The 144179-nt window shown below is 40.1% G+C and overlaps 8 protein-coding genes and 1 long non-coding RNA gene across 40 annotated transcripts in view; 6 read left to right on the top strand and 3 right to left on the bottom strand.

The window, feature by feature from the left end:
* Positions 1-815, top strand: part of LOC307043816 (poly(rC)-binding protein 3) — a 13740-nt gene extending 12925 nt beyond the window's left edge. For 4 of the 5 annotated variants that reach the window (XM_079688689.1, XM_079688687.1, XM_079688688.1 and 1 more), the window contains one exon: positions 1-815. This exon is cut by the window's left edge and continues 481 nt beyond it. Coding sequence is in view for 1 of the 5 variants with exons in the window: in XM_079688690.1 (XP_079544816.1) it covers positions 453-489 (37 nt within the window). In the remaining 4 variants the exon portion in view is untranslated. The other variant, XM_079688690.1, reaches the window with a different exon arrangement.
* A 3386-nt stretch (positions 816-4201) lies between these two features.
* On the top strand, positions 4202-45801 carry vwc2 (von Willebrand factor C domain containing 2). Of its 2 annotated transcripts, none has more exons than XM_079688695.1 (4): positions 4202-4463; positions 12943-13639; positions 15170-15299; positions 44978-45801. In XM_079688695.1, the coding sequence occupies exons 2-4, from the start codon at positions 13022-13024 to the stop codon at positions 45127-45129; spliced, it is 900 nt and encodes a 299-aa protein (XP_079544821.1). In that variant the 5' UTR covers positions 4202-4463; positions 12943-13021; the 3' UTR covers positions 45130-45801. The 2 variants fall into 2 exon arrangements, with proteins under 2 accessions (XP_079544821.1, XP_079544820.1); XM_079688694.1 differs by lacking the exon at positions 4202-4463 and adding an exon at positions 12138-12261.
* LOC307043831 (chromodomain-helicase-DNA-binding protein 8-like) lies at positions 29245-34763 on the top strand. Of its 4 annotated transcripts, none has more exons than XM_079688712.1 (8): positions 29245-29492; positions 30187-30252; positions 30347-30448; positions 30626-30714; positions 31233-31340; positions 31530-31697; positions 31830-31984; positions 33461-34763. In XM_079688712.1, the coding sequence occupies exons 6-7, from the start codon at positions 31572-31574 to the stop codon at positions 31929-31931; spliced, it is 228 nt and encodes a 75-aa protein (XP_079544838.1). In that variant the 5' UTR covers positions 29245-29492; positions 30187-30252; positions 30347-30448; positions 30626-30714; positions 31233-31340; positions 31530-31571; the 3' UTR covers positions 31932-31984; positions 33461-34763. The 4 variants fall into 4 exon arrangements, with proteins under 4 accessions (XP_079544838.1, XP_079544837.1, XP_079544836.1 ...); XM_079688711.1 differs by having other exon boundaries at positions 30347-30461; XM_079688710.1 differs by having other exon boundaries at positions 30347-30478.
* Positions 45802-68731: 22930 nt separating the features above from the next.
* Positions 68732-104338, top strand: ikzf1 (IKAROS family zinc finger 1 (Ikaros)). Of its 19 annotated transcripts, none has more exons than XM_079688663.1 (19): positions 68732-68882; positions 69551-69642; positions 72612-72694; positions 73094-73232; positions 74514-74581; positions 75116-75157; positions 75258-75365; positions 75593-75697; positions 79856-80017; positions 81981-82022; positions 84485-84566; positions 84647-85019; positions 91342-91395; positions 91562-91672; positions 97789-98061; positions 99437-99604; positions 101017-101142; positions 101777-101911; positions 102653-104338. In XM_079688663.1, exons 13-19 carry the CDS (start codon positions 91356-91358, stop codon positions 103354-103356), a joined length of 1557 nt encoding a protein of 518 aa, XP_079544789.1. In that variant the 5' UTR covers positions 68732-68882; positions 69551-69642; positions 72612-72694; positions 73094-73232; positions 74514-74581; positions 75116-75157; positions 75258-75365; positions 75593-75697; positions 79856-80017; positions 81981-82022; positions 84485-84566; positions 84647-85019; positions 91342-91355; the 3' UTR covers positions 103357-104338. The 19 variants fall into 19 exon arrangements, with proteins under 19 accessions (XP_079544789.1, XP_079544786.1, XP_079544792.1 ...); XM_079688660.1 differs by having other exon boundaries at positions 82813-84566; XM_079688666.1 differs by lacking the exon at positions 84485-84566 and having other exon boundaries at positions 84795-85019.
* Positions 104339-108108: 3770 nt separating this feature from the next.
* Positions 108109-112240, bottom strand: fignl1 (fidgetin-like 1). Of its 6 annotated transcripts, none has more exons than XM_079688207.1 (2): positions 112101-112240; positions 108109-110741 (listed from the first exon to the last, which is right to left on the bottom strand). In XM_079688207.1, the coding sequence occupies exon 2, from the start codon at positions 110722-110724 to the stop codon at positions 108832-108834; it is 1893 nt and encodes a 630-aa protein (XP_079544333.1). In that variant the 5' UTR covers positions 110725-110741; positions 112101-112240; the 3' UTR covers positions 108109-108831. The 6 variants fall into 6 exon arrangements, with proteins under 6 accessions (XP_079544333.1, XP_079544332.1, XP_079544335.1 ...); XM_079688206.1 differs by lacking the exon at positions 112101-112240 and adding an exon at positions 111739-111874; XM_079688209.1 differs by lacking the exon at positions 112101-112240 and adding an exon at positions 111559-111581.
* Positions 112241-112743: 503 nt separating this feature from the next.
* ttl (tubulin tyrosine ligase) lies at positions 112744-118958 on the top strand. The gene is made up of 7 exons (XM_079688210.1): positions 112744-112904; positions 113108-113186; positions 113287-113519; positions 113908-114043; positions 114146-114415; positions 115557-115700; positions 116503-118958. Exons 1-7 carry the CDS (start codon positions 112748-112750, stop codon positions 116696-116698), a joined length of 1215 nt encoding a protein of 404 aa, XP_079544336.1. The 5' UTR covers positions 112744-112747; the 3' UTR covers positions 116699-118958.
* Positions 118959-125319: 6361 nt separating this feature from the next.
* On the bottom strand, positions 125320-127453 carry LOC307044634 (zinc finger MYM-type protein 1-like; the record flags this gene model as incomplete). The annotated part of the gene is made up of 2 exons (XM_079689945.1): positions 125320-125870; positions 126277-127453. The coding sequence occupies 2 exons, from the start codon at positions 127451-127453 to the stop codon at positions 125320-125322; spliced, it is 1728 nt and encodes a 575-aa protein (XP_079546071.1).
* Positions 127454-136098: 8645 nt separating this feature from the next.
* On the top strand, positions 136099-137658 carry LOC307044435. Its single transcript, XR_013809644.1, has 2 exons — positions 136099-136630; positions 136961-137658. It is a non-coding gene; the product is annotated as an uncharacterized lncRNA (long non-coding RNA).
* A 215-nt stretch (positions 137659-137873) lies between these two features.
* Positions 137874-142567, bottom strand: LOC307044434 (uncharacterized protein). Its single transcript, XM_079689661.1, has 6 exons — positions 142469-142567; positions 141356-141396; positions 141083-141174; positions 140081-140191; positions 139545-139821; positions 137874-138701 (listed from the first exon to the last, which is right to left on the bottom strand). Exons 2-5 carry the CDS (start codon positions 141392-141394, stop codon positions 139644-139646), a joined length of 420 nt encoding a protein of 139 aa, XP_079545787.1. The 5' UTR covers positions 141395-141396; positions 142469-142567; the 3' UTR covers positions 137874-138701; positions 139545-139643.
* Between the last annotated feature and the right edge of the window lie 1612 nt (positions 142568-144179).

Genomic DNA, 144179 nt, shown 5'->3' with positions numbered 1-144179 from the left:
CACATAAATTGGAAGATTATTAAGAACAGAACTGAAAGGGTGTTCGTATTAAAACATGTCCTCATTAATTAAAACTGGCAGCAGAGGTGCATATTAACTCAGTATTATCTTGTGGACATGCATAATAATTCATTAATGTTGGTAACTCAGGCTTATATTAGTATCCTGGAAAAAGGTATTTTTTTCAAATGGATTCATGTTACAGAGCTTTATATGAAGACTCCAGGAGAGGTATTTTACATGATGCAAATATTGACTTAGTTTTTTATCAGTGTCACTAGTTTACAATACTTTTGTATTAGATAATGCAAACTAGTATCACGAGTATGGTGCTTTGTTGGCAGCAGGCTGTTAAAATGTTTGTCTTGTACAGTAGAGGTCAGTGTGTTTAGTATTTTTTAAGATTTTGTTATGGTTTTATGGATTGTCAACTTAACCTTTCCTCACTATAGGCTCTCCTCAGTGCTAACAGGCTTGGGTGTTCTGTAGTAGCATTGCGCTGTTGCCGTTCTGATGGGATTATCCTAAAGCCACATTGGATTCTTGTGGATTTCACTCTACACTGTAATCCTGTAGAGCGGGACTGGCATAACTCATTCATTGTTTCTGTATGCTAGTTTTGTTTCCTGTTCTTTTTTCCAAACCTAAATGACTGGAATGCTTCAATTTTCAGTGTCTGAAATGGATTCTGAGCAATTATTTTAATAAAGGTTTTATTCATGTGTTTCTGATGTGGGTCTACCCCCAAACAATGCAGATTTGTAAAATTCGTTGATGAAATGACTTTGAAATAAATGGGACTTTTTATGAATACAGATTGGTTGCTTTCTTTTAATCATACTTCACATTTTTGTTAATCATTCACTCTTAAATACAAACATTGACTCTGTTAAATTATGCATTGTTTATTCTTGAGTAGCATTGAGCTAAATTACAGTTAAAACGCATTTTGCATTCTTTTTCTTTTTGTTCAAACTAAATCTTTATGTTTGAGACTATGTATGCATGCAGTGGATGAGGTGTTTGAGCTGTTGATATGGTGTGATATTTATCTTATTTTCACATTTTGTTGTTGCAAATCATTGACATACTGTAAACAAACTGACATGAAAAGGTTACATTTCTCCCGTGTTTCTGTCTGACCTGTATAAAACCAGACACCTGGAGTAATATGACTCATAGCAAACAGATATTATTCTCCATTTTCTTATATTTCTCCAAAAAGAAATTGTGCATTTACAGCCTGGACATGTAAAACATTAAACAGCAGTGAAACAGAAATATAGAAAACAATAGAGAGAGTGGTATCGGGGGCCATTAGCAGTCTGCAACACTCAGACATTTACAGGTTTTGGCAGTTATACAAACACAATCCTGCACCGACTAGTCTGTGGTATTATGGAGGCAGTTGTTGATGGCAGAGAACACAAAGCTCCTGCCCAAACAAACTTTTCGACCTGCACTCTCTTTAAAACAGAAGCAAACTTGTGCTAACCTCACTGTAAATATTCAGCACATGTTGTGGCAAATTCTCACGGGTCCTGGAAAAGAACAACTTAACCTCCAGTTGTCCGCTCAAGCATACTGCTAATGGGCAGGTAGGGCAGTGAAGTCTGTGCTGCTTTATCCCTACCCCCTTTGATTTTTACTTCCCCCTCTGTTACTGTAAAAACCATGAGGTGGGCACTCTGCCTGATCCATGGAGTACGGGTATAGCGAGCCATGCGGTCCACTTCCACAGGAGGGCTCGAAATGCTGAAGTGGAAGATAATCAATAGTTAATGGGGGCAGTAATGTAATGACAGTGAAGGATGACATTTGAACCTCGGGGAAGGTGTAGCAGTGGAGAACAGTGCTGCATGTATGCTGATGGGAGCCCAGGGCAGTTATGGGTTCACAGCCAGCTTCTAATGCTATATTAATGATTTCCCTTTTCAACCTGACACGGGCAGGAGTGAGGGTTTTGGAGCTGCCATCATGGCGTTTTGAAAAAACAATTTGGAGGTAAATAAATACTGTATTTATTTTTGTAGGTGTACAACCGCTAGAAAGCTTGTTGTAAATTCGTAGGCAGGGCTCTCACATAATCCCTGGTGGAAAAGGACTGCGATACTCCAGGGACAGGCTAGCATATCTCTGTTGCCTGAGGTAGAAACATTTAAAGTAAAAGTAGCAAGACAACAATATAAAAAGACCTGCAATCAAAATGTACCTAATAGAGTAGAAAAGTATAAGTAGCGACAAGAGGTATGCAGATACAATGATTATTTTTACTGATGCATTAATGTATAATATTGCAGGTGGCCACAGAAGAAGAGTGCTGCAGGGAAAATAAAAAGGCACATGTTTTTTTTATTGAATTTTGGATTATTGCAGTAAATAGGCTCTGTCATCAACACAAGTTTATGACACTTACATATTTTCTTCAGCAGACAATATTCACAAACTATGAACTTCTGAAGCTTAAATTCAATTGCAAGAGGTACAAAGCTAACGTTGGCTATGAACAAACTACACCACTATCGCAGGACTTTGTGTCAAAACCACTAAACTAAAAGACTGTTGTTGTGATCACGTTTAGTCTTATTAAGCTACTGAGCAAACACCTCTTTTGAGGAAGGTAAACAAATCTAATTTCACTCGTGTGGTATTTGTACTGGCGGATGTTATGTTGTATGTAGAACAAAACTTTACAATCTTTGAAGCTAATGTTAACCACAGGTGTTACATCAAGTGTTTAACCAAACATCCAGTTAAACTTAATCTTCCAGACAAGGGACCCAGAGGTGCAAAAATGTTTACTTGTTTACAGATTTTAGGCTAAATGTAGCACATGCTAACAGGCTAAACGAAGATGAGGAGCATGGTAAGCATGTTAGCAGTGGCGCAACAAGGTTGTGATTGGCCCCGGTGCAAATATTGTTTTGCCCCCCTCCATTGCCCCAAACATAAGCACACGCTGATGCGCTCACACACGCACGGACGTACACTCTCTCTTGTCCTTTCTCTTTTGAGCGCGGCTCTTGTTTGCTGTACATTATAAATGCAAGCTATTACATTTGTTATAATGCTGCCGAACTTGCTGCTGCTAGCTACACAGTACAGTACAGGTTGATTAAACGGTTTGCTTGTCACGCAAGGTATCACATGACATGAAAGGGAGCGAGGTCATTGGACAGACAAATTACAAATTCATTTAGGTTGCTTGGTTACTTTGAAGACTGCGTGAACCGATCAATGCCATTGGGGCCCCAATTTCTTTTTGAGAAGAATAAATATATAAAAAAATATTTTTTTAATTTATTTTGCATGGGCCAGGGCCCCGGTTCGTTGCACCGGCTGCACCATCGATAGTTACGCAACTGCATGTTAACATGGTGATGAGCATAGCATTCAGCTTTAGATAGCAACAAGCATGGCTGCACACACTTTCTCTATCTTTATCTGAAAACGACCTGCTGCTATTAAAAATGTTTAGTGAGTAAGAAGAAATATATCTCCATCTTAACTGGAGCAGAAATATAAAGTAACGTTACTCATGTTTTCTACACCTCAACATTTGAGTAGTTTGAGTAGGCTAGTTATTGAGGCCTATAGACAAGTACATGGGCACATGCACGAAGTGGCTCCATGAGTATATTTTGGATTCAGTGGGCTATATTAAACTTTAACTGCTATATTCCAGCAAAAATAAAAATGGGCCAAAGTCTTCAGTATTTCGCCTACAGTCAGTAGAGACGGCTTTAAAACATTTAGACCTTCATTTTAAATGCAAAATAAAGTATCAATGATCAATGAAATGAGGGTGTTAAGCTTCAGGAAGTCAATTGATACTTAGATCCTTTGCAATGCACCTGCATGATGTTTGATGTATTTGCTACAATTACACTTCATGTCCTTCCTTGTAAGGTGCCTTGACTCTTTCGGCGTTAAATGGCCCAGCAGTGACCACACTGCGTCACGGAAACGACTTCTTAATTCCCGATAATGAAGGAAAGTCTTTAATCACAGTATGTGTGTGAACCTGAAGCGACCTGTGAAACGTCTCTTTGGTTACTAATTGACTTTTACACCCTCATTTTAAACTGCCCCATCTAGCGGCGAACCCACCCCACCAACCGCTTTTTTCTATTAAATTATTTATTTTGTTGTCACCGTGAGAAGCAAAGTGCCAGCGTAGAGCAGGGACATCACAGGCTGCCTGCGCGGCACTTGCAGCGGCGCGTCGCTGGAGACGGAGCGCTTCTACTCTCTGTGGCCATTAAAGTTTAGCGAGACACACCGATGACCTGCGAGCATCCTCCGTGGAAACTGTGCTTTTGACTGGCTTAACGAGCGTCAGTTTCCATCTCTTCACACACAGATCATTTGTTGCTATCATGGCTCCGCTGTCCAACAGTCCGAAGGCTTCGTTTTAAACCCAGCGCGCACTGAAGGATATCCACAGACTCCGAGCATTACAGGTGAATTATCAATGTTGCTGTGTGTGAGGTGATGCGGCTTTTTATTTGTGCATGGTAGTCTAATTTTCTTGAATACTCAGGCTTGACATCAACTTACTTTATTGTGTTTTCTCTGGTTTGTCTTTAATTAATATTTCATACACTCTGTAAGAGTAAAGCCACCATGCCTGCGTGGAAATTAAACCGCATTTATCACATAGGCTGTTTTATGTAAATTAGCTTGATGTAGATCATTCAACCCTTCAGGAAAAGGCTGTTGCACCTGTGGAGGCTACATGTATCAGAGTAAGTGAACTGTATTGGTATTTTTCATTTGAATTTATGACTAATGCTTCTCAAAGAAGCATCACAGGGATTTCAGTGGCTGACTGCACAAAGACTCCTGCCTGCTTACACATCCAGTCTACACAGCCTCTAGAGCCCAAACACATAATAGGCTACAACGTTGTTATCCTTTTATTAATTCATGGTGTCCAGTTAGAATAGGGGGTTGAATAATGATGTTTCCTTGATAATGTTTCTGCTAGTTTTCCAATGTTTTTTGCAGATATGGACACTGAGTTAATCACCTTTTTTATAATATCCCACATTTATGACACAGAAGAAAGTCAAAAGAATACTTTAAATCTCCATCATTATCAGTGTTAACATCATAATCCTATATATTTTAATAGAAAGCTGATTTCCTCTCCTCCCTTTGTACATTTCCTGCATCGACATTTCCTGCCAGGGCTTTGTGTAAGAGCAAATTCTCACCTTGTTCCGCCTCACATAATCTTAAGATCATATGACAGTTTTGCAAGGGCTGTTGGTTTATCGCATTGCACGATCCAAGGCAAACTTTCTTCTGATTTGGGTCACTGGTAAGATATTACAGTCAGAGGATAAAATTCAATTAGGCAGCCCTGAAGCAATCTTTACTCACTGCCAGATGGCTTAATACTCTTGGATCCTGCCTCGGTGTCCCTTATTGCTCTAATTGGATTTCCTCGTTTCACACTGTTTATTTGTTTAAAAAATGATTTTTCAAACGTGGCATCATTAATTCAATACTTTCCCAGGCCCTGTCAGATCTTAGCCCACTAGCCACCGCTGTCGAATCATTTCACATCTCGTCCCCCGTGATCGGCGATGTCATAAAATTGAAGAAGACCTCAAAGTAAATTGTTGCATTCCCCATGTGCCGTCGATGGCATGTCGGGATGCTGAAACAGTCTTAGTGGGAGTCTCAGTAATGTGCAATAAATGAAGTGCACACAGCAGCGAGGGCATATTGTCTGTCTGAGTTAATTCCAGCCCTGAGGAGATGGTTTTCCTCTCAATGACATCTAGTTTGATTTCGCAGAGAGACATCGCAGGAGTTTTATTCTCCAAGACAATATGGATGGGAGGCTTGCTTGTTTTTAGAGGCTTGTTGTCAGACTAAAAGTGTGTACACTTAGAGAGAAATCAAAATGCTGAGGAGTGAGTGAGTCTCAAAGCAGATAATTTTCTCTGTTATCTTTTTCTGTCACCGCCAGGCTTTTGAAGCAAATCAAACATGCCTAATTTCTAACATTCCTGTAAAGATGGCTCACTTATATTAACACCAAACAGTAATTACAAATAACAAACATTTTAGCTCGTGAGTGGAATATTCCTGGAGATGTCTTTTTGCCCTATTTATAGCATTAATGTGTGGTGCTATCAACCCCCCTGAAAGAAACCTTTCTGAATGACATAAGAGAAGAAAGCAAGATAGAGGTCACATTCCTACATTTTAACCGCCACACTTTGTGTTATTGAATTGTTGCCATTAAAATCTGAATAACAGTATCCTATTAGTCAAGGTAGAGCTAAAATGTTACTCGTGGCTCAGGTTGTGTCAAGACTTATAGGCCTTATCCACTCTGCTGGGTAATGAATAGGACAATCATTTATGAGTCATAAATCAATGGGATGGTGAGCATCATTGAACCATGAACTAACAGCCAGGATGACTCTGCTTGATTAATCATTGGTGCTGCACCTCAGTGGTCAGATAGGGTATGTTCAATAACCCGAGATGTAAACAGGACACAACTGTTCCCTGACGGAGGGAATTATGTCTACAGTGACCATAATGACTGAACCTGCTCCCGCTGGCCAACACCGAGGCTAATACTGAGTTGATTCTCACTAGTGCAGCAAGCCAGGGCAACATTTAAATGTCAGTTATAAGTGGAAATATCGTCAAAGCTGAAGAGTAATAGCACAAAACCTGTCAGCTATTTGAAATGCACGACATCCCTTATTAGCCATTTAAGGTAGATCATTATATTTGTTGCCTTCAACCTCTTGCAGGGTTGAATCCCAAGGTAACATATGGAGTAATTGCTGTTTACTGTGTGCAGAACATCCAGCTGTACAGCGTTGTAAAGCCAGCATAGGGATATTTGAGGAAAAAGGAGAAATACATTTAAATGTTTGGCAGAGTCAGGTCATATTCTGATGATTGTCTTATCACTTTGACAGCTGATGTGATTACCTCTGCCTATAAACTGGAACTGGATTGTGTGCCAGCGCTCATGCAGGTTTAACATCCCGCGTATAGCTACAGACAGGGACGGTGCCCTATATTATATCTGAAATGACAACATTGCCTGGAGAGAAGGATCTGATATTAACACGTGTGTTTTGGTGGAATTGGCTTTCTCTCCCTTGTTCTTTCGGGTGGAAAGATATTAATAATTCCTTTTTTTATTATTTAAATGTATTTTTCAAACACAATATAGAACTCTCCCCCATTTCTAGAAATTGGTTTGCACACTTGATGAAAGTGCAACGTACTGTAAGAACATGAGCAGAAAGCATTATTATGACATTTTAGTATTTTTATTTATTAATGTTAATTGGGCTATGTATGAATAAATATAGAGGTGGAAGAAGTATTCAGATTATTTACTTAAGTAGCAGTAATAAAGTGTAAAAAACTCTGCTACAAGTCTGGCATGAATACTATTTACTTAAGTATTAATTCAATTCAATTCAAAGGGGCTTTATTGGCATGAAAGTTAAATTAAACAATGTTGCCAAAACACTACAATACAAAATAATTAACAACATTAACATACATTTCAAATGTTTACATATTATTGATAATATATATATACAGTGATACAATTACATATTATTATCAAAATGTACATTGTACATATTTTCCAAAATGAACATGATTCATTATGCAATATGGCCCATTTAAACACCATGTATCACATTTTGTATTATACTTATTGATGCATTAACGTGTTCATCACTTCATTGCTTCCTACTTAGTGGCTTAACCTTTAATAATAAATGATAGTGTATTAGTTGATTTATATTTTTTATCAATAACATAAATCTGCCAAAATGTTTGCCAACAAAGTGTATTGGAGTATAAGCATAGTAGCATGGAATTAAAATGCTCAAGTAAAGTACAAGTACCTAAATGTACTTAGTTACATTCCCCCACTGAACAGATATTCCCTTGTTTCAATAAATCATTCATAGACAAAGAAACAAACAGTATGATATCCTATCTGTTAGTCCTTTTCTCAACAAACTTATAAAAACATAAAGACCAACACACATTCAGTGCATTAGAAAGGACTGTCAACTCCCGGCACAAATATAGAGCAGATAGAAATCTATTGTCTTTAAGGGTGTTTTACAGCAGGACCCCAAACAGTTACATTGTGTCTTTAAACAAAAATCATGCTAAAAGCAAAAGTTGTACAATCAGGAAAAGTCACCAGTGAATGGGCGATAAGAGTAGCGACTTGGCTTGGAAACCGGAAAGTAGCCAGTTCCAGAACAACCTAGTGCCTATGAGCAAGGCACCATCCCATACACTGCTCCCTGCTGTACATAATAGCTGCCAATTGTCCCCAATACCATAAATTCCTCTGTGGGATGAATAAAGGCTTTCTGATAAAACATTCCGAATGATGTTGTTGGATGTTGTCGACCTGAAACCCCAGACAGAATTGTAAATCTAACATTGAGTTTTGGTGATGCAATTTTGAATTTCATGGAAACAATAGGAGCTTTCTCAGAGTTTCCAGCGCTGAATTTCCTGCTGTTTCACATGTCAGGCTTGAGGTTTGAACAAAAAATGTTCACATCTCTGGTCCAAGTGCTGACTGACCGCAGCTGGCAAGCTCAACGAAGGATTATAAACTCATTTCGTAAAACTGTTCTATCACTTGATCATTAAAATGTGAGGATACGAGCACAGATGTTTCAGCAGTACAAATATTTAAGGACTGTGTTTTACTCCAGGGGCATGTAGTTTATTTGCCAGTTCTCTAACACACACATGCAGAACATCGTTCCTCTCAGCTCTTCTGCTTATATCATTAATTATTCATCAATGAAAGAAACAACATTAGATTACAATGTAGCACAACAGCAGCACTAAGTGGAGGTCTTGCTTTTTACTGAATATATCATAACGTTTATTTAACCCCGGGAGGCTTTCTGTTAAAAACTAAAACTGTTTTTGTACAAGTCATTAAAGTGCTGCATGTTGTTGCAATTTAAATCAACAACAACTAGACTGACTTTATTAATCGTTCTAATGTATATTTCTTTTTTAATTGGCCCCTTTTCGGCTGGACTCACATGCCACTTTAGCACTTCATGTCACTAATGCCGTGGACCATGCAGAGCCCTTTCAGTTGCAGAACAGATAGGAGAACCACATGACCACAGTTCTGTGGGGTAATGGAAAATGTGAATGTTCTTCAAGACAAAAATATACAGCTAAGTGTTTGTTTTCCAGAGATAATTGTTTGGAGCTGACAAGTGTTAATTTAAGTGTTTTTTTCCCACTTGCTGAGCTGATTTTTTTTGCTCTGAAGTGGGTGTTCAAAATGTGTCAGAAGTGTGAACAAACTCAGTGATGTTAGCTTACATAAACTTTGGTATGTTCATAATGATGGACATTTGGGTCACACTTGTGCAGCGTTTATGATTATTTTGTGAAAACAGTGTTTCTACATCAGGTTATGATACTAAAAGAGACTTTATAAACCCATGCTTGCAGATAATTCCATATTATGTGCCCATTACACTCAAATTAATACTCATAAGTTGTTTGATAGCCCCTAGCTCAAGCTTCTGCCATATGCTGCAGAAATGTGTAGATACTGCGTTGTATCTTAGTGTCAGTTCGTAGTTGTGTATTTCTTACAGCCAGCTTGGCAAGTATTCAAGATAGAGCAGTGAAGCAAACAAAGTGAATTCTCTGCAGGGCTGTAGGGCAAAGATAGATCCATGACCTTTAACGTAATGGCTTATATGCAAAGCTATTAATGTAAGAAAGTTTGCAATCACTTGAACCTGAGGAGTGGTCAGAAAAAGTATACACATGACGCCTTGGAAATGTTTGTCAGTAGGTAGCCTACTTTACTTAAAAGGACATATTTGTGTTTCATTCTGGGCACAAGTCCACTGAATAAATAAGACATTCAGAAATGATGAGATATATATACAAAAATAGCATAATGATGTTAAATGTAGTTGTAGCACAATTTCATCTGCAAGAAAAAATGAATATTAAAGTACTCTGCACTTTCTATATATTTGTCTCACTGTCAACAAATGCCATGAAAAGACCCAAACCATCAAGGTCTGCGTCTCACTGCTATTCAATTTCTCTACACTGTGTGTGGCACTCAGCCCAGAGCCCATTAATAACTGCTCAATGGTAACAAATATAGTAGTTTCCATTCTCAAGAAGGCTCTTTATTTTCCTCAAACAGCAGACACAGTAGTTTTTTGAATAAGTAACTGAGGCAGAATTAAAGAGTGCATTTGTAGAGGACTATTTTCAGCCATGGATTAATACACATTTACCGCTGAAGTTATTATTTACAGCAGAAGAGAAACATATTATATTGTACGTGTGTCACTGAGTGCAGCCTAAGTTACAGCTTATTACTGTCACTAAGGAAAAATATGGCACGGTCAGTAGGCTACTACTGTTAGCTCTCCCTTTGACTTAGTAAGATCAAGCACAAGGAGATAGTTAAGCTAATAGCTAGCTAGCTTGTTTGCTTAGCATGTTTTATGTCCAAATTAGCCCCTTAATAAGAATTTCATCCCTTGTACTAAGGCAAGAGCTGTAAAGAAGATGTTCCCACAGGAGACCTTTTAATATGAATTTGACACGTATGTGCTAAGCGAAAAACTTAGAGTCATAAGATGGAGCAGTTACACCATTGTTTTGACCACCATTCGTTGACAGATGGGAGTGTTGATCAAACATAGTAGAGGCTCAAAATCATCATATGTAAATAGGTTACTGGGTTATTGGATAATTCAAAGTTACTTCTTGTGCAAACTCTTGAAATGTGCAGCAAACGGTGGTAGAGAGAACAGAAGCCGTGTTTGTGTTGATCTACTGCATAGCCAAGCAGGATTGGTTGGAAAGAAGTTACGTGAGAAGGCAGATGGGTAAACTTGATCTATAATTAATCCGGATATTACAGCTGAGACTAAAACCAACTACTTAGGGTAGCTTAAGTGTGGAAAATATTCAAATTATTGTACATTGTATTGTATTGTATGGCACTTTACAGCATGTGCATTGCTAATTGAAAGAGGGCATAAATATGGTTCACCTCCAATAATTATCCTAAATCTGGCAATACTGATGAAATTCACTATTGAGGATACATGAAGAAACTGTATGGCTTATCAATGTGTTTTTTAACATCAGTGGACACTATGGATCACAGGAATTTAGCTTAACCAGTCTTTTGATACACTTGTTAGTGTGATCCATTTGTGGCTGGTTTTGATGTTTTCATGGAATTTGTCAGCAGTGGGAGAAATATAGTACTGTCGGTAGCCTGGGCCTTAGATTCTGTGGTGCTGTGGCTAGTTTGCGCCCAGTTGACAACCAGCCCGAGGGCCTTGCAGCAGCAGCAACAGCAGCAGCAGCAACAGCAGCAGCAGCAGCAGCAGCAGTGTCAGTGCGACAGCCAGTAACAGCTGTTAAGGTGGAGAGGTGAGGCTGAGAAAAGCTAAATGAGGTCCTTTTACTAATGAGGCATGGGCTCATCTCTCTCTCTCTCTCTCTCTCTCTCTCTCTCTCTCTCTCTCTCTCTCTCTCTCTCTCTCTCTCTCTCTCTCTCTCTCTCTCACTTTCTCCCTCTCTCAGCTGCAGTAGCGTTATCGGTATGCACCTCGTTCTGCTTTCCCTGCTGTCCACAGTAGTTCCAAGGATTCTGCCTCAAACATAGCAATTCAGCTAAAACACAACACAAACAGCATGCCGGTGTGCCAGCAGTCAATTTGAGCTCACTCTCCCCTCAGAATAGATCAGAATTCATGAATAACAAATTGCATGACTTTAAACATATAGCAAGTGTTTGGCTGCGTAGTAGGAGCTGGATAGAATTAATGCGGGCGGTTTCCCCAGCATTATCTCCGCTCTGTATTAACACACCTTATTTGCTCACGGCTAATTTAATGCTAAGTTGCTTTCCCCCTCCTGTTTAGGGCTCCCAATTGCTCAGTCTGAAATTGAGTTTGACAAATTAATCAATATGGTGAACTATTCTTAATCAAGCTCGGGCAGGACTTTACAGTTAATTGTTGAGTCAGTCAATACGGGGTAATCTCGCCTTCCCTCAAAATAAGCTATATGTCAACACGACTGCAGCCCTTTAAACGCGGCTCAGAGATGACACTGAGCAGTTGGTGAGAAGGAAATGAATGCAAGTAGGCCACCGAACGCAGCAAAGCATCATAGCAGGCACTGGATTTTCAAGACGTCGCAGCAAATCAAGTTAAGCAAGAGACACACAACAAACACAGTGACTGCAGCTTTTTAAAATGTGCAGTCTCTGCAACGTCTGCAGTTGATCCCGGGTTTCACTCGACTTGAGCTGATGTTTATTGACTCCATGCAGTTCTGAAAACTTTAAAGAAAGTGACGCGCTTTTATTTCTGATTAAACCAAACCAATGACACGTTTTTTTTACAACACTTAGTAAAATATACTGCTTTATTTTGACAATGCAATGGGTACTTCTGTCAGCAAGATTCTTCTTTCCAATCAATAGATTTCTGCTTTTGTACAGTTGACTGTGACTCGTTTTTCTTAAAAAGCAGACATTGATCCCGATGCTTTGTTCCATGAGAGGAGCATAGGCTTAAGAGTGTTGGATTCAGGTCTTTCTTTGGCCATTTTGCCTCTTACTTTCTCACTGCTGCAAGTGATTGATGCAGGGAAGTGTTACAGTATGAAGCAGTATTGATTTCCGAACACAGCCCTATGAATGCTCCCTGTCCTGATGATCCAATCCACTGATTCTACAGACTTGCATCACACTCAGGGAGAGTCGGGCTCTGATGTAGTCTGAATGTATTTCACTGTTGTAGAATCTAAATGAAACAGAGCCTACACCTGGGATGAGAAGTGACAGAACGCTGAGCGCATAACCCCAGTTTAATTTTCTCTTTCCAGATGGACTGGCTCACACCTGAGATGTGAAGCGTGTTATGTGAGCCAAGGTGTTTTCCCACCTCGCTGGTGGTGGGGAGAGATGTTGCACTCCGTTGTCATGACAGCAGAAGTTCTCTTTGTTCTGGGGTTCCTGATGTGTGGCATCCAGTGCAATCCTATAGCGGCGAGCCGAGAACGTCTGGAAAAAGTGTTGACCCAAGCTAGGCAGGACAAACCTCAGGACGAGCAGACCCCCGAGGAGCCGCTTGGATACGACGCTCAGAAACAGATCAATGCTTTGGGCCCCAACAGGACTGCCCTCAGGACGAACCCCGGCTCCCAAGGATCTAAGGGTGGGAAGCCCCTGGAGCTGTGGACAGAGCAGGACAGCCTGAACCAAATAGACGAGGGCCCCACAAGCGACGTCACCCTCTCTTTGGACTCCATTGACGAGTACGCCTACCCAGACTACCGGGGGAAAGGCTGCATGGACGAGAGCGGCTTCGTGTTTGCCATTGGTGAGCAGTTCACCCCAGGCCCTTCCACGTGCCCCTGCCTCTGCACGGACGAGGGCCCTATGTGCACCAAGCCAGAATGTCCCAAGGTTCACCCTCGCTGCATTAAAGTGGACACTAGCCAATGCTGCCCGCTGTGCAAGGAGAAAAAAAACTACTGTGAGTTTCGGGGCAAGATCTACACCTCGCTGCAGGAATTTAAGGTGAGCCAATTAACTGCATTAACTCTTTTTTGACGTGCGGAAACTTCAAACAAGTGCTGACGGAACACTCTGTTCAATGTAGTTTATCACAGGCAATACACAGAGAGGAGTTACCTTGCCTCACAGCATGTGAGCGAGCAGGCAGGCAGCTTTATAATGGCAAAGGTCAGCACTTGTTGTTTTTTTTCCTCACACAGCGCCTGAATATATCCGCTGGCTGAATTTGGCATTGTATGTTTTGGCAGAGTGTTTCTATATTCGCTTTGTTGCAAACACCTGATACAGTTACAGTAATGTTACAACTCTGTGTGTGGGTGCTTGTGAAGAGACACAGAGATACACCAGCAAGATCTTTTTAGTGTTTTATCTTCTGACAACTCTTTGAAAGGCTCGACTCAGGATTGCACCACAGTGCTGGTGCTACGTCTGCGATTAGCGGCGCCTAATGCCTCTCTTTCTGTTGTGAAGTGTCTCAGCGGGGGGTTAAGGCTAGGGATTTTCCTCCAACTAACGGGCGGCATTACCACCAGCTCAATGTCAAGTTTCTGCTGGGGGAAAGTCACAGAAAGCTCTACTTTCAAGTCATACGTCAGCCTTTGTGCTGTGCTGTGGGGTGGGGAGGTGGAGGTGGAGGTGGGGTGGCTTTGCAACTAAGCAACAGGCAGGTTTTTTTTATGGTTGATTGCTAAGTTCTTGCGTATTGTACTAAGTGCTGCCTCACTCCATTTTTCACAGTGGAGTGCCATGCGGAGGCGCAGGCCTCTGCAATCTGTGGCAACGCTGGCTGAATTAACCTTTACTCCCTGGATAAGATTAAAGGTGTATGCTTTATACGAGCGGCTGCTAAATGAAGCCTTCCATAGGGAGTGTGTTCCACTTCTTAAAACAAAAAGGTATACTAGCAGCTTTTGACCCGCATTTGTTCTATTTCAAGACATACAGGACAGTTGAAGAACCCTTACCGGAATTACTGTTTCTGTTCACGCACCAAGAAAATTGGAAGCATCTTTCTTTTGTTTCCCCATTACTATTGATTTCTCTATATACCCTGATTGGATAGTGAAGTTCAACTCTCGACTTGGCTCTATTCAGAACGAGGCATTCATTGGCCATAAAGTTTAGAAGGATGAGACTTTCCTATAGCTTTGTGACATGATGTATTAAACAAGCCAGACAGGCAGGAATGTGTGTGTGTGTGTGTGTGTGTGTGTGTGTGTGTGTGTGTGTGTGTGTGTGTGTGTGTGTGTGTGTGTGTGTGTGTGTGTGTGTGTGTGTGTGTGTGTGTGTGTGTGTGTGTGTGTGTGTGTGTGTGTGTGTGTGTGTGTGTGTGTGTGTGTGTGTGTGTGTACACGTGTGTGTACACATGTCTGTCAGGGAGACAGAGCTAGTAGAAGCAGTGAGACACAGAGACAAACAAAAGAGCCGGAGACAAATATAAGGAGAACTTAATTAAGGCTCACACACACTGTTGTCTGTCTGCCTGTGTATTTGTGTATTTATGAGGGTTTTAATGACTATTTCTCTATGCAGGTGTCTCCATGTGAGAAGTGCCGATGTGAGCCAAGCGGGGAGGTGCTGTGCTCGGTGGCAGCCTGCCCTCAGACGGAGTGTGTGGACCCGGAGTACGAGCCGGAACAGTGCTGTCCCATCTGCAAGACTGGTGAGCATGGAGAGCGTTTCTTCCAACAACACTGCAGTAAATGCTTTATTCCAGTAAAGTAACCAGTGTGCTAGCGGGGGCTGCTGAGTAGCTCGACTCAGAGAAAACTAATGTCAAATGTGTTTTGCTCAGGGGCACCTCAACAGGAGGGATAAGGGGGAAGTATGAAGTAGTCTTGATTTTTGCTGACGCGAAGCATGCACTATGCTGCACTGCAGTGTTTGCAAGGTCTTGCCATAACAGATTGCGTAATTTTAATGATTTTTTTGTCACACCCACAAAATAATAAATGTTTTTGTGTAAAACATTTTGACATAATTTCTTATAATTACTCAGTTTATCTGATGGAGTCAGTATGTTCCAAATCCCTCCCACTGTCTGGTACACAGATGTGTGGTCCGTTTGCTTTTTTCGCTGCTCGGGTTGTAAGTTTATGATCCTGTTGGTTTGAAAGCTTTGGCCTGTCTGTGGCTCAGAGTCGATTATCTGAAGTTGTTTCGGATGATTCCAGACAGCATGTCCTAGATTATGTCCCCTTGTTTGCTTGGTGTGACTCTAATGCAACATGGCAATGTCAGCAACATTGCTTCCTTCAGCAAAAAGAATGATGACTTGCGATATGTATCTCTGAGCTGGAATCTTAAAGTGGCACGGGCTGTACCGTAAACAAGAGCAAGCACTCTGCATAAAGACTTAATCCCTGGGATAAAGACAAGCTGCGTACAGTACGTTCCACATTTTAAAAATGCAATAAAGAAGACTGAGCGTTTACACATTAAGTATTGAACACAAGAGAATAAGAAAAAATAAAACAAGTTTTCCTCAAAAGAGACAAAATATATAAAGACAACAATTAAGCTAGAAGAAAACAAACAGTCCACAAAACGCCTTGATCAGTATGTACCACCAACTAAGAATATCACATTAAGACAATTCCTTTATCACTGTAGATATAAGCATTTGCTTGAAATGAACTTTTGTTATTAATCCAAGGTTTTCACACTCAATTAAAAGTCTATATTTATATCTACAGCCTCTGGAGACCATGAGTAAAAGCATTTGTAGTCCTGAAGCGTTACTCACTCTATTAATATGTGCCTGTTGTAATCTTTGGGAATACATGATGGTTCTTTGTTCCCATTTTTTTTTTTGCTGTTCACCCACTTTTTAGATATGCACATATTGATCATGCTGACAGTGCTTTTAGCGTTTGGGCAGCGCTCCATATTTCCCTCCTAGCCGGTGGATTCCCTGGTTTCCATTCGAAGGCTACATCAGTTGGTGGGGGGGCCGATGTAGACGCAATACAGTATGTGCATACAGTAGATGTGGCAGAATAGGAGAGCATGCATCTGAATTTAAGAGTCCCACAAAATCCATGGGTTCATTCAGTCGATACGGATTTTCAGTTTTAGGATGGCATCAGCCCCCTATTAGCATAAGATTAGCACACATTACCATTGGATACACTGAGCTCTCTGTGTTTAAGACACCAGGTTACCTGAGCACAACTAATACTGTCACAGTCTGAATAAGAAATGCTTTCAGAGTCAAAGTGGCGCTGCACTCATTTTACACATTGAGACCAGTTTACTCATCACTAGGAGTATTACTCAGCCTGTTGTATAATTTGTGTTGTGGCTCTGGAGGAGCTTACTGAACCTGCACTATAAACTGTAGGAGTGAAATATGTGGGCTTTAAAACCAGGCAGACAGTGTTTCATTCAGTTGTGAGGTGGATCTGAAAGTATTGTAACACCTACTATAGATTTCAGTGTTTCTTTTCAAATATATCCTCAATGTTCCTCAACACAGGAGTCTCAGGAGTGATTTAACCAGAAGGCAATGCTAGGGGGGGATTTCATCTGCCTTATTAGCGAAATGTATGCCTCTTGTTAACCTGCCAGACCTCTCTTCATCTCCCCCAGCAGAGAGAGTGCATGCGCAGAGGGGATGTTTCGTTAAAGTGTTAGTATAGCATGCCCATGATCCTTTATCTGACTGCTGGAAGAATGTCCTCGACCATCGCTTTGAAACAGCCTGAATGTGCTGTGCATGAATAAATCTGTGTAGAGGCCTGTCTTTTTTTAATTCTCTCCTTGGATCTAGAAATATTGTCTAGACTCTACTGGTTTGAACTGTATCTTTATTTTATAGCCCTCAGTCGGAATTATTACATCTTTGTTTCTAATACTCCGTTTTTTGAGGCGGATTGCTCTAAATACTACAATACCCATGGGCCTTGTTTCCTTTTGCTGCGTAGAAATAACCAGTTAGAGGCTTTGTTGTTAAATGTAATAACAAAACGTGGCACTGTAGTTGCTGAAATAATTCAAATAATATGGCCACTGAACTCAATAGTAAATGCATTTAATCTCCAGATTGAACGTTTCTTGCACACATGCACTTTGGGAGTTGCAGTTAACTTCTCTCTCAAGTTGTTTTGGTAGACAGGTTTTACCTTGGATTTTTGCATAAGTTGTTCCTCTTCTGTATTGTTTTTCAACCCGGACAGTGTCATATCATAACAGGCAAACTGTCAGTCACCTAAAATAGTCCACAGTAAACATCTTCTCAACTCGCATTTTTATTGGTTTTCCATTTGCAAAAATTCTGAACCAATCAAACCAATCGAACCAAGCATAGCTGATTTTTGAATTATAAAACACTACAAACCCCTGATTGGTAGAAGTGAACAGAAAATGCCGCACAACGGTTCATCTTGCAGACACCCGCCATTTTTAAATAGCTAAACTATTGTCCACAGCAACTGAAGGCTTAGCAATACCACATTTGTATATACTTGACCCAGATTAAACAAAATATCAGTCTGCAAAACAACTGACTACATTACCTAGACTAGGCAATACACAGGACAAATCCAGGAGTCGATGTGATTGGCGGAAGAACAGTTCCAGCAGGTGTTCAAGATCATGTTGATTCAGAGGCGTCGCTCTGTTGATCAGCTGAGAATCAGTCCTACACTGCACTACAAGTACAAAACGAAATAGAATAAAGGACCTGGTACCAAGAGTGAACTGTTTTTTTGTATTTTCTTTATTTACAACAAAGATATTAAAAAACAATTGCCATATAAAAAAGATAACTGAAACTTTGCACACACCAGTGTCCACAGTTTATTTTTAAGTTCAAAACGATTTGATTTGATTTATGAATGTCACTTCAAATAAATGAATCTGTATTTTCAATCCCAATTTACAAATCGTTTATCTGTCCAAAACTCCTTTGAATGCTCACAGTGAACACATTTTTTAAAGATTGCTTCTCTATCCTAGTCGATCCATGCAGTGAAAATAATTATCTGAAAATGTTTATGCTCTTTTTTTTTGCCAAAACAATATCGAGCACAGCTATCCAACTTTGCTACTCAATGAAAACACCTTTAATAGTATTATACATCGCCCATGCACCTGTATGACACTCAAATTAGAACCCTGTACCTACATCACCATGTCGGATCGCTCACACACTCTTTAAGAGTAATCTGCAGGAACACAGTGGTATTTATGAAGATGTGGAAATAGCCTTTGGCAGCATGTACGCCTCATTTACTCAGCATTCAGAATACAGGGTTTTTAAAGCAGCAGTAGGTGAGATTTGCAGGTTAAAAATAAACATATTTCTATGGTTGGTGCCAATCATTAAGACTTCCTTTCTCGTATCCAGGCCTCCTGCTGGTGTTTTCATATTTTCGGGTTAGCTTTGATTATCAGAGCTGCTAATTAAACAGAATCGTTAAGCAGTGTGTGTTTAACAGCCTCTTATTGGACAGGGAGTGTTTCTGGCTCTGATTTGATAAACAAGGGCTGGTTAGATTTTTAGCTTGTAAACAGGAAGTGTATACACTCTCCGCAATCGCCAAACATCTTAGTAAGTGTCAAACTCAGCTCACTGCTGGTCACCTTCCACAGGATTTAATGGAGGTCTCTGTGCGGATATAATCCATCGAAAACATGTCGCTTGGAGCACTTCATTGTCACATGCTTTCATTTGCATTGGCAATTAATTTCACGCTAGACTTGACACCTTAAAGTAAACATAATAAACAACGTGTTAAAAAAATTAACCGCACAGGGGATATCTTATTAAATAATTGGATGATACATTATACAGAAGTAAATGAGACATCACTCTAACCTAGTGATCTTCCTTCAGCTCGTATCAATATCAAAACGATCACACATCGGATTTCACTTTGTCTTTTATTCATGACACTTCCTCGCTAGGTATTACAGACGCCCTGGTTTAAATGATGAGGCTCAATGATTGTCATCCCCCTTCTCGTCCCCGTTGATCATACAGCGCTCGATACGAGACAGCGCCTCAGTGGTACCTGCGTGATGAAATACTGACGGTGTTAAATAAGGTTACTGGAGGTCGTCTGAGAGTTCTTCGCTGAGGTGGTGTTGTTTGTCTTGTGTGCAGATGTTGTTTGAAACATGGACAGATGTTAAGACCTCCCAGGAACCCTGATGCACCTGAAGTGTCACATCAAAGCTGAGCTCATTAATGGGAAATAATGAATTCATTCAAATGAGTAAGGACACTGGAAAAAGGAAGAACACGATGTTTAGGAGCATAAAACATGTAAAAAGCACAGAAAATGAGAGGAAATTGAAGTAAGGTGGAAGATAGAGTTTAATAAAGAGGAAATTAGTCAAATTCTATTTCTCATTCAACAAAGTAGGTCCTTTTTTACCCTCATTCCCTCTCCTGTTTACCATTTCCCTCCATATTGATATACATCACAATGCCATGTTTCAATGTTTGATCAAATCATCAAATATGGACGAGTATTATCGCAGCTTTTTCAGGCATGCAAAATCAATGCCGATGGTAGAGCACCCTGTCTCAGATGTGTCATTCAGCCTGTATATGAGGAGACACTCGAGGAAGAGCCAGGGGAGGAAGATGAAAGTGAGCGGTATCGCTAACATCCACCCCAGACAGTTGTTCATGAATATCAAAGAACAGCTGTGATGGAGGCAGGATCTCTTCATTGTTTACTCATTATCTAAAAGCAATGGAACACATTGCAATTAAACAGTTCCCTAAGTGTGTGTCTATCACTCACAGCGAAGTTTAATTAACAAACATCGATTAATCTGAGAGCACCTCTTCAATAAAAGTCAGAGGAAGGTTACATGCTGCTTGTGGTGCTATTTCTTATTATATATATCTAAGTGTTTGTAGTAAATTCTAAGCCAAGTGTTGATTCACTTGTAGCATCAGCTTTTGAAGAATGCTTCTGGAGCAAAAAGAAGAAACACATCAATGCAGGAGAAGCCTCTCTCCTCCGAATCTCGCTCGTGCACTCCCTTCCTCTTGTCCTTTGCTCTTGCGAGGGATCGCCTTGGCAACGCGTGAGGAAACAAGCGGTGCTCTTCAAGACTCAGACATTAGGGTCAACACTAATCTGGGGGGATGTGATAAACAGCCTGAACCCGAGCCAAAATCACTTCAAATAGAGCGACACGAGACATGCTAGCCTGGTTGCCAAGAGGGATGGAGACTCATTTATATTAAGAGAGGCATGATTCATACAGCACCTTTAAAGATGTGGCAGGTTTTTTTATTTTTTTTAAATGAATCCATTTTTTTTTTTTAACAACACACAAGTAATAGGGGAGTTGTTTATAGGCCTATGGATTGGAAATTGTGTACGTCTCTACCTCACATCACAAAAAAAGGATATTGTAGCAGACAGCGCTAGTCGATAAATGCTAAATGTAATTCTCCTTCCTAAATGACTGTTCGCTAAGCCCTGCTTCCCTTAGTTACTGTTGCTACTGTTGCCAAGCTTTCTGCTCACACATCTCACATTTGTAGTTTACACTCAGAGTTTCCTGGTATGTCCAATGAAATAAGCCCAGTGACTTTAAAGGGGTCCTATTGCGCTCATTTTCAGGTTTTTATTTCTATTTAGTGTCTCTACTGTGACATGTTTCCAGGCTATAATGTTCAAAAAGCTCTTTCTTTTTCTCAGACTGCCTGTGCTGCAGCACCTCTTTTCACCCTCTGTCTGAAACTAGAGCCCAGTCTGCTCTGATTGGTTAGCTGGCCTGCTCTGTTTGATTTGTTAACCGTTTAGAGATGTCCAGCCCCTTAGCTATCATGTACAATAAGTCAGAGCTAGCCAATAGAAGTTTGAGTGTTACATAGTGATGTCATAAGGTTACATAAGTGAACAAAGGAGTCCAATGGAGGCGTTTCAGGCAGGGGGGGAGTGTGTGGGAGAGAAACTGCAGGGAACACAGGGATTTTAGCCTTTGCAGACAATACAAATAAGCCCCATACCAAAACAGCTAGACCATACACTGCTTTTAAAGTCTAATAGTATTGTTTTATTGCAAATGTATTTTAACATCTACAAATAACACCATAACTGTTAAGGGTGCCTGAATTAAAAATAAGTTTACCCTTCACAGTTCTGTCATCTATAGGTCCTAAAATGGCCTTTTGTAATTGGATACAGTATATTATCATATATTAAATATAGCTAATCCACATGCCAAAAACACTTTATATACAGTTTTAGACATACGAGAACATGTAATAATAAAAATACATGTTTTGTCTAGGACAATGCTTGTCCTTGCTAATGTTTGCCTATATGAACAGCATTATTTTTTATAATTTACGAGGGGAAATCATTTGAAGGATGAGGTATACATAATGAGTTTGGCAAACGTTAACTCTACCTAACAAACATTCCTGCAGTTGCTGGACCTCCCTGAACCAAATACATTGCATTATCAAATAGTAAATGAACCATTATTGCTTCTTCAATTATGAACATAAAGCAAACATTATGATGAAAATAAATGAATTCAGTATAGATTATGTAATCAGGTATATAGCTAAATGGTACTTTTCCAAATAAACTCAAATGTAAGAGTAGAACATTTAGCATTTCTCTTTCACTTTCACCTTTGGATTAATATTGTTCATCAGACAGCTATATTTTAAAGTTAACGACTGCACTTCAGAGTTATGATTATAACAGAGAAAGGTTGCTATAATAAAGGTAATAGTTAGTAATTATGTGTTATCAGTTACATAACTGCTAGGATTTTCAGCCAGGGTCTGCCAGCCGGGGGATTTTCTACAGAATAAAAGATACATTTTCCATAATACAGAAATGGAAAAATAACAACACATGAAGAAAAGATCAATCTTTAACATTGACACCTTGGATCTAAGATTGAAATACTGTTTATCAGGTTTAAGTATAATCCGGACACTGCTGTGATGGCTGTGGAGGGTTTTTGTCTCTGTCCCTGTAAAGGACATTGGTCGTGACGGTCTTTCTGCTTGTGTGCAGCTGTGTTGTTCAGCCACAAAGAAGATCAGTGTGCGCCTTAGCTGGAGACAACATATGCAAACAAACATTCACATAAGGTGGCACTTCATTAAAAACTCTCTTTCCGCAGCTCAGATGCGAGTCGCTTCAAATTTAAAAGTCCGATCCCCATTTCACGTAGCCCCTCTGAAAGAACTTATTCATGTTGTTGTTAAACCATTGTCTCTCTGCGCAAAGTTCTCCCATTTCCTGTCTTTACAGAGCAAGGTCATTTTTATCCTGCATTTATAATGCAAATGCACTCAAGAAATGCATTAAGATGAGTGATTTCTGCTATTCTTCTCTTTCCATTACCTTGTAATGGAGCTCTGCAGTGTTTTAAAAAAAAAAAAAATCAGAATGAAGGGGTTTGTGATGATCGGGATGTGTCCTCGTTTCCCCATCCATTATCTGGCCCTGCTACGGAGCCAAAAGCCACAGGTGCTAATGGCCATGTTTCACACGCTACCGATGCCAACTTCTAACACGCCGTTGTGACAGTTTGGGTCCAACTGTTCATGCACATGCACAGTCCATTTGTCTCTGCCTCTTGGTGCTGAAAAGCTCTTGTGAAGCCTGACGTGCCTATAAAAACCTCTTTCTGCCACGGAGAGTGAGAGGCAGTGAGTGATGGAGAGACGAGGATATATAATATGAATGAAGCTTGACAAAAAGGTGGGTGTTATATGAACGGCAGAATAATAGGCTGACTGCAATGAGTAAACTCAGTGGCGCAGGATCGATGCATTAATTAACACAAATGAGTGTCATGCTGCTGTGAATGAGTGGCTGTCAGGCTGTGGTTTAATCCCAGCTCCAGGAGGAAGCACTTTTGATTTATTTTGTAAAGTGCATGGTTATTTTCTCACATTTTTCTCTGCTTGCATATCCTTGACATATGCGTCCTTTATTCAAGACACTGTGTTCTAAATGGCGCTAATGATGATGAATCAGTAGCGACAGCAGCCTGGGCCACAGGATGAGTTGTTATTCAGATAGGGTGTGTGCGTGTTCAACTGAAGACTTATAAATGTGTTAGGGTTGACATTTTGACAGGCCTCTGCAAACTGTTCCCATTGATTGATGTGCCACCACGCTCCTTCTGGGTGCTGTGGTCCAATGAAATGCCCCGGCTGCAGCTGAAAGACTACCCATTTATCAGCATCTTAATTATACAACAGAGTCGCTCAAGACCTTGTTAGTCTAAGGGAAATAGCCATTGTTATGCTATACCTGATGTTGTGGAAGCAATTCCTGCAGTGTTTATATTTTGCAGTGTGGCTTGAGAGATAATGGATGATTTATGAGCTCTTTTTTCCGCCCACTGGTTGAGGACAGAGGCACTTTCACGGGACTAAAGTATTCTCATCACACCTAGAATCAAAGAAGGTAATGCTATAGGTGATACAGTACAATAGGGACATTTATGTTTAATATCGTCGGCTTGGAAAGTGGATTTCTTTGTACACCCAATGTTGTCTGAACAGAGAAGTAAAAATAAACCAGGCTCCGGTTCTAGTTCATTTCTCCGGGATGTTTACAGGCTTCCTTTCTTACCTTCAATATCAAAATGTCCATGAGTGGGATCCAAGATTCCCTTGGGGTGCACTTCAGAACTATATTAAAGCACTGCGTAAGAGTGCTTAATTAGTTTTTTATGCGCAATTCCCACTCTGTGTATTCCAACCTTGAAGTTACATATGAAGAAAGCTGCCTTCAGCAAGATTTCAGCTTTATTTGTGGGGTGGCAGATCTAAGGACTGTCGAATGAAATACAACACCTAATAACTCTCGTGGCCACATAAAAAATGGAATCAACTCTGTGAGACTGAATTAGTTTTGGGCGATATGGAGAAAAAAAAGAAATACCTCTATATTTATATTGCTGCCATATTGCTTTGATTGGTAGACTTTCTATAATGACTATCTGTGCATTCACATTGAGAATATGAGATGAATAAAACCTCCTATGCCTTTACCCAAATACAATCCAAAAATATATCTAGTATCATATCATGATATTGATAAAATATGGATATGTTCCCCTCCCCTAGTTCGTTACTCATCTTAACGATTTTTTTTTTTCAATCGTGAAATCAGGCAACATAATGGTGATTGATCTAATGGCCCACCTATAATGCAATATCTTTATATTTGAAGTATTATGGACTGTATGCTCTTGTAATGACTTCTAATGCGAACATATCCTAATTCTGCAGATTTACATTACAATCTTTTAAATATCAAATGCAGGGTGACTTTTATAAAAAAGTATTCGTATGAAATGTGTTCATCAGTGAGCTTGACACTGACTGCTATCATTAAAATAATCTAAAGTCAGTAATCTAATAGTCAGTTTGAAATATTGCAGGGAGTAATGGAAAGTCAGGAACAGCCATAGGAACTTGTTAGATGAAGAACTGCAGTCTGCACACCTTCAATTTAACAAACTATACTCTCACTCTTTGCAAACTCATGCAGTGTGCAGCATAAGACCACGTGATGCTTGTAGAAAGATGGAAAAAGCCAATTATAGCCTGACTTCTTAATTAACAAGGTTGTTTTTCTGCCACCTATTATTCTGGGACCTGTAGTTTTAACCACATTTTCCGTTGCCATGAGCGAAATGTCACCACATAGGAACTGAAACCTTAAAGATAGCCACTTTAAATGTCTCAATCCCAGAACAAGACAGTTGAATGTCAGGTCCTTAGGAATTCAGCATAATCACCGTAATCCCATGATGCATCAGTTTCTTAATGAAAATGCTCCTTTACATAAAGCATGAGCGTTCACTTAGTGGTCTGAAGAGGATTTAAGTAATAGCCAATAACAGGACAAACAAAGCCAATTGATGATTTGTTTGGAGAACCCCAGTGAAATAGTCATATGGGATCAGCATTAGTTTCATTTAGTGGGAATGCTGATACAGTATTCCCACTATCTGTTATGCTACGCACAAAATTCTTTATTATTCGCCGGGTTATTTTGCACCTCTTCTTCTTCCACATTCCACATCGCAGAAACTCCATTCAAACATCAAAACGTTCAGCTCGGTCGGGAATCGATGGGCTATTACTTTTCTTATTCATAACTTTCATAATTCCAGAGATATATCCCATAATTCATCAAGGTTCTAACATGGAAGTCAATGGAGAAATTCTTCAGACTTGAACAATCTTCATGCAACTTCAACGGCTAACTGCTCCTTTATACTTTCACTCAGAAACCTCATTCCATCTTTAAAATGTCACTCATCTTTCTGACATTATTCATGTAACACAACTTTTAAATCTGATTCGTACTTTTAGAGATATTAAACATTGCTCAGACCTTGGTAAAGAGGCCTTCTTCAGATTTTAGAGTGTGTGATGTCACAGAGTGGAGGAAAGATTTAATTTTGCCTTCATATTTTCTTTTAAACCTGCCATAATTCCCAAACCCTACATTCCTGAGACCTAATGTTTCATGAGAAACGTAGGAAAACATCTCGTAGCTTGAAAGATAAAAAAAAATCAGCAAAATAATTAAACAAAATGCCTCTTGCGGGCATGAAGTGACAAAAACGTTCAACATGTCTCCATTAAACCCCATTGTAAGTTCAGCCTCATCGATCCCCACCACAGCAGCCGCACACCTTTAGTTAATCTGCCAAAAAGGCCACATTATTAACCCGAAGGTACACTTCAGATGCTCAAGTTCCTTGACATGCTTCACGCTTTGAAATTTCACCGATATCTGTTACGGTTCTTCAACAAAACGTTCACATTCAATCACACAGGTTTATCTCTCATTCAGAACAATGAAAATGCTCTCCTCTCACTGATTACTGCACATCACCATGGAAACCTTCGATCTCTGGACACGTCTTTAGCTTAAATATAAACACCTGTGTCATGGAACACGATGATGTCATAACTCCGACTGACATGCTCAGAGCAGCAGACTTCAGATAATGGTTAATGGTCCTGCCTTCAACAGCTCTACTTCAATTATGGGGTGTCATCAAATGCCGTTTCCATGGAAACGCATCCCTCGCCATAAAAAACGATGTCGCTATACATTAACTCCTATGAAAATGTTCAAAAAGTGCTCAAACTTTACATGTGTGCTAACAGTCCAGCCGTGAAGACATCTACGGGACAGTTTTGAGATTTCTTCAAATGCCGTTGCCATGGCAGCACAATGCTCGCCATGAAACACGGTTTTCTCATAACTTCAGTGAAAATGCTCCAAACGGCCCAAAACTTCACAGGTTTGGTAACGATGCAGCCATCAACGCATCTAAGCGTATTATGGGATGTCATCAAATGCCATTGGCATGGCGACAGATCATTCACCAACAAGTTAGTTCAAAAGTTTGCAGTTCAAATATTCTGCTGCTTTTCGAAGCCTTTTTACTTTCTTTTCTTCTCTCATCACACATTCAAGCCCCCAGTGCTCATGTATCATTTCAATCTAAATTCTTCACTTTCTTCTTACACATTACATTTCAACATAGCAGTTTAGCGTCAGCTTTTCAGCATAAAGCATTCCCACTAGCAATTTCTTCAGGAATTGCATTCTCTAGCTCTGAATGAGATCCTGTCAGTAACGGCCACTGTCACCAACAGAAGTCTTTCAACAAATGCTGATGGTTGCGTATTTTTCTTTGCCTTTCATAAAACTATTTTAAGAAACAATCAATGAAAGCTCAGACTTGAGAGCCGATTTTCCACTGAGAGAAATAAAAATGAAGGGCAGCAGATTTGGTTTCTTGTGTTCGTTATTTTCTTTGAATGCCTGCACTCAAGTTTGCTGGGATCTCATTAAACTTAAAATAAAAACACAGGATGACTTTGGCGCTGAACTCCATATTGGAATGTGGTCACTGCAACAGACATGGTGTCTAAAAGTTGCAGAAAAACAATTACTGAATTCCTGTCCAACTTTCAAACTAGCTTGTGTCTTATTGGCCTGAATATGTATTTTCACAAAGAGGGTTTTCTTTTATCAGTTTTTGTGAACATCTGAAATAGCCTTTATGGCTGGGTTGATCTGCTTAAATCCTCTTACAGTACATATGCTCATATTAGTAAATGTAGGGTGCTACCAATTAAAATGTCATTCTTTTCTCAGAGTGTTTTCATACTTCAGATGAAGGTCTATGGTAGCAAACAGATGCCAACACGCTACAATGTCCCAAAATATTTCCATTTGGAGAAACGCTGCAGATCAGAAATTATGCAAATGTCACAAAACACATGCAAATGACTAGGTTAGCTAGCTAGCTACAGTAACAGAAGATCTGAAAGAATATTGGAAAGGAATCATGCGATGACTTAAAATATACAGCCAAATGCTTAACAAAACACTTTTAGGGGATCAAAATGTTGCAAATGTAGCGTGGTACAGAGTGACGTAGCCCTCCACTACACATTTAATTTGAAAGTCTTTTATTTTGTTCTGCAAAGAGCAAAAATATGTATCTTATTATCACAGTTCGCCACACACACACACACACACACACACACACACACACACGCACGCACGCACGCACGCACGCACGCACGCACACACACACACACACACACACCGTGACTTCACTCAAGTGTGTGTTTACGTTCTCTGAACGTATTCTCTATAGTAACACAGAAACATAATGAACATCTGCATCAACATCCAAACAATAATCATGTCTATTGCATTGCTATTCCAGACCAGTTTCATTTTGTACATTCAATATCGATTATGTATTTCTTTTAACTTATTTATTTATTTATCTATTAACTATACACGAGCAGTCCGGGCTCTTTAGACCGGCTCATTGTTCTACTCTCCCGCCTCACGCTCGCTCAAGCTAACTAGGCCACCAGTGCTAACTACTGGCTAGCCATTTTCAGTACGTTACGTTTGCTGAACAAGTAACGTTCATAAACACTACTACATAAAATCCAACCGGGATCATAAACTCACACATAACATATTCACCCATCAATTACACAATTCCAACTCTCCGTTCTTACCTGCAAAGAGCAAAAATATGTATCTTATTATCACAGTTCGCCACACACACACACTGTGACTTCACTCAATTATCTGTTTACGTTCTCTGAATGTATTCACGCGAGACTTCTCTTTGTCCCCGAACATATGGAATGCCATTTAAGCCAAAATTAAATAAATAAATAAATAATTAAATAAATACATATATATATATATATATATATATATATATATATATATATATATATATATATATATATATATATATATATATATATATATATATATATACATATGCCTATGAAATTTAAATACACATTTATTTATGTCATGGGACTTTTATTTCATAATGACACATTTATTTATTTCAAGAGACTTTTATTTCATAATGACACATTTATTTATTTCAAGAGACTTGTATTTCATAATGACACATTTATTTATTTCAAGAGACTCGTATTTCATAATGACATATTTATTTATTTCAGATGACTTGTATTTCATAATGACGCATTTATTTATTTCAGGTGACTTGTATTTCACGATGAGACATTTCCATTCCTTATATGCAAATGAACGGGGTGTGGTTAGCTCACAGATCCAGACCAAAGCAACAGCACCACAACAATGACTCAATAGCTTTTGTTTCACACTCCAGTACTCTTAAGTGGTTTGCAAACTGCCAATAAACCAAGCCGGTTCAAGAACCATTCTTGTGCTTTTCTGGTGCTTAACTGGTTCTTCTCTGGTCTTATCTGGTCCGTCCAATGCTGCTCTTCTGAGAGCAACCGCTCTGACAGCTCTCTCTAGTCTCTACTGGGAAACAGCTAAAAGTCCTTCTGGAGGTAAGCAACGCTACACAATTACACCCAGTCTGAGAGTAAAAGATTTCTCGAAGGTTCGTTTTGCTTTCTTACAACGTTAAGTTAATGTTAACGTAACCTTAAGTTTGCTAGGAGGCTATTGTTACGAGCTAGCTGTCTTAGCTAACAACAGTTAGCAGCTAACGTTTTCTGCAGTTTGTTGCCCCTGAAATGTAGTGATGTAGTTATTTAAGGGTATGTTAAATTAACGTTATTTTACAAGTTGAGAGAGTTAAGTTGTGTTTAAAATCGTCAATGTAATGCACGTTAGAGCTTTTTAGTTGGACATGAAGTTAGCTAACGTTAGCTAACTCTACCAGGTTAGCATGTTAAGCTGTACTTTCTGTGGCAGCTAGCTTAATACAAAGAGGGGTGTTGTGCTTCATTGCAAACTTTTCTTTGTTAATCTACCTGAAACTGTAGGGACAGTTTGTTTCTACTCAACTATACAGACCATTGTTGAGGAGATGCAAAACATACTGTACATGAGTTGGGTCCAACATATACCTTGAGTAATGTTACTTTGCTGCTAAAAATGAAACATCATTATCAGATGAGGACATCACCAAAGTGTGTGAGTCTGTCAGGGGATTTGATCTGTTCTCTGCATGTCGTAGGCACTGCTCTGGTATTACGTATCTTGTAAAATGTAAGTCTCGCTCTTGTCATCGTTCAGGCTTTGCATTTGAACTCCTATGACTGGTTGCGGACTTGAAGGGAACGCCTTCCTGACAGGAAAAAGGTGAGATTCTAATACATTTGAATGCCAAAAGCAAGTTATTGTTTTTAACTTTTTTAATATGATTGTTTTGGGGCATTTCTGTTTTATTTGACAGAGGCAGTAGATATCTACTGGAAACAGTGGAGAGGGAGGAGATGATATGCAGCAAAAGGCCCAGCCGGATGGTTGCTGCTCCGTGAGGAACGTGTTCTATCAGGCAAAGCACTTTGGTACCCAGTTATTTATGGTATTGAGTTTGAATTTAACCTTTGGAATGTAATTTCCAACAGTGCATTGTAAAGACTGAAAGATGTAAAGCTTGACATGATTTGGTCTTTTACTTAAGAAGGTGTTTCTCCTCCTGTCTTCTCTTATTTCCTTATCTTTCTTTCAGGTGTAACATCTACCAATGGATGTACATGACACCACCTCTTTGCTTTCCTACTGGTCAACCCTCCTGATCAGAGCCTTTCCTAAATAGTGGTAAGTTTTACAGTTCAGTGTACGTTCATTTAGCAACTTAATGCTTTACCGCTGTTGAATAAATCCCATATTGCTAGTCATTTTATTAAAACTACGATTTGTAAACTTTTTGATTCCAATTACAATAATCTTTCTGTTATAATTGTAAAACATATCTTAACATCCATCAGCAATCAATACAACAAATCATCCAACACTAAATAGAAGAAATCTGGACATATTTCTTTTTATACAACAGCATGTTTTGGGACTGCTCATTGATGTCATCAACAGCCATTGATTCTACCTTTTGTAGTCGGCCTCTCAGAATGTTTATAATTTCTTTGTATCTTAACATTCCTATAATAATTAGTTTTTTTATTGTTGATATTGTTTTGTTCTTTATTTTTGTTATGAGAATCACTTTGCAATTATTGTGTAAGTGCTATATAAATAGTTATACTAATATTATTGTTATTACCATCATAACTATTATTAATAATGTCTTCTTTGTTTTCTTTATTTATCGCTGCATAAAGGATCATGCCAGCCCACATCAAACACCTGATCAAGAACTTGTGAACCTCACTGCTGCGGACACCTGTGTGATATTCGACTCTGACTGGAACCCTCAAAATGACCTGCAGGTACGATATATATATATATCTGCTCTGTCTGTCCTAAAGATAGTTCAATAGGGCTACAACAACAACAACGGTCTTTCCGTGTATTCCCTCGGTTCTTTAAGTGTATATTTTCCCATTTAATGCTTAAAAACGTTGAACAGCAGCTGCACATGATGCTCTTTTGACCCCTCTTTTAATTTTTTATTTCAGGCTCAAGCTCGGTGTCATCGTTTTGGCCAGTCTAAGGCGGTGATGGTGTACCGTCTGATCACTAGAAACTATGAGAGGGAAATGCTGGATAAAGCTAATCTGAAGCTCGGGCTGCACCGTGCCGTCCTGCAGAGCACAAGTGGGAACAAAGAAGGCAACAACAACGGGGTGAGAAAAAGAAAATCGGTCATATTTCTAGATGCCAAGTTATTTTTGGGTCAGTCGCTGTTGCAGTACGTTTATTTTCAAAAAGAGTTTTCTAAATCCACTTGTGTAAATGTCTCTCTGCGTCGCCTTTAGCCGGTCCAGCAGTTCTCCAAGAAGGAGATCGAGAACCTGCTGAGGAAAGGAGCCTACGCCGCCATCATGGACGAGAACGACGAAGGCAATCGCTTCTGCTAGGAGGACATCAACCAGATCCTGCAGCGAAGAGCCACCATCATCACCATCACCAGGTATGTTCTTACCAGCACTAGCCACTTGCTCTTTGTGAGATACCAAGTACTTGGTTATTTGAAATGTAATATTGATGATGTAATAATTCAAACTAGGGATGGGTACCGAGCCCCATTATTAACGGGCCCCGGGGCTGAATTATTAAAGACCGTGGTACCGTTAACGTCCAACGTTATCAATCTTTTTATCAGTACTGGAGACATTTAAAAAATAGATGTCATATGTATTATGTCTACATAAACATTATATCGCAGTCTTACTGTCGCCAACTCCGTTTCTAATATGCAAAAAGACTACAAAGTGCATCTATGATTTATTTTTGATCTTTCCAATCCAGACGAGAGATCTCTCTTCCCTGTCGGTGTGCGAGGGGGTGGGGCAGTTTACACACAGAACCTGCTACATGCATGCTCTGCCCTTCTCGATATAAACACACACACACACACACACACACACACACACACACACACACACACACACACACACACACACACACACACACACACACACACACACACACACACACACACACACACACACACACACACACACACACACACACGTGTGCACACAAACACATGGCGGACAGAACTAAGCGCCCCGAGGGTAGTTATGTTATCCGTCTTGAGCATGGATGTATAATAAGAACTGGATTCAGCATGGGAGGAGGGGTCTCGTTCTTTCCTATGAGAGCTGCTCATTGGCGCATGAAGTCAAAATGGCCCAACTTTTGAGAGAGCGAAACGTCACAGATTACCCGTCATGCCTGGCTGTCAGAGCAGAAGAACCCGTTTGTGCGCTCACAGAGCATGCGCCCCTTAAGCCCAGCCCCCCGAACACACACTCTCGGCTCACTAGAATGAATGGAGAGAGAGAATACATCTAGATTCGGCTTTTAGTGCATTTTACAACTTTAAGGACTGATTCTAGGGCTATACAATAGTTCATACTGGATAGTTTATTTAGTTTGAAAAAAATTATCCACCGATTTACAGACGTCTCTTTCCCCATGTTAGTCAAGGGGAAAAAGTATTTCTGGGCCGGTTGACGTCACAAACTGATAAGGAAATTGTAGTACCGCCGTTTGGACACAACTAATATTTTCCTCAGATTCCGGCGTACTTCCTGGGGGCTTGGTCTTGAGGTGGAAAATGCTCGTTGCCAAAAGTGCAATAAGAATTTAGCATGTAAGGGCGGTAACACGAGCTATTTGTCTAAACATTTAGCAAAAGTGCACAACATTCAGACGGAGGAATGCACCGGGTTCGACTGTCTTTCTAGTAGCTCTGTAGCCCCATCCACGAGTAACGTTTCCACGTCAGGTATATATTATGTATGCTAGCAGCAACACACAGAGTTAACTCAATGATACAAACATGGGTAAATGATTAGAGGTAACTGAGTTATTTATTTTTTATATTATCATCACATAATTTAATACGATTTGTTAAAACATTGTTGTTTCTTATTTTCAGTTTGCTTCAAGCAGTGGCTGTACGAGAAAGACGTGGAGGACCAAGAAATGCTGGCCAGATTGGCAGATACATAACAGAGAAGATAATGGATATTAACAAGAAAAAGAAAAAGAATGTTTATAATTTCTTTGTTGCTGTTTACATTTTGAATTATATTTGTTATTTTTAAATCAAATGCATCTATTTTAGATGATATATTTATTTATATGTAGGTTTTTTTTGTAATATTATTGTATTAAGTATAATCGATTAAATACAAATACTGTTATGAACACTATACAATGTCTTTATTTTGATAGTTACCAGAATACATTGTATATTTAATAATAACATAAGCTGGTGATAGATAAATGCTGGTCTGCTGGTATGCCAGCAGACAAATATTTATAAAGAAAGAAACAGAAGGGAGGAAATTATGATAGCTAGACTCAGAATAAATCACACAGCATTGAATGGTACGCTGCATGTCATGGGGAAAGTACCAGTGACAAGTGTAGGAACTGTGGAGTTAAAGAATATGTGGAACATCTATAAAGCTGAAAGTAAAGGATAACGTTTTAGAGGCAGAGAGGGAATGGAGTGTGGTTGGTATTTTGGGAACAAAAGGAGAGGGAGAAAGAGCTACCAGAAAGGCACTGTTTACCTTTAGTGAAACTGGGGTAGGTAAAAGTATCTAACATTAGGTCAGGAAAGATCATAGATTGTTGTTTTGTTTTGTTTTATTTATTATGTTTTTTATTTATTTATTTTTGGATTAGATCATAGATACGTCCATGAGTTAAGAGATGGAATGATAAGATGATTCACACTCATGTACAGTAGGTGGCGGTATGCACCTTAAAGTTGTTTTGCAATCTGCCAAAAAACCGAGAGAAGAAGAAGTCAACTGGTTTGCCAACGGACAATTTACACCGAAGAAGAAGAAGCGAACATTTCTGGCGGGTGAAATTTAGAGTATCAGATTACATGCGATGTCTGACTCTGAGAATTTAGTAGTTTGCCTTATAGTCCTTCTCCTCCATTTTCTTCCTCTTCTCGAGTAGTCAGTGTGGTGCTGTTGCTTTGGTCTGGGCCTCTGGATCTGTGAGCATAACCACGCCCCGTTCATTTGCATATAAGGAATGGAAATGTCTCATCATGAAATACAAGTCACCTGAAATAAATAAATGCGTCATTATGAAATACAAGTCACCTGAAATAAATAAATGCGTCATTATGAAATACGAGTTTCTTGAAATAAATAAATGTATCATTATGAAATACAAGTCTCTTGAAATAAATAAATGTGTCATTATGAAATAAAAGTCCCATGAAATAAATAAATGTGTATTTAAATGTACATGTATACATATTTATTGCCTCATTTATTTATTTCAGAATTTATTTCACCGGCATATTTATATATATATATATGTATTTATTTAATTATTTATGTATTTATTTAATTTTGGCTTGAATGTCATTCCATACAAACACAGTGTAGCGAACTCGCCCTCTGCTGTTCGGAGTTAGACACTACATACTGCTAGATAACACTACATTTTTCAAACAATAAACCAACCATTCCTTATCAGAAAACACACAGACAATTCTCACCACACTCTGAACATGAGCTGTACTAAATGCAAATCATGTTAACCATGTAATTACTAATACTGTAGGTATATCAACCCACTGATGGCCCTGTATGCCACACAAACAACCTTCATTAAGTCAAAAAACACACATAAAAGGTTAAAGTTCTTTGACGAAAATATGGACAACATCCTAACTAGAATTCACCATGAGGTAGAGATCTGTAAATCAAAAAGTAGCTAAGCACCAGAGCACATGCTTCTTCATTAGCCGCGTTCACACCGCGTACTTTGCAGTACTTAGTGCTGGCACTTAGTGCCCCGGCACTTATTACCCGAGGGCACTAAGTACCAATCGCGTTCACACCGGAGTACTTTTCCCTGAGGGAAGATTACGCAAATGAGCCGCTGACGTCACTTCGTCTTCTTCTGCTTTGGGTTTACTGCCAGGCTGCAAACAACTTCACACCGTATACTGCCACCCGAAGTCCCCGTCCGCAAGTCCCCGGCCGCAAGTCCCCGGAGTTGGGGACTCCTCATCACTCCACCGCTCCCATGTATTTTTTTGTGTTGCCAAAAGTTATTCTCTCTCCGTTGGTGCGCGGGGCTAATGCTAATGCTAATAATGCTAATGCCACAAATACAATGGAGGCTTCCCAAAACTTTTCAGAGTTTTACGGGGCGTGGTTTGCAATTCGTCCAGCCAATCAGAACTGGGGCACCTTTTCCCCCCAGGATAGTACCACCAAAAATGGCACTTAAAATGGGGGTAAAAGTTCCCGGCACTAAGTACTCTTATTGGTGTGAACACAACATAAGGGGTACTAACGTAACTAAAGGGGAAAAGTACGGGGAAAAGTAGGGAAAAATACTCCGGTGTGAATGCGGCTATTGTCTATTTGACTCTAAATGGGACCATAATTTACTAAGTGAACATCATGCTGTATTGAAGAAGAGAAATGCAAGAGACCATAAACCCAGGGAAATCTTTACTGAGGTAATACATCACAGAAGAAGTAGGGTCATTTTTTCGTCGACTTCTATACAATTATAGTGCAGGTTTAAGGCACTTCTGCCTTGGCTTCACTTTTCAGACCCGGAGATGGCTGCTTGGCTGTTAAAAGATAAAAGGTTAATAAAGATAAGGTAATTCTAGCCTGCACAAGTCAACAGCAAGGGCTCTAATCCTTTTAACGTTAGCTTGTGTCCCATGCTACCTTTAATTAGCCTGAAACACTCTTTATCAGTAATGCCACTTTTACACAGCAATCCCCAGTGCTGACATCAGCCAATATTACTTCCCATAAGGGGGTCATTTCTATTTCCCAGCGTACTCATTCCTGTAGATTGGTCATAGCTGTCTTTACAGTTCAAATTGCAAAAGTATGTTGGGAGATGGAAACTTCAAATTCAGTTTGAATGGATAAAAAAACCATTAAGTTACTGTGGAGATGTTCTCTCTCAATTTGAGGGCGTAGGAGTAAAATATCTGTAGGTCATAAGCTGTAGGTGGGTGATTTCAACATATTGACCCAGGGTAAAAAAACATTGCTGAAAACATAAAACAGTTTGGAAGGTCTGCTTAATGTGTCATGTTAAGAGGATGTTTTATTGAGCCGGGGAGAAAAGGACACTCAGGACTTGGATACGTTCCCAGCATTGCTCAATAGGACATATAGTGCAAAACAAAGAACCTGAGAGAATAATTGGGTTATAGGGTGTCTTTTATTGTTTATGAAGTACATTTTTCATTTGTAACACTCTCTTCTTTCAGATGTTATATATTGTCCTTTATCTCAACTAACTAGCTGCCTCCAATCATTGAACTGACATTTGATCATACACTTTGTTGCATTTTATATTTCACCTGCACCTGAACGGACAAGGGTGACTGTGAATTCATCGAACTGATTGGGATCCTTGGAGCAGCACAAAGCACATTGCACATGGTGTCCTTGGTAGGTATACTAGCAGAAAAATATCACAGGCGAGTGTGACCTCAACCTTTTTCTTTAAAAAGACTCGAACACCAATAGATGGATTATTTATCTGGTCAGAAATTGAACAATAAAAAATGAACAGACTTATCATCGAGTGTCTGTTAACTTAGTTTGACCAGAGCACAGTTCTTAAATCACGCAAGCAAAGAAAATCATGCAATTTAAAGACGCCCTATTACGCTTTAAAGGGGACCTATCATGCAAAATGCACTTTTTGATGTATTTTATACATAAATATGTGTCCCCGGTGTGTCTGGGAACTCATGCAGCGTCAGAAAATAAAACCCTTTCTCTTTCCTCCGTACCCACATCTTTTAAAAACGAGGGTACAACGAGCCGATACAGATTTGCTACCGATATTACGTAATTTAGGATGGTGGACCCACAGAGAGTTGCTATCAGAAACAATGCCTGACGTGTTTTGGATGTAATATGGTATTTTTTTACATTAGCAAACATCGCTAACACTCAGAGCTAACCTGTACTGCGAGCAAATGTGTTTAAAAAGCAGGAAATAAAAAAAGGAACTCACCTTGTGATAAACCCGCAAGAGAAAAATTATTTGAGCTCCATACTGTTTCAGAAATAATCCTTGATGTGGTTTAGAACAGGATGGCATTTGATCACAGCAGAATGTAACTTTATCTCCGGTAAAATTCTGATCAGGCATTAGCCCAGCCTCCTTTTTTTTTTTTAAAGCTAAGGATTCAAAATCCGTGTTTCTCTAACAGGGCTGCTGGAGGGATATGATTAGGGTTGGGTATCGTTTGAATTTCCACGATTCTGATTCCGATTCTACTTTTCGATTCCGGTTCTTAACGGTTCTCAATTCCGGTTCTTTGAGGGGCAGGGTAAAACAATTATAAATGCTTCTTCCACCAAAACAATTACATTTATTCGAGAAACCTTTACACAGGTTACTTTACAGTAATATTCACATTAATCAGTCTGTTTATATTCACTGCTATGTAACTGTAACCTGAGAACCACTGAAGCTACAACAGTGCAACAGTCCAACTTTTAAAGGAAACCCCTCCCCATTTAAAAACAGTTCTTGTTGAGAAAAACAAGCATATCTGCCTTCTCAGGCATACCGGGAAGAAATGTTTGAACATTTTAAAGTAAAATGCTTCAATCTGGTGCACTTTAAGCAGAATTACTAGAGATAGATCTAGGGGGTACAACTCTAAACACCCATATGAAAAAGATCGGTTTACATTTGAATAATTAAATATGTATGTGAACATAACCAATAACCTATTTTATAACGTATTTTATTTTTGTTGTTCATTCATATCTTATTTTACTATTTTATTTATGCATATTTTTTTTATCTCTCCAGTTTAAAACGATATGTCTGGTTTACTGTCCTATAGTATACATTGGAATTATTTCAAACCTGTTTTATCCCAATAATTATAAAGGAGTGCCTTGGCAATATGTGTTTACATAAATTGTGATCAAAACGTTTGAGACGCACTGAGATAACTTAGACTAAAGTGAACTTTCTAAACACTCAAGAGTCCTTTACCTCACTGAGCTGTAGTTATCAGCCTCTCAGTCTGAGTGGAGAGGACTCTCCCTCCACATCATTGTAGAAACATCTTCTTCTTCCGTTAGAGCAGCTAGCACCAGATGCTTATAACAACAGCGCTGGTATCGGTGCACCCTCCCTTTCTCCCTCGCTCGCTCCCACGCTCACTCGCACTTTAGAGGTTTCTCAATACTCAAATTTCCCCTCCTCGACTCCTCGACTCCTTGGTCCTCCGGTAGTGACCCGGAAATGAATTTCAGCGCGCCATTTTGAAGGACATCTAATTTCTCTAAATGCACTTCGAGGACCGAGCATCGAGGAGGCTCTCTGGAGGAGCTCTAACCGAGGAGACACTGATGGGTCCTCCACGGCTCCTCCACGGATGCATTTCCGGGAACGGTGGAGGCGTGACGCACGGCCGGACTTATCTTAGCCAATGACAGCTCTACATGCATCCCTTGGATATTATTTTAGTAACTGCTTTCATCGCAACGCGATGTTTACAGTGAGAACAGCTGTGAGGTCCGTGCAGAAAGCAGAGCAGTGTGTAAAATATATATCACTCAGTATAGACAAGTTTACGCGCCAAAACACGGGTAGCGCCATGACACTACACAAATGCACTTCATTTCCGCCGGAAGTCTTTTGCACAGCGTCTGTCGGTGTAAACCGATGTAAACAGTCAGACGGGCACTGGTGTAAACACAGCGATTTCGATGCTAACAGTGATGCTAGCTTGGGAACACGATTCTACTTCTTTGACTGGAGATGGCGTTACTCTCCCCCACCCGAATTCAGTGCAAAACTGGGAGGATAACATGACGACGTGGCCCAGCATAAAACCAAAATAAACTGCCTTATTTAGGTCATGCCCACAGGAGCCAACAGTTGTCTGTTGTTTACATAATGCACAATTTACATGATCTCTTTATGCTGTGCAATATATCATATGTGCCTGTACTGTTTGAGTGAAAATAAAGTTTGATGTAATTTAATTTCATTATTGCACTGTTATTGCATTATTGCATTTCATATGTTCCTTAGAGTGCTACAATTTCTTTTAACACAGTTCATCATTCATATTAAGCTCATACTGTACATAAATAACACTGAATGAATTAATTGTTGAGAGGAAACTAAAGAAATGGCTTCAACAAGAAAGATCACATGTTTAATCCTAACAGGTATTACAAATTAAAATATAAAAGCAGCCCACACAATTACATCACTATGAAAATATTCATATATAATATTAAAAAATACAATGCATGCAGTATTTGTTGTGTTTATCTGTATTTAATGAACAACATGGCTGGGTGCTGGGTGCTGGTTTGTGGTCGTAGCACTCTCTATCTAACCACTCGTTCAGGTGCTTTCTCGAGTGATTGCAACCAACTACCGCACACGTAGTTCCCGAACCACTTTTCTTCATGTTGTAATTGTTATATCCTCTTTGTCTCTGCGATATCAGTGCTTTGTCGGCACAACGGAGCTAGCTAGCAAAACAAACCCAGTCCGCCAAAACGGAAGTGCATTGCATCGAAGGGAGGAGTTCAGGATGTAGAGCGGAAACGGCTCAATAACTTGTGTATAACAGGCCTACATTACTTTCTGTATTTGTATGCTGTAGTTTAGTAGATATCTACAAACAAAGAGTCAATATTTTTCTAAGACCATTTAGTGCTTCACATAATAAAATACACAACGGCTGTAGTCTGATTATGCTTTAGGAGCTGTAGGTGTGTGTGGTACAGTGTGTGTGTTGTACAGTGCGTAGATGCGGCAGACAGACGGGTCTCAGTTGGTTTGGTGTCCTATGCTTACTTTTAATACAACTTTTGGCCCGTAATTTCAATTCCCCATTTCAGCGACCAGAGAGAGGGGGGGGGGGGGGGGGGGATATGTCCAGTCTCTGATTGTGTTACGTTATTGGGTCATTCTACAGAAAAGATGGAATCTGGGTTATACAAATCTGCTGAAATATATTCCTTCTAAAAACATCTAAAACCTGTTAAATAGCAATAACTAACTCTTAACTTGATGAATCCACAACAAGTAGAGCTTAAAGTATTTTTATTATTTTTATTATTATTTGTATACTTAATACAATGCTTATTTGTATAGGAATGTCACTGGTGTTACGTGTTACCAGGAAGAAGAGTAACACCAGTGACGGTAACACCAGTGACAATTTGGAGAAAACACTACCATTTTAACAAAATGGCTGCAATGTGTCAGATCAAATATGGCTTCAGTCAATATCAAAATCGTTTAACTCTTCAATACAATACATTATCCCCTTCAAATGTTCACCCCTAGGGCTATGCAATGAGTAACACTAATGACAGGCTTGAAAGACGCACGTAAAATTTGAAGATAAAATGACACCTTTAACAAACAAAGTAAGAAGTATCTGACTTTCCTTATGTCTTTGTCCACTGCACTGCCTCAAATGATCTCTTGTTACAGGAGGCACTTCAGAGACATTACATTATTTCAAAATAAAAGCGTTTTGTGTAGTACTGTAGTAACACCAATGACGTCATTTTGGGTGACTGACATTTATTTTATATTATTAATAATAATTTGCGGTTTTTTTGTACCATTTCAGTGTTATATTTAATGCTTGTAATGTTATGTAAATATAAATTAGTTTTATTTGTTGAAAAAAAAATATTTTGAATTAAAACTATAGGCTCCACTTCCATGTATGATCAACGTGACAAGGCAGTTCCTTGAACTTGGCATTTTAAATAAATTGCAATTTACGTATAAAACAATTTTTTATTAATTTTTTAGTTAGTACCATTGCAAAGACAATCTCTATTTATTCAACATATATAATGAATGTGAGTATTAGGTCAACGTCATGTATTTTGGTGTCTGCAAAAATAAGTGACAGCACTTCCACCTTTTCTGTAGAATGACCCTATTAGGAGAGTGCTCTCATACTTGTTTGATTCTGAAATTGTATATATTTATATAAATATATGTGTGTGTGTATGTCCGTATCTGTAGCCTGTTATTTTCTCATTATACCGCACTGTGAATGAATTAAAAGTAAATATATAAGTGGTCATCATTAATGGACGTCTCTTTAAAATGACCGCTCAGACGAGAGGAGTTCTCATTTCTCTAACCGCCTGCTGCTTCCACTCCTCTCTCCTCGGTTCCCCTCCTCAGTCCTCCGCTCGCATATCCTGTGGGTGGCACCAAGTCTCGAGGAGAGGAGTCGAGGATAGGAGTAGAGGAGGGGAAATTTGAGTATTGAGAAATCTCTTTTTTCTGTGAGCTGCCGGTGCCAGATAAGCCAACATCCCCCATTTTCATCACTTACAGCGCCCATCGTACAGGGCAAATGAAAAGTGTAACCGGGATGAAAAGGGTGTTACATTTACTTAATTATGAATGTTGTTACATCAAGGCCGAAAATTAGGATAAGCACCAACGGTCAAAACATTGTTTTCTCCCTCCCAGAGCCCAGCGCAGCGCCTCCACAGATCTGGCGCCCTAGGCGAACATCTATAACGCCAGTGCGACGGGCCGGCCCTGGGGCCTCATTTATAAAGGGATATACGCTCAAAAAATGACGTACGGCAGTTTCTACGCAATGTTTGTGATTTATAAAATACTAACTTGACGGGAAAACGTGCGGTCCTCCACGCAAACTAACCCATGCCTACGCACTAAGCACAAAAACGGGAGAGACAAGAAACTGCGACACCGTTGGCAGAAGGAAGAATGGAGAGAAATATTTGGAAATAATACCATAAATAAAATGTTACCTCTCATTTATCATATGCATTTTCAAACATTGATTAAAGCAATCTTAAAATGATTTAACAATGCCTGTTTGAGACTCCTCAGTGCACACAAAAACATAACTGGGAGAAATAAATAAATACGGATATGTTATGTTAATGTTATGAAATGTTTTCTCATAAATGATGCGGTAAGCAGGAGGACAGAATTACGTCTAAACTGATGCCGTTTTGCATTTCTATAGGTTGTAGATACGACGAGCATGGTTTTATATATGTTTAATACATGTTTAATCGTGTTTTATGCCGTTTGCCAAGACTTGATAAGTCGCTCGTAAAACACAGGAGGTGTGGAAACTAAGAGCACCATATGTGGTCAATTGTACAGCTATAACACAACAGATTAGTTGTATTTCCTTTAACTGGTGGATATAGAGTTGATGCGGAGGCAGGGTTGAAATGCACAGGCTGCAGTGGAGACGCTGCGCACAGCTGATCGACAGCTGGGACACAAACCACCAAATACAAAAACATAATTCAGATCCAGTCGTCATGACTCCACTCCGGAGGGATTCCCCGATAATTTCTTACAGTTTCTCATCAAGTGGGGATCTCCTGTCCCCGGTACAAACACACTGCCTGAGGAAGGCTATGTGTATTTTTTTTGTCATTAACCTTTTTCGGACCACTTATTTATTTATTTTGGTGACGATCCGACCTCCATGCTGCTACTCTGGTTCAAACGGCATCCACCAAACAATATGATTTATCTCGACCTCCCCAAAATAACCAAAATCTGACGCGGTGTGAGATGTTTTTTTTAGCTGTTCTGTTGTCATTTCCTGCCATCTTCTCCATGCAGTCAGTCAAAAATGAATGAATGAAAGGGCGTTTCTTTGACTATTTATAGGCAAATATGGGCGTTACGTGAAGCCCGCCAAAGCTGCACCGCATTTCGAGCCGGTTGTGAGTTATAAAGGGAAACAGGCGTAGGAAGTGCCATACGCACGGAAAATGTATGGACCTATTTTTCGGATTTCTACTACGTAAGCAACCTTCCCACGTCAATCCTACGCACAGCGTTATACATGAGGCCCCTGGTCGGTTATGGCTAGAAAGGATCCGTCTTGTGTAAAACTCTCGCGAGAGTTTGGCTGAATGTCACGTGGCTGAATGTTTACGTTTGGCAGGCAGACTTTCAGTTACGATCGTTAACATCAGTTGGCCACAGCAAATGATGGTGAGAAGCTAAACTATCTATTAATTATGTCAATGACAGGGAGTGTGATTGTGGAAATAGGTTGTTAGCGGTCTTGTTGGTGTTCAAAGAAGAATGACAACACTGTAGATCACCAACACTATGGTTTATTTTTTATTCACAGGCAAGTCAACGTTGTCGCAGTAAAAGTCCCAAGATAGCTCCTGGTGCAATAAAATGTTCCCTTGCAGTGTTTTACTATTAAGTCTGATGTTTCTCTATTAATATTGCTGCTGCATTAATGTGTATGTTGCATCATGTTACTGCTGTAGATGTGTTTCCGAGCCGCTCCGATTACAACGAGAGTTACAACGAGAACGTGACGTCATATTTACACTAGACGGATCCTTTCTAGCCATAACCCCCCTGGTCTCAGGTTACGCTGTAGGAAGTGTAGGTACAACCATACTTGTCAACCCTCCCGATTTTCGCGGGAGACTCCCGATTTCATTGCCCTCTCCCGGTTTCCTCCCGGGGTCATATTTCTCCCGCATTTCTCCCGATTTCTGACAAAATCAGATTTACACACGACTGTTTCCACTCGGACTTCAATACAGCTACACCATTGTTTGGTTTCCATGGTAACACGTCTCTTTAGTAGCGTGCGCAACTCAAAGTCTGAGAGGGTGAGGCAGATATTCACAGAAAACAGAACAAGAATCGACAACTACTCTACTCTCTGCTCACTCCTTTCCTGTAAAATACAGGTCCAGCCCACACATATGCTCCATCAAGGACGGTGCTACAGGCCGCAAGGCAGTGCACTTACAACTACAATAAGCATGTTAATGTTAATCTAACAGCTCCGGCGATCCACTAGCACAATGTTGGAACCGGTTCCATATGATGGATGTCTAAAATGCATGATCTGTTTGTATTTTGAGAAAAACACATCATAGACAATTTTTTCATATATTTTATATATCTGAGACCCATAATATATGCCTAAAAATAGCATGATAGGTGACCTTTAAGGGGTATTCCCTCTTGTATTGCGTTATAGGTGCATGTAAATGGTCTGCAAAGGCTAAAATCTCAAAGTTTCCTGCCTGAAACATCTCCATTGGATTGATTAGTTAACTTCCGTAACAGTTGCGTTACTATTGGCTAGTGTTCCAACACATTATATTTGATAGGCTAAGGGGCGGAACATCCGTAAGTGGTTGACCAATCACAACAGAGCCGGCCAGCTAACCAATCAGAGCAGACTGGGCTCTGGTTTCAGACAGAGGGTGAAAAGAGGTGCTGCAGCATATAGTATGAGAAAAATGCAAACATGTCAAAGAAGTGGTACAAAATATAATTATGAACTTATATATATAATTTTGAGCAAAATAATTATGTTCATTTCAATTTTGCTACATATTGCTTTTTTTGTGCCTTTCCACAGGTCCAAATTGCTACGCAGACACTTCTGTGATACCGGCTGGGCGCGAGGTGAAGATTGATGAGTGTACAATCTGCTACTGCACATACGAGGAGGGCACATGGCAGATTGAGCGTCAGGCCACCTGCAGTAAGAACGAATGCCAGCGGAGCTAAAGACTGGCACAGTCAGAGGGTACTTTGGCACGCAACACCAGCGCCAATCCGCATGTAAACTCTCGGCCTTTCACCCTCTCTACCGGACACCAGAGTCGGACAGCAGCCCTCCAGCATTTCAGCCTTTATAGTCACTTCTGTATTACTGAAGAAAAAAAAAAATGCTTTTATGAAAGTTTATAATCCACACACAGAATATCTATTTATCTATGTATTAAATTATGTATGAATATATTCAAATACATTAATGCTGAACTAGTGAACAAATATTTTTTATAGGCTCTGTATTTTATTAAGCAATGTATTGGACCAGAGGTCAATAAAAACAGAATGTATAGAATACACACAGCTGTCTTTTGAGGGAATATCCTCAACTTCTCGACATGTGGGGACAAATCCTGACACCCGTCCCCCTACCACCAAAGTGCAGACTAGACTGTTAGATCCATTTCAGAAGAATGGGTAAAGATTTGCTGTGTATAGAACGACGAAGTGGAGACTCAACAACAACAACAACAACAGAGAAAAAAACAAGGGAATTCAATAGGACTTGGACTGTTTCCTGATTTCTTTTATCTCTTTTGGATGTTCAAATGTGTGTTTTGATTTTAAAGTGCTTTTTTGTATTTCTTGGTACTGTGTGTTCATGTTTCAAATAAATGCCATTCTGCACTCTGTAATCGCTCAAATGGTATATTCTGTACTTTCCACAGAGTCAACATGGTAACTGTGATGACAGTGTTTTACAGACTTCAAATGATACTGAGATGGAACTAGCAACTTAATTTCCTCCACAAATGATGTGTTTCAAATATCACAGGTAGCATTTGAATGCGACAAACCTGAACAAATGCACTCTTTAGATGTTAGCATTTTTTGGCTTTTAAGCTCCAGGATGAGAACTGTGTGTGATCGCTTCAGGTAAATATTTAATGAGTTGTCATGAGGATATTAAGTTATTCAGCATTGCTGCGGTTTCATTTTCAATCGCAAAAAGCATCCCCACAGAGGTTGGAATACAGATTCTCAATAGTTGCCTTAGGTTTTCAACTCCATTAATAAAAGCCAGACTGGACCTTCGAATGTCAGTGATCCCAATTTGTTTCAGAAATTTGGAAAATGAAAGGTCACAAGACTCGTCTTCATCTTCAGTTTGATGAATGTGGTAGAGCCATTGGGTCCATCGACCAGCAGCACATCAAAATGACGATTAATAATTTAAGTCCAGGTTATGAACACTGAAGGGCAGGCTGTGATGAATGGATGCAGATGTTATGTTTCGTTTTTTTCTGTCATCTTCTAACATTCGCAGCTCTCTGTGTCCCCTTTTGCAATGTGCAAGCCACTCGGAAAACTCGTTGATCAAGGGGTAGCCAGACAACGGTGTTGCATCTCCTGCAGAGAGACGTGCCTGTCAGCCAGTCAGCAGGATCGAGGTAAATAAGCCTAAATGCTTGTACATGCTACGTGACAGGCTTCTCTCAGAGCAGTAGGGGAGCGGTGGCACAGATCTATGAAGGTTTCGTGGCCAGCATTAAGTCCTCGGTTTGTGACTGTAAAGGGACTCTCAACTCAAACTCATCCATTCCAGGAAAACAGAACCTGTGCTGGTGCATACAAATGATAAATGATTGTGGGATTTCACCCATCCAGCAGTCCTTTATAGTAATACAGAGTTCTCTTTTTTTTTCCTCCCTCTCGCCGTGTGGTGTCTTTTCTCTCATCTAGCAAGATAATAATCCCTTATGTCGGCTAACCTGCTGTGTATTAAGCCAGTGAAGTAATGAATCTGACCGAGGACGTTATCTGTCACCCCTTTCTGCTCTGTCCAGGTCATTAACATTCTCAATTGGCTTTGGATCAGTTCATATTCCAGCAGTATTTCAACAGCAGCTCTGTGTATGATGGGATGGGAAAAGGAGTGATTAGGCCTATAGAAACGAGGCTGGATCTTTTGCTTTGAAATTAAATTCCCAGAGTGGTACGCATCTAAACCCAGCCATTAATTAGACACATCTGTTGGAGAAGCCCATAAGAGATTAGCCTGGTCTCCCCAATGCTTTAACTTTGTAATTAGGCTTCTGCCCTGTTCTGGACAATGTGCAGCACCGCAGATGAGATGTGTGTTCACATTACAGTTAGTGATGAAATTCATTATACATCTTTAGCAATCGGCCAGCTCTGTCATTTAAAATAAAGCGTTATACGTTTTTGAGTAACACTCAATTTTGCCACCAATCAAAAGTTGAAAGCTTCATCAGTATGCAGCTGTACAACAAGACCTTCAGGCACTCACAAATATAAAGGCATTAACTCAAATGTCCTCCAGAATTATTGGCTTCTGATAAAGGGTTGTGAAATGTTGTAAACCAAAATGACAAGTAACACAACTCAGCTGAACTGAGTTCTGCACCCACTGGTTTATCATTTGAATGAAGACAAATGCCTAGAGTGTAATCTACGATGTTAAAAATGGTTTGCTCATTTAAGCGTTCCTCTTAAGAATTCCATGTACGCAAACCTCGTCTGATTCCTTCATTTTGTTTTGTCAGTTAAACCTTGACGTCCCCTCTATTCCACAAACAATTTGTTTTAGGCATGCTAGTGGCAATGTCAACCTGTCGGTCAGTCTCCATGAGCGCTGCAGACTGAAATACCTGAACAGCTAATGGAGGGATTTCCATTGCATTTTGTTCCATTCTCAGAGCCTGAGCGGTATTTACTTTGTGTTTAGTGCAAATTAGAGACTGTTAGCATCATATTGTGGTTCATCCTTCTCGTAATCAGCACAGTGCAGACAGCAATATCGTGGGATAGGGGACTTACTGGGGACAGGCCCAGTGGCCACACAGGGTTTGAATATACTGCATATATTTCATGTTTGGAGACACTAAATGACTAGAAAGATATGCAAAAGTGAACAAATAGTGACCTTGAATGAGTTCAAAGAAGCATGATAGGCTACAAACAGGTGCAACATGTCTTCTTAGAACCGCAAGAATGACAAAAAGACATTAAATGACCAGAAATAAAACTGATAGTTAATTATGTTTGATTAACTTGAGAAATATATTGTCAGTGTTGATTCACTACCAATATGTACACTCCTCTTGTAACATATGTGAAAAAAGGGTTAGAAACAAAACACCCAAAAGGACTCAAAACTTGTACGAATGGACTCAAACTTACCAAAAAGATATCTCTTTGAATCTTTTACTGTTGTTAGTACTGTATGCATCCGCGGTGAGGCCATTCACATGTATCGTCTCATATTCAAACCAATGCCACCCCCAAGATTGTTGCAATGTGGAGAAGTCAAACAGTCGTTGTCACGGTTTGTGAAACAAGCAGGACCCAAATGTAGTGATGGCAGTTTGACACTGAAGCTTCGAACGGAGCTTCAACCCTGGACTTCCTATTCCATAGAAGCAGTGCTTCGAAGCTTGCTTCAAATCACGTGACATGTGACGTCCGAAGCAGCAACTGCTTCAAATCACGTGACATGTGACGTCCGAACCAGCAACTGCTTCATTTCCTGAATGAATCAACTCACTGGTTCGCCGTCCAATCAGGTGATTCAATGCACTGCCTCGTCTCGATTCTGACAGGCGACAGGTTGAAACAGTTTTAAATTTGAGCGCTTCAACACTTTATAACCACTCTAAACAATGCGCAATGTGTGGGTTGTTGTCGTAGTTTTCATTGTTGCTGTTGAGTTGTTGTTGGCATTGCATTTAAATTGGATCATTATAGAGCAAGCCAGGAAGAAAAATAGGTCGTTCTGGCTCGTGAAACACTTCGAAATGTGGAGAAGTTTTGAACAAAAAGACAATGAGTTATATAAAAACACTTTGATGGTCTAAGGAATTGATAGCCCAGTGGATAGAGCCGGCAGCCAGGATGTGGCGATATCCTACACGCAGCTGGTTCAAAGCTCGGAATAGTTAAACTTTTAATCATTGCTTTTCAACTTTAATAACTGATAAAAGGCCCTCTCCGCCCAAAAAAATGTCAAGCACTCTCTAGTCTCTTCTCAATAACCCAATATTATCAATCTTTAATTGCAAATAGAACATGATATTCAGTCTTAGTGTGTGTATCGAATATTTTTTAAGGCAAAGATACGTTAAACCCACTGCAGCCTTGCACTTCGCCAGGAGAGGTCGCTGTAACTGAAGCTTCATTTTGCCATCACTACCCATATATATATATATATATATATATATATATATATATATATATATATATATATATATATACACACACACACAATGACAAAATAGAACACTCACCGCAGAACTAGTCATGGAACAAGACGAACCGACCAAGACAGACAGAAAACCCAGAACTTAAATACACACAAGACTAATCACACAACAAGACACAGGTGAGGAGGGAGGAGAAAACACAGGGGCCCAGGTGAACATAATCAGACAATTAGACACACCAGGGAAACTAATGACAAGAGGAAAAACACAGGGAAAAGGACCAGACAATAACCCAGAGGAAAACATGACAGGGAAAACAGCAAAAACACCCAAACCTACAAAACTATAAACGTGACATAACATGTCCCCTCAAGGGACGGATTCCAGACGTCCCAAAAAAACAAAGTCCAGCAGGGTGGGTGGGAGGGGGTCTGGACGACGGGTCTCGGGCGGACGGCCCGGGGGCAAGGCAGAGACCAAGGTGGGGAACTCGGGCGGACGGCCCGGGGGCAAGGCAGAGTTCGAGGAGGGGGTCTCGGGCGGACGACCCGGGGGCAAGGCAGAGTTCGAGGAGGGGTGAAGACCACAGCGGGCGAACTCCGGGGACCGGGCCCGAGGGCAAAGACCGGACAGCTCCGGAGGCCGGGCAGGAGCCGGTGTCGGCAAGATCCCCCACAGAAGAGGACACAGGGCCGGCAGGACCCCCGGCAGGAGAGCAGTCGGCGGAACCGCCAACGGCACGGGACATAGGGTTGGCAGGACCCCCGGCAGAAGAGTAGTCTGCGGGACCTCCAACGTGACAAGACATGGAGTTGGCAGGACCCCCGGCAGAAGAGTAGTCTGTGGGACCTCCAACGGCAAAGGACATGGGGTTGGCAGGACCCTCGGCAGAAGAGCAGTCTGTGGGACCTCCAACGGCTCAGGACATGGGGTTGGCAGGACCCCCGGCAGAAAGGCAGTCTGCGGGACCTCCAACGACACTTGAGTGGGTTGGTTCGCCAACAGAACACGGGGAGGTGGCGTCGGACGGACAGCCAACAGGACACGGGGAGCTGGCGTCGGACGGACAGCCAACAGGAGACGAGGTGCTGGAGTCGGCCGGTATGCCGACCATACTTGCCAACCTTTAGACCTGTAGCACCGTCCTTGATGGAGCATATGTGTGGGCTGGACCTGTATTTTACAGGAAAGGAGTGAGCAGAGAGTAGATTAGTTTTCGATTCTTGTTCTGTTTTCTGTGAATATCTGCCTCACCCTCTCAGACTTTGAGAGGCACGCGCTACTAAAGAGACTTGTTACCATGGAAACCAAACAATGGTGTAGCTGTATTAAAGTCAGAGTGGAAACAGTCGTGTGTAAATCTGATTTTGTCAGAAATCGGGAGAAATACGGGAGAAATATGACCCCGGGAGGAAACCGGGAGAGGGCAATGAAATCGGGAGTCTCCCGCGAAAATCGGGAGGGTTGACAAGTATGATGCCAACAGGACACGGGGAGCTGGCGTCGGACGGACAGCCATCAGGACACGGGGAGCTGGCGTCGGACGCACAGCCAACCGGAGACGAGGTGCTGGAGTCGGCCGGTACGCCGACAGGACTCGGGGAGCTGGCGTCGGACGGACAACCCGTCCTATAGCCGAAACTGGAGTCAGGACCATGGTTTCTGGGGCCGGTTCAGTAACCGGAACCATGGCTGCTGGGGCCTGTTCTGGAGCCCGAACCATGGCTGTAAGGTCCGGTTCTGGAGCCGGAAACATGGCTGTAAGGTCCGGTTCTGGAGCCGGAAACATGGCTGTAAGGTCCGGTTCTGGAGCCGGAAACATGGCTGTGTGGGCCGGCACTGGAGCCGGAAACATGGCTGTGTGGGCCGGCACTGGAGCCGGAAACATGGCTGTGTGGGCCGGCACTGGAGCCGGAAACATGGCTGTAAGGGCCGGCTCTGGAGCCGGCAACATGGCTGTGTGGGCCGGCACTGGACCCGGAAACATGGCTGTAGGGGCTCGGGCTACTAGCCTGCCCTTGCGACTCCTTCTCTTCGCAGCCGCCTGAATACTCCGTGGACCTCCATAAGCCAGACGAGTTCCATCATACGACTCCTGAACAGGAGCAGGAACTGGGGAAGAAGCAGGGGTTGACTCCGGACGGAACACACCGAGACGTTTGTAGTCAGCAGGCTGGAAATCACACACTGAGAGGAAGTTCAAAATCCAGCCAGGTAAGAATTTCACCAATTCTGGCTTCTCCATAACCAACCGGTGAAATTCTACCAGAACGGCCTCCTTCTGTCGAACACTGGACGCTCCCTTCCACCAATCAACGCAGCAAGCCAGATAAAAGGTAAAATGCTGCAATTCTACCTCAAACGGATCATCTGCTGGGTCCATTTTTGGTCTGTTCGTACTGTCACGGTTTGTGAAACAAGCAGGCCCCAAATGCAGATATAAACTGAAAATTCCTTTATTTCAAGGCTATGATATATATAGATATATATACAATGACAAAACAGAACACTCACCGCAGAACTAGTCAGGGAACAAGACGAACCGACCAAGACAGACAGAAAACCCAGAACTTAAATACACACTAGACTAATCACGCAACAAGACACAGGTGAGGAGGGAGGAGAAAACACAGGGGCCCAGGTGAACATAATCAGACAATTAGACACACCAGGGAAACTAATGACAAGAGGAAAAACACAGGGAAAAGGACCAGACAATAACCCAGAGGAAAACATGACAGGGAAAACAGCAAAAACACCCAAAACTATAAACGTGACATAACATGAGAATCGTGACAGTCGTTGCAGTGCTTTCATACATTTTGGCTTAGTAGACCTGAAAATTGAATAACTTTTCCAGCCACTCTGAGAGCTTAGACCACCAGTACAAATGTATGAACATTTTCACACCAAAGTCAAAAGCAGCTCTTCACGCAGAGAAAGCTCAATCCGCTTAGAAATACAAGGTTGTTGCCTCAGACAAGAATGAAATGACAGTACCAGCGAGTTGCCATAAAACAGTTGGTGATGGTCTCAGTACTTATTGTGAGTTGAAAAATGACCCAGGCTTGGTCTACAGACCAGATTAAAATCACTGAACAGCGCAGGCCATATCAAAATCACCTCACCATCCCTGGATGAGAATGAATCCAGTCCAAATTGGGTTTTAGATTTCTTTGACAAATCTCTGATGTCAAAGTGACACATTAAAAAAAACATTATAAAAAGCAATTTTGGAATGTTTTCCAGAAACTTGAGAGAACTACTTTTCATGGTATATTAATAATAACCTGTTTTCCTGTTTGACCTTATTTGGTGTTGTGATGTTGCATATAAACAGACAAAAATAAGAGTGTTGTGATTTCATAGGCTACTGTCTCATTAGCATTGTCCTTGAATTTCTATCTAAATAAAAACGTGTGTGTTGGGATAAGGAGGATTATATTTGTTATCAAGTGATCGGTCAAATAATATAGAAGAATTGGATTATTATCATAACAAATTTCGGCAAAAAGAAGCAGTCCGCCATTGCTATACGGTTAATAATAATAATAATTCATGGCATTTATTATAGCCCCTTCCAAGTGCTCAAATCGCTTTACATTACATGTTACATTTTGACATTGCTTTCTTATCATTGAAATATAAATATTTAATTGATATTGTCTCAATGTGACAGGATACTAAATATTCCGCAAACATATTATGAATCATAAGAAGCCAGAGGAGCAATCTTTAAAATGTATTGGGAAACAAAAGGCCCGTGGAAGGAGGTAAATATTCTCCGATAAAATATATATTCCATTACCCATATATGAAAGTTGTAAATCTACAATAAAAATACTCCAATTATTAATTTATATACGTCTGCTATTATACTTTTAAGCTTATTTTTTAAGAGATTCAAATGTTTGAAACAGCATGAAATATGTTTCAGGGTCATTGGACTTCAAGCTGAATTCTTCAAAGCTGTGTAAAGGTAACTCCTTTGAGACTTCAAAATGGTTTAAGTGAAACACATTTAAATTCAGACCAGTTTGACATTTTGTCTAGGGAATGAAGATCCCCATTCAGTCTTCTTATTCATTTACTGGCTTCTTTCAGGAGAGACCATCAGTACAACTGTTTTAAAGATGCCATATTATGCTTTTTGGGGTTTTCCCTATCCTGTAATGTGGTATGTTTTTGTGCATGTAAATTGTCTGCAAGGCTGAAATCCCAAAGTTTCCTCCAGAGGGAGTTTCTCTCCCACCCGTTTTACATCACAATTCAAATGCAATACCTGTGAATTACATAACCACTTAAATACTGACTACATTCTTCTGGCCTTCAAGGTTTCTTTTTAAAACAAAACCAGCTTGAAATGAATTAAGCATATGAAATATAACCTTTTTCATGTGGGCTTCTCCCTCTTCTCCAAACCAACCAGGTTAACTAGCACCTTACAGTTTTTCTTGATTGCTAACACACTAAAATTATACATAAAGCACAATTATTTTAACTGACACTCAAAGAGCTAAACATCAGCTCAAATCTCCAAAACTATAAACACATTTTCAGCTTTTCACACAATTTGCAAATCAACATGGCACTTTGTGCAAACCACTGCAAACGTTTCTCCACGTAAAACACAGGAATCTGACATAAAGTCACGTGTTAGCTGGTTTAAAACACTGATATTCAAAATGCCTCACACATGGACCAATGATCAAGAAACACTTTCCACCTGACCAAACACCTGATAGCATAATTGTTGGCTCATCAATCAGGATGTTAGCACTATAAAAATACCAAAGGTGAGTCCATTTGTGAGGCCTTTTGAATATCAGTGTTTTAAACCTGCTAACACGTGACTTTATGTCAGATTCCTGTGTCTTACGTGGAGAAACGTGTGCAGTGGTTTGCAAAAAGTGCCATGTTGTTTTGCAAATTGTGTGAAAAGCTGAAAATGTGTTTAGAGTTTTGGAGATTTGAGCCGATGTTTTGCTCTTTGAGTGTCAGTTAAACTAATTGTGCTTTATGTAGCATTTTAGTGTGTTAGCAATCGAGAAAAACTGTAAACCGAAATTAAATGACAGTTCTCCAAATAAATTAAATATTGTTGGAGATTTGGAGGATGTTTAAAACCAACCTCGTCTCCGCGTGTCGTTTGATAAGCTGGGTAAATTCGTAAAAAGGAAGGGATTAAGAAACACCAGAATGCAAGTGAAACAATAATCTTGTTTTAATGATACAAGGTAACAATACAAATACAAAGGAATCACGAAGCACTCTGCAGAGTACTCCGGGCTCAGGTTCTACCACGCGTGAGACATGTCTCAGGAACGGCCGGTCAAAAACAAGAGCGCGAACCAAAGGAAAACACAGGCTTTCATACTAAAACACAGGAGGAGGTGTGTGCGTGCTTTCCCCCAGAGGTCATCTTATTGGGAGAGACCAACACATGGCCTGTCGCACCCAATCAGTGCGACACAGCAGAAGAAACCCGGAAACAAAAAGTCTCTTTCAGTTTGACGAAGACCAGACACCTTTTGGTGTCTGGTACGAACCTGCTCTAAACAACAAGTTTCCTTATCTTATTTCACATCTTGCAGCCAGCACACACACATCCCCTTTATGGCCCTTTGTCCCTGTGTCCATCTTCCCGCCTCAGGTTACCACACACAAGTTAAAAGTATGTTTTAAGATATAGTTGTTATAGTTGGCTAAATATACGTAATACATGTAAATCACTTTCATATCAATAATAACGAAGAACACATTACCTATGCTCTTAAACAGTATTAGAGATGCTTTTCAAATAGTCAAACTTCACACAGGCCTAATATAGAGAACACACTCATTTGTCCTACAGCCCTTCCATTTGTTTGAGCTATTGTTCACATCTTTACTTCAAATAAAAGGTTTCACATTGCATATTTCCAGCTTCCTTTACACATACTGTTATTATTAATACAAAGTAATTAACCACACACATCTATTGAAAACAAGTAGATTTCCCTGATCATTGACATGCTGAAAATGCTCTCTCGTCCCTATCATAAAAGCTGCTTCCATTTCATATAGAGTAATAAAACATGTTTAAGCTAATTTCTCCACAATGTTTGTAGCCATTTAGTACCCACACATGAAAGAATAAGAACAGAGGTATAGTTGAACAGTAATCATGCAGCAGATATATTTACTGCAATGAAAACACACACATTTGCCCTAAGCATGTGTAACGCACCCTCTTCTTTTATGAGGGAAACATTCCAGAGTCTTGGAGCTATCCCCAAATTAGGATGTCCCCTGCTTGCATCCCTCTCTAAACACAAAGACTTCACCTCAATATATTGGGGAGGGAAAATATACTTTGTCCCTTCAAATTTAACACACATGAATATATATAAGGTGACATTAAAATGAATATACCAGATTTAACTTTCCTGCCATAACACGTTACTTTAATACTTCAAATAATTCAAATAATCCTTCAATATGAACTTAAAAAATGAAAAATGGCAAGAAGTATTTGAGATTCAAGATGTAAATAAATCCTATAATGAGTTTGTAAGGATTTTCATGCAAAACATGAACGAATGTTGTCCATATATAAGAATTAAGATTAGCAACAGGAATAATAATGACTCAAAACCCTGGTTCACTCATGGACTGAAAAACGCCTGTTGTAAGAAAAATGCACTCTATAGGATACTTTTGACAAGTAAAAGCGTTGAAGATGAAAGTCGTTATAAATTGTATAAAGACAAATTGACTACAATACTGAAACTGTGTAAAACGATACTTCTCCGAAAAAATTGAAAATGCCATAGGAGATATGAAAACCACTTGGAAGGCAATAAATAGCATAATTAAGAAGAAAATAAATGACACCCGAAATTAATTTAAGAAATTCCAAACCGAAGGAAAAACCCCAACTGATGTTGCAAATAGCTTTAATGAGTTCTTTACTGAAATTGGCCCCTAAAATCAGTCCAACTTCATGAAAAGTTGATGATTTTCTGAAAAATTGCAACCAACCAGTATGTTCTTGAACCCCATTACAGAAAAAGAACTGCATGATATTGTCAATACTCAACACAGTAAACAGTCCAAAGATTATTTAGGAGTATGAATATTGTTAAACACGTTGCGCCAAACATTGTAGCCCCCCTAGTAAATATATGCAATAAATCGTTCCAACAAGGTATTTTCCCCAATGAAATGAAAATCGCAAAGGTGATTCCGGTTTTTAAATCTGGTGATAAATCAAGTCTTAATAATTATAGACCCATTGCTTTACTACCACAATTTTCCAAAAGTCTGGAAAAACTCTTCAACAACCGTCTGGAGTCATTCCTCAGCAAATGTAATATACTATGCCCCAGCCAATATGGATTTCAGAAAAATCACTCTACTTCTTCAGCAGTAATTGAATTGGTTGAAGAAATTACCAACAACATTGAGACATTTTTTATTACAGCTGGTATATTCATTGACCTTAAAAAGGCTTTTGATTCTGTGAACCATACTATACTGCTACACAAATTTGAACATTATGACATAAGGGGTCAAGCAAAAGTAATGGGTTAAGAGTTATCTGATAAATAGGCTACAATATGTGGATATAGACGAGGCGAAATCAAAAAAGCTTCCTATAACATGTGGAGTCCCTAAAAGATCAATTTTAGGTCCAAAACTGTTTCTGATTTATATTAATGACATTATCAACACCTCCGAGCTGTTAAAATTCATTTTGTTTGCCGATGATACCACCACTCCTGCTCCCATCATAATATTGGCGATCTTTTTCAAATTGTGAATGCAGAATTAGAAATACTATGTAACTGGTTTGCAGTTAATAAATGATCCCTTAATGTGGCCAAAACAAATGACATGTTATTCAATACAAAGTCTGAGAGTACAAATGACTGCATTATACCGATTTGCAATACTGAGATAGAGAAAGTTGGTGCATGTACATTTTTAGTACTGCTTGTTGACAAAAAACTCAACTGGAAGCACCATATCAATTATGTACAAACTAAACTGTCAAAAACAATAGGTATTTTGTATCATACTAAGAACATTCTTGAGGAAAAAATACTCACAGAACTCTTTATAACAGTCTATTTCTTCCTTACCTTTACTACTGCTCCGAAATATGGGGAAACACATACTCGACAAATCTACAAAAAAGAATAACATCCAAAAGAAAAGTATTACGAATAGTCTGTGGTGTTGGTAAATATGAACACACAACTCCCATATTTAAAAAACGTAATCTATTAAAAATATGTTGACATAGTAAAGCTTAATATAGTACTGATTATGCACAAAATGTTCCATAACAAAATGCCTAATAACGTTCAAAAGCAGTTCCAAACCACAGTCAGGAAATACCCAGGCATCCTACTGTAACTGGTTGTGTAGCAAACCCTGTGTAGAACAACCATAAAATCACACAGCTTATCCATAATCGGAGTTAGAACGTGGAATGGACTTCACCCAGACCTTTCAAGTATCACTTGTCATCAATAATGCAAAACTAAATTCAAAAAGATTCAATTTGCAGATTACTCCAGCTAACAAATATTGGATATTCCCAGAATCCTTTTTTATTTATTTAATATGGTCTATGTATACTTTTAATTAATTGTTTCTTTCTTATTTATTTTAATTGTTATGGGGTTGAATTATTATTTCAGCCCTGGAAATTGCCTTGCAATATTTGTATTGGGCTATATGAGTGCATTTGTGTACTTATACACTTGAACATATGGTGTTTATGTACGTTCTGTGTATGTGTGAACATATGAATGTAAAAAACTCACTTGAAAATAAGTGTTCATAATGTTTATTTGCATATATTATTATTATCATTATTCCTTTGTTTTTTACACATGTAGACTACTTCCCCTAAGCTATGCTTTAGCCCTCTCGCTTCTACTCATTTTGTTCATTTTGTGTGTATGAATTATACTTCTTTGTTTTTGTATGAATTTAGTAGAATAAATAATTAAAAATAATTAAAATTTCTTCTTCACCCTTCTTATCTCATTTATAAGATTTATAAGCTGACTTTCAGGAATTCAGAGAAATGTTCCAAGACAAGAAGTTTTTCTCTGTTTTATTTTCAGGATGTGCAATTATATTAACTTTATACATGATATTGGTAAGTAATGCTTTATAAATACTCCAACACACATGTATTATGGTGTTAGTAAACATTATTTTCATTCAAAGGTTTTACATTGACTTTTTATGAAGAGTTTTCTTGTAGTTCATTTGATTGACATTGTTTCAATAAATCTAAATCTACTTATATTTCATCTCATGCATCCTTTTGGATATTGGACGAATCAGCATGGAAACATTTGATTCATGATAGAAAATCTGACATTTGTTAAAAGATAAACATACTTAAAAAAACATCGGCTCAAATATCCAAAACTCTAAACCCTTTTTCAGCTTTTCACACAATTTCTAAATCAACATGGCACTTTTTGCAAACCACTGCACACGTTTCTCCACGTAAACAGGAATCTGACATAAAGTCACGTGTTAGCAGATTTAAAACACTGATATTCAAAATGCCTCACACATGGACCAATGATCAAGAAACATGTTCCACCTGACCAAACACCTGATAGCATAATTGTTGGCTCATCAATCAGGATGTTAGCACCATAAAAACACCACAGGTGAGTACTTTCTTACAGAAACAATGGAAGCCAACATGGAAGCAAGAGCAAGAGGAAGAGGAAGAGCTGAGCTGAGCTGAGAGTGAGAGGAGGAGGAAGAGGTGGGGTGAGAGTGAGAGGAGGAGGAAGAGTATACTCTCTAATGAAAGGAAATGTTATCAACCATGGTTTGTCGATGAGAGGCTGGACAGAGGGTTCAGCCTAATCTAAACCGATGTACTGTTGCCTCTGTAATCCGGACACTTAGACTTGATAACAGGTTAGAAAATATGATTTTTTCATTAACTGTATTTCTGTATAATCAAGCAATCTTTCTCTGCAGAAACCTCTATGTACAGAGCATAGCCCATAACAGATGAAAGTGCTTTAGATTATGCTCAGCAGTGTGTAGTTGGGTGGTCAAACAATCTAGTATTATGAATGAAGTGTGTTATATTTGGTGCTAAAGTTTGCATTTGGTAAGTGTTTATGTAGTTTTGAGTGCAGTTCTTCATTTAGCAGGAGAAATGAGGTGTTTTGCACTTTGGGTGTGTGGTTTGGTGAATTGTGTTTAGTGTTCTGAGAAACTGAGCAATTAAAAACAAAATGTGTGTTAGCAATCGAGAAAAACTGTAACTGCTGAGCCAATCCCGAGGCTAAAAAACCTCACAAAGTCAAGTTCTTAAAATGTCATGTGATTGAAGTTTACATCAAAACACTTCAGTGATAAACTCACATCTTGAAAGATTGACTTTCTGGATTTCAATAAAGCCTACATCAATCTGTCTGCATTTTCAAGAAACGAATTTAAAGCCATGCGTTTACAGTGAGACTGAGACCCAATTTGAACTTATTCTGAAAACAATAAACAAGATAAGTGATTGTATTTTATGTCAATGCAATATTATTATTATTTATTCACAGTTTTTATTAGATATGTCAACCATCTTTAAATGTATGTTACTTAAAATTGCATTGAAGAAGAAAACAATACCCTAAAAATATCAAAATAATACAAAAAGGGAATTATATCTTATACATTTAAATATGTAAGAAAGCTGCATGAAGCCAAAACATTACAGTCAATATCAGTACATTGATGGTGGTGTTTAAAATATATATATATATCAATGTGTTTGATCAAAGCCCTGTTGGAGATATTCATAACCAAACCAAAGCTGGTTGCATTGGTTTGGTTCGGAAAAAACAGTTTTAAGAAGACTGAACAGTGTTTGAAATGCAAGGTGGGTTTTTTGCAAAAGATTTGTGGCGTTTTTTGAAAATGGTTTACAGTTTTGTGTTTAAATGTTGAGAAATCAAGCAATAGTTTTAGGAACTGTGTTATATCAGTTCTAAGAACAATTGCTTCATGTTAAGATCTATCTTTATGAGCTTCTTACTTAAAATAAAACAGAATCATTATGTAGTATTTAGTTTTATGTTGCACATGGGTCTTCACACAGAAGGCGCTAGATGACAGGCTGAAGGTCATGAATATTTAATGTCACGTTTGCAGCGTTTATTTCAATTTCTAAGGGAGCACTGAGCTTTTAACCGGCATCACTTTAAATAAAAGAAGCCTTGATATCTGTAAGTGCATTTAAGTTTCCTGCTTATTCTGGGTATGTTATCAACAACACACTTCATTAGTAGATTTACGATTCTTTTATTAAAGCATAAATTCAAAGGACCCAGCTCTATGAATTTCTGCTGTGAAACTCTGATGACGACTTCATTCCTCGGAATTTCTCCCTTCTGAACATTAATTTTAGTGGACAGCTGCCCCATTTTAGTAAACTACTTTTAGGATTCTCTTTTTCTTTGAAAGCACATCACCTCAAATCCATGAAATCCAGCTTTGAATGTCCTGACAGTTCCTTGGAGCCACATGTAACATTCCCATGTGATTACGACGCTCCTTGATCAATCTGAGCGAATCACTTCATGATTGAGCGCCTGAGCTCTAGAGTCTTGGGCCTGAAATTGTCCTTTATAGATTTGGTATTATATCTCGAGCACTCCTCCTCTGCCATTATCCAGACATTCACATTTTCAATTTCACCTCCCTGCCTTGTCTTGCCTCCAGATGAGGGTGTTGCAGCTGAACTGTCTCCTCATTCATAAATCTGGGAGCACATGATCTCACACGGTGATGGATATGCGTTGTTTACTTGGTCATTTAAGAATACGGGAAGCAAACATGTAACTTTGTTTAACCATTAAGGAGTAATCTTCGGGAAGAAGCTTGTTTAGTCTAAATGACATGGGTTAGATGTGACTGCAGGTTCAATCTAGCCCTATCCATCACAGGCTGTTACGGGCCAGATAGGTGAGTTATACGACTTAGAGCATCTTGGAGGACAGCGTTTCATCCACAACAGACAGCCAACGCCAATGTGACCTGCGTGCTGAACACTTTTCAAGCGGGGTTCAATTCAGCCGAGCGCTGCGAAGCCATGCACATCTGCATAAGTTGCTGTCAGACTGGAGATAGCATTGTGGATTGTTATGTTATCATAAAGGGAGCAGCTTTTGTGCAGGCCCTTCTGGAATACAAAGTGTTTGTATTTGCAACAACACATTAATCTAGAGTATTATTTTTTTCATTTTATACAGCCCTTGTATGGTAATTTATCATCCAGGTCTTGATACGTAATGTCAGAAAGACCAGTTAATATATTAGCCGGAGGCTTACATGCTGTTGTAGACTCCCTTGGGATATTTTCTACATGAAAACCATAAGATGTTAGACTTCAATGGCCACAGGCTGGAATAATTTGTCTTTTTACTTTTTTGTCCACCAAAAGAACATAAAAATCCTTACCTGGTCAGAGAGAAAGTGGTGGTTCAGACTGTCGGCGACCACATTTAGGTTTCTTCACTTTGTTTAAGCCTCAAAGGGTAATTTTACTTTAGTCAGGGGGAATGGAAACAGCCTAGGTGGGCAACATGGTGAAGGTTTAATAATGGAAACCAAGGTCTCTAGGGACAAGTCTGTCTTTGTGCAACAGAGAAAGTCCATTACCCTCTGTGTTCCTTTGCCTAATGCAACGTCTTATTGTAATTGAAAATCAAAGGTGTGGTGTCGGCTGTGGTGTTGGCACAGATCAAAAGCACAACATATGGAAGTGGTCCTTTGGTTCTGTACACCTCACGATGGAGCCTAAAATACACCTAAAAGTAGAAATGGTGGTTCACAACTTGTTGTGTGACAAACCCCAACACGATACCACCCTTCATTTGAGGTTACATGTAAGTAAGGCATTAATGTGGATAAAACTAGAAAACTGTATATTTGTACTGTTAATCAATTACTTTAGCCTAGCCATTATATATGACTAATTGATTTATTTTAATCCATTTGGCTTATTGCAGAATATTTTTTTAACCATTTATCTATTACCTTTGGCTAACTTTTTAAACCGTTTAGCTTTTAGCTAACTATTTATATTGTTTGTCTATTACGTTTTGCTATCATGTTCATCTGTTTATCTATTACATTGAGTTAACTGTTTTAATTATCTACAGTATCTTTTGCCTTTAGCAAATCATTCAAACCTTTCAACAATTACCTTTAGCTATCTATTCCAACTGTTTATCCACTACGTTAAGCTAGGTATTTTGAACATTTATTTTAGCTTTCAGCATCATTTTTAGCATAATAAACATGATCTTCAAGCTAACAATTTCAAAACTTTAATCCGTTAAATGTCTCCTCCCACTGTTATCCATTGCATTTAGCTAACTATTTAAACAAAGTATTGCTGTTTTTCCTTTCATTCATCTTTTCACATAGTCCCAGATGTGTTGCAGTTATCATGGGCTTCCAGCATGATTGTTAATGGCTGAAAATAGTAATTATTTAGAAAAATATTGACAAATGTACCAACCCTTTGTCCTTTCCTTAATTATTCTCTTGCTGAAGATCTTTGAACACTACTTGTGTTCATTTGCATGTATCTCTTGCTCAGTATTTCCCCCTTTCATATTTATTACTCCCATTCTAAAAGCTCAAGGGTGTGCTTCCTTCCTGGTAATCTAATCAATTACTAATTAACTTTAATGATGTAAGACCTGAATAGGTGACTCACAGAAGGCTACAGTAAGGTTTTTTTCCCACCACTTATTTCCTGTGCAGCCCCTGCCTGGTTTGCAAGAAAGACATGCGTCGCTATCCTAACTTACTTGTGATTTACAGCTGCTTATATATCTTTCGTAGTCAACATATTCATCACTGAAAGTGACATTGCATTATGCTGAATCTCCCAGGGGAATGTAAGCATTAAACGTCATGCTCATGCAGCATCATGCAGCATCATGATAGCCCAGAGGGTGCTCTGCGGGGGATGAGTGTGTGTGAAAACGTCCATATTAAAGCATTATAAAGAGCAGATTTTTCCATCCGTCCACCCTCATGAAAAATGTACAGCAGCATATTCATTACTTCATTGAGCTAACTGAGTGTGACAAGCGGAGAGCTGCAGCGACCGAGGGCAGGGAGGCACCGCTGCAATAAAGCCCTCGGCCCCTCTCTGAGGACATGGCTATCCCCTCTGCTCAGGGAGCTCCATCTCTGCGTTCTGTTTGGATTTTTCCAAATGGTCGAGGGTGCCCACACACCATTGGAGAGATTTAACTTAAGCCAATTTTCCCTAATCTAATACATATTTGTAATTTGGCTCCGATCAATTCACTGCCTTTGCGGTGTGATTCATGTGACCCGTGAGCTATGATTTAAGGCCCTCAGGCTGTAGATGTGATCATGCATTTTCATCAGTTTACAAGACATATGGCCATATTCCCAGGAGTGGATGCATTATTAGGGCAATGCACTACAGGCAAAACCATTGGTTTTTCATGCATTGTCAATTTTCAGAGAATGGGCTTCTTTGCTTCCATTACACTTGTTTTTTCAGACAAGTGGAAAGTAAACATCGTCAAATACATATTAACCAAAATATGTGTATTTGATGAGCTTTTACTGCAGTCGTAGATTCCTACTAAATTACACAAAAAATAGCATTAAATAATGCCCAATTTGCATTATTAAACATGCAATTTCAGAAAACTGGTGATACGAATGACTATTTCCTTGAAGCCATTAATCAACCGGGGAGATTTTATGGGGATATCTAACCTATAGTAATGATTTCTTTACCCTCTTCCCTGTAGTAACTCATGTTACAGTACATAATAAGGTAGTTTCCTCTTAACACTTACATTGACCAGAATTTCTGGTTTCGTTACAATTTATATTCGGAAGGTTTTGAGCACTTTATAAATTATTAATAGCCTGGCAGAGTTTCTTTTCTAACGGCCGTTAACAGTATTTTATGATAGAAAGAGATATCCAAAATTAAAACATTTAACTCTACTATGTCAACAAAATGAAAACAATAATGTTGAAACTGGCTTTATCCAATCATTATAATTTCTGGAAATGCGTGCAAAGTAGCACATATTTAGTAATATAATGACACATTTTAAACATCACATTTCAGACAAATGATTGTTATATTGTAAACATTCAAGTTAATTGTGATATCTTAGTAAACACCTTTTCTATTTTGACCTTCAGTATATCCCCTTAAGCATTAGAGATGGATTAAGGTCTTTGTTACTGAAAGCATGCATAAAAAGAGATGGCTTTGAACTTTCATATACACGTATCTGGCTAATACTTGAAATTAAATGAACAATTGCAAAGATTAATACCTGTCTGTCATCTGTTCATATGTGTTTAATTCTTGAAGTGCTGATTCCCTATTACAGTTTGTGATATGCTGTCTGTCTGCTTTCTTGAGCGTCCTCTCTCCTCTTACATGACCCCCTCTCCAGCCATATCTCCTCCCGGCACCGCCTGTCTGATCCCAAGGTGTCATCCTGGGTCACCCGTTGTCTTATTAACAGAAATAATGCCCTGCCCAGAGCAGCATCAGCCCATATTGTCTTCAGCCACAACACTACCATGGTGACTTTGCTTTGATGACCCTCTGTAGCAGCAGCAGCAGCAAGTTTCCCTCAGATGAATGTGGCCTGTGAAAATTAATGGCTGCTGTACTGTGGCATTGGGCCTAGCACCATGGGCAAAATGTGCGATTTAAATAATCTCTCAGGCTGTGGAGGAGTCTGGAGAATGGCAGACAAGCTGACTAATAACACAGGATTCAGTAACAAGGGTTGCTCTGATGGTAATGACTCCCTGCTCCGGCAATATCTGATTCTCTGCGAAAAACAGAGTCATCACAGCGGATGTTGGTATTTAAATCCCTGCAACAACAGTAAAACCCCTGAAATAATTGGGATACAAGAAAGCATTGGGGGAATAAAAACGACGTGGTGTATGGAGGAATTTTTGATGTAGGAATAATTAATAGTCTCCAAATGTGATAAATCGTGTGGACCTCTGGACCAATATAACCTCATTAGAAATGTATGAAAGTACAATCATCAGGGCTCTCATGAGGCATCAGACTGACACAACAAATGGTATGTTTTTTCATCTGGAGAGCGGTTTGCAAAATAAGCGCACATCAGATCTCACAAGTGTCATTTGTGCTCTTCTTTTGTGGAGGAACATTGTGTGGGAGTCAGGCATATTCACCACTCAGTTATCAGAATAACTCTAATTAGGCTATTTTTAACACATCCTTTTAAACAGCTCTTGGGTGTTTACATTTGCTAATGGCAGCCTGAGTGAAAAATCATCTATCAGCAAGCATCACCATCATGGCCACTGACACATTAACACTGATCCTCATACCAAGAAATATGGGGGGGAAACCTAGTTGCTTACACTTGTGCATTCACCATTTATATGAAGCATGCATCAGTATGTGTGCCTATGCTGTATTTTATTTATGTGAAATATTTACAGTTGCACACTCCGTTCCAGACAGCCCAAGCAAACTAATTAAAAGGCACCAGGGATGTTTTGCTCCAGTGAATAAAAGACAGCTCTTTCAAGTCAGTGCATTCACCAGATTACACCCTTTGTAAAAAAATACAAATTTTACATCCGTGTGATTTACATAATTTTCATTTAGTTTACTGTCAACATTAAAAACACAGCTCACATTTGAAGTCAACTAACACAACTTTTGGTTGTTGTTCAGCCTGCAAAAAAATAATTGTAATATTCCTTTAGGGACTCAAAGTGTGTCAGAGGTATTCTGCATCATGGTAACCTTGTTGGGCTATAATGGTGTTTTTAGTCCCATAATGTATCATCATTATATTGCAACAGGGACGTGTATTTTTGTTGTAATATTTGTGGATTGTCATTTAATTCATAAGGGACAGGACAGTCTTATTTTCTGTTGTTACCATCTGAAAAATACAGGCTCTCTTGCTCTATCTAGTGGTTTTTTGGGGGAACAGGTGCTATCTTCTGTTGATATTGTTTTTTTTTTCAAGAAAATAAACTATTCCAAACCCATCACAGGAAGAAATGTATCATTCTCTTGGGTCAGCGCAGTAAACCCTGAGGCGGGCCGAGTCTCCTCATTAACAACATTTCAGTGTAGTTATTTTCCAGGGACAAAAGCCGCCCCGACAAAATCCTTGTTTTTGGTCATTCTGATAAATAAGTAGTTAAAGGTTTGCAAAAATATATCTGCTCAGGGGAAACATTATTGTCGTAAATGCTCCCCTGAGGTGAATTAATGGTGTGTGCCCTCCAATACAGATACCACGGGATGTGTATTAGATCTTTGTTCTCCATTATATTGCAGAATAACATGTTCTCACAGTAATGATGTGCTAAGGTATGTGATGAACCACACCTCCACAGCCAGCAGGTCATGTTGCCTCTGTGCATATCAGTAATGTGATCTGAGCAACAAACAAAGACTGTCCCTGGGCGACCGGAGCTCACTGCATCATTATTCCTGACAGCAGTTATACCAAGCATACATCCCGGGCAATAATGACAGCAGTTTTGGATCCCTCCAAGCCGTTCTCTGCAGAGCTGCACGTCATCAGACGGCTGAACTCCAGTTTGGAAACTGCATGGGCAAACTTTCCTTATGCTGGATGTCGCCCCTCTGCTGGGCATGTCAACCTGGCTCCTTTACGAAACGACGTCCCCCTGCTAGATCCTTGCTGTGGTCATCTCAGCGCTGGAGCGGAGGTCGATCTAGGGGTCAAAGGCCGACCGAAATTCATAGATTTCGAGCATGTGGCCTCTGCACCTCGGGTGCCTCCTGGTCTCAGAGAGAGAGCACAAACAGCTCCAAATGCCTCGGGTGTTTGTGTTGACCTGAGTGAAGACAGGGTCTGGAACTCCAGGAGGATCCCTGATGCCTCCTTTAGAGCCAGACTCAATGGTAAAATAACAGAAGATTAAATATACATTTGCTCCAAATAACACTGTTGATATTAATACTTTATGACAGTTTATGGCAGGTCAGAATTGGATTGTGTATTTACAGCAGTCAAAGTTGGCTTACCTACAGTAGAACCCCAGGCCCCAAACACTCAGGGGCACAACATAAACTGAAGAATCAATTCATTGAATAATACATCTAAATGAAAAATGAATGTGCAGCTATTTCATTGTCACAGAAGTCTAGGTGATTATGGGAAAAAATGAAAGTAAAAATCTAATTCGGAGATAATAGCCTTTAAAGATTAATGTACAAACATTTTGTGAGACGCAACCACCCAACACATGAATTACACTACTAACATAATACAATTTATAGATATCAACATGAAACCTCAAAAGTTGATTTATTGAAACATTTATATTTTGTATCACAAATTAAGATAAGATAAAATATACTTGTGACATAATCCCAAATTGGGAAATGTTTACATTGCAGCATCATGTAAAACAAAGTATTCCACATTATTAGAAATAAACAATTATACAATGTAAACATCTCAAAATAGAAGATAAAACAGTAGCCTATTAAAAAAGTGAAAATATAAAAGTTGACCATGAAAGTTGTCTGTAATGTCTAAAAATGCAGATTAAGGCATTATCTAATCCTAAATACTATCAATGTATTAGAAATCAACAGAAACAAACAAACAAAGTACATTCATATGCTGGATGTTTCCTTTCCACTAGTCTGAAAGAAGACATGTTATGAAAGCAAAATACCCTCTTAAAATTGGCCGGTGCAAAACAAAAGAACCCAATGTTTTTGTCTGTAGTGTTTCGCCTTAATCATTTTTCAAATAAAATGCCAAGCATTTTTTACCTCCAGGTTCTTGAATGTTAAAAGAAGTCTTGCATTCTTTAGTCTTCTTTGACAGTATATCTTGTGTATACTGCTGTTTGGAAAATACGAGCATTTGGAATTTATTACCTTGGGCTTTTGGCAGACATATACTATGTTATTCATAGACCAAACCATTTTTCAAGTAAGTGGCAGTATAATCAATATTGCAATCGATCACTTTGATCCCAAAGGGCAATATGCAATAATAGTCTCGAATGGGATTCATTAAAAACAAGATTTGATCAGACGTTTGGTTATTAATAAAAAAATAACGAGGAATTTTTTCTTACAAATATATGAATCACAGCCTCTTCGGCCAGTCGCTGACAATCAACCCCTTGATGTCTAACAATGACAAAAATGTACACTTTAAAAAGGGCCTTGAGGTTATATCTGCACTTCTACCTTTAAATTGTTTATCGTTTGATTGATTTAATCTAGTTTTAGCCAGGACCTTAATTATCCTTCCCATAGTTTGGTTGCATTTCAAAAGTGTTAAATAACATGTTGTGTACGGTGCCCACTTCTTCTCAATGGACAGCTGTAGTGTTAGTGGAAGGCACATTATTTATAAATGGTAACACAGTGACTACTTTCCCGAATAAAATGTATATATTTCCTTTGTTACCTTGGACACTATTTGTTTTTATGTAAGTATTTCGTTTTACTAAAGCTAAAATATAGTTACATGCTTTGTTGTTGTGTTGCAGACTCAAATCAAGCTAATTGATAGCTAACATAGCTTTATGCTAGTTAATAGCTAACGTTTGTTTCTGCCATTTCGTCACTACAAAGATTGAGCCTTACATTGATCCAGTATAACTTTGTGCTATTATTACAGTTTCATATTTGTGTATGTAACATAATTCAGGTTTGGCCTTGTATTTACACCATAGATTTACACCTATGATTTACACATGCTAGCTAGCCTGACTGTGTAGCCTTGACAAGGGTAGTAGGCTATACTATTAGCCTACCTTTTCATATTGTCACAAACCAATTGACACACAACAGCCTGGGCAGGTAGTAATTAAGAACAGGAGTGATATAAGGTATCTGTGTCTCTTGGTCTAGACACGACACTGTCTTATTAAACTGTCATCTGTAGTTTGCTGTTGGCTCAGTGCCATTGGGGTACTTAAACCTGATTCATTTACAAGTCACAGAATGTGGGAGGAAAGCGAGGTTGTGGGCCATGAAGGATTTTTGCTCCAAGACACCATTGTGGCTCATTTAGCCTTGAGAGAATCTGTTAATAATTTTAGGGAAATTTGTGTGCCTGTTTCCCAACATTTAATAGTCGTCATGTCATCCTAAGGTTCAAACAATCCTGTTGAAGTTCACCCACGCTCACTGAAGACCAAAGCAGCATCGTTCAGCAGATTCCCTGAAAAAAACACTGGACCTCGGGTAAGTAAGGATACAAGTACAAAAAATCTTTATTTTCATTGTTCTTTAGTTTTCCTTTTAACTCTCACTCTTATGAGAAAAATCCCATGAATATGTGTATTCAATAGAATGGAAACAAAAGCTTGAATTAACGATGTTTCACTTTCTATAATAAAAAGAAAAATCAGATCAGTGATCAATTAACCACTTCATCATCACAACACAAACACATATTAAGTATGAAAGAGTAGATTTAATAAGCACACCCTTTGGGTCTCAGAAAGCATAGGCAGGTGTTCAATTTGAGAAAATAATCATGATTCATTATTTTGTTTCTGAGTCTACAGTACTTCAATCATAATTACCTTGACATAAAATATTCAAGTTTAGGATATGCTTGCAGAGGCTGTAGTGGAGAGTTTAAAGTGTTTTCTTTTTAGTGTGTGGAGGCTTGATTGATGCATTTATGCAGTTTGAGACGTGGGAGGAGAGGGGTTAACACACTGCTGCTTGTCGATGCACAAACACATCAAATTGTTTGATTGATTAATTCATTTTTATTTAAAAGAGTATATCTTGGATTATGTCTTCATTTTGTCTTTCATTGTATATTCAAACCAGTGATTCTCAAGGGGTCTTGAAAAGTTTTCACATTCATTGATTTAAGATATAATACAAATATTCTAAACATTTTCTAAACAAATGCAACACATTTTTAAATTGAACATTCGTAAAAGTTAAAAGATTGTATTCTAATTGAACATTGAATCTCCAAATATGTTTTATACATAATATTTATATAATACATTTATATTGTGTTGTTCTTTCACATAACTCGGAGCATAGCTGCGGAGATGTAAAAAGGGACATACATCAGGGTTCCCCCAGTATATTTCTTTATCTTGTAATGGGTCCTTTGCTAGCAAAAAGTTTAGTTACTCTGATTTAGGTTATATCCTGATTTTGGTCTGATCGTCAGTATATCAATCACTTTGGTCCAGACAAAAATGTTGATGAATTGCCCTTAAATTTGATAATTATGGTTGAAATCATTTGCATAGGTATTGTCCACAGTAATAACTGTTACATGTCTAATATGTGTAATGTGTGTAAAGCGCTTTGAGTGCCTTGAAAAGCGCTCTAAATAAAAATGTAATGAATTATTATTATTATTTGATATTTATGGTTGCCTGACATTCCCCTTCTACTTTCTGTTTAGTGCTAATGTAGACTCTGTCTCTTGTTATCTGAATATATCTTGACCTTGATAGTTGTTTACAGTTACTGCAGGGATTTTAATTAAGGGTAATTTGTATGGAGTGGTGTAGAACTCACAGTCATTACAGACCAACAAGTGAGAGTTAATTTACAAGATCATTAGGCTGGTGAATAAGGCATGATATTGTTTATGACAAACTAATGCTATACTTGCATGAGAATTAAGTTGGAAATGACGTTTTATATACACAGCTTTTTAAACATCTTTATGTCAACAATTTTTTTTATTAGAGTTTTTTTCGATTGCTAACACACGTTTTTTTTTTAATTGCCCAGTTTCTCAGAACACTAAACACAATTCACAAAACCACAGACCCAAAGTGCAAAACACCTAATTTCTCCTGCTAAGTGAAGAACTGCACTCAAAACATAAACACTTACCAAATGCAAACTTTTGCACCATTTTTGTCTGGACCAAATATAACACACTTCATTCATAATACTATATTGTTTGACCACCCAACTACACACTGCTGAGCATAATCTAAAGCACTTTCATCTGTTAAGGGCTATGCTCTGTACATAGAGCTTTCTGCAGAGAAAGCTTGCTTGAGTATACAGAAATACAGTAAATGAAGAAATACAAATGAGTTGTGGAAAAAAATCACATTATATTCAAAAATAACATTGTGCAACATGCATCTCAGCACATAGTTACTATGCTTCGGAGCTCTCTAAGTGTGATGCATTGTTTGCCAAAACCCAGTTTGTAACTGCTGCTTCCTTTGCCTCATTAAAAATCCTTAGCCTCCCACCTGCACCTCTTTTTTTCTCCGTCGTTCAGAAAAACAACAAAGATATAGTGGTTGGTCAGTGTCTGTATTGCATGAAAGTAAGTTTAGCACAGTCAATTGTGCAGGATTTGTGTGCAGTTATAGTATGCAACATGTCAACAATTACAGTAATGAAGTAAATACGTTTCACACAACAGATATAAGCAGTGATATATCATGAATTATGCAAGGCTAAAAACTGGTAACTAACCTGTTTTCAAGTCTAAGTGTCCGGATTACAGAGGCAACAGTAAATCGACTTAGATTAGGTTGAACCCTCTGTCCAGCCTCTCTTATCGTCAAACCATGGTTGATAACATTTCATTTCATTACGTAAAGAGTACTCTTCCTCCTCCTCATCTCACTCTCAGCCCAGCTCTTCCTCTTCCTCTTGCTTCCATGTTGGCTTCCATTGTTGCTGTAAGAAAGTACTCACCTGTGGTGTTTTTATGGTGCTAACATCCTGATTGATGAGCCAACAATTATGCTATCAGGTGTTTGGTCAGGTGGAACGTGTTTCTTGATCATTGGTCCATGTGTGAGGCATTTTGAATATCAGTGTTTTAAACCAGCTAACACGTGACTTCATGTCAGATGCCTGTGTCTTACGTGGAGAAACGTGTGCAGTGGTTTGCAAAAAGTGCCATGTTGATTTAGAAATTGTGTGAAAAGCTGAAAACGGGTTTAGAGTTTTGGAGATTTGAGCCGATGTTTTGCTCTTTGAGTGTCAGTTAATATAATTGTGCTTTATGTATAATCTTTGTGTTTTAGCAATCGAGAAAAACTGTAAGATATAAAAAAGAAAGAAATAGATGGTAAAAAACGTAAAAATATTAACACAAATATTGACCATTATATCTTGCATCCTAATCTCGCTTGCTGCCTTAGTTCCTGAAGAAATATACACTGACAATATAATACAATTCTTCTTTTTTTAAGGATGTCTTCTCTAATGATATGAGACTGCGGACAGACATCTCAGCGGCAGTTCATCGATTCAGATACACTTCTGCAACACAGAGGTCTGCACACAGCAACCATTAATTTTCTCCTTTCAAAATTAGTAAAGATAAATGAAGCATACATCCCACATTATTCATTATGTATGGTGTCATTTTATCTTGAGGGTTATTAAGAGTGAGTAGGTTTGATTTTGTGATGTCATCAGGGAGCAATGTGTCCTCTTGTCGTGTTAATTGCTGCCCAATGAAATAATGCAGCAAGACTGTAGCCTTAGTTAAGCCTCCGGGAAGAATTGGCTCCCCACTTAATATGCTGTCTAATATACTTTGTGCAATGAAAATGACGGCTGTTTAAGTATTTAAATTAAAGCTAATAACTTTTGGGAATCAAACCACTCAATGACAGTCAAGGCCATCCATTGTGATATTTAACGGCTGGAATTTTCCGTTCTTTTTCAGGAGTTATGAGAAAGTTGGCTGGGATGCAAGGTTACCCCGGCGCTTGAAGGCACCAGAAACAACTCGGGAAAAAACAGCGGACCCAGTGAGTCAGCGTCCTTCATCGAGGCGATACAACAGTCGACCTCAGCTGTGACAGGTAAGCCATGGAAAACAAACTACGGTGGCCGAAACGTGCCTACGCACTACAACAGCCCAAAACTCTTACATTGGGAGAAACACGCTTCACTTTGAAAAATTATGCAAATATTAAAACCTCAAATGTGCCAAAACACATGCAAAAGAAGAAACATCTTCACTCTTCATACTTCACATACTTGACAACACCTGCGCAGCATTTAAAAAAGCAATCACCAACTTGATGAAACATATGCAGTGTTTACTAAAAGCGCAGCGTAAATGAAACGCTGCAAATACAAATCGCAGCAAAAAAACAGTAGCTCAAAACAGAAAATAGGGACACCAAAAAGTGGGGGGGGGGGAGTTATTTACTATCTAGAATAATTGTTAGTATTGACAGTATACAAAACAAACTGTTATAGTCTCTCAAAATGAAAACGAGTTTTCTTCTAATAAGTATAGTTATATATATATATATTTTTTTTTTGGGAAAGGTATCGTTAACAGTAGGGATGGGAATTTGAAAGCAAATGTATATTCGAATATTCGACCCCCAAAATGGTTAACCGAAATGTACATATCCTATAAAAAAAAAAAATGTTAAAAAATAAATAAATACATTTTGAAAAATAAATAAATACATGTTCGAATAAGTATAGAAACCAAGTCGAATTTGTCAAATGTTGCTCAGGGGTGAGGCGGGTGTGGAGGCGATTCACAATCAGGCCAGCTGTAGAGAAGACCCTCTCAGCTGGAATTTGGGCATAAGATGAGGTTTGAGTGTGCGTGATCTGTGTGTAGGGAGGGGCAGCAACCATATCATTAGCTAGAACTAGCTGGATCTGATGGATTTGGACATAAACACGAGTGAAGTATAACCGGACGCGAGAGAGAGAGATCAGCACCTGCAGCTCTGCCCGCTGTGAGGGACCGGTGAGCGGAGCAAAACACACCTTTAGACCCAACACATTTAGTTATGGCACTGTCGTGTGCATTGAATTATTCCATTTGATAATATGTAATCAACTTAGGCACCCCTCCCAAAAAAAATAATGTTAAGAATAAAAATATTCATAACTCATATTCGAATACCTGAATAATTTCGAATATTCTATTAATCGTTCCCATAACAGTTAACAGCGGTGCAGCATTTACCGACGTGAACATTGTCACATGTCTGCAGTATGTAAGTGTGTTGATGTCGTAAAGTGAACGTGTATATGGTTTAAAGAGCGGCGTCTCTTACTAAAGGTCCCTGATAACTTCTGCTAAAAGATCTCTCCTTGCTGTCTTATCCAAGTCTGTTGGAGCAGAGTGGAACAGGCAGCAGCTTCGATCCAGGAGTGATGCCAAGAAACCAATATCATTGTAAGTTTTTAACAAACAAAGACCCCTTCCAAGAGCAGTTACATAAAAGGGATAGTTTGAAGTGGGGTTGAATGAGGTAACATCCATAGTGAGTGTATTTTCTACAGTTTGTAGAAACTGTAGAAAGGAGTGCTGTGGATAGGTGGTTTTAGCCTCCCAAAAAGGGCCCAAATAATACGAGTTGTAGTGTACACTGCAATTATATATTTATCACCACTTTACCTTTCTGTCGTGGCACTTAGGCTGTTATCTATTGTCTCTTCAAAGCCGCCAGACTCCATTGACAAAAACAGTCATTTTACCTTGCAGAACACGGAGGTTGCTGGCCTGCCGCTGCCTCGATCAATGAAGGATAAGCGCTGACAATCTTCTAAATACAGAGAACACTTAAATAGACATTTTCTAGATGGGCCTTTTTGTTAAGGTAATACAATGACTATGGATAAGTAACTCAAACAACCTAACTTTTCCCTCAACTATCCTTTTAATAATGATCACCGGCTTTAAAGCAATACCCCTCCCTCCTTTATTCAGCTGCAGTGGATGTCCGAGGTCAGGTCAGATCCCTCTGTACACGTGAGTACATGTTTGAGAGCAAATGACTCACACACATGTTAGCATGAGTTCATGAATCCAATCCATCAGAGCTGACCTTGGTGATCTTATGTATGTGCAGCGGTACGATCGGCTCTGAGAACATGCATAATATCGACCACATGGACCAACACTTTCTCCCACTGACCCTGAAGAGGAGCATTGTGCCCCAGTATGTGCCTACAGCACGGTGAGACAGACTTTTATGACACACACACTCCTTCGCCGCGCATCTCAAGAGTGCTATTAATTCAGCATGAAATATGTTTTGCACTTGAAATGTTTTTTTATTGCACCCAGGGTGACTAAAGCAGATTCTGGAGCAGCCTCAGCCTTTGAAATTCCTCTCACGCGGTGATGTTCAGCCTCCTGTAACAGATCCTGATAAATAATGTGTGAACTTGTGATTTGTGCCAGCCGAACCACCATCCCTGGATATACAGGCTGGGCTGCGTATGCTAACTCTGCTGCTGAGGCTGCAGTCTCCGTCCCAGCTGTCTCAGGGCCTGCACGCTCCTCTGAGTGAGTCTTCACACTAACTTTTATGAGGCCACTTAGGCAGCAAAATAAGCCATTATCTGACAAGGACTCAAAGCAAGTGCTATTTTATTCATTACTAGAAATTATTGATCATTCTCATGATATTTTTATGGTTATTTCTTTCTGTTTTGTTGTATTCACTGAGATGTCTTTCTCCCACCACCAGTACATCTACTCAAGTACTGAACTTAAGTACAACTTAGAGGTAATTCTACTTTACCTAAGTATATTCAACTTTATACAAGATTCAAGGCTTTTATTGTCATTCGTACTACAGTGTAGTTATGTCGATGAAAATCTTAGGTCACAGGCTCCTACAAATAAAATAGAATAGAAATAGTGCAATAAGAGTCTATATACAAGTGATTGGAATATGATATATTAGATGAATAATTTCTAAGTAGCAGCCAGAAGAATGTTATGGATGTTGTTTCAAGAGTTCAGGGGCCTCATGTATAACGGCGTGCGTAGGATTGACGTGGGAAGGTTGCTTACGTAGTAGAAATCCGAAAAATAGGTCCATACATTTTCCGCCACTTTCCGATTCACCAAACATTGCGTACCGGAGAGGAAAGTGCGTATGGCACTTCCTACGCCGGTTTCCCTTTTATAAATCACAACCGACTCGAAATGCGGTGCAACTTTTGCGGGCTTCACGTAACGCCCATGTTTGCCTTAGTATAAATACTGTAGTCAAAGAAACGCCCTTTCATTCATTCATTTTTGACTGACTGCATGGAGAAGATGGCAGGAAATGACGACAGAACAGCTAAAAAAAACATCTCACACCGAGTCAGATTTTGGTTATTTTGGGGAGGTGGAGATAAATCATATTGTTTGGTGGATGCAGTTTGAACCAGAGTAGCAGCATGGAGGTCGGATCATCACCAAAATAAATAAATAAGTGGTCCGAAAAAGGTTAATGACAAAAAAAAATACACATAGCCTTCCTCAGGCAGTGTGTTTGTACCGGGGACAGGAGACCCCCCCTTGATGAGAAACTGTAAGAAATAATCGGGGAATCCCTCCGGAGTGGAGTCATGACGACTGGATCTGAATTATGTTTTTGTATTTGGTGGTTTGTGTCCCAGCTGTCGATCAGCTGTGCGCAGCGTCTCCACTGCAGCCTGTGCATCTCAACCCCCCCCTCCGCAGCAACTCTATATCCACCAGTTAAAGGAAATACAACTAATGTGTCGTGTTTTATTAGCTGTACAATTGACCACATATGGTGCTCTTAGTTTCCATACCTCCTGTGTTTTACGAGCGACTTATCAAATACGATTAAACGTGATAATATATAAAATCATGCTCGTATCTACAACCTATAGAAATGCAAAACGGCGTCAGTTTAGACGTAATTCTATCCTCCTGCTTACCACATCATTTATGAGAAAACATTTCATAACATTAACACAACATATTCGAGGTGGTTTTAAATAACATATCCGTATTTATTTATTTCTCCAAGTTATGTTTTTGTGTGCACTGAGGAGTCTCAAACAGGCGTTTGTTTAATCATTTTAAGATTGGCTTTAATCAATGTTTGAAAATGAATTCTTCATATATGATAAATGAGAGGTAACATTTTATTTATGGTATTATTTCCACATATTTCTCTCCATTCCTCCTTCTGCCAACGGTGTCACACTTTCTTGTCTCTCCCGTTTTTGTGCTTAGTGCGTACGCATGGGTTAGAGTTTGCGTGGAGGACCGCACGTTTTCCCGTCAAGTTAGTATTTTATAAATCGCAAACATTGCGTAGAAACTGGCGTACGCCATTTTTTGAGCGTATATCCCTTTATAAATGAGGCCCCAGGTGTTTAATAGTCTTATTGCCTGTGGGATGAAGCTGTCCCTGAGTCTGGTGGTTTTAGTCCGGATGCTGCGGTAACGCCTGCCAGACGGCAGCAGACTGAACAGTTTGTGGCTGGGGTGATGGGGGTCTTTGATAATCCTGAGGGCTTTCTTCCTGAGATCCTCTATGGATGGCAGCTCCACTTTTTACTCGACTACATTGAGGAAGGCAATAGTGTACTTTTTATTTACTCCACTGCAATTATTTGAAAAACGTTAGTTACTTTATAGGTTCAGATTATTTACGAATACAAAATGCAAAGCCACTCATAAATAAACATATTGACATATTATTATAGGTAAGATATAAGATATCCAGCAAGAGTATACAGTATAAAGTAATTTAATCAAGCACCTTTATTAGCTTTAATTAACAAATTTTTGTATTTTAATATATGTGATTCTGAAAAAGGTACTTTTGCTTTTGAAACATTAAGTATATTTTCATGCAAATACTTTTTTACTTGTATTTAAGTAAGATTTTAAATGCAGGACTTTTACTTGAGTATTCTTTAAATTTGATATGGCCACTTTTAGTCCATTTTTTATATTTTTTATATTAATACTGCCAACCACTTTATTTTTGCATTGGTGTAAATTATAGCTCACCACTGTCCACTGGAGGGCGCTCTAATGCTCTCCACTGATACCATGCCTCCAGTTATATTCTGGCTGCAGCACACAGATGTGCTCATTCAGTACTTTACTGCTGTTAATTGGAAATGAAATACAGCTCAGAGTTATCATCGTTGATATCAAGACATCAGAGGGTTAGAAAATGTAGGACAATTTGTTTTCACAGCTTTATTTTTCTTATTCAAAGTACTATATAATGCTTTTTTAGAAGAAAGAATTTTCTTACATTTCATTTCAGGAGTAGAACTTTCTTGAGATGTATTATCATTACCCAAAAAGCAGCTTAAGTAGGGCCGCAAGTAGAGATTATTTTCATTAATGAATAAACAAATAGTTGTTGTTAGCACTCTAAAATGTTAGACAATAGTAAAACATGACGGTCTGTGTTTTTAAAAGCACAACATGACGCCCTAATTGTCTTGTTTTGTCCAAAAAACAATGGATAAAGATATTGAATTTAATGTCAGGAAGGATTTATAAAAAACACAAGATATTTACATTTAAGAAGCTGGAATCAGAAACATCTGATTTATATTTTGAGTTTTTATTTAAAATGACAGATTAATGGATTATCAAAAAAGTTAGCAGGTAATTTAATATTTGAATGTTATCAATATATATTTTCAGTACTAACCTAAAGCATTAATTGGTTGTTTAACAAATCACTAAGAAATCAAGAAAATAACATGTATGCTTGTTAATAGACATCTTTTAAGAGAAATAAAGCAGGATCAAATCGCACTAGATTGATTGGTAAACGGGCTAGCACGATGACTTTTATGTAACTATTATTATAATATTTGTTTTTTCTTATTAAGTATTTGAGCTTTTCTTCTTTATATGTATTTGACTGGCATTTCTTTAGGCTTTTGCATCAGCTAAATGTGTATGGTATTGTATTGGATGAGTGGGCCGGTGAGATACAAGTTAATGGTCAGTTTGTAAAGACTACAGTAATTGGAAATGTTCAGCCAGAGATGAAAAAACAATGGATGTCGTTCCTGAAGACAGACAGGAGGGAAATTGGAAGTCTTGGAAAACTGGGGAGAAAATGACAAGAGGGTTAATTTGAGGGCAAAATAACATTATTGCATAGAGGCGATTTTAAAGCAGATAATGCCATCAAGAGCAACGGAGAATATTTAATTGAAGGAAATGTAACATATTAACAGCAATAACGTCAGTGTACATGAACCAAGTGGAAGCTTTTAGCACTCAAACCTCCCTCCGCTCTGGGAGTGTTGCCTGTCTGTTAAGGAGGTGCAACCTGTTTCCTAGTCGGGCCCCAGTTGCGGGAACTTTACCGGCTTTTGGAGCAGGCATCTCCAGATGGCTGGATCCAGAGCAGCTCGTGGTAATCGTGGTTTTTCACAACCTAGATCCATTTTCCTGGTGCTGAGATCTGTTTCCTCTACTGATTAGGCTGGCCTCCCATATTTTTTCCCCAAAACAGAAAAAAAAACAAGCACTTGGATTGATTAACTGTCTGTTGCAACGGTCAGACGTCCTCAGGATCTCTGCTTGTCAAAGCTCACTCTTACACAAGTGCCTGGTGTTTTTTTAAGTATCAGTGTGTAGCAGCCTTTGGTGTTTACTTGCTCTAAATAAATGAGGATTTTCTGACTCAAAATTGTGATATTTTCACAGGACAATCACTGACTTGGGGAGTCCTTCTTTTGGCCACGCAGCCCCCCTGTCACGAATGGTGACCGCCACGACCCCCTGCAACCCCTTCCTGAGACCTGCACTTCCTGTCACACACAAGCAGCCGGGGAGGCTTTAGACAAAGGCGATGAGAAAGTTTTGAAGGTGTCTGCTTCCATTTTATGCCATCCAATCTGTTTGTATGAATACGTCTATAATGATGTGATGTCAGTGACTGATTCGGAGAGAGTTGGAGAATAATGAGATGCCCCATTATCATAATTTCCCTGATTTAGATGAGTGGTTTTCTAACTCTGGGTAGTGAGCTCTCGCATTGTCCTCTTAAACATTCGCTCTCTCACTGACTCACTTGCCTGCTCACTGCGTGTGTGTGTGTGTGTGTGTGTGTGTGTGTGTGTGTGTGTGTGTGTGTGTGTGTGTGTGTGTGTGTGTGTGTGTGTGTGTGTGTGTGTGTGTGTGTGTGTGTGTGTGTGTGTGTGTGTGTGTGTGTGTGTGTGTGTGTGTGTGTGTGTGTGTGTGTGTGTGTGTGTGTGTGTGTGTGTGTGTGTGTGTGTGTGTGTGTGTGTTTATATCGAGAAGGGCAGAGAAAGGTTTCACACACAGAACATATTTAGGGAAGTAAGGATTTGATGCACGAGTGAGATAATTAACAGTATAAAAACCAGGTATAAGAGATGCATTATGAGTCATATTGTTTTATTAACTTTAGATCATTTGCTAAAGAAGTACACATTAAATGCATTCTGTAGTATAAGCTGCACACATCATTTAGAGGCTTTTGCTTCTCTCGATGTGACTGCAATGCAAATGGACATTATTATGAAGTGCCTGCCAGCTATAGCTCTATGTCTGTGGTTTGCCGCTTCGCGCTTAGACAGGAAATAGGGAAGAGCTGGTTTTCCTGTCTCTCTTTATCTATATGTTGTTTGATTTACATTTCACGAGGATTTCTACTTGAGCACGCTGCTGATATAGATTAAAGGTTCTGTGATCACTGATGCATCACAAGTCCCATCCACATTGCAACTACATTATTGTCATTACGTTTAAAAAAACATACAGATTTAGGGCTAGAACCAATTTTTCAATTCAATGGCCGTTTCTCAATCGCAAGTAAAACTGCTGCAGAGCAACTATTTCAAGTATACTACGTCATCGAGTGGTGCCGAAGGACTGTTTAAATGCATGTGAAATGCCCTGCATTCTGCGCCACTCTATGACGTAGTATACTTGAAATAGTTGCTCTGCAGCATGTGTACTCGCGATTGAGGAACGGCCAATGATTTGCTGGATTCATCCATAAATGGTATATACGTTAGAAAAAGGGGAAAAAACATCCATCCCAGTTACTCAAAGTCCTAGGTCATTTCTTGTTTTTGTCAAAAACTCAATTTAATATTATATAATCCATAGAAAAGCAGGAAAAATCCACGTTTGAACGGCTAAAAAATACAATTATCTGCCATTTTTACATTGAATTACTTTAACAAATAGTGAAATCAAAAAAAGGTGCATGCAGAATATTCTACCAAACACTTTGTCGACTGAATTGAAGCAGCAAAAGCGGAGATATACCAAGTTTTGATCTAGTTTCCTTTTTTAAAACAGTAGACAGCACCCTTCAGATCTCCAGGAGACCTAGAGTAGTGTTTGGTCAAGTTGCATTAATAATGTTATCATTACTCATTACGCATTGACAATGCATTCAATTATTTTACTTAGTTACTCAAAGGCACGATTAACGACCTTTATGAATTCGATTTGATCAAAGATGGCTTAAAAGATTTTGAATCCTCTACGCTTCATGTCTAGTGCCATGTGTAGGAGGTGAAAAAAACATTACCAAAACATTATTTGAGCAAGTCTGCCTTTACGTTTTAGTAATAGCAGTCCTGTCCTCACAGTGAGGACACAGCCTTTACACGTCCAAAACTCTGAGCGAACAGATGACTCCAAAGGCTAATTGGCAATTTTGCCAAGCCAGCGTAGAATTCTAATTTTAATAAAGTCACTTTTAAGTTACCAGGATTCCCATTTCACCTTTTTTAGATGCCTCCCAACACCTCCACTAACTCGAGTTTACATGGACTTGTCCTTCTCTCCTCAGACAACTGAGAGCAAGCTGATATCCGTCTCCATCAAACTCCTGGTAAGACAGTACAGTCCTAAACTTAAAGAACAGCAGCATCACTGGGTTTAGTAACTGTAATGTAATGACTGAATTCCATTTGCAGTTGTATTAACACAATATACTCTTCCTGCCCCACATTGGTCACCATTTATTTGAACACATTGTCTCATTAATGATCAGTGTAATAAATAATACTGACTTACAAAGTAGGTTTGTTAAGATCTGTTCCTTAACAATGCACTATATTTAGAGGTGCTCTCCTGGTGATTGATGTCCAGTAGCCACCAATTAATGTGCTGGACATTCTCCTCTTAAAGCCTACATTTAGGAAGCCGGCCTTCAATATGATCCCCCACTATTTAAATAGAGGAATTAGCCTTGAGGACGTTTGGAGATATTTTTGACAGTTTGACAGTATAGTTTGACATTTTGGAAAATACCCTTATTTGCTTTTTTGCCGAGTTAAATGAGAAGATTGACAGCGCTCACACACAGGGAAACTGGAAACAGGGAAACAGCTAAAGCAGCTCTGTCAAAAGGTTGAAAAATGTACCTTTCGGCACCTCAAATAAATAAAAAATACACATTTTGACATCTCCGGCTAGCTCTTATCCCAAGACATGGAAATAACATCAATATTTTCCTCCAACTCTCAGCAAAAGAAAACTCATTTCCAAAATGGTTTCTTTAAAATGTTGTATTGTACCTGCGTTTTAATGTTTAGTGTTGTGTTGAAACCATTACAAACTGCATAAACCTCCTTATAGCAACTCTGTTTTCTAAACGCGCCCCCCTCCCCCACCTTCAGATTTCCAGCCTGTGGTCTGAATCTCATCACCGACTCCTTTTGAAAACAGGCTCACAAACATCATGATTGATTCAGCCCCTATCCTCCAGGATCTCTCAATGCCTGCCTGGGCTGCAGATTAATTTCCTCTCCCTCATCTTAATTTTTACTCATCGCTGCTCCATAAAAAGGCTAAATGTCAAGCATGCCTGACTCCTTCTAGTGACACGTCTATTCCAGCAGATAATTACCATAAGGAAATAGATGCTTTAGTGTGCAAAGGGGGAATTTAATTTACTCTGACATCCTCACAGCATAATGCATTCCTAAAGAAAGAGAGTATTTCAGTTTGCAATTGACTTTATAGATAAATTGGACTATTTAATGTGATTATCAGTCTTGAACGCCTTTGACTTATTAAGGTGTTGAAACCAATTAAGGGTTACATGCTGCTCGTGCTTCCAAATGTGAAACCGTGAATACTGCTTAAAGATCCATGAAATAAGAAGCAGCCGGAGCCTATTGTTCCGTAGTCGACCGGATACATCGCCTGATGATGTTTTTTGAGTCTTGCCAGGTAATGATATTAATTACAGCAACAGAGCTGGCTTCAGGTTGTGGATTAACCCGGGGGAGCTCAGGGTTATGTTTGATTTGCCGCCACGGATTACAGCAAGTAGTAAAACCTTAAAGGCTGCAGAATGAAGTCACCTTGAAAAAGCCCTCTGCACAAATCTGCTTCAATTTGAAGGTACATTTGCATAAAAATATTTTTAGAGCCAGTCTTTTGTTTTGTAAAAAGGGCCAAATATTGTATAACACAATTCCCACAGCGCCAGCCTCTAAAGACACATGGGCAACCTGCACTGACCAAACTGAAACGTTGAGTTTAATGTTAGGTCAACAGATTATGTTCAACTTAATATTATTGCTTTCGACTAACCCAATACAGTTGTGTGACATCTGTTGTCATAATGAAATTAATTAATTAACTCAACGTTTCAGTTTTTTCAGTGTGTCATCGAGACACAGTATTTAACAACAGAATGAAGTTTCAGATTCAAGATTCAAGACTTCTATTGTCATTCGTACATAGCTACAGTTATGTCGATGGAAATCTTAGGTCTAGGGAATATTAGAAGGTTAGACCTCTACATGTGAGAATACATTGAGGTGATGAATGTGGCATCATGCGACTGTATGGACTGTGGTTACATTTCCCTAAATGACTGTTTAACTGTAATGAAATGTATTTTTTATACTAAGTATACATAAAAAGATTGTTTTTACATTAAGTTGCTCCTCTGTTTTAGGCACTGGTTGCTTAATGAATTAACAGCTTCATCCCTTTGTATCCATCAAGCCACTTAGACGCCTTAAACAGACAGTTCTAACACGTTAAGTTATCATTAAGTTATATTATCCTACACAAAAAGACAGTATACGTTTCCTATTCTTTTATTTGAGTTCTGACTCTTTTATTTTGATTTGAATGACTTGTAAAGGCCTGTTTTTTTTTGTTGAATATTTGAAAAGTGTATTATTTATTTTTGATTAAACGCGAGTCTCACGATATCAACACATCATCGGGAGCCAAACAAGTGATCAAAACTGTAACTAAAATCAAATAAATGAAAGATGACGCTTTAGAACTGTCTTTTTAAGACATCTAAATGGTTTGTTGAAATCAAAGGAAGGAAGCTGCGACAAATACAAATGAACACATGTTTTGTAGCAGTCGGACATTAGGATTAGGATCAGCAACTCAGCCAGCGGTGAGTATTGATCCCACCTCATTTGTAACTTCTCTAAAACATTCACTGAATCATTGTCCTGACACTGTTTTGCCTCTCAGAGCTACAGTGAGAGAAGCTGCTGTGTCACTGGGAAGAAGTGGTATCTCTGAGGCATGGAGCAGCACGGTCACAGTTGGACACCTCTGCGTTCACTGATAGCACTGAGTCACATTTCAGACCCAGCATTCCCTCTGTGTGTGGCCTCAGGAGCTGCTCATCCTGCAACGTTTCCACACCTGCAGCTTCAGACCTAGAGAGAGAGGAAGACGTCGGCAGTGAGGCTTTGAGGAAGTCAGCGAGTGTTGCTGCAATGCGCAACGTGGCCGTGAAGACAGAGCAGGGCCACAGTGCTCCTGCCCAAAGTTCCTCCTTTTGCAACCAACTGCCTGAATGCTGTGTTTCTTAGGAGATAAGGGCAGCCTCCCACAAAAGGTGACTCAGCAATCAAGCACACACAGCCTCTCCTGAGATAAGGGGGCTCCGAGGGGTCTGGGGAGAGTGGGAGACCTGGAAAATAACAGTCACAAGCAGAGGAAACAGAAGTACGAATATGACTTATCCTTGTAACTTAATCAGGAGTGAATGTCAGTTCTTGAAGGAAAAAGCTCTACTTTAAATAAGCTTTGAGAACATCAGTAATTACATAACCATGTATTCAAATGAGATGATAATGACAGGACATGTCTGAAAATGAGAGGTGAGTTATTTTAGCCAATCCACAGGAGTGACTCATTATTTATTTAGAATTTCCATAAATATTAATCCACAATTTATATTTTCACCACTCCGTGGCTTTAACTTCACGACTACGCGAAAGATTGACACTTGGCAATTATGTTAGCATTATAAGAAAATGTAAAAGTAGTTATTTGGCATCTAAAAAGGCCTGCCCTTACATGGTATGTTCAAAATATCCGCATGGATGGAGGGAGATAAAGTGTTGCAGTTATGTGCTGCAGATGGTAAGCGTGTGACGCTTTACTCATTACATTCAATTTTGTGCATCTCAAAGATTCAGATATTTTAATTCAGTAAAAGTAGGAATGCCACAGTGTATTAATACTCTTACTCTCTGAAGTAAAATGCTTTCAAAATTGTATTATGTAAAATAATTAAATGTGGCAGTAAAGTAGGAGCTTTAAAAAAACAACTCTATAAATGTCCAGGTAGCTTGACAATTAAAAAATATATCATTAAATATGATCTGAACCTATAATAATAATAATAATAATAATAATAATAATATGATACAATTTTGCTGATTATATTTTGTTATAATAATTAGAACCTGAGTCTTCAAAGTAAATCGTTATCAAATACATGTAGTTGAGTAAAGTACAATATTTTCCTTGAATTGTAGGGACATGTGGAGCAGGAAATGGAAGTAGTACTTAAGTAAACTACTTTAAAATGACACTTGAGTAAATCCACTTAGTCACCTCTGCAGTCAAGGAGTTTGGAATGCATATTATTATAATCACATTGATGAACGCATCTGAAACTGAGAAATCTCTTCTGGGTTCGGACTCAAAGAGCAAGTGCAGAGTGTTGGTTTGTAAACTCCTGCACACAATACCAGAGAGAAACCACATTTCAGTGACTGTAACGCTGCCTGATGCTCTCCTGCAGGACCAGGACAGAAACACAGTGAGGATGCACTGTTTGAGAAAGAAACAATGAAGAAACAATGTGCTCAATTCTGATATAATCCAGATTCGGGACAACCTGTTTTGTGATGAGGCAGGACAGAAGCTTTGACACTGAGGAGGGGAATAACTGGAAAGAAAGTCAAACAGGGGAATCATTAAAGAGAGAAATAAAACTCATTAAATGGGAAAGAAAACACTTGTGTTCATTTCATGGACTGCTTCAGCGTGCCAGAACAGGTGACAGAAGGGGAGCTGTCCAATATGCAAGTAAGGACCCCCCCACCACCCCCTTCTTTGGTGAGAATGAAATAAATAAACAATGAATGGTCCACTCTCTTCGCGCGCCTCATCCCATCTCATGCATGGCTGCCAGTAATGGTCTACTGGGTGTCAGCTTGTATTGGCACGGCACAAAGCAAGTGCCAAGGGCTCGGAGGATTGACTCCCCGCTGCAGACTCGGCCTGTGGATAAAAGCGAGCAAAATGCCCCAGCAGAGCTCACAGACATAGTCATGTTGGGCTGGAACGAGGAAGTGCAATGGAGAGGGGAGGGACTCCGGGCGCAGCTCCATGGGGCCGCGGCGCTGCGACCTTCTGCACATGGAGCCGGGGAGAGTTGGAAGAACTTCATACTGCAAACTCAAGGAATAGCAGGTAAAGTGACTTCCACCGCGCCTTTTAGCCCCAGAATAATCTCTAAAAGATAGCTCGACAGTTCCAAATTGGGCTTGTTTATTCTCAAGAGTTTTAGGAGACATTTTGCACCTGGCTGGAAAAGACTCCTTTAGTTTCGGTGCAGGTGCGCCGGAGCATAATCCCGTTCGGTGCGCGTAAAACATTCAGGATATGTAACGGATTGGTAAATTAAAGTACTTTAAAATTGAATAAAGAAAGATACATTCACTTTTCCGCGTTTTATGTGACAAAGTAGCCAGTTTTTTTTAAGGAAGTAGTGGAATGTTCCTCATTTTTCCTGTGTGTTTTTCTTTAGGGAACATATGGATACATTATTTCACAATCACTTAGATGTATATGATTATACGAATCTATTTTCTAACATTTCCATTTGACTATAAATACATTTGTTTATCATTTAAACCTGTTTTTAGTTTTTGACACTCCTGTTGTAGCACCTGTTGCAACAGATGCGCGCGCCAAGTAAACTTCAGACGGTCTATTTTTCGAAAAACATATTATCATAACAACTAATCTCAAAAAACAAGTTTTAAATAAATCGCAACTTTTGTCTGGGGCTAGAAACCAAACCGTCTGTGGAAATATTTTAGCGTCTCTTAAACAGGAAATCAATACCCACAGACTAACGCTTGTGTTTCCTTAAGGTAATAATCGAGAAATCTTTAATGTTCTCATACCGTTTAGCTTTGCATTCACCTGTTCGAACCACAGTCTCAGTTGTTGTGTGAAGGCAGGATAAAGACACATATGTAGGCAGGACTGATGAAACTTTTCACACTGAGGAAGAAAGTAGTTCATCAACGCCCAGACAGAAAAACTCCAACATTCACTCTGTGGAGGAAATAAAGTGTCTGCATATTTCTCTTACATGTTGCAAAACCTAAAGTTCCTGATTAAGCTAAATATATTTATCAAATAAAAAATTGTTGTAACTTTTCATAATCCTTTATCGTTATTGACGATGGTGCTGCAATGAGTCAATAAGTTGCCATTCATTTCTCCCAATCTTCTTTGTATTTAATATGCTTTTTATTTATTTATACATTTTTGCAAATATGACTGCATTTGCCATTTGCTTCTTAAGTACAATTTATAATTTTTCTAAGTTTTCTTTAATCTAAGGAAGTTAATAATAATATGTAAATTCCCTCAAGTGACACTTCAAATCCAATATTTAAGAAAAACAAAAAACTTACCAAATGTAGTAAAAGAAAGTTAGATTTTAAATGTTATGTTCAAAACTCGGAAAAGGAACCCCAATTCCTGCACAAATAGGACATTTTCATATCTTTATATCTCAGTTGGAAAGCTGCAAATCTGTCTGCACATACATCATCTTTCTTGTCAGTAAAACAGAAGTAAAAGAGGGAGAGGGGGGGGGGGGCGGGGGGTTAAAGGCAGGCAGACAGTTATTAAAATGATTGTACTGTCTGAATAGGAGAGTAGTGAAGTGTGTCAGATGCAAATGAAGGAAACTTCTCTTCAGCGCACCTTTGCTCTCCCCTCACCCCTCGATAGGCTCCCCAGAACACATCCGCTAACACTATCTACCCACTAACACCCATACATTTCATGAATTACTGATGAGAATCTCCATGTGCATATGAACAAAGGTGATCGTGCACCACATTGCTCGGCACTGTAGGATCATCTCTAATCCTAAGAGCTGATAAGGAAGCGCCCACAGCTTCATTACTTCTCGTAAAACCCACAGGAGTGAAAATGATTAATTCAGATATTTTCATTAATTGTCACTTAGTATGTTTACGTGCAAAGTGGAAACTATGAGTAGGAACTATACGATAATTATGAATGATAATGTTTGGGAATGTAATCGGTGGGAAGTCAGCATTAAAAAAATTATATTGTATTACATACTGATGTATTTAAATGCTGTAACATGTTTTATTGCCGTCTAAATTGTTATTGTCAGCAACATGTTAAAAAAAGATGTTAACCTAAACCGACTTGGCCTTTTATCCAACTTTAATTTGAGGTTTAAGTGTTAATTTTTTTAAATTTAAAGTAACAGAGTTGATAAATTATACCTTATATTGGATAATTATAAAAAAAAAAATAAACTCATGATTTTTAATAACATTAAACTTAATTTAATTAAACTTAAACACTCAAGAAATGTATATTTGTTAATTAATTCTCCTTACATTAAATATTTTCTCCTTATTGATTTATTTTTGTATCTTTTCTTGAGCGTTGACTCATATTTACCGTTAAAATGAAATGTGTGTTATGTATGCTCATTTAAACACACACACTGGCGTCTGAGCGTCCTCCCGGGTATCCAGACTTTGGCTGGTGTGGTCCTCAGTATCTGTTAACGGTTTCTCATCTCCACCCTGCTCCCTGGTGCCGCTTTTGCACCTCACTTTGAGCAGACGCCTCTAACCCCACCCCACCCCCACCACACACACAAACACACACAACACACACACACACACACACACACACACACACACACACACACACACACACACACACACACACACACACACACACACACACACACACACACACACACACGTACACTTACAAACACACTGGAGGAAGACCGAGAATTCTGTCAACCCACAAGCCTCTTCCTGTCTCTCCTCACTTGACATATACTCAGACCAAAACTTTTCCAGTCCCCCCGCGCTATGTGTCAGAAGTATTTTCTTTGACTTCCATTTCACCCGTTAAAAGATTCCACCTGCCCCCAGTTTACACACACACACACACACACACACACACACACACACACACACACACACACACACACACACACCCACACCCACACACACACACACACACACACACACACACACACACCCACACCCACACCCACACCCACACACACACACACACACACACACACACACACACACACATCAGAAAGTATGTTTTTGTAATAAGAATTAAAACTGTGGAAAATTAAGTAACACTATTTAAATAACAACTGAAGTCAATATGGGAGAAGTTTTTAAAAAGTTTTTGCCAACATGTCTGTAACACTTAACATGTAAATACAACTGCATATAAATAGCATCAGAGAGTAGCTGCTTCCTGAATATTCTACGTGCACCTTACTTTCCACATGCCTACGCAAGTTGGTTGTGGCTGAATGTAGGAACTCTCTTTTTTGTTTCTGCCCCCCGCCCCCTCGAAGCCAACACATCCGTGTTTCCCCTCGTACCATCTGCCCAGTAAAAAAGGGCACATGAGAATATACCCCCCTCCGCCGCCCCCGACCTCCAAACTCCAGATGCTGAAGAAGGCCGCTGCAGAGCCTCAGAGTAACACGCGACACCCCTGTGCTGAACAGCTCTTCTGCACCAGTGACCTTTGCCCTCCTTCCCTCACACTTGCTTCCTGGGCGTCTTCAGAGCTCCTGACTTGACTCCGCAGAATATTGCGTGTTGCGACAGAGCGGCTTCCCACTATTTGTTCCAAATGTGTGGAGCCATCTGTCAGTAAAACAGGAAGGCCTAGGTTCCCCTTCTCCCTTGGGCTTATTTCGCTATTTTCGGGAGCTTCACTTCTCCCTGAGAGGCTGCTTGGACTGGGCAGCGGCCCCACCAAGGGTTTCTTGAAGTGGCGGAGCCGGGGCTGAGGCTGTCGGGCCCATCTGCTGCAGGCTTGAGGGCCATCCATTATTAATGGGGCCACGAACACTGGTGACTCCTCGGATATTCAGCCCTGGCCGGAGGAACGCTTCAAAAAAAAGAAATCATAAATAAAGAGAACTTCTCTTCGTCGGTCTGCTTTTCTATAATCTTTTTTTCTCTCTGTGCCATCCTGTTGCTATTACTCTTCTGACTTCTTGCCCTCTCATTGCTATCTACATCTCAGCCTCTATCTATCTCACTGCTCCTCTGTCTTCTCCTTCTCTCCTCTTCTCTCCCTCCCTGTCTCATTGTTTCTGATTGTGGCTTGCATGCGTCTGTGCCCAGGCCGCGGGTTCAGCGATGCATGCTCAGTAAATTAGAGAGAACACGAGCGACGATCAGCTGGGAACGGCAGACACCCGCATCTCTGTGACCTGGGGCCAGTTAATTTTCTGCTTAATTTTGCGGCAGTCAGTTTGCATTTTTGGATGATTACGTGGCAGGAAATTAACAATAAATAACAAATGTGGTCTGAAAGCCCATTCCCAACCCCGTTCTACCAGCAGGCCACATCAGCCGGAACAGAGCCACTCTGCGAGCTCAACCTCTCTGTCAGACTTGTAATGAAAATGTCTGTAATTCTTTGTAATGTAATGTGGGGGACAGTGGTGCGTCTGCGGTGGTAACAAAAGTGATCTCACTGGGGTGAACCCTTTACTCCACTCGAGCTTCTTATAATGTTGTTTCCTCGCATGCACTTGATTAAACTAACACACATCTACATCTCCATCTCTCTCCCATTAGAGTACTTGCACCGCATGGAGACGGAGGAGGCGCAGGAAATGGCCCAGATGCCAGGTAAAAGACCGCCTACTGCATGATTGAGCTGTAAAGATCAGAAAGTAGATACAATAGGCCGACAAACAGGCGCTTACAACACCCAGAGGTAATTCTGCGTCTGAATGAGAGCCGTCGAGGGGCCGCGTGGTGAGTGATGGGTGTTTGCTTGTGTGTGTCTCCCCAGGCAGAGACAGCCCCCCCACCAACGAAGCATCCGAGGAGGCAGAGGAGCCCATGGCCGTCCCTGAGGACCTGTCAGCCGGCTCCACCCACCAGCTGAACAGGGGGGACAAAGGTACGAGGCTCGCAAACGCACCTACAGCCACTCTGAACATCCCTGATAATAAAATAAAGGATAAAATAATCTACACTAAAACTTTGACTTTAATTAAATGTATTATGGTGACAAATGTAGGTTAGTTGAAAGCAATAATGTCAAGTTAAAATGCTTTTTTTTTTAGGTTCAACTTAATATTGTTGCTTTCAACGAACCTAAAACAGTTATGATACATTTCTTGACATAATACAATTAATTAAAGTCAACGTCAACGTTTTTCAGTGTACATTAAGTTGAGTGTATCCATGAAGCAGCAATTAAAAACGAGTCAAACCCACTTATGCATTCATTCCCAAAGCCTCCAGATCAGAGTAAAACAGTTATGTCTGTATCAAAAGCATAATCAATATATAAAAAGCATGTTATAACTTAATCTTGTACACATCCAGTGGGAAATACTAGCCGTTCCAAATCCCTTGGAAAAATTCAACCTAAGCTGCAATGAGACACATTTAGGTCATTGGCAGAAAAAGGTAAAAAAAAAAATCCCTTTGATCCATGGCATGTCATTAGTAAGCCCAATCTTAAGGAATAGCTAATATGGCCTTGATTTCAGTTTGTGAACATTAAGCCAGGGAATATCATGGTGGAAATAAGGATGAAGCAAGCTATGGGGACTGGCGGCGTATGTTTCTCTCAAGTCTCCTAATATGGGTGGTTTGAAACAGAAAACAGGAAACGTTCATGGTGGAGTCATCCTTGGTCTTTAGAAGCTAATCGGTGCTACATCAGAGCAGAATGAATCAGACAGAACAAAGTTTTAAAAGCTTGAATAAAAGCAGGTATTACCTTTTAAGTATTATTGCTTTGAAGTCCACAATGGAAGGGGCTGTCACAGCATTGAAACGCAATTAAATTAGTTGAGTTGACATGGTCACATTCATTTAATGAAACATGTAATTAAATATTTACAAAAGATAAGAGGTATAGAAGATAGAGACATCGAAAAGAAGACAAGTATGAAGTGTGAAATGTGCAAAAAAAAAAGCTGCAACTCGGCTCAACTGAAATAGGATGTGTAAGAGTTTCCAAAGAAGAACTTGCCATCAGACAGTTTCAACACTCATGGAGATAAAGAGTTCAGGAACAGGGCCGAGCTCAGAGCGATCAGCGCATCACTACACCACACGGGTCACACACCTGCACACACACACACACACACACACACACACACACACACACACACACACACACACACACACACACACACACACACACACACACACACACACACACACACACACACACACACACACACACACACACACACACACACACCTACTCACAAAGGGTTTCTCTATTTGACTTGAGAACTGTTGATCTGTGAGGCGCTGAGCTGAGCACAAGCAGGAATCTTCTGTGCCGTTTGTATCGCCTTGTTTTATGTGACTGTGTACATCTCATCTCAGTCAACGTTTATTACAATCTGTCGAAAAAGGGAAATAGTCAAAAAGCAGATGATTTGAACGTCTGACTTTCATGAGGCACGAAGAGAGTAAAGGGCACAGCTGGCGGTGAGTTTGCATGGCTTTATGTCCCATATGTGAGTTTCTGTTCATTCCCTATGACAGTAGGAACACTTCACATAAGTGTGTGCGAGTCTATATAGGGACAGCGTAAAAGAAGGGAAGTGCAAGTATCTGTTAAATATTCGCATGACTGCCTCTGCGATAAAGCCCAAATGAGTTATAATTATCAGCCAGGATCATGTGCTGCTCAGTTCTCTGTAGTCAAGAAAAAAAAGACAAAAAAGCAAGTGGACTATATGTGGGACAAAGGACCTCAAAGTATCGAAAGCTTAAAACCTCAAAACCCAGGTTGCTTCCTGTTGCAAATAAGTCTTTACAGCCCAGGATCGACACTGTTGCTGCGCATTCACATTGCTGCAATCCACACAGATATGACCCCAGCCCGAGGAAGGTAAATAGGTCAAAATAGGTAGTCCATATCATATTGAGAATTGCTAAAAAAAACTGTAATGAACTGAAGTGTATTGTGTCACCTCAGACATATTTAATCACAAGGGATCAAGATCTCCGTCTCAAGAAAATTCTCTTTCAGTTTTGGTGATTCATACGGAGCCTTTGCTATTTCAGGTACATGAGACTAAGAGGGAGACTGAGCTGTTTAGTTCCCGAAAACATGGAGGCGAGAAAGTGTGAGGGGGAAAAAGCAGGCAGTTTCTGGTGTTCCTGCAAATCGCGTTGCTAAGAGTGTTGCTGGCGTGGTTTAACACATGTGGTTCCACTACTTTGCACAAAGGGTTATTTTCAGGCAGTGAGAGCAGCACCAGTGAGTAACAGGAACCTCAAGCAGGCTTTCCAAGCTGCAGCACTAACACGCTTGCTAAGTTGCTTCTGCTATCCACTCTCAAGTCTATATAGTTTTATATATTTGTAAAGCATATTTGACTCCACTATTATACCTTTTTTATATATGTCAGTTTCTTTTTCTCAAGTCAATGTTTTAGTTCTGCGCATTAGATCCACATCAGGCTATAATTATTTTTATTGCGACCTGTTTTTTTTGTCTGACCCTTGCTTCCCAAAACGAGCAAATCAGGATGTGTGACCGTGACAAACAAGATAAAAAGTAAAAAGCCTTCTTCCTATTCCCAATTCAGTCACAACTTCCCCATATCCATGAGAAGTGAGTGGCAGCCCTGTGTTCATGGTTCCCTAATGTCTGCTTCAGCTGGATGATAACCTGAGAGTTTAGCTGGTGTATTATATGTCTCAGGAACTGACATCCACAGATAAACATAAAGACTTGTTTGTGCATTGTTCCAACAATTCCAATAAGTCAAATAATACCTTATGTACGGTTTCTTTTTTTGTTGTTATTCCTAGATCAGTACCTTTCCATGTGCAAAGAAATCGCTATGGAATATATATTCTGAACCATACAATAGTCACATAAAGCCTTTTTATATTAAGAACTCCCTGTTGACACTAGTAAAACATTTGGTTACTCATAAAACTGTGCCAACCAGAGGTGATGTGGCTAAAACCACAAAATAAATGAAGAGAATTTACGTGGTTGAGCCGCTTATAGTTTTACTTTCAAGTTCTGTTATACATAATGTAACAAAGCAAATCCCCTACTTACTGAAAAAAAATACCTCCTTACATCACCATTAAAGTGCTTGCCTGAAGTGAGAAATGCATGGTTTACTACATGCAAAGTCTCCAAAACTGAAGCCTGACTGCATCGTGCAGGTGCTAATTATTTCATCAATTCAAACAGCTAGTATGCTACATGTCACAGGTGCAAAATGTTGAAAAACCTAGCTTAAATTAATTGATAAATGCTTAAAATGTATATTATAGTAATGGATGGTTTGGTAATTATAGAATTATTGATACACTGTTGATAGCTATAGCTAAAAGGTATGGACATACCCATATACTGTATAAAGGACACACGATTGAAAGCAATGATACACAGTTTAAATAGTTAGCTTAAAGTAATGATACGCTGTTGAAATAGTTAGCTTAAAGTAATGATACACTGTTGAGATAGTTAGCTTAAAGTAATGATGCACTGTTGAAATAGTTAGCTTAAAGTAATGATACACTGTTGAAATAGTTAGCTTAAAGTAATGATACACTGTTGAGATAGTTAGCTTAAAGTAATGATGCACTGTTGAAATAGTTAGCTTAAAGTAATGATACACTGTTGAAATAGTTAGCTTAAAGTAATGATACACTGTTGAAATAGTTAGCTTAAAGTAATGATACACTGTTGAGATAGTTAGCTTAAAGTAATGATGCACTGTTGAAATAGTTAGCTTTATGTAATGATACACTGTTGAAATAGTTAGCTTAATGTAATGATACACTGTTGAAATAGTTAGCTAAAAGTAATGATACACTGTTGAAATAGTTAGCGTAATGTAATGATAAGTAATTTAGTATTCACAGATAAAATTGTCAGCCAAAACGAATGGGTGGTTACACTGTTTAAATGCTTAGCTAAAAGGTATAAACACATGGTTGAAATTGTAAGCCTGAAGTTATGGATGCAAAGTTGAAATAGTTAACATAATATATACTGTAAAAGGTGGCGAGTAATTCATAAATATAGGTGATAGCCCAAATTATGTTTAAACCGTTCAATTTGCTTCAAATAATTTGAGAATCGTTCAATTAAACGGCAGGGTAAAATAATATATATTTATCTGCTTAACTGACTTGGTTCTAGGTGTCAAACTGAGCATCATGGCAATATCAGTTTCAGAGTTTTGTCTTTTGTCTTCTGAATAGTAATCATATTTTAGAAGCACATGTAGTATGTTTGGTAACAGTTCTGTAGCATAACCCATTGTCAGCTTTTGAACTTCATAAGAACTTTAGCATCTTTTTTATTAACATTAAAGCCTTTCCTTTCCTTTGCGGATACGGCTGGTGTCTCACTTATCTCATCTTCTTGGCAAAATATACTAGAGAATTTGTCCTAAAAATGTCAATAGTCGAACAGATAAGCAGATTGTTAGTCATGCAACTGCAAATAAAAAAAAGAAAGTGGAGACGGACGATCAGATTATGTGACTTTGATCGGAATAGCGATCATAAACATATCATGATCCTACGCTGCAAGTTCTCACATTTTGCTCCACCTCTTGCTCTCTTTGGGAAACATTTTGTACATTCGGGGATTTATGTTCCCTTGTTGGCTCTTGGTGAAAATGAGACAAAAAAACAAACAACAACCATGTTTCAGTTACAGACTGTTATACAATTCCTTTCCTGTGCTTCCCTTTCTGTCACTTCTCCATAATTCTTGGTATTTCAGTTAGACAGGCCCTCTTTCTGAGCTTCCCCTTTTCCATAGATTCCTATATTTCATGATTTCCACTTCTTCCTCTTCAGTTGTACAAACAGAGGTAGATGCATGGGGAAATCGGGCTGCCACGGTGACATGCAAACCACAGGCTGTTAGCTGTGGGACTTGCAAGATCTGTCCGTTCTCTTGAATGTGTCTAAAGTTCTCTGGTGGGAAAAGAAGCAGCCGGTAGTTCAGTTCTCTTTTCTGATCTCTTTGGGAACAACAGTGCATATGGTAGTGTAGCATAAATAATATTCTCTGTTCTCTGTATTACACAGTACCCCCTCTGAATAGTGAAAAGGCCAAATACGTGTTTGTCGTATGCGTGTGAGTGCTCACATTGCTCTGATAGACACCGCTGTCGTCCCTAGTTTCACACTGCTTCCTGTGTCTCTGTTTCCTGTTTATCATGCTGTCATTTGTTTCATCAAAGTGTGAATGTGTGAGATGATCTTTATGGTTCTTCATCACTGACATCCTTAAACAGTGAGCCTGTTTTCCACCTTTGTATCCTTGTGATTTATAGCATGCTGCTTTGAAATAAAGCATTAGTATAGTCTACAATGTAGATGAGTGAGAGCGGATGGATCTTATCTGATGTTTGGTGATTTTTCTCAGGCTGAATTCACAAAGAGCCCTGAAGTAAGAGGGGGACTTTTTGAAGTGTTGTTGCAGCATCCTTGTTAACATGAAGATGTTGCATTGTGCACTAATGCAGGTTTGCCATTGCAAAACCGTTTTTGCCCGAGGTATATTATGGTGCAGTTGCAGTGCTATTACATAGTGTCTAGCTCAACCAAGGATAAAGCCAGGACATATTAGATTTTGGTTTCATGGCTGCACAAGAGTTTCATACTTTGAGTAAATTAACAAAGTCTTTGGAAAATGAGCAAGTTTGTTTTTTCCCCTGTAGGAAAACCATATAATATGATGTGCCTTATTCAGAGAAAGAAAAATGACTCCACACATCTTTTAGAAACCTTCATTCATTCAGTAAGGACAGTCAAATAGGTCTTACAAGATAGTTCCTCCTTCCTTTTATGTAGCCTTTCAAACCAGGCAAAGGCAACTTCAAGGCTTCATCACAATGTTACAATAAGCAGCTCTATCTACTCTCATGTCACAGTATCAATATCACACTGATAATTGCCCATCTTTAGTATATAACATCATGAAAGAACCATGCTCGTATTCTAAACCGTGGCCCCCCCCCCCCCCCCCCCCACCCCCCTTGCCCTCTTTTCCAGCCTGTAACATTAAAGTTGAGGCTCGCAGTGATGAGGAGAATGGGCTGTCCTGTGACATGAATGGCGTGGAGGAGGATGAGGAGTGCGCGGAAGACTTGCGCGTGATCGATGCCTCGGGGGCCAAGGTGAACGGCTCTCAGCCGAGCCCCGAAGCCAAGGCCTTCTCCTCGGCCGGTGGTATCCGGCTGCCCAACGGGAAGCTCAAGTGCGATATCTGTGGGATAGTTTGCATTGGGCCCAATGTGTTGATGGTGCACAAGCGGAGCCACACCGGTAAGCCACCTGCAATACTTCTTACCCTTCCTTTGCACCCATGTTCACTGTTAGAGAGGATGGATGAGGGGTAGAAAGGTGTCTGCTGTGGCTCCCGCCCATATTTAGAGCATTTATTTAGATTTGAAATGGCAAGAATTAAGCTTGAAGTAGAGTAGAGGTGGTAGTTGTAATGGCATCCTTGCGTTTGGCTGTGTGCATGTAAACCCTCCTATCGTGCGTGAAATTGACTCTGAGAACACCATTAGCATTCATTATTGTTCATCTAAATGACTCTGAATTACCACATGACAAGAAACATTAACTGATCGAATTATTGAGTGATAAAATAACCCGGTCCGATAAAAAAAACATGCCCTCAGTTGAAAAACAGGATATCTGCAGCAATTAAATGGAATCTCTTTGAAGTGACAATTATCTGGCTATTAAAAGTTTTTCAAATTTCCAAATTGATATTCTATTGTAATGAAGCCAAATCAGTGGTGGGGAACATTTTTGAAAAAGGCACTTAACTGTCAAGCTTCAGAAACTAATGAAACTCAAAATGGAAGAAAGGAACACTAGACTAATGTAAATGCAAAAGAAAGTAAAAGATATAATGAAGTGCCTCCTATTTAAATAGAAAATATTCTGTGGTGAGTCTTTGCTCCTGAAATGCATTTTTAATGAATCTCCCTTTTTATATATTTTTGCTGCTTCACTGGTGACTCTTATTTTATGGGGGGCCTTTGAAAAAAAAGGCATATTAAAACGTTCTCACAGAATGCCACAACACTCAGAGAGGCTGGATATTGGTTTATTCCAGAAGCGCTGATCAGGAAGACTGGCTCTCAACACAAAGTGTTTCCTCCGCTTTATTCAAATGAGGCTGAATTTGCATTGTGATGTGCCGCTCTTATTTTAGAGACGAAGAAGAGGAAAAAATGAGATTTTCAGATCAAATTGACCTAGGCAATGGTGCATTACGGAACTGGCAGGCTGAGTCTGAAAGGCTCTTGTTCGATCAGAGTGCCAGGAGTCGGTGGGGCAGGGGGAGTACGGAGAGAGAGAGAGAGAGAGAGTGTCACTCTGCAGGCTGTTGGATCGCCCCGGAGACGCTCCATCGTCCCGCTTGTTCTGCGCCCGGGATGCTTGTAGTGCAGTGACCCCGTATTCCTAAAGCAGCAACATGCTTTCTCCCCCACATAGAGAAGACTTATTGTTGTCAGTGGAGGGATCAATCATAGTGAGGTTAGGGAGAGGGGTGCAATCATGAACTGCCTGGTAGGGTACATTAAAACACAATTGGGTGCCAGTAAAACATACAAGATGCTTTTTTCTGTGTGTTTTTCTGCCTCTTTACAGTAATGTGGGTCTGTTGTGTTCTTGTCCTCAGGAGAGCGTCCGTTCCAGTGCAGCCAGTGCGGGGCCTCTTTCACCCAGAAGGGCAACCTGCTGCGTCACATCAAGCTTCACTCAGGGGAGAAACCCTTCAAGTGTCACATGTGCAGCTACGCCTGCCGCAGGAGGGACGCCCTCAGCGGACATCTACGCACCCACTCTGGTGAGCATGCAAACGCCACACAGACGCATCAAACCCTCGTGGTAGTTCTAGGAACGCAGAGTGTCTTTTACAAAAGGCAGGACATGTTCTGCAGTGCATACAGTGAGAGCTCGTATAAAGGGGAAGTTGACACGGTTTAGATATGGTGTCACTTTTTTTTGCTAATGTTTTGCAGAAGTATGTGTTAATGAAATGTTTGGGTGTAAACAGTACACTCACAAAGCCTTCACTAAAGAGAACGGGGAAGGGATAACCTGCTAAACTACCTTAACTGACAAATGAAATGAGACAAATAAAGTGAGCTATGATCACAGTGGTGGGTTATCCATGTAAAAATGTATGTTTTTGTTGTACTCTCTATAAATACCATGAAAGGCAGCAGTGTGTTGGTCTGTCTTGCACTGCTTTTCAACTTCCCTAGTTGGTTTTTGACACTCAGCCCCAACCACATTCATTCCTACTAACGGACATCTAAACGTAATTATTAACAGGTCGCAAAAATAGAATACCATTTAAAAAAAAGAAAAAAAAAGGCTTAACAGTTTCCCTAAAACTGCAGGGCATGGTCGTTTTTTGGCAGATATTGCTCAAACTGGAGTAAATAGTAAATTTGTAGGGGACTACTTGCAGCAGTGGATTAATATGGATTTAGTGGATGTTTTTTTAGCAGCATACCCACTTCGGGATTGACTATACACCATACATAAAGTACATTTACATTCTTCAGGATCATTGCAATAATTAATATGTTACCAAACCAAGTCACCCCATTTGTCCCACTCAATTTCTGGTCAGATACTGTAAGGTTGTTTTTTTGTACTATTTGTTATATCAAAAAAGAAATTTGATTATTTGACTGTTCATTTAGCGTTTCAATAGACAATATTTCACAACTTTGTATTCATATTTAGTTTAAAAGTCTTCTTTACAACACCAGGAATAAACCTCTGGTGGAAACAGTCAATCCCTTATATTTTGTATTTTGTAGGCGTAAAAACTTCCATTAAGAATACACTGGAATCAGCTAATAAAATACCCGCTCTGAGTAAGAAAAGGAAAAGGAAAACTTCCCCAAAGTAGCTTCCCAAAATGTCCCCCTAAAAACCCAGAGGACATGACATCAGTGACTTCAGTATTAGTTACAGCCGTGCCCATGCTTTACCAAGAAACGTGATATTATGTATTTGGGACGATTTTGCTCTGGACTTCCCAAAGATCACGTGTCAATCAAACCATGTGGGCGACTGGGCGTGCTGTGTCCTGTTCTATTTATTCCAATAAATTTGGCAATGTAAAATCCATCACTTCCTATATTTTCCCGCAACCAAAAGGGGAATTTAATAGTAGATTGAATGTATGCTGAATCTAGACCAAAATGTATTTCATTGAATTCACAATTACATTTTCCGCAGTTGGAAAACCCCACAAGTGTGCTTACTGTGGGCGGAGCTATAAGCAGCGGAGCTCTCTGGAAGAGCACAAGGAGAGGTGTCACAACTACCTGCAGTGCATGGGGCTGCAGAACAGCATCTACACAGGTTGGTGCCTCCCTAGACACACACACACACACACGCACGCACGCACGCACGCACACACACACACACACACACACACACACACACACACACACACACACACACACACACACACACACACACACACACACACACACACACACACACACACACACAAACTTCACTTTCACCCAAATCTGATGGCCTACTTTACCCTTAGTGCAGGACTCGCTATGCATGCAACAGCAGTGCACCATGAAGCTGTTACTAAATGCTCCTACAGGTCAAATAACTGTCGTTTTCATCTGAATATAAGATCATAACGTTTGTAATCTACTTAAAGTGACTGCAGATACTTAAGATAACGGAGTAATGTCTGCATTAAGTTCTCTATGTGTCCATTAAGCAGATATTGAATGCAAAGGGGGATGTTACCCTCTGCATTGAAGCTTAGAAACACGTCTTTACCTCATCTGTGAGCATGTACGCTGTATATTTATAGGCCAAGTGCTACGCATGTGTCAGAATAGTCCGCTCTGTGCTCTGTGAAAAAAAAACACCATCAGACCACAAAATACCATCATGTGTTATCAGGTTCACGCTTTTTAAAAACTCAAATTACTTTGACTGAAACCTGCTTCTCTGTCTTGCTTTCCAGTAGTAAAGGAAGAAAGCAACCAGAATGAGCAGAGGGAAGACTTAAGCCAGATGGGATCTGACAGAGCCTTGGTGCTAGACAGACTAACGAATAATGTAGCTAAGCGTAAGAGCACTATGCCACAGAAGTTTGTTGGTAAGGGCTGAATCTGCTTCCTTTGTGTACTATGGCTGCTTCTGCTGGATACTGTGTGTAACTGCTGCACCAATGAGAGATGTGTTTTCTGTTCATAATTCTGCATAAGGATTTTCACTACACAATATAATGGCCAAAGTAATTTTCAATATAAATATGATTATTATTATTATTTGTTTTAAAGAAATACAAAAATAAGGCTGTTCATCTTTATCTTCTTCATCTTATTTAGCATTTTGTCTTTTTTTTTTAAGAAAATATATTATTTAAAAAAATTAAATGAAGGTGAAAACAGTCTGTGATGATAACTGTGTATATATAAAATGATTTAAGAGTCACTGGGTTATTTGATGTTATTATCATATGTGTTTTATTAAAAATTATGTTATTATTTAAATATCACGGTAATTGCAAATAATGATATTTCATGACACCCCAATATTTAAATGTTTCCTTGCCATACTGTGCAACAGAAAATAAATTATATTTATTTTTTGTTGAGCTTGATAAAAATTGTGAATAAGAATGTTTTCTGTTTATGAACCCTTAATTAAGATCCTCATCACAAAAGAGGGAGAGAAGCAGAACAGGTTTAGGGAAATGCTAGAATAAAAATAGAAAAATATATAACAGTGAGTAATTTCCAAATTCAGCTAGAGAGGAGCAGCCCCAGTATCAGATGATGAAGTAAAAGTAAATTATAAAACTCACCCTGTTCTCCTTTCTCTTCCTGGCCCTCAGGGGACAAGCGTCTGTCGGACCTCTCCTACGACGGGGGTTCAGGCGAGCTGATCCAGCCCCATGTCATCGACCAGGCCATCAACAGCGCCATCAGCTACCTGGGGGCCGAGTCGCTGCGGCCCCTGGTGCAGACCTCCCCTGCCTCCTCGTCCGATGTGGGCCTCGGCTCCCTGTACCCTCTCCACAAGCCGGGGGCCGAGGGCCACGTGGGGGCCGGTCACAACCTGTCAGCCAAAGACAGCGCCGCCGAGAACCTGCTGCTCCTCTCCAAATCCAAATCAGCGTCCAGCGAGAAGGACGGCTCACCCAGCCACAGCCAGGACTCCACGGACACCGAGAGCAACAACGAGGACCGCCCGGGGGGGGCCGCCTCGGGCCTCATCTACCTCACCAACCACATCACCTCGGGGGGGAGGAACGGCATGCTGGTGAAGGATGAGATGCAAAGGCAGTACGAGGCCATCAGGGCCGCCAGCATGGAGATGGCCTCCGAGGGCTTCAAAGTGGTGACGTCGGACGGGGAGCAGGTGAGGGCCCACCGCTGCGAACACTGCCGCGTGCTCTTCCTGGACCACGTCATGTACACCATCCACATGGGCTGCCACGGCTTCAGAGACCCCTTCGAGTGCAACCTGTGCGGCCACCGCAGCCAAGACCGATACGAGTTCTCCTCACACATCACGCGAGGGGAGCACCGCTACTGAACACATCCACAGACGAACAGCTGCACACTGGAAAAACTGAAATGTTGACTATTATGAGAACATATTACACATGATCCAATTAGGCTAGTTAATAGCAATAACATTACGTTTAAATAGGTTCAATTTAAGATTATTGCTTTCATTTAACCTAATGCAATTATCTGTAATTCGTTGATATAATACGTTTAACTAAAGTCAATGTTGCAGTTTTTTCAGTGCATGCAGATCGGAAATACAAAATGTAAAATACACTGTTGAGTTCTGAAAGGTGTTTTTTTTATACAAAGTATGCATGTTTGTTGAACACAGATAAATGTAAGAATATAAGATGTTTTTTTCCTTTTCCGTGTTCAAAAGGAATTTCTTGTGTCGTTTTTTTTAAAGAAACAAAATAATGTTCAGTGAAGACAACACAGCGGGCACACATCCTGCATAGGTTTTTAAATTATGTATTTTCAGTCGCCACATGTTTATTATGTATAAATGTGTCTTTTCTTGTGACAGCAACATTTTTTTCAGTACAACTCTGTTTACTGAAGTGGTCTGCAGTTTTAAATCCATAAAAAATGTTTTAAATTAAAACAGGTGTAAAAATGAACCAATACAAAACCATCATTGTATATATCCCCACGTTACATTTCAAAGTCTCAACCTGTTCCTGTATTGTAACAACCTGCATATTATTTATAGCACATTTACACGCCTGTCTGTTTTTGTATTTATTACAGTGATCAGTGTTTGTCTGTAGAGTAGTTAAGAAAAGCTGCATCTCTTTCTGTCCAACTGTTCTTAATGTGACTGAGGTGAAAACATGACCGCTGCTGGAATTTATTTGGACTTTTATCCGAAGAAAATGTTACCCTGTTTTGTTTTGTATATGATGGCTAAGAAATGTTTCACTCACAATATGTAAATGAGTCATTTGAGGTTTGAAGGAGCTTTATGCTTGCAAAATATCAATAAAGGATATTTTATATATGCACTAAGAGTGGGGATGTGTTTTTTTTGTTTAAAGGACAAAGCACAAGGACGTTTCTAACGACTGCTTCGCTACATGGTTTGGATCGCCTTAAATACTCTTAAATATGTTTTTAAAGGGGCCCTATCATGCTTATTTTCAGATTCATATTTGTATTGTGTGTCTCTACTCTGACATGTCTCCATGCTTTAATGTTCAAAAAGCTCTTTATTTCTCTCATACTGCCTGTGCTGCAGCACCTCTTTTCACCCTCTGTCTGAAACCAGAGCCCAGTCTGCTCTGATTGGTTAGCTGGCTGGCTCTGTTGTGATTGGTCAACTACTTGGAGATGTCCCGCCTCTTAATCACATACAATGAGTCGGAGCGCTAGCCAATTGAAGCGTGAGTGTTACATAGTGATGTCACTATGTCGCAGAAGTAAACAAAGTAGTACAATGGAGGTGTTTCAGGCAGGGGGGGTGGTTGTGGGAGAGAAACTATTATACTATATAAAACACCTAAGGAAAGGGAAAACCCCAAAAGGCCTAATAGGGCCCCTTTAATGGAATTTTTTTAATTTTCTGAACTGTATTAACCAAGTGTCAAATAATATGGAAATGTCCACAGTAAACTGAAAGCTATTCCTGGAGTTATTAAAAGTTTCTCAGAGAACTCTGAAGACTTAATTTCACACTCTTAAACCTTCTGAAATAATAAAGTTCAGATGTCATTCAAGATTCTGCTCACTCCTGTCTATGATGAGCCAAGTAAGAGTGATTGACTCGCATTTCAGTCAACAAAAAGGAAAAATGTAGCAAGAGGTGAATAAATAAACATCCCATCACATATTCGCAAAAGGATCTTATTTCTGTCAAATATTTATATTTTTTCTAGCGTGTTTCCAGTTATAAATCCTAAATTCAGACTATATAATCTTATAATTCAAGGATGGCAAACAGACAAACAACACATGGTTGAAACCTTAAGGTGTTTGTGTGCTCAGGGACCCTCGTGTTAAACTGTGCCATCAGGGGAGTACTGGTAGCATAAGCCGCACACGCACAGACACACACCAGCATGTGGACATGTGTCGTGTGTCCAGGACCTGAAGTGTGTGTCCTCTGAGGAGAGCTGGGACGGAGAGGATCAGGCACTGGAGCAGAAGGCAGGGGCCGGGGCTCTGAGGGCCCGGCCGGCCTGCAGAGGCTGGGCCGGGGCCGCAGGAGGAGCTCGGCGTGGTGAGCGGCGCAGCCCCGTCCAGATGGCTGCTGTGTGATTTAGCAGAAACGGGAAGCAGCTGTGGCCAGCGCTGAGCCCCCCACGCTTGACTGGGACCCAAAAGAGGAGGTGGGGGGGGGGGGGGGGGGGGGGGGGGCATTTGCATGAGAGGGATAATCTGGCCAACCAACTCGGGCCCTGCCAGGATCCCAAATCTCACTTCCCCTTTCAGCCAGCTGACTGACGGAAATACTCCTTCAAGAATCACACTTTCCAAATGTGCTGTCAACAGGATCCAACAAGAAAGTTGTTCACCCTCTAAAGAACGTGCCCTAATAATAAAAGGCTAGAATACGCTACATCGCCTACTTTGTGAATTTGGTCACACCGTTTCTACAATATGAGGCAAACTGTGTGCATTAGGTATAGTGTTTTAACCAGTGGTGGAAAGTAATTGAATACCCTCAACAGCTGTACTCAAGCACAACTCTGTAATACTTGTATTTGACTGAAGTATTTATACTGCTCCACTACATTTCATAGATAATAAATGTCATTACTCCTCTACATCTATAAACAGCTATTTACTGGTATGTTTCTGTAAATATTTGAAGTATTGAAGTTTGATCACAGAATCGTAATACTGTCTCAAGTAAATGTCCTTTAAGTTATTACTCAATTAAAACAAAAGTATAATAAATCAAATGTAGTTAAAGTACCAATAAAACAAAGTTGAGATATCAGATATATAATAATCATAATCACTCAAATATGATATTCTTCACCAAAGGATAAGAGACATTTACAATAACCTATATTAAAGTTTAACTTATTTGATGATTATATTTCTATTATCAAATTGAACTTTTATGGTAAACAAAGTAATTTAAAAATGTAATTCAGTAAGAGGTTCAATATTTACCTCTGAATTGTAGTGAGTTAGTAGAAAGAAATGTAAATACTTAAGTAAAGTACCTTAATATTGAACTTAAGTACAGTTCTTGAGTTAAATTACTTAGTAACCGTAATTTGACCACTTCCAAAAGAAGCAGTGTGTGCATAAGGCCTCTCTCGTTTCAGATGTCTCTGAGCAGTTCCAACAAACATGTCCCCTCTGTGCGTGTCACATGGTTTCATTTTAACTGTTTGAGGCCCAAAGGGTAAAAGTATCTTATGAGCCAAAAAGCCGAAAAGATAAGGGGCAAACTTATAGTAAAGCCAAACAAACTCATGTTGGTTTGATAATAAATGTGAAATAAAAAATTGTGAACGCTCCCTGATATCTTGCTGCACACCACTACAGTGTGCTGTGTTTGTAACACTGGATTGCATGTTGCTTTGTTTCCTATGGATCCATGTTTAGTCTTACAGTAAAAGTTGCCAATAGACCACCACACATTGTGTGCATTTTTTTAATAGTTATTTATGACTTTTTCAAATAATAATAAAAAGTCATGGAAATGTTAAGGGATGGCTATAACTTTAAATATTGTTTTTCTGAATAATACTGCTTGGTAAAATTCCAGAAACAGATTGTTTTTTTGTCTCTTTTACATTGTTTCTGAATGCCTTTTCCATCAGATTCTATGCCTGAAAAAGACTAAATAATACGATATCAAAACAGGCAATATAAAAAGTTACAATTTTGAAAAACAAACATGATAAAAGTTCATACCTCCGGTTCTCATAAACATATTGTGTGATGTTTGTGACCACTGCCTCACAGCCAGTCAAAGTGAGAAACAAGCATCCATATGGCCAGTCTTCAGCCGTGCTCTGTGGATCCCAGCAGCACCAGAGGAATTCTGTGCATCTGTCCCGGTCCAGCTGTGGGCCATCCCCCTGTTAAGAGACGCCCAAGGGGTGGGTGTGTGTGTGTGTGTGTGTGTGTGTGTGTGTGTGTGTGTGTGTGTGTGTGTGTGTGTGTGTGTGTGTGTGTGTGTGTGTGTCATCTTTCGCTGCTGGCTTATTCAACAAAGTTTCCATAGAGTGGCCAAACACACGTCTGAAATATTTATCAGCAACTTGACAAAAAGATGAAAAATAGTTTTTCATGGTCTTCCAGATTTTCAAAGATTGTTTCATGAAATTTACATGAGAATTTAATTTGATGTGTGCCCAATCTATAATGGTCCTGCTCGATATCACAGTGCATGACCAGTGAGGCATTCAACTTAAAAAGGATAAGAAAATCTGTTGACCACTTATTATTAACGATGAGAAATTAACTGGACACAGTTTAAAATATAAACATCTACATCAGCATGTGGATTGCTGTTTATCCTCTAAAAAAGGCCGTATTGCAGTGACAGATGTTCCTGCTGAGTCCACTGCTGTCTGAATCACCAACAGGAAGGGAGTCAAGCTTTCAGGTTTGTTTTTAAACTTAGGATACTCTCTTGCACAACTTCTGTGGATATGATTAGCACATCAGGAAAACCACAGAATGAAACAAAATATAAGAGATGTGTGAATAAAACTCAGATTAGAAGGGAAGTAGATCAAGTGCTGAGATGCAACAAAGTATTGGAAACTTAATATTTATATGTTTCAATTCTCCGACATGGACAAAGGTGTATAGGATGGCAACATTTTTTATTTATTAGGAAAAAAATACAAATTTGGCAATTCAATTAAGAATCAAACTCAAAATAATTCAGTCATGAAGCGCAGTATATGAGAGAGGTGAGAATATCTATTGGGATGGTTATTAAACATGTTGAATGTTTATCCTCACAGCATTGCCAAAATGATACTAATACAATATATCTTAATGCCTTCAGCAAATCACACAGCAACAGTGAAATAAATATCCAAAAAAACCAGAGGATAATGCAGTAACAAACAGCTGGGATCAATTGAAGAGCGATTTCTTCATACAGAAAAGTCTCTCATCCCATCAGCACTAAGAGCACTGATAACTGGATTTGTTTTGCAACAGCGTTTTGGTAGGAACGAACATTAAATGGTTCGCAAAACATCGGGATGGTGGGAAAAATATTAATTCAATTAAACTGAATTTTTGGACATACTAACCTCAATGTAATGCAACTTGACAGAAATCCCTGCATTAAAATAACAATCTTTGTGATGCTTTTAAGAATCTATACCTTATTTGAGACTACACTATTGCCAAACATTTTTGCTCTCAATAGGATTAACAACAATTTCACAAAGTGCACATGCTATTATCTCTGCCCAATTTGGGCTTTTGTATGGATTCCTCCAGAGCTGAAATCAAAAACTCAGTTCAAAATAAAATCCACAATTTGAACAACAATCAGGATAAGCAGCCACGCTCAACGTCCACATCCGAAGGTCTTGTTCCACTCCTCATACAGCTCCAAGTCTTTTGATGAGACACTGGGCCGTACGGTCTGCAGGGCGTCCTGGAAGTCTCTGTATTGGATGGGTCTCACCTGGTCTGCAGTGATGGTGGCGATGTCACTGAGCTGGATGCTGCGGATGGGCCCGAGCGCCGCCTCTCTGCAGAGCTGCGTCATGTCGGCCCCTGAGAAGCCCTCTGTGGCAGCAACCACGCTGTCTAGCTCCGGCTCCCCCAGCTGGTTCTTCTCTTGGGTCATGAGGTTAGTGATGATCTGCCGCCGGGCCGTTCCCTCGGGCAGGGGGATGTATAACCTCTTGGCCAGGCGTCTCCGGGCAGCCTCGTCTATCTCTTGAGGCCGGTTGGTGGCGCCCACCACCAGGATGCGATCCTCGGCTGACGTCGTTGCTCCGTCCAGCTGAACCAGGAACTCTGTTTTTATCCTGCGTGAGGATTCATGCTCCCCGTCCGTCCGCTGGGACAACAGCGAGTCGATCTCATCAATGAAGATGACAGCAGGCTGGTGGCAGCGGGCGATGGAAAAGAGGGCTCGCACCATTTTCTCTCCCTCACCCACCCACTTGGATGTGAGCGATGAAGCGCTGATGCTAAAGAAGGTGGCCCCTGACTGGCAGGCTATGCATTTCCCTATCAGAGTTTTTCCAGTCCCCGGGGGTCCGAACAGGAGGATGCCTTTAGGTGGACCCCGGAGACCAGTGAAGATGTCAGGTCGCAGCATGGGCCAAACTACAATCTCCTTTATGGTGGTTTTGGCGAACTCCAGGCCTGCGATGTCCTCCCAGGCGACAGGAGGCCCGTGGTCCATGATCTCACTCATGATCAGCTCAATTATCTTCGGCTCAAAGTTTTTCAGACGCTCATCCACGATCTGAGGTTCCTGATTGGAATTACCGTTTGGCCCTCCTTCTTCCTCCTCCTCCTGTTGGGGAATGGGTGACACAAATTTGGAAAATGTACCCCGCGGCCTGTTGGCTCCTAAAGATTTCTTCACAGCTGCTGCCGGCCAGGAGGCCTGACCAGTCCGCGCCTGGTTGGAGTGTTTTTTCTGTTGCTCAACAATGAAATGCTCGCGAGCCGTTTTAAAGTTGCTTCCAGCTCGCGGGTCACTGCCTGCTTGACCTCCCTGCTGACCCCTGCCACCATCCCCTCTGTCTGTGTTGTAAAAGTTCTTCCGCTTAGATGTGTTGGAGTTGGGTAAGTAGGAGGACTGAGAGTTTTGTGTTCCCCCTGCAGGGCCAGGGTTTCCCTGGGGAAGAGCTGAGGAAGGGTGAGTAAACACAGACTGTGGTTCAGCTGGAGGACGGGAGAATGAGTTTGGATTACTGGCACTGGTGATAACCTCTGCTTTAGGCTGGGGTGGAACTGTAGGTTTGAACAATGCAGTGTCTGAGCGGTCCCCAGTAAAAGCGGCAGGTAGGGAGCTGCCTCTGCTCTCTTGCCCCACAGATATGTTAACATCTCCTGCTGCCACCAGGGAGCCCCCTCCACCTTTCCCTGCCTGAATCATCCGCTGCACGCAGGGCAGCTCCAGCACACTCTCCATGGTGAGGAACGACTCCCATTTGCCACTGTGGTTCCTCTGACTGCGAGCCAGGTGCAGAGCGCTGTCTGCATAGTTGTTCAGCCCTGTGCGGGGGTCATCTGAGTCCAGCACTGCAGCGTAGCGCTCCGAGTAGGTCCTGAGCAGGCTGTCCATGCCGGCCTGAGAGAGCTGGGAGCTTGCCCATGCATACTGAATGGAGAGGATGTGGGCCCGGTAGGCATCGGCCGTCTGTTCAGGTGTACAGTTGCCAGATGAAATGTCAAAGGACCTCCTCTGCCATTCGTCCAGGTGTGCTCCACTCATGCCTGGCCTGCTCCAGTCTGATGAAGGAGAGGGGACAAAAGTTATTAAAAATATATGACCTCAGTAAAAGCCAAGGTACAGATCCTGCCTGACCCCACCCCCCCTGTTTTAAGCAATCTTGATCTCCATAACCAAGCTCAACTAACCTATAAACAAAAAGTTTTTTTTTTTTTTTACTAACCTTAAATAGTTCATTAGAATAGGTCAAATTGGTGGAACGCCCCTTTGACTACATGCAGCTACGCAAAACATCTAATTTTATAAACATGCAGCTCTACCATTGACTGTATGTATAACGAGCTGTACTTGAGATGCGTTCACTGACCAAGGCTTCTGCAGTATCATTTAAATTCATGATAGCATTCATTCAAATGACAAGTTAAAAACCTAGCAGTCCCCGATGACATGCAGTTATAAACAGTGTGTCGACGGGTCCTTTTGATACACAGAATACAAGCGTTTAGTGAAAATACACACGATAAAACAATACATTGGAATGAAGGACGACACTTACTAAATTGTAAATCTTCTGATATTACGATAAAAGTGGGTGTAATAATACAAAGAAAAGGTGTATAATCATGTAAACGTGCTGAAAGCTGTTGTACCTTAACTGCAATTTAGTTTTTCGCGCCACCAGTTGCTTACTCATCAGTATGACTTCCTGTTTCGTTCCAATTCGTTCTTGGAGAACCTAAACTAGTCTTTCAGCATCGCTCTTGCCTAAATTATAAAACTAGTCCAAATTAAACAAACGCTTATAGTTATTACATTGAAAAAAGTCGACTTATGGTGAAACTATGAGAATATAAACAACTAAGTTTAAGCAAATACCTCATTTGAAAATATCGGAACGGGGCCCATAACTTGTCACAACTAGGAGTGCTCAATTTATCCCCCAGGTTCTCCCAGAGAGTGGGTAGGATCGGTTTAGTGTTACTATGCCGCTCTACCAAGCACCACATAAAGCGTTTTGACTCGTGACAAACACAATAAACAAGGAGACAGTCTTACCAAGAGTTCTAATCCTTCTCTGGAAGTTTTGAAACTTATTTTATCCGGACTGTAGTTTCAACAGGAGGTACCGACCGCAATAAAAATGTTTAGAGGTCTACAATGCCATCGTGTGGCCATAACACGCTAAATAAATGCAATAATGATAATATCGTCGCTTTATCGTCCTGCATTCTGGGAAATGTAGTACCGGCTTTGTTGAAAATCAGTTGGACAATAAAATCCGACTTTCATTATTTTGAAGAAATCAGAATTTTACGCACAATTTTTAGCACACTGTGTTAATTAACTTTTTTTCTTACATAATAAGTAAATACATATGAATGAGTCTTGATATAATTGCACTCGTAAACTACACCTACCACAACCGGGCAGCTTTTTGTTTATGCTATCGACAGCGGATGACAGCGACTTCTAAGCTTCAGTGAAAACACGCCGCCGTTGTCTTCTTACATCCATGGTGGGAGTAATATGCTGCGTTTGTGATATTGTGAAACTAACTATGTAATAAGTTCATGTTTTGCACTATTTATTATAAAGGCCTTTGTCTTTGAGAAGGGGTACGGGAAACGTTTCCTGGATAGCTGTTCATAGCAGTCGCAGTCCGTTAGCTAAAGCTAAACCGGAGACGGGATCTTAATTAATCCAGACGGGACCAGCCCCAGGAGCCGCAAGCAGCAGTCAGGCACACCCTGGTCTGGGGTGAGGAGCCCTGTCTGCGCAGTAACCTCAAACTACTCTCCATCACATGTGACGATGTTTTATACTTCCCATTAGCCTCAGGCTTCGTCTGCGGGGGCTTCGGAACAATATTGTGAGTTAACTGGGAAGAGTGGACTGGATATGACTGACTCATCGTCATGGCACGGACAGAGGAGATAACCCCGAACAGTCTGTCTGCTGCAGTGCCAACCAGACAGCATCACAACTAGCCACCCAGCTAAGTTATTTACACATTCAATCGTTTTTACTAGTTACTTCCCTTCAGCGTGGCATTATAAATACCACCATGTATACGTTTGTTACCCGTGACGAGAACAGCACTGTGTATGCAGAAGTTTCCAAAATCCTCCTCTCTTCCGGACAATGGAAGAGGCTAAAAAGAGACAATCCCAGATTCAACTTGATGCTTGGTGAACGCAACAGACTGCCTTTTGGACGTCTGGGTAAATAGGCTTTTTTTCTTATTTCATATGATCGTGACATTTGTGTGCTATATTTGGTGTCCACCCACAGCTGCAGATGACACAGCTGCTGTGACTGTGCGGCACTTCCTGCTCCAGCTTCCTGTCGGAATGTTGTGATGTGCAGTCAAAGACACACGAGTATTTTTAATGCATTTTAAAGTATCCTGTCTTGGACTTCACAGGTCATGAACCAGGCCTGGTGCAGCTGGTCAATTACTACAGGGGAGCAGACAAGCTTTGCAGGAAGGCATCCTTAGTCAAGTCAGTATATGCATTTTTCTAATTCATTAATGTACTTTTGTGCAAATTAATTATTCAAATGGGGTTGCATTAACTGACCACTTCCTCTCTTTACCATTAGGCTTATAAAGACGAGCCCAGAGCTGTCAGACTCCTCTAGCTGGTTCCCAGAATCCTACATCATCTATCCCACTAACTTCAAAACCCCTGTGGCTCCAGCTACCAATGGCATCAGCCACCTGAAGAGCAATCCCAAAACGGATGAGCGGGAAGTTTTCTTGGCGTCCTATCACTCTAAAAAAGAAAGTGGCGAGGGCACAGTGTGGATAGCCAAGTCTTCTTCTGGAGCTAAAGGTAAAACCTTAACCCATGTTTATACATTTGTTGTTAATAGTAAACCCTAGAAAGACTTTTTTCTGTGTCTTTTAAAATAATATCAAAGAGGATCAAATGGATAACATACTTTTTCAGAGGTATTTGGAAGAGCCTTTTTCCTAGGAATAATACTCATACGATTAGATACTTTTAATTGACATATCTGTCAAACTGAGTTTCTTCACAACATCCTACAATAATTCCACCAGAGATTTTAACAAGTTTCCTGGAAATATGCCATTCAGCATTAAAAAAGGCAACCATACATTTTCTGTTAATAAATCCTCTTTGTTGGGGACAATACTGTTCAAAGTTTAAAATTGTGTAAAATATCATCAATGACAACTTATTTTTTGTATTGCCATAGGTGCTGGTATTTTAATTTCCACTGATGCTAGTCAGTTGCTGGAGTACATTGATAATCAGGGACAGGTTCATGTTATTCAGAAGTACCTGGAGAAGCCTCTGCTTCTGCAGCCGGGAAATCGGAAGTTTGACATCAGGTAGGTCTACTATCTAAGGTAGGTCTACTAACTAACCCACTGATAATATGCTAGTCTGGCTGGGCTTTCTCACTAATAGCTGTTATGTTGTGCTATTGCTAGGAGCTGGGTGCTAGTTGACCATCAGTACAACATCTATCTATACCGGGAGGGCGTGCTGCGGACGTCCTCGGAGCCTTACAACAGCTCCGACCTGCAGGACATGACCAGCCACCTGACCAACCACTGCATCCAGATGGAACACTCCCAGAACTACGGGCGCTACGAGGAGGGGAACGAGATGTTCTTCGATGAGTTCAGGCTGTACCTGCTGAACACTCACAACGTCACGCTGGAGACCTCCATATTACCTCAGATCAAGCAGATCATCAAGTAGGTCCTGCTTGTTTTTCCTTTTTCTTTTTCAATCTCATACTGTAGCCCACCGTAAATTCAAAAACGTACACATTTGTATTGCTTCTATTTTGTGTTGTTCCCCAAGCGTTTCTACTGAAATGTCACTGAGTTGTCTAATCAAGTCTGTCCTAGTTGACAGTGAATGTATGTATGTAATAACCTTATTATTGTGCAAGACAGTCACTTGTTTTTCAAAGAAACTTTACTCTATTAGATGACTGGGTTTAAAAGAGAGATGACACTGTTTGTTAGTAGACATTTCACTTTTCAGCTTGTAAAATAAAGAGATCGTAACTGCTCTATGGCATTTAGTAATAGTGGTGCATTTCTTCTTAGGCACTTTAGTCAGATTTTAATCTAAGTAACGTGTTACAACTATGGATATGTGACTTTGGTATCCATGAAATCCCAGCTACCATCCCTTAGAAAAGAACCCTTTATGTGGATATCCCATCGGTGCTGATGTGATGTGAAGTCAACTGAAGCAATGAACTCCTCAGTGCGTGCTATAATGGCTGAGACAGCTGAGTCCTCCTGCTTGCAGTGGCAGTGCCTACATGTACCAGGATGCATTGCGCACAAGCTTATAATGCTTGGAGCATCTTCATGGGCCATTTCCTCTTGCTCAGCTAATGCAGCCTCGGCCTCTCCCTGCTGTGTGCTCATCCATAAGATGAGCTGCACTCATCTTGGGATGCCGATTTTTCTGTGATGTAATACCTTTTCAGTACAGGCTAAGAGAACAGAACAGTTCTGCTTCTGAGCGGCATTAGAAAACAGCAGAAACTAGACTCCAATTGGAACTAGCCTGCCTTGCAAGAGAGGCCCTATTATGCTTTTGGGGGTTTGCCCTTTCCTGTAGTGTGTTTATATGTGTTTATATAGGAGTTTCTCTCCCACACACACACACCCCCCACCCCCGCCTGAAACACCTCCATTGGACTCCATTGTTTACTTATACATCACTATCATACACACACGCTTCTATTGGCTAGCGTTCAAACACATTGTACATGATTACCTGCAACGTTTTTGATGAATTATAAAAGATGTTTAGCACAAAGATGTTTGTCAAACAGTCAGATGATGTGAAATGATTTGATGTCTGGTTCAACAGGAGCTGTCTGACATGCATCGAGCCGTCAATCAGCACCAAGCACCTGTCCTACCAGAGCTTCCAACTCTTCGGGTTTGACTTCATGGTGGACGAGAGCTTCAAAGTGTGGCTCATTGAGATCAACGGAGCTCCAGCCTGTGCACAGTCAGTAACATTCAGCAGATGTCCCTGTAACCCCTCCAGATGGACTTGTCTTGACACATTTTTTCTATCTCAAATTATTTTTGTGGATTCATTTTACAAATAGGGGGAAAGAAGCTTAGAATCTATTCCCCTTGTTTTGTAAATAAGCAAAGTTGGAATATTATTCACTTTTTTGTTGTTTTCCTCCCATTTAGGGTGACCATAGTTGCAATGCTGCTCTTCATTAGTTTGTTTTTTGGAACAATGACTGGAATGCAAATGTGTCAGCTATGTGTTGATACCAGTGGCGTTTTTATATGTACAAAAGTGGTGGGGCACGAACAACTTAGATGCGTATATAAGCTTCTGGTGCTTTTTTAAACACGTAAACAAATAGCTGTAGGTTATCCATGGTTCCGATAGTGCCGCACACATTGAATAGAAAAATACTCTCAGCATGCGCAGTGTAGTTTTTACAGTACACGTTCATTTTAACAGCAGAGAGAGGGGCTTGCCCCACATCGCTCAACACGGCTCAATAGGCACACTGTGGACACTAATTAGAAGAACGCAGACTAAAACAGCAATGTACAGACGAATCAAATGACTAAACATGATCTTAAAATATATTTTAACATGTATTATTTTTGCATATTTTGGGAATTATTATTTGCATTACTTTCTGCTGACACTAGGTGGGGCTGTGTCTTCATGCCTGGCCCTGACTTTTTCAGTTTTGCTTGTTAAAGTTTCCTATAGACTACATTTAGCAATGTAAAAGTCTGAAGGCACTTTTGACACTCCTGTCCCCCCCCCCCTCTAGGAAACTGTATTCAGAGCTGTGCCAGGGCATCGTGGACGTGGCCATTTCCAGCGTCTTCACCCTGAACAGCGGAGACTCTTCATCTGCTTCCTCTTCACCATATTCCTCCTCTCCATCCTCCATGTTCACCACCAACTCCTGCTCCTCTCCCAAAATCAGAGGGCCTCTTCACATGGGCCCTTTCACTCGACTGTAAGCACACTCAACAGTCCCCTCGTCTCCTCTGTGCGGCTTCCTCATGCTCTGTCCTCACTTGTAACTCCACCTGAGAAGTAGCTTCCTGATTGTTCCTCTCCTAGCTGAGCTGCAGAATGATCTCCCCTCTCCTCATTATGCATATGTGAGGTCGGTGATAAGTCGACAAACTTTGTGGGAGTTTCCGAATGAGGACAGACACCCTTCCATCTCAGTCCCACTGCTGGTTTCTCCACAAGCAGATGAATGGAGGACTGAAGGATGCTGAGACTGTAGTGCCTTACATTTCCAGCCACGCTCCCTTAAAAAGAACTGCCAGTTAGCTTGCTCTGTTACTGTGACTCGTACTTATTCTATAAGCCTTTGCACTGTTGCTCAACGCTCCCATGATCAGTCCACAATAATTAGTGTGAAACAAATTCATTGGCATTGAATTTGTGAAACTTTTAATATTAGTTTTCTCCAGTTTTTGCAGTTTCTTTTTAGTTTAGAAATGTTAGGGTTGCTAACAGTGATCAAAATGTGTTAAGAATTTAAAAGAGAAAAAGTAACCCAATGTGTCTGATGAGATAAGAATGAAGAAGTCTCAGCTGGGTCATAAACAGGGAGACCTTCCAGTTCTGGTAAACCCAAGTCCGTCCCTAAGTGTCCCTGACCTCTGACCTCTACAGCAGGGACAGAGAACCCCCTAAAGGGGTTCAGTATTAGCCCTCATTTTTCTGTTCTTAACAATTTACTTTAAAATAGTCTATCTACAGACATTTTGGTGTTTTATTTTCCATTAGACGAGAGCATGTTTGTGTGAAAGCATGTCGAATGCATCCTCATACCAGCCCCACAAAGGGAAGCACCCTCTGCTCTGGTTCTGTAAACAGCTGCTCTAATGTCCCTTTGATTTCTGATATCTGCACAGCTAGACTGTCATTGTAAAGTGTCGTCAACACGTGTGTGGATTGTTTTTGAACTGTTGTAATGGAAGTAGAGTAGATTGTACAAAGTGTGTTACAGACCCCATGAAATGAAGCTGAGAACATAGAACACTAATTCTAACACTGCTCTTGTACAGCTTACTGTGTCTGATGTGTTGCCAAAGACAAGTCAGTGGACAGCTAACAGCTATAAGGAAGTCACAGACACATCTTCATCCTATCACTGCCTCTTCTTCAGTTACAGCTTGTGTTGGATCATGTCTTAGGTTTTTTACACTTGTTTTATTACTATAGTGGTGTTTCATGGCTGATTTTATTGTGTTTTTTTCATGGGGTCCTTGACATATTTCAGATTTTCTTTGTAGAGAATTAACAGTTGTAACCGTCTGAGGGGACAAATCTATTTTATGTTTCTTAGAAGGGAATATTTCCTCAGACATTACACTTTTAATTAACTGAAGATGTGTGACAGTTGCATGTTGGGTAGACCATTCAATTGGCTCCTTTCACAGAATAGGTCATCATATGAGTGTATGCCTCTCATTGTTAGAATCCCTGCTGTTCCTATATTCTAACCTTGATTCAAGAGGCTTTGCATCCCATGTTGTGAGTAACTTCAGTTAAGGGACACCATTGGAGCATTTATTTATGTTTTAATTGACAGTGTGTTTGTGTTTACAAGTTGAAGGTGGGAAACATTTACAGAGCAGGTTAAACTGACAAAAAATGAGTCATGTAGAGATATGATGAATGCATTCATGTATCGCAATGTTCTGATGTAGCTAATCATTTGGAAAACTATCAATGTTTTTGTCATACATTTGTTTTTAAGAATGTTTGCTGATTTAAAAAAAAAATGAACGTAAACAATCAGTATTTGCTTATTGTTCAATTTTTAGGGAAAAGTATTTCCATTGAAGGGACGGGTGCCTTAGGGGGAATTGCATATTGGTGAAAAGAAGCAATTAGACCTCCAGCGTTATGAAGCACCTTCATTGTTGTTGTATCTAAGTGGTTTTGCCTAATTTAGAAGACCTCTTGAGTTTGATGATGTCATTTTCTCAGTTGATCATGTTTTGTCATTATTCCTGGATTTCCACATCTTTACCAAAGATTTAATCCCTGCTATGTTTCAGTGTTGAATCATGTTTGGTAGTTGCTGTTATCTGGACATTATTAAATCAATTGGCCAACATGATCCTAAAGAAGGGTCACATTCAGAGGGATATCTGTGTGCTGTGTTTTTGTTCCGTATGCTTTATCAAACAATTGCATGAACATTTGTCTTTATCAGAAATGATATTAGAATAAAAAAATCGGACTATTAAAAAAGCCTGTGTCGTATATATTCCTGATTGACATGATTCATTTACACATAACTTTAATATCTAATAAGAATTACCAATATGGGGCTCACTGATGACGTCACGTTATTAAATCCCAAAGTATCTGTGCCAGAGCCCTCAGCCGCGTTAATGAGCAACTATCCTAGGAATGAATGAGGCCCCGCCTCCCACGCTGTACAGTTCTCGCGTCACCTCCTCAGCCTCATCCCAATACCCAGGGGTGGACTGGGACAAAAATTCAGCCCTGGCATTTTCTGTCCAGACCAGCCCACTACATTATCAGCGGACACTACATAGAAGTCCACTAAACTTGCGGCATCTTCTCTCATGCATACTACAAAGGAGAGTCATATTCCTTGATAGCAGTTAACAAATAAAGCACTTAACTATGAACTCAAGGACTAAAATTGACAGCTATATCAATCAATCTTTATTCATTATAGTGTCAAATCACAACAGAAGTTATGTCATGACTAGGGGTGGGACGAGACTAACGGGAGAAGAACCCTTATGCTACCCTTTCCGGTTTTAGTATGTGACTGTGAAAATCTTTTGATGTAAGCCCAGTAGTAGTTAAAACCAGACTCGGACAATAATAAAAAAAAAATATCCTGACAAATAATCTAAACAGAAACATATTACAGACAGTAGCAGCATTAGAGCTGAAACCCACTTACTCATTATGAAACCATAAATAGAGAATTGGAAAAAAATATATATATATATACTGTAGCTGTGTGAAAAGTCTAAGACATGGGTTACAGGTCTGAATAGATATGCATTCTCATATACGTGTATGTGCACAAGTATGTATTGCTCTATACTTTCTCGTCCACAGCCAGCCAGCTCCACTCCTCACCAAATTCGTGACCTGCAAGAAACAGCAAACAGAACTTGTACTCAGTATCTGTGTACTGACAAATATATGTAGCCATGTAGCCTTTTTGTGACGTAGTGACACTTAGTGAACAAATGTATCTGTCATGAAGGATGACTTAAGTCTCAATAGAGCCCTAAGGCCTACCTGCATAACTGTTAATTGAACTTAAAAGATATGCAGATGTTTGAAATTAAAACCATCAATATGAAAATCTTCAGCCAGGAAATAATCATAATCAAACCTTTTGTTTCAATCTGAGACAAAACAAGTTGCATAATAAACTCACAAAGTCAAGACGAAGCTCTCAGATATGATCTATGACTCAAGCATCAAGAAGAACTTCTAGCAGGTCAGGAAAACCTGTTTGACAGGAGATAATGGTAGCAGAGAATATAAAGAGACATTTATGAATTACCAATTGTCATTTTATAACACATATAGTATGTTTCTTCACATAAACCTTTAAACATAACCTTTAAACATACACATATTGCATTCCTCTCACCACATGAAATAAGCTCAGGAACCTAAAAGTGGCCCAGTGAATGATGGAGGAGACAAAGCAGGTCCTCAAAAGGGGACAGAGGGAAAACAACTCCTTAGGCTCTCATATATAGGGTGGTCCACCTAAAAGAGACATGGAAACATTATTAAGTCTCTCATCATCACAAATCAAGTATGAATTCATATAACATTATAAGACACATGACATACTCAACAAATCATAGACTTCTCAAAAAGTGGTGAAGTGGTAAGGGAGCAAATCCTTGAAAATGGACGGAGGGGGAACAACTCCTCAAGCTCTCACATGTCAAGTGGTCAACCTGAGAGGGAATTGGATACATTATTAAGTCTCTAATCATCACAAAGTAAGTATGATTTCATAAAACATAAAAAATGATAAACTCACCATACTAGAGGAGACTCAACAGCCAAACTTTGGTGCAGTGAAGGTAGAGAGTGGAGGCAGAGAAAGAGCAAGTCCTCGAACATGGACGAAGGGGGAACAACTCCTCAAGCTCTCACATGTCAAGTGGTCAACCTGAGAGGGAATTGGATACATTATTAAGTCTGAAAAATAAATAAAATGTTTTCCTCTGTCCTGCACCTAGAGTTGAAAACTTTTGGGATGTGCGTTTCTTTCAAAACTTTTTTAAAATTATGAAGTATGAATTTATACAACATTAAAAAATACATGATAAACTTACCAAATTCTAACAGTGGTCCTAAATGAGAGAACAAGTCCACATATAGAACAGAGGGAGAACGACTCCTCAAATATATCAGAACAACCTGTAATGGAGAATAATTGATAATTTAGTGTACATGATCACACCATTAAGGATCAACACATAAGCACAATACAACTTCTGAAAATCATCATTAAAATGACAAATAATGAATTACTACATCCATAATGTGTGATAATAACAATAATATTAAATATTTCTCGCCTTATCAGTGGAGCAGCTTTTTAAGCAGCTCACTCTTCTCTGCAAGTCTGTCTATCACAGAGTCAGAGTCCAAGGACATGAGGATGTCTTTCTCTGTGGCCATCAACATAAATGCCTCCAATTTATCAGATGAGAGGGTGCTTCTGAGTCTGTTTTTAATAAACTTCAAAATTGAAAATGTGCGCTCACAAGCCACCTGTGTGAGGGATAATGTAAGCAGGTATTTATAAGCAAGGCCTAGGACAGGGTATGCATCTGTTAGCATGTTGAAATGGCGAAGTATCTGGTAGCAGCACAGAGGGCATTCTTTGCAGGAGCAACAGCTTATGGGAGTTATCTCAACCTCTTCTGTGTTGTCCTCCTCACCACCTGATCCATCTTCTACTGTTCTTGCTTTGTACTCTGCCAATGGGGATGCCTTCAGCCTGTTCCACTGGAGTGCAAAGCTTTTCAACTCGGCCTGCATATTTTCCTTGGTTGCCCTGCTGTCAAATCCTTGCAAGCACTTGCTTAAGTCTTGAAGGGCAGACTGGGGAAGAGCACTGGTGCAGAGCTGAGGGAAGTTTCTGGGATCCAGACATGCCAAGTCAGCATATAGATTGCCGTGTGTTAAAAAGCGCCTATGAATGGCTTCAATTGCTGTGTCCATGATCCGGTTATGCACATTCACCTCATAGGATTTTTCTGCATCATCCAGGGTCTCATCCTGAGCCATCTCTCCAGGCAAGACTTTCTTCATCCTCCTCCTCTTTTGTGGCAGTGTGGCCTCCACTTCAATGTCTGTGTCATCTCTCTCTTGGATTTCTGTGTTTGTCCAGTTGACAGATGTGTCTGCTGCTTTTTTTACAGATTCAAAATCTCTTCCCAAGCTTTTCAGCGTATCCTGTGTCGATGCCACCATTCTGTGAGCAGAGAGGATGTCCAATCCTGCCGTCTGAAGGTATTTAGACAATAGAGAGATATGTTCAAATATGCAGAGGAAGATTTGAGCCGTCAAGATCGTCTCATACTTGAGCAATGACTGCATATCCTCTGGCCATGACACGGATACATGGTTTCACTGTTGCCTGTTTCTGTATAGCTGATAATGTCAACAGCGCATCAACGTACAGACCATCTTCCAGTTTTCCAAAGGAGCCAAACACCTTCTTCAGGGCCTCATGCTTGGCCCACCAGCGTGTCTCGCCAATAGGAGCAAGGCGTCTACGTCTCTTTTTTCGGACTGACTCTTCCCACACATTCATCCTTTTATATGACTCTTTGATGAATACCGCAATGCCATTGAGGAGCGCAAACAGGGACCCACTCTCAATAAAAATCTGGGTTGTGTTTGCAAGCACCAGATTTAGTACATGTGCGTAGCACCATACATAGTGTATATGCCTCCAATCTGACATTCCACTGATGAACAGACTGCTATCAGTTCTCTTACCGAATGCCATGCAGATGAAACAATACAGCATGTGACGCTCTGGACAGTACGTCAGCCACCTTCTACTGGTGCCGTCTCTGCTACAGAACACTTTCTGCACCACTGGTGGTGGTGGTGCAGTCTTTGGGCTGCCTGAATTGGTCTGGCTCTCTCCCTGAACTGACACATTTACACAGAAATTAAAGTTACACACAAATTATGAAATAGTTATCACCTCAGTAAACAATAAATGAATTGAAAGATTACAATAAATTCAATGGCAAATATTGCAAATTAATGTAATTATTTCCTATAGGTTTACTTCTATTTTATGCTAAAATTCAAAGTATCTCATCTGTATTTACAATACAGCTTGATTCTGCAGCTTCATCTCTACTTACAGCTCGTTGGTCCATGTGAACGTTTACTGTTGCTATGGCAACAAGAAACCGCTGACGTTAGCAGCTCTTAGCTAGCCTAGCTAAATCATCTGAACAATAATAACCCATAATATCACAATTCGGCCTATTTAAACAAAATCAACCACAACTACCAACATTCACAGCCCTTCAACTCTGGGATAATATGTTGTCACAAGTAGGACTATGCAGTTAATTAGGTCACATCACATTCAATGTAAAAACGTTTTCTACTTTTTTTTTGGACATGTCTCAAAAATGTAGCCTAGCCAGCCCCAGGCTAACGTTACTTACCATTTATGCCTCCACTCGCTCGTCTCCCGGCGCAGCAGCACCTGCTGGGGCGGTGACCCCGGCACCAAATAGGTCCGTCAATTTAGAATATTTAGCAGCCTCCACCTCCAGAGAGTTCAGCTTTTTAAGTCAGAGTTTTTCAGCGCCACCCGGGCGTTTCTTCTGCTTATCCATTTTCAGCTAAGCAGCAGCCCGTCCCGCGACTCCCGCCCATGCCATGAGGTCCCGCCCCAACTTGGTTTGTGTTGTGATTGACAGCATGGTCAGGGCTCTCTGAGCCTGTCAGCCCATGATTGATTGACAATGACAAACAATAGACCAATAATATGTGTCGATGCTGGCAACACACTGCTAGCCCTCTGTAGCCAATTGGCCGGCCCAATTGGAGGGAATTTAGAGAAAAAAAAGAAAAGAAAAAAAAACCATAGCGGACCGGCCCACATTGGGTCAACGGCCCACCGGGACGATGCCCGGTATGCCAGATGGCCAGTCCACCCCTCCTCCGGAGGTGACGCGAGGACAGAGGAGTCCTCAGGTATTCATTGGGATGTCCTCGTTCACTCAAACGTCACTCTTAATCGACGTCTGTTAATGATGACATCATGTAGGGGTTTCACAACTACCAATATTTACTAGTCGACACGTTTTTCAAAATAGCAGTCGACTAGTCGTTACGTCATAATAAAGGCACACAAAGAGAGGTGTACAACTGTATTTTATATTGGAACTCATACAGTAACATTAAACACTGCATTTTAATTTGTGTTACATGGCTGATTAAATAACAAACAGTAACTGGACTCACCAAAATCGACAGCAAAAAACTCTTGTTTACATAAATGCCACGTAAATCCAGTGCGCAACAGCGCATTGCGCAACACTTCGCTGTCCTCCACGATAACGTCCACCTTTCCATATTTTTGGTTTGGTTTGAACACCAACGCATCGACATGTGAGGGAAGGAGGCTTGACCGCTTTCGGGTGACAGTGTTGCCTGCCAGGGAAAAAACCCTCTCATTCGGGGTGCTTGTGGCTGGAATAGCCAGGTAGCTCCTCGAAAGCGGGGGAAGCGGTGCACGTTTTCTGCCCACCACTCCAGTGGATTATCCATTGTGGGGATATGCGGTGTCCGCTGGCAGTAATCCCGTAGCTCATCATCCGCATCACTGTTGACCCGTGTTTTCTTGCTGTTCGTTTGCCTCTGTTCAGTGCTGACGCCGGTCCGGTGCTCACGGGTGCTAGCATTACTGCTAGCTGTCGGCAGCGGGTGTTTCATCTTCAGATGGTTGCGCATAGCAGATGCATTTGTATTGTACTTCAGTACAGCTGTACACAACTGACACTTCACTGTGGAGTTGGTTACATCTTCGTTGAAGTACTGCCATAAATAAGAATGTCGGACGTGTTTTGGAGCATTTTGCAGCACCTCATTTACCTCCATTTTTTTCACGACTAGTTGACTAGGGCCTACAGTGCCGACTACTGGTAAAGGTAGTCGATTAGTTGGTGAAACCCCTAATGACATGTGCAGGGACGTCGGAACTATTTTCTGGGGGGGGGGGTGCGGGATTTTTGCTGGGAGGGTCGGGGGGGAAACTCACACTATCAATGATTAACGAACTCGACACGTAGGCCTAATAGCCTAGGGCTATACATAACAGATATAGGCTACATAAACACACGCAGCATCTTAATTGTTACGAAAATGTATGAAACAAAATGAATTAATGAATTAATCAAGCCTTTATTAAGGAACATACTGTAGCCTAATAGGCGATAACATAGGCCTACAGCATTCAGAAAATCAACAGAATAATACAGCCTTTACGAACATAGGCCTAATGGAACATTCAGAAAAATAACGGTTTACTTTGCGCTCGTAAGGGCTTTTAAACTGTTCCAAAAGTAGACCTTCTCTCCGTTGTTCTGCTGATAAATTCTTTAAGCAGGGTCGAGACATCGCATTCATCGAGAAGGTCGCTATACGCATTCATAATGGCCAAATTAGTGAGTCTCTCCTGCTTAATAGTATTGCGCAGCCACGTTTTCAACCTGCGCAACGCCGAGAACGAGCGCTCGGATGCCGCGACAGAAATGGGCAGAGCCAGACAGAGCTTTATGAGCCTCTCCGCTTCCGACAGCATGGAGCGGGATTGGGGCTGCAAGGTGTGCAGAATGGCCAATACATCCTGAATGGTTTTCACTTCTCGCCCCCTACACACGTCGCTCAGGATGTCCAGCTCAAGGCTTAGCTGCTCTCTTGAAAAGGAAGTCAGTTCCAGGGAACCCACATCCACTCGTTTCCCTTGGGCCGTCTGTAGAACTGCCTGCTCTCGCCCTGCAGCTACGCGGAGTCCTTCCTGGTCAAAGCGCCGCTCCACCTCTGTGCGCACCAAGTCCAGGGCCTCAAACAATTCCCTCTTCCACAGGCTTGGATATTCTTTAATAGTTAAATATAACAGTTAAACAACAACCAACAAATAGTTTCCATATGGGCTGCCTATTTAAGCTGGGTGGGTCAACCTTAAATTTTCAATTTAAATTCAAATTATGAATATGGTTTGTTATGAAAGTAGGCCTATACGTTATTTAGTCAGTTGATACCGTTGTAATGAATTATTAATTGCAGGCTAATTTCGCAAATAAGCGTACATGGATGTAGTACATTATTATGAACTATGATATCGTTTTCTATGGATAGATCAAATCTGTCCACAAATGCTGGAGAGCACGCTCTGTGTGCGTATTTGTTGCATTCTTTCAACATTACAGACCGATGAGCTTTATGATTAATTTTAAAATACTGTTGGCATTATTTATTTATTTATTTAGGCCTATTTATTTACCCTCGTTCTCCAACTCCCGTTCCTCCTCCTCCGCTGTATGGCGAAAACGCGCTGGGGTCTTGCTGGTGCGCACTGGATGAGGAGGCTTCAAGTTGTAGCGCTCTGTGTATTGTTTGGTCTTGGCCACAAGGTCAGCGAAGGTGTCATCTTGTCTGAGTGTGTTCAGTCGCTGGCAAAGAAGTTTGGCAGCTTCCATTGATCCAAGGGCTGTGACTTTGGTGCCTTGCAGTGACCGAGCCACGGATTCACATGGCGTAAACATGGTAACGCAGGCAAACAAACCAAAGACTGTGCGCGTAGTGGTGCCCTTTTTGAGCAATCCTGCCACTTTGGCACGCGTCTCCCCCTTGACAATCCTGTCACTCTCCAAGGTCCTAAATGTCTGCAGCATCTCTCCATAGCATGCCAGCAACCGTGACAGTGCCACAACTCTGACGCACCACCGAGTTGGGCACAGGGCAAGCAGGTTGATCACTTCTCCACATCCAAAAAGAGACTGGTATAACGTTTTTCTCTTTGCTGAATCATTAATCACAACTGTGACTTCCCGAACAAAGTTCAGTGTATCGGCAACAAGGCGCACTTCTTTTGCCACTTCTTGCAACACTAAATCCAGAGAGTGGTTTGCGCAGTGGACAAACAAGGAGTCAGGACATGTTTCCTTTAATCTTGCCTGCACTCCCTTGAACCTCCCTGACATGTTGCTGGCTCCATCAAAACAGTAGCCTTTCAGCTTCTCCAGCGGCAGATTTAGCCGAACAAGGACATCTTTAATGCACAGAAAAAGCCTCTCGGCGGTTGTGTCTGGAGCGTTGTAAAAGCCCAGAAAGAAATTCTGGACTTCAAGATTGTCATCTGCAAATTGTATACTGCATGAGAACTGTTCTTTTCCACTGACGTCGGTGGTCCCATCAGCAGTTAAGCCGAAAAAAGGACTTTCGGATGCTTTGGCTCCGATTTTCCTCTGGATGTCATGAGCAAACAGCTCCAGAACTTCATTCTGGATGCTGCCCGACATCCAATTGTCCCTCCTCTTCATCCAGTTTTGCAGGTCAGGATCAGCGCGTACCCTCTCGACCACTAGCTGCCACAACACCCCATCCCGATTTGCAGCTCCTCTCAGAGGGAGTCCCTGGCGCCCCAGGAATCTCACGCTGCTGAAAACGAGCTCCAGCATTTTCCGGGCTGTTATTTGTTCTTTAGCAGCAGCCTCAGACAAAAGCGCATTAATTGGCGTAGTTTTTCAATGCAGCCAATCTTTGAGTCGCATCTAAATGAATGCGTGTTTTCTCGTGGTCTCTGATTTTCTCCTTTGCTTTTCTCCAGTTTGAAAAGCCCGTATCTTTCAAAAACGGACTGTCAGCTTGTTCTGACCCGACCAACTTGCGCTTGACAGCTGACCTGCACACACCACACACAATGCCATCACTGACCGCGATGTATTCCAGCCACGGCCACTCTCTGAACCAGGCGGCCTTGCAGGAACGAGTGAAGTTCTCACCCAACTTCTTGGCAGGAAAATTGTAATCCTGTGGTGGTTTGCATGATATTGCCTCTTCTTGGCTAGCACCGGGTGCTGGTGGTGGCGCTGGGGAGGGAGGACGAGGCCGAGGGCCGCCGGGCCCTTCGGCTGCCTGCTGCTGCTGTCCGGTTGCTGGCACACAGCCTCTAGGTGTCTCTCTCGGACGTTTAGCTGGGTCGGGCGGATTTGTAAAAAAATCTGAAATTCGTTTTTGAGACATAGGCTAGTTCTAGCTGGCGTAGTTGAACTCAAATCATGTAGCCTATGCATATGCTAAAAACAAATGAGAGCCGCGAACACAGCAAACATAAAAAAAATTCCCGCTACTTTTTTTAAAAAAATTTTTACACATAGGCCAACGTCACAGTGAGCTGTCAGATGCAGTCTGCATAGCAACAGCTATGCCATATCAGCCACCATTTTGGCAGTAAACATGACGACCGGCGCCAGCGTTTTCCTACCGTGCGAGTATACATCTCATTTTAATTCAAGTGAAATTCGGCTTTATAGTACAAAATTAGAAAGATTAAATATAAGCGACCCATATAATGCACCCGGTGTGCTTTTCAAGAGCATAACCTCCTGCTCTGAAGACGATGTACCCGACTTGCGCTACGCGGACATCCACAGCTATCTTGTAAGCTTTCCATCAGTGTACTCAGGAGACTCCCTCAGAGCTTACAAAAGCTTGGAGGCTTACAAATGGTGTCAGTCCGGCTTCGTAAACAACATTCAACTGTGGAGTCTTACATCCAAAAACTTCGGCATCATCACTGCAAGGGTAAGTATTAAATTATTCCAGTTTGATAGGCAGTGTCACGTTAGCATTGTTTGTTTATTAGCTTGTCTAGCTACGGCAGTGTCACGTTAGCATGTTTGTTTATTAGCTTGGATAGCTACTGCAGTGCGTCTGAAACTAGTTTGTATTTTTGAACGTACTCAACCAAAGTGGCTGGCGTTTTTAACCTTTATTTATCTATTTTTGTAGCATTGTACTGTATTCCTTCACCCACCTGATATGAAGTGATCACTGCATAAGCGAAAGCAAACGGCCGGGGGGTCCCATCTTTCAGTCTTGTTCAGACGGCTCCTGGCTCTTTTAATCGCTGCGATCCACTTTTCCCTCCTCTCCGCGTCTTTTGGAATGCGATAATAAGATACACCTTTCTTCTTCGCACGCCTATTTGTGCAACCTGGTGCACAGCAGTTATCCACCATCCTCGACAGTCTGCCAGTGCCTGCCAATGAATTTACTGACGCGATTACTGCCAAAATGGCTGCCCCCTTCGTTTCTCGTCACGTGACCAGCATATGTGACATCATCCGCAGGAGCTCTATTGAGCCAGGCAGGGTGCATATCACATCAAAAGATCTGTATTAAGAAATACATGTAAGTCAGACAAATTGAGTTTAAATTCAGAATCTTTATTTTTATTTTTTTAACGTAGGCTAATCCTGTGATTCCTGAGGCTGACGGGAGGGGGTGCTGCCGCACCCCCCGCACCCCTAGTTCCGACATCTATGTGCACAGCTGTATCCCCTCTCATCGGTTATGGCTAGAAAGGATCCGTCTAGTGTAAATATGACGTCACGTTCTCGTTGTAACTCTCGTTGTAATCGGAGCGGCTCGGAAACACATCTACAGCAGTAACATGATGCAACATACACATTAATGCAGCAGCAATATTAATAGAGAAACATCAGACATAATAGTAAAACACTGCAAGGGAACATTTTATTGCACCAGGAGCTATTTTGGGACTTTTACTGCGACAACGTTGACTTGCCTGTGAATAACAAATAAACCATAGTGTTGGTGATCTACAGTGTTGTCATTCTTCTTTGAACACCAGCAACACCGCTAACCAGGGGCGCCGTAAGGGGGTGAAAAGTTATGACGATTCTAAGGGCCTGTGACTGACGGGGGCCCCAAAATGTTTAGAACATTAAGAAAAAAAATGTAAGTAACCTTTCATCAATCCTCAATAATTAACATTAATATAACGTTATATTGATAAAGTAATCACTAAACTTACGATTCATTTAACTTATTTTCTTCCAAAAGTTAATTATCCAAAGCCTCTGTACACCCCCTTCTATTTACATGTAATGGTTTGGTCCTGACTCCAAACGCGGTGCGGCACCGGTGTCGGTACCAGATGTGTTCGGGGTACCATATGTGTTCGGGGTCCGTCTCTTACCAGTGACGTCACGACGTCACGACGTAATGACGTCACGCATTGTGATTGGCTGTACGGTAATTTACCCACGCTGTCTAGACTAGTATAGAGGGGTTTTTTGATCATTACATTACATTGTATTTAGCTGACGCTTAAGTGCATTCGACCAACAAGATAAAAACTTGAAGAAATACAATAAAACTTGAAGAAAAACAAAGACGAATGAGGAGAAGAACAAGAGAAATTGAAGGTAAGAAGTATATAACGTAATATGGTAGGTAATATGTAATATGTTCAGTGCCGTTGGTACGTTAGTTCAAACAGTAACAACGGACTATTTTTCTTAGCGTATGCATGTCAATTTAAATCAATACATACAACTATTTCACATGTACAATATTTTCTTAGCCCTAATACTTAATACTACTTATTTCGTTTTGATTGTTATATTTGATTATATTATATATTATCAATAAATTATATATTATATATCAATATGATATACTTTTCTATATAATAGATTATCAAAAAAAGTATTTATTAAGTAAGGGATAATGTGCAGCAATCACAATCAAGTCCACAATCGAATCCATAAAGACAAAGTAAATCTGTTTACAGTTGTTTCATATGGATGTTGAGAGGTATCCATATATCTCTTAATTTTGCTCTCAAAGTGTACCAGATTGATGCATTTAACTTCAATATTTAAAAAAAATCACTCCAAAGGGAGTGCTTGTTCTTCCTTCTGTCTGTCTGAATCTGTGTATTCTCATGTTCCGATTAACCCAGCCAAATTTTTCTTCTTTTGTGTCTTGATGTGATCTTGAGTCGAGGCTGATCCTCTTGCTGTGGTCCCGCATCCTGGATCCTCTATCCTGAGTTCTGGATTAAGTCGTGGACTTCGGGTCGTGGCTGAACCTGTCTCTGCGGTCCTGCCTGGGTCTCGTCGTGCTGCCTCCCTGAAGGCTCCCACAGGATTGTTGACATCTTCGTGGATTCATCCTATTATTATAGACACATGCATTTCCTAACATTCGGTCTACCTATGTTGCAAATGTATTATCTCTTCGATTTACACACGGCATCTATTGCACGTCTGTCCGTCCTGGGAGAGGGATCCCTCTTTTGTTGCTCTCCCCGAGGTTTCTCCCATTTTTCCCTTTAAACTGTGGGTTTTCTCTTGAAGTTTTTCCTTGTACGATGTGAGGGTCTAAGGACAAAGGGTGTCGTTTTCTTCTCATACTGATATTCTGAACAAACTGCTGTTGTATTAGCTGTAAAATGTCTTTACTGTAGGGTATTTTTATTATTTGTACAGCACTTTGGCTCGACCAAAAATCGTTTATAAATGTGCTATATAAATAAAACTTGATTTGATTGATTTGATTTGAAAGGGTGTGCGCCAAGGTTCCATATTAGGACCAATAATTTCACCATATACTGTATGTAAATAATCTCTAATAATCTTTCAAATGCTGCTTTCCATTTTTATGCAGATGATACTGTTATTTATTGTTCATCCTCTTCTATAGAGCAAGTCTTGATTTCCTCCAGTCTGCCTTTGATGTTATTCCATCCCATTTATCTCAACTCAAGTTAGTATTAAATGCAGACAACTCCAAACTCATGATATTCTCAAATCGCAAAAAGTTAACTTCTTTTCTCCCCAACATTTGTACTGTTCAAGGGACTGACATTGACATTGAAAGGGTCACTACATACACATATCTAGGTTTTATTATTGATCAGAACTTATCTTTCAAGTCACACACTGAAAATGTTGTTTGAAAAATTAGGTTTCTCCTTTCAGACAAGGAAACATTTGATCTCTGCAACGTTTTTACCAGTATTGGATTCTGGTGATCTGCTTTACATGAATGCCTCTGACCAGTGCCTAAAGAGTTTGGATACTGTGTACCATTGTGCATTATGTTTTATTACATATATATATATATATATATTGTGAGTTTGGAATAAATATGCACTTCATGAAAATTATTAGTTGGTTACTGTTAGTAAAAAAACAGTAAGGTTAATACTGGATGTTTGTTACACTTGGATATGTTTTCTGTAACACTTGTAACATAATTATTCTCCAGTTTATGCATTTGAGTGACTTGCAGTTAATGCTCGACATTCAATTCAAAACCTTTATTTATCCAGGTAAAATCCCATTGAGATAAATGATCTATTTTTCAAGGGAGACCTGCAGCAGTAGGTTCCACATGAAGACATAAAAACATAAACAACAGAACAACAAAAGGACATCATACAGCAAAAAATACAGGGATTACAATTTACATATCTATCCACATGTACAGGTACCAACAGCATCTGACTGTGGAGCATCCAACCGAGCTTTAAAAACATGTAGTGGTACCAGCTTGGTAATTTTACATTCTTTTTGCAGACTGTTCCAAGTTAATGGAGCTGCACATCTAAAAGCTTTCTTCCCTAAGACAGTCCTAGCACTTGGCACATTTAATAAAACCACAGCATGAGATCTCAGGCAATAAGTACTTTCAATTTGCCGAGAGATCAGGGAGCAGATATAAGATGGTACTTTATCCAACATGGCTTTGTAAATGAAAATGTACCAGTGACTGAGCCTCAGTACAGTAAGTGATGGCAAAACCGCCTTGGTTTACAGTGTACAGTGATGCGTAAGTGCTTTACAGTTTGTCACAAATCTCAGTGCACTGTGATAGTAAAACCTTATTGTGGTGTAATTATATATCCAAAGCAGTCAGAAGTCAGAAAATCTTTAGTGATGTTTAACCACTCAGAAGACAGCCCATCAAAATGAACAAATTGGGACCTTTCAGAGAGGTAGTTCATCTTCTACATATAATAACGGACAAAGTAAAGAATGAAGTGTAGGCTATGTTTAAATGTTCGGAATTTGACCGTGTATGATGGTCCTCTTGAGTTGCCGTACAGCCAATGGCGTACAGCCATTGCTCCGTTTTCATGTTTTTTTAACATGTTTTTCACAAACATTTTCACACGCTAGGAGCATAGGAATAATTCAATTCGGTTCATCATGATCTGTAGATGTGATTTGCCCCCGAGCACCCCTGGGTAAATTACCGTACAGCCAATCACAATGCGTGACGTCATTGGTAAGAGACGGCCCCCGAACACATATGGTACCCCGAACACATCTGATACCAACACCGGCACTTGCAGAGAGTGAAAGCATGTGAGGAGGGACGCTAGTATTTAGCCTACGTACGTGTGACGACTCAAAAAGTCAGGCTCTAAGAAAAGAAGAGAAAGGAGAGAAAGACAAGAGAGAGGCACTAAAGGCGACAGTATGTCACCCAGTTTTTCACAAGAAAAGGTGTGGTCCATGAGTGGTGGAAATTAGTCTGTTAGCTAATGTTTTTTTTTTACTAAGCTGTCTTTACAGACAATTCAGAGGTCTTTCATTTCACTGCTCTTTTAGATGACATTTAAAGGTAGGGTAGGTAATTCAGAAACACTTTTTGTTATATTCCATGGAATGCTCTTAACATCCCGATAACAATGAATATATTAAATGCTTTGACAATAAATACATTAAAAAAATTAATCTGTGGAAGCTGTAAAAAGCACGACCAATCATCTGAGCCGGCCCGGCTAAAATAATTGGATGGCCTACCTGCCTGTCAGCCTTCCATCTGTGCACAGACTTATCTCGTGCCCTCATTGGTCATGTGCACGTTTGTGTGTGTTGGAGGAGGGGCTCTGTAAGGAAGTCTGAAGGAAGGGGCATATTTTTTTTGGTTGTGTACTTTCAGATTCTAGCACACTCGAGCTGGTTTGTACATTCTTACCTACCTACCTTTAATAAATGCAGGCACATTTTTAACGCCTATTCATACTAGATCAGTTGTCCCTCCCCCTGGTGCCAGGACAAACAGATCCATCTCTGGGCTCAGCAGCCCTGTCCCCCCATAATGCTGAACCTGAACCAGCTTTTCTCCCAACTGAAGGGGGTGAGCAGCATTGTGTTGAATGACATGCCACTTAACATATTTGAAGGGAGACTGGAATACAATATATATATAAAAACAAAAGCTAACATCTAATTTTAATCATACATTTCAAACACAGTATTTTCCCACATAGCCAATGATCTACATAAAACAAAAACTGCTTTTAGTCTATTTGGATGATGGACAGTTTGAAGCATTGAGTGATCAGTCTGTATTAGGTAAACAAAATGTTAATCACCGACATTTTCGTTATGATATTAATACTAATGTTATTATATTAAAGCAGGGGTGGGGAACCTCCGGCCCCCGGGCCGTATACGGACCGCTAGACCATTTGGTACGGCCCTCGAGGTAATTTATAAACAAAGTGGCCTGTGCCAGGTGGTGGGGCCCAATGTGATATATTTTCATGGGGCCCAAAATCCCTGGCGGCACCCCTGCCGCTAACACCAGTGGCGGCCGGCCCATAGGGGCGCTAAGGGCGCCGCCCCCCCTCTTCCCACATGTTTGATTGTCATTAAAAATTAAAAATAAATAAAAAAATATATCTCCCAAAAATATATATTTTTTATTTTTATTTTTATTTTTAAAGAACAAGGTAAATATTATATAGTTGGTATCAGTAAAATGTATAATCTACAATAAAATTTTGTTTAAAATTGTTTTACGATGTCTAAAGTTACTGATAAATCACATGTTTCCTGCCTGGCCGCAGCGTGTATCATTACCCTCTCTCGTCCGGGCGGTAGAAAGGAGCCCTCAGCCAGAGCAGCTACAGCCAACAAGCTGACTGTTGCTATCTGTAAAGTGAATTATGCCGCCGAAACATAATTTTAGCCAATCAGCGTCGTCAGATCTGATGCTCAAAGGACGCCCTTTCAGCGCCCTGGCCTGTGTGTCTGTGAGTTGTTTAGACTCGTATCCAAGGTGACGCTACAGTAGGGGATGGCTACGAGTTGTCGATTCTTGTTCAGTTTTCATCTTCCTCACCCTCTCAGACTTTGAGTTGCGCGCGCTGCTAAAGAGACGCGCTACCATGGAAACCAAACAATGGTGTAGCTGTATAAATCTGATTTTGTCAGAAACCGGGAGAAAATCGGGAGGGTTGGCAAGTATCACACACACGTATCACACACACGTATCTCTCACTCACACACACACACACACACACACACACACACACACACACACACACACACACACACACACACACACACACACACACACACACACACACACACACACACACACACACACACACACACACACACACACACACACACACACACACACACACACACACACACACACACACACACACGTTTTTGTCCCCATTTCCATAGCCCCACCAAAAATATTTTCCACCAGCCGCCACTGGCTAACACCCTATTTCAACAATCACACTCCCTGTAATTGACATAATTAATAGATAGTTTAGCTTCTCATCATAATTTGCTGTGGCCCACTGATGTTAACGATCGTAACTGAAAGGCTGTCGGCCAAACGTAAACATTCAGCCATGTGACATTCAGCCAAACTCTCGCGAGAGTTTTACACAAGACGGATCCTTTCTAGCCATAACCCCTCTCATCGGGTTTAACTGAGGCCCAATCCCAAACCACTCCCTCGACCCTACCCCTCCGTGACGGAGTGAACTCCGTCTGTAGCCACACTCGCAGCTCAACGAGGCTCCCTCCTGTCAGGTGGAGGGCGTAAATACAGCAGCAAGCTTTGGGACGGCCTCCGCTCTCTCCGGCAGAAACAGGAAATGCCGTAACTGTATGTAACAACGGTTTAAAATCAGCATCTCTTTGACAACATTTTTAAATTAATAACTCAAATAAAACTCCAAACATCTTTAATTGTGTTACTTTTTTGTAAAGCTCTTTTCGTTTTAAACCAGATGTTTATAAGCTTCTTAGTTTTTGCAACAGTCTGTAAATATACACAACTTTATAATAAAATACACACATTTACCTTGTTCTAGACTAAACACAGGTATGATCCTAAGTTAAAAACATATGAGGTTATCATGAGGTTGTTAACATCGCAGTTTATCAGTGGATGTTTGCTGGAACTACTTGTAAACAGCTTGTTTCCTGACAGACACACAAAGCGTGACTCCGGTCAGGTAGAGACCTATGGAATCAAATTAGGGTCAATAATATTCACAAATTATTTCACAGTCTGCAGTTGTATATCACCTGTTGTGCGCATGTGAAAAGATTTTGTGCATGTGTAAAAAAGTTTTGTGCACACAGATATAATTTGCTCGTGTAAAAACATGTTGCAGCTGTAGAAATATTTTGTGCGTGTGTGAAAAGTTTTTGCAGATATAATTTGCACGTGTAAAAAAGTTTTGCAGGTGTAGAAATATTTTGTGCAAGGATATTTACAACAGTGAGGTTTCACAAAGTCTGAGATACGGACACACACATTTCCTATCTGTGTGTGCGAACCTGAAGTTACAAGCTACAAGCTGCTATTTACGAGTACGAATTTTGACCCTGTTTTTACGCCTGAGTATGCTAGCCAATCAGCACGTAGCCCACTGACCATCCAATCATAGGACACAAGGTTCTAACGCGTTCGTTTTGCTGACCTGCGCCACTTGGAGCGTGCTTGCGGGAGTCAACATGGAGGAGCCCGAGGCGAACTCTTGTGGGACACAGGTGGGTTAATTACATGCTACCACGGAACATGCCACTACAGTTTTAATTAACTGACGTTACATCGTAATTAACTAAATATATCAAGACAGCTGTGCGTGCATCCCGGAGTTACTTAAATTGTATATTTAACGCTAGCTAGTTGATGTGGTCTTTGCTAATACTACTTTGTGCCACCCTCCTTTTTTGGGCTCAGTACTATCCCAACAAAGTATTTCCATTTACCTATATATAAAACAACATGGTAAAGCAGTAAAATACAGCTCATCTTTAAAAACGCAAATGTCATTTATTTGATGTATTTCCACAACCTCTTGTTGTCTTTGAATGCAGCCTCTCCATCCCAACTCGAACAGCTGACAAAATTCTGGGTAGGGTGGGAAATCCCTACAGACACCTTGAAGGTCCGAGTTGTGAAGGGGGCGTACCTGAAGTCTTCCACATGTTTTGGCACATTGCATGTACCTGGGCACTTCCAAAACTATGAGGACTTTTCAAAGCATGTGGAGAGCTGCATTGCAACCTATGTTACAGGCTTTGGTCTAGTTTAGATACTGCTTATCAGTATGATTCTGTTGCAAAAAAAACATTGTTTCAGTGTTATGGAGCTTCTGCTTTTGTTCATTGGTGTAAAAACGGATTTTGTCTTTGGTATTCTTTCACCTGAAAAGAGATCTCCATTTTAAGAATATCGACTCACAGAAACGAAACCTTTTGAGATTATTACTACTTCATTTGTTCCAGTGGTCAGCTCAAAATTGAACTTGAACATGACATTTTGTGACAGATACTATAACCTTTGCCTGGTACTCTTTTTGTACTGCATTTTGTTGGAAGGGCTGTTTGGATTGTGCCATATGTAGTTCTGGCACCTGGTTCAGGTAGTTGTAACCAATGGCATCATTCATTCTGTTAATAGAGTCAATATTTAGAAAATGGTCTATTACAGTACTTGTTATTGCTGATGTATTTACTTGAATCCTACAGCTCTTGTATCCAAAGATTCTAAGAAATAAACCATTGACCAGTGACTTTGGATGTTTGCTTCATTTCAATTTACCCACATTTTACATTTTTCACAACAATCAAAATTTGAATTATTATATTATATACCTTAAAATGTTCTGCGGCTAACAAAGTAATTTCCATTCATAAACCACAGAACTGATCATTTGCTGTGTAAACATTTCCCCGGGGACTATTTTGAATGCAGGTTGAAGTCTCTGAAAATGATTTTTTCAAGTCGTAGCGGAATGAAAAGAAGTCAATGTCAGGATGAAAGGTAGGGACATTATTGTGAGTTCTAAAATAGAACATTATACTACTACTGTAGTATCTTTCATGTAACAAGGAACTGCATTAGCTAGTGGAAAGCCATGTTATTCTAAGAGTAACATTTCAGGTTACTACAAATAAAGTAGGCCTCTAAAATTGAAATACATTTATTTTCCTTTTCAAAATGAGAATATAACAGTCATGCCCTATATATATATATTCCATCATCCTCTACCCAACCACCCCCACAAAAGTACCACGTATCTCCAGATGTGTTGGTGTTGAATGTTTGTGATCAACTGAAGGATGAAGTGTTACTTAAATTCTTCTTCAGCTAAATAAACTCTTTAAAAAGCCTCTTGGATCAGCTTGAAAAGTAGTCGTCACAAAGCTGAAAACAGGCTGTTTTTCTGACTTTGTAGAGATACGTGGTTTTCACAGGACAGAGACAAAGATACAAACACATGATGATCTTATAGAATATGATGCATTGATGGAGATTAAACTAGCCAACAGGATATAAAGGATTTATATGCAACTAATTACTGAATACTTCTTCCACTGCTGAAAGTTAGTATGCATTGTGCCTTATGCTTCCTGACTTGATTCAAGGACACCCTCTATGTAGTGAACTACAGCACTATAGATGTCTGCCCCAAAACACAATGAAGGAGCAGTAGGATTAAAAAGTTGATTCAGTCCTTCCAGTTCTTCGATGCCCAGGGGAGATGCCAGTTCAGGAACTTGTACTCCAATTTGATCCATTTTCTGCAATTTCCACATCTGGAAAATGGATCCCCTGAAATAAAAAAGTAATCGGGTTTGTTAAAATAATTACATGGGATGACACCCTAAAACAGTGGTCAGGAACCTTTTCTAGAAATCATTTGGCTCCCAACAAATACAAATTCTAAATTACTAATACAGTCCATTATTTATTATTAAATTATTTCCACCCCACTGATTAAATTGTTGTTTTGTCAATCTTGACATGAACACTAAACTAGATTTCAATCACTTGACATGCATTACTGAACTGTAATTTATTAAGCCATTTATTTAGTTTAAATGTTATCCTTGTACAGACTAAATAGACTAGTGCACTGCATATTCATTGCAGTTTTCAGGTGTTAATTTACCAGTGAAAGAAGTCAGCATCTATTTTCCTGCAATACTCTTTTTGAGGCCTACAAATTCAAAGAAAAATAAAATGAAAACAACTACAACAGTAGTTGTTTTCATTAGTTTTACATTTTTCGGATTGTGGCCTATGTCTTTGTATATCAACAAAACTATTATATGCAACTGAAACTCAATGTTACATTGTGTTGCATAGCCCATTGTTGGCTTTGACACAAATTGTAATTCTGCTGTAGCCTGATTATGCATGTGGTTATTGCTGTGTACTATTGGAAGATGCCTGGTAAAGTGAAACACAGTGGTCCTGGTAGGCTAAATTCCAGTTCCCGTGTGTTGCATTTTCATTATAATATTAAGAACAGTGTAAGGATTTTGTCAAATAAACATATAACCAAATACTAACATTGTTATGACTTCTAAAAGAAAGCAAGGTGTGCTAACATTGGCTTCCTCCACAATGGTGAATAAAACACAGAACTACAAAACAGTTTTTCCCCTTTACCTCGAAGTTGTCAGGAGGGCTGACAGGGCTCTGACTCTTCCCGATTTCCCACAGCTGGTTAGGAGTGAGGTTACGTTCTGTTCGGAGTGAATGGTTATTCTAGCCATCTGTGAATGTGTCAAGATCTTCCTGAATTCGGGGCAGAAAGACATACTGAGCACAGAAAAGGTGTGTGCAATTTGCTGGGTCGAGCAGGCCATCCTCCTCTAGGCTGTGGAGCAGATCGTAATAAATACTTGACACGACATTCCACACGTCACGCCACAGGCGCTCTATCCTGAAAGACAGTTGACAAAAATAAATGAATAAATGCAGTCCGTAAACAATTATCACACCTTTACGTTGCAGAAAATGCAAATAGTAACTCAATGGATTTTTCCCCATCCCTAATAACACTAATATGTACATTAATCTCAGCAACAACTTTTAGCACCATAATTAATGGCAGCACGTCACTATTAAGCGATACACTAGCAAAAGATATTTTGACCAACGAAAGCTTTATGACAGAAGCTACAACCATACACTGATATTACCTTTGATTATGAACACTTTTCCCTGAGATGAAGCTTCCCCTGCCGCACCCACGAACGTCAAACATATGTCTGGCAATGTCCACATTTTCCACACCTTGGTCTCCTCTGACCCTTGACATGTACAACCATACAGATACCATGTTAAGTAATTTGACAATGTGAAATTTGAATCTCTGTACTCTTAGAGCTGGCTGTATCTCCAGTTTTCTAAGTACAGCTATAGCCATTTAACAAGCTTCACTATTGGCTCCTGGCTAATCCCCCAGGGAACCAGCAGTTTTAAATATTTTGTTACCACAGAAACAAGAGGTTTTAGTATGAGACTGAAACATTCTTTATGGGCACATCACTGGAAAGACCTACACATAATATTGGGAATATGTCACGAGGTCATGTAAAGTAATATAAACAAGGAATGAATAATCCAATCTCATTCTAAGGCCATACCCATAAGTGTCATCACTGGTAAAGTGTTGTTTCAGAAATGACATATAGGGGGTGCTAGGGCTTCCTGGGCCTTTGCTTAATAGGCACTATATCCCCAACTATCAATTTACAACTTTTCTTGTAAAACTTAGTGAAAAATCTGTTGATCATGTAGGCCTATAGACCTTTTTGAAAAGCAGCCATTTTGACATAAAATAGTAGGGTAAACACAGGTGTTACCAGTGATACTAATTAATGTTCTGTTCCATTCAGATCAAACAGTCAGGGTGCTGCTATTGTGCATGTTGGCTCACTGGAAAGGCTCTACTGCACTAAATAGAATGGAACCTTAATCAACTTAATTAATTTAACCTGTATTTACCTGCTAGTTCATGTCAATACGGCTGCCGTGACAAAAGTCTACCTTATTTTTATAAAATGGCCTAGACTGATACAAATCAGTGTTCTTTTAACTGTATCAAGTGCACCTGACATTTTTCTTCATATTCAGTATTTCCAATAATCCAATGTTTACATGTAAAAAAAACACACACAAAACAAGAAATAGCCTGTTACCTGGATGGAAATCCGTGTTTGTCCACAGCCTCAAGGAAGAACTGCAGAGCTGTTGAAGCCTTGTTGTTATTGGCTACTTGTAGGTACATGATCTATGAGAGCATTTATAGAAAGGAAAAAGTAAGCACCACAGAAACACAGTACTCAAATAACCTATTAATGAATTAAATACTGACCCCATACTGTATGTGCGTGATAATTAACTTTAAAAAATGGCATTTAATATCAATTCACTTTTGGTCAATTGTAAAATAAACTCCAGGAAGCACTAACCTTTCTTGAAAATCCATCAATTCCACCAAATATTACCATACCTGCAAAATAAAAAGGTATTAATTGCTTGATGTATCCACACCACATCTTGTCCCACCAAGTCCTTTGATGATTGAAATAATCTTCGTGTCCATCGCCAGACCCCTTTTTGTGGTGTTGTGCTGAATAACATGATGTGATCGGCGCCTACATAAGATGACCCGCACAATGTATAGTGAAATGTTTATCTTTGGCTACAATACTGCTTGTGTTTACATTATATAAAACATAGCTGAGGAAGAGCATTTATTGTTATAAATATGTTATTTGTGTCCTAAATATTGCTGATTGGTCTTTTAAATGAATGAAGTAAGGCTAATTTTGGCCTGAACTCGAGCAGTGAGGCATGTGTTTCAGGTTAAAGCTTTTGAAGTTCTGCCCTTTTCATGCAAAAAAGTATAATGCATGGACTGTAGAGTATATGAAAAAAATATAGAATTATATTTAAACAAATAAAATAATTAATACATAAATCATTGATTTATGTATTAATTATCAATCAATCAATCATATACTGTAGAGTATATGATTGATTGATTTTTAAGAAAACATGAATCGCTCATCGTCTATTGCAGCGGGTTGTAAGGAGCATTTGTGTTGAGTAGGCCATACAGTTATTTATTATTGATTATGAAGATCGTATTATTATGAAGCCCACTTTACCGTTCCTTTTCTGTTCACTTGCTTTATTTTCCAGCTGACGTGAACACAAGTCGGATTGGAAACTGAACCTTTTCGACCTTTGGCTAACTAACGTTACGTTACCTTCCTCTCCATATTAAATGCCCGGGGCATTATGTCAGGAAGCACCCGACAAAAGTGTTGCATTAATTTCTTTAACATTAACGTTACTCATTCAAACGGCACAACAACAACAAACGTTAATTTAGCCAACAGACTGTAGCTAGCTAAGACAATAGCAAAGACCACATCAACTAGCTAGCGTTAAATATAAAATATAAGTAACTCAGGGATGCACGCACAGCTGTCTTGATATATTTAGTTAATTACGATGTAACGTTAGTTAATTAAAACTGTAGTGGCATGTTCCGTGGTAGCATGTAATTAACCCACCTGTGTCCCACAAGAGTTCGCCTCGGGTTCCTCCATGTTGACTCCCGCAAGCACGCTCCAAGTGGCGCAGGTCAGCAAAACGAACGCGTTAGAACCTTGTGTCCTATGATTGGATGGTCAGTGGGCTACGTCCCGATTGGCTAGTCAGTTGGCAACGTGTTGATTGGCTAGCATACTCAGGCGTAAAAACAGGGTCAAAATTCGTACTCGTAAATAGCAGCTTGTAGCTTGTAACTTCAGGTTCGCACACACAGATAGGAAATTTGTGTGTCCGTATCTCAGACTTTGTGAAACCTCACTGTTGTAAATATCCTTGCAAAAAATATTTCTACACCTGCAAAACTTTTTTACACGTGCAAATTATATCTGCAAAAACTTTTCACACACGCACAAAATATTTCTACAGTTGCAAAATGTTTTTACACGAGCAAATTATATCTGTGTGCACAAAACTTTTTTACACATGCACAAAATCTTTTCACATGCGCACAACAGGTGATATACAACTGCAGACTGTGAAATAATTTGTGAATATTATTGACCCTAATTTGATTCCATAGAGACCGGTCTCAAGTCAGCACCGCTGCAGACTCGCTGTTTGAGGGCTTGATAGCCCACTCCCCCTCCACACCGCTCCACACTCGTTGATTTGGAACAGCCCTCAATATGGCGGACCCTCCGCGTGAACGCGCAAACGGAGGGGTAGGGTGTAGGGGGCGGTTTGGGAATTGGCCTATATCCACCAGTTAAAGGAAATACAACTAATGTGTTGTGTTATATTAGCTGTAGAATTTACCACATGGTGTTCTTAGTTTCCATACCTCCTGTGTTTTATGAGCGACTAAGACTCAAGTCTTAGCAAACGGCATAAAACATGATTAAACATGGTAGTATATAAAACCATGCTCGTACAACCTATAGAAATGCAAAACAGCGTCAGTTTAGACGTAATTCTGTCCTCCTGCTTACCGCATCATTTATGAGAAAACATTTCATAACATTAACACAACATATTCGAGGTGGTTTTAAATAACATATCCGTATTTATTTATTTCTCCAAGTTATGTTTTTGTGTGCACTGAGGAGTCGCAAACAGGCGTTTGTTTAATCATTTTAAGATTGGCTTTGATCAATGTTTGAAAAATGAATTCATATATGATAAATGAGAGGTAGGCTAACATTTTATTTAGGATATTATTTCCACATATTTCTCTCCATTCTTCCTTCTGCCAACGAGTTTCTCGTCTCTCCCGTTTTTGTGCTTAGTGCGTACACATGGGTTAGAGTTTGCGTGGAGGACCACACATTTTCCCGTCAAGTTAGTATTTAATAAATCGCAAACATTGCGTAGAAACTGGCGTACGCAATTTTTTGAGCGTATATCCTTTTATAGATGAGGCCCCTGAGAGCTCCTGCGGATGATGTCACATATGCTGGTCACGTGACGAGAAACGAAGGGGGCAGCCATTTTGGCAGTAATCGCGTCAGTAAATTCATTGGCAGGCACTGGCAGACTGTCGAGGATGGTGGATAACTGCTGTGCACCAGGTTGCACAAATAGGCGTGGGAAGAAGAAAGGTGTATCTTATTATCGCATTCCAAAAGACGCGGAGAGGAGGGAAAAGTGGATCGCAGCGATTAAAAGAGCCAGGAGCCGTCTGAACAAGACTGAAAGATGGGACCCCCCGGCCGTTTGCTTTCGCTTATGCAG

Source organism: Notothenia rossii (genome assembly GCF_949606895.1).
Source record: "Notothenia rossii genome assembly, chromosome: 6".
NCBI classification, from domain to species: Eukaryota; Metazoa; Chordata; class Actinopteri; order Perciformes; family Nototheniidae; genus Notothenia; species Notothenia rossii.
The sequence above is the reverse complement of the archived record's forward strand: the minus strand, read 5'-3'. Positions and strand labels throughout refer to the sequence as shown.

What these genes read in the sequence shown, in the direction of transcription:
- vwc2 (XM_079688694.1), top strand. Translation starts at nt 12,185, where the DNA reads ATGAATGCAAGTAGGCCACCGAACGCAGCAAAGCATCATAGCAGGCAC. An exon ending in AAGACGTCGCAGCAAATCAA is followed by an intron (nt 12,262 to 12,942) that starts GTTAAGCAAGAG and finishes TTCTCTTTCCAG; the next exon opens with ATGGACTGGCTCACACCTGA. An exon ending in CTGTCCCATCTGCAAGACTG is followed by an intron (nt 15,300 to 44,977) that starts GTGAGCATGGAG and finishes GCCTTTCCACAG; the next exon opens with GTCCAAATTGCTACGCAGAC.
- LOC307043831 (XM_079688712.1), top strand. Translation starts at nt 31,572, where the DNA reads ATGGTGTACCGTCTGATCACTAGAAACTATGAGAGGGAAATGCTGGAT. An exon ending in AAGAAGGCAACAACAACGGG is followed by an intron (nt 31,698 to 31,829) that starts GTGAGAAAAAGA and finishes CGTCGCCTTTAG; the next exon opens with CCGGTCCAGCAGTTCTCCAA.
- ikzf1 (XM_079688657.1), top strand. Translation starts at nt 86,560, where the DNA reads ATGGTCCACTCTCTTCGCGCGCCTCATCCCATCTCATGCATGGCTGCC. An exon ending in GCTGAACAGGGGGGACAAAG is followed by an intron (nt 91,673 to 97,788) that starts GTACGAGGCTCG and finishes CCTCTTTTCCAG; the next exon opens with CCTGTAACATTAAAGTTGAG. An exon ending in ACATCTACGCACCCACTCTG is followed by an intron (nt 99,605 to 101,016) that starts GTGAGCATGCAA and finishes CATTTTCCGCAG; the next exon opens with TTGGAAAACCCCACAAGTGT.
- fignl1 (XM_079688207.1), bottom strand. Translation starts at nt 110,724, where the DNA reads ATGAGTGGAGCACACCTGGACGAATGGCAGAGGAGGTCCTTTGACATT.
- ttl (XM_079688210.1), top strand. Translation starts at nt 112,748, where the DNA reads ATGTATACGTTTGTTACCCGTGACGAGAACAGCACTGTGTATGCAGAA. An exon ending in ACTGCCTTTTGGACGTCTGG is followed by an intron (nt 112,905 to 113,107) that starts GTAAATAGGCTT and finishes TGGACTTCACAG; the next exon opens with GTCATGAACCAGGCCTGGTG. An exon ending in CAGATCAAGCAGATCATCAA is followed by an intron (nt 114,416 to 115,556) that starts GTAGGTCCTGCT and finishes CTGGTTCAACAG; the next exon opens with GAGCTGTCTGACATGCATCG.
- LOC307044434 (XM_079689661.1), bottom strand. Translation starts at nt 141,394, where the DNA reads ATGGTAATATTTGGTGGAATTGATGGATTTTCAAGAAAG. An exon ending in TTGATGGATTTTCAAGAAAG is followed by an intron (nt 141,175 to 141,355) that starts GTTAGTGCTTCC and finishes ATGCTCTCATAG; the next exon opens with ATCATGTACCTACAAGTAGC. An exon ending in AAACACGGATTTCCATCCAG is followed by an intron (nt 140,192 to 141,082) that starts GTAACAGGCTAT and finishes GTACATGTCAAG; the next exon opens with GGTCAGAGGAGACCAAGGTG.